Source organism: Acinonyx jubatus, chromosome B4, assembly GCF_027475565.1.
Source record: "Acinonyx jubatus isolate Ajub_Pintada_27869175 chromosome B4, VMU_Ajub_asm_v1.0, whole genome shotgun sequence".
NCBI classification, from domain to species: domain Eukaryota; kingdom Metazoa; phylum Chordata; class Mammalia; order Carnivora; family Felidae; genus Acinonyx; species Acinonyx jubatus.
In genome coordinates this window covers 42,456,899-42,590,826 of record NC_069387.1, presented here as the reverse complement: position 1 = coordinate 42,590,826, position 133,928 = coordinate 42,456,899, and the positions used below count along the sequence as shown (strand labels likewise).

At 40.6% G+C, this 133,928-nt stretch overlaps 2 protein-coding genes across 3 annotated transcripts; one reads left to right on the top strand and one right to left on the bottom strand.

Moving 5' to 3' along the window:
• The first annotated feature begins 26,327 nt into the window (after window positions 1-26,327).
• Window positions 26,328-71,856, top strand: A2M (alpha-2-macroglobulin). The gene is made up of 36 exons (XM_015061324.3): window positions 26,328-26,499; window positions 28,757-28,940; window positions 29,796-29,955; window positions 30,124-30,176; window positions 32,104-32,124; window positions 32,400-32,568; window positions 33,013-33,097; window positions 34,680-34,800; window positions 35,555-35,669; window positions 36,105-36,214; window positions 38,038-38,199; window positions 42,939-43,166; window positions 43,416-43,479; window positions 44,467-44,609; window positions 45,189-45,338; window positions 47,507-47,674; window positions 48,292-48,400; window positions 50,702-50,822; window positions 51,738-51,966; window positions 52,693-52,813; window positions 53,387-53,508; window positions 53,846-53,897; window positions 58,608-58,691; window positions 58,976-59,152; window positions 59,675-59,762; window positions 61,244-61,400; window positions 61,664-61,738; window positions 62,416-62,596; window positions 64,161-64,384; window positions 65,666-65,884; window positions 66,309-66,436; window positions 67,523-67,613; window positions 68,974-69,042; window positions 70,543-70,645; window positions 71,342-71,383; window positions 71,720-71,856. The coding sequence occupies exons 1-36, from the start codon at window positions 26,414-26,416 to the stop codon at window positions 71,734-71,736; spliced, it is 4,428 nt and encodes a 1,475-aa protein (XP_014916810.2). The 5' UTR covers window positions 26,328-26,413; the 3' UTR covers window positions 71,737-71,856.
• Window positions 71,857-77,782: 5,926 nt separating this feature from the next.
• On the bottom strand, window positions 77,783-122,426 carry KLRG1 (killer cell lectin like receptor G1). 2 transcript variants are annotated; one of them, XM_053225801.1, is made up of 6 exons: window positions 121,489-122,426; window positions 117,568-117,672; window positions 115,215-115,375; window positions 105,130-105,230; window positions 104,439-104,522; window positions 77,783-79,985 (listed from the first exon to the last, which is right to left on the bottom strand). In XM_053225801.1, the coding sequence occupies exons 1-6, from the start codon at window positions 121,568-121,570 to the stop codon at window positions 79,847-79,849; spliced, it is 672 nt and encodes a 223-aa protein (XP_053081776.1). In that variant the 5' UTR covers window positions 121,571-122,426; the 3' UTR covers window positions 77,783-79,846. The 2 variants fall into 2 exon arrangements, with proteins under 2 accessions (XP_053081776.1, XP_014916816.1); XM_015061330.3 differs by lacking the exon at window positions 77,783-79,985 and having other exon boundaries at window positions 103,307-104,522; window positions 121,489-122,423.
• Between the last annotated feature and the right edge of the window lie 11,502 nt (window positions 122,427-133,928).

Here is a 133,928-nt window from a genome sequence, read left to right as displayed (position 1 = left end):
GATGACCCAAATTACTAATATCAGAACTGAAAGCAGAGACACTACTAAGATCTCATGGACCTCAGAAGGATAATAAAGGAATACTATGGACAACTCTCTGCCTACACACTTAATAACCCAGATGAAACTAGCCAATTCCTTGAAAGACACTTCTGAAAAAACTCACAAAAGTAGCAATGGGCAATTTGCATAGGTCTGTATCTATTTTAACAATTGGATCAGTAACTAATAACCTTCCAAAACAGAAACCACCAGACCCAGACGGTTGACTGGTGAATTCTACCAAATATCTAAAGAAGGATTTATACCAATTCTCTATAATTTCTTCCAGAAGATGGAAGCAGGGGAAATACTTCCCAACTTATTTCATGAGCCCAGTATTAATTTGTTACCAAAACAAGACAAACACATTATAGGAAAACTACAATATGCAGTTTGAACTACAATATGTAGTTTGTACATATGAGCAATATGTCTCATAAGCATAGGTGCAAAAATTCTCAACAAAGTATTAGTAAATCAAATCCAACAATGTATAAAAGAATTATACACAATGGCCAAGTGGGATTAATCCCAGGTATGCAAGGCCAGTTCAATATTTGAAAATCAATTAATCATCACATGAACAGGTTAAAGAAGAAAAATTACATCGTCATATTTGTCTGCATAAATGCAGAAAAAGCATTTGAAAAACCCAATACCCATTCATGATAAAAACTCCGGAATAGAGAACTTCCTCAAGTTCACAAAGAACATTTACTAAAACCCTACAGCCAAGATCGCACGTAATGGTGAGAAATTGGAACTTTCCCAGAAGATCAGAAGAAAGGGAAGGATATCCCTTCTCACCACTCCTCTCCAACATCATCCTGGAAGTCCTACCTAATACAATAAGGCCAAAAAAAAAAAAAAAAGAAAGAAAAAGAAAAGAAAAGTGATATGGAGTGCAAAAGAATAAAACTGTCTCTGTTCAAAGAGAACATGGTTGTTTGTGTAGATATGTGAAGGAATCAGCAACAAAAAAACCCTCCTAGAACTAAAGTAAGGTTGCAGGAGACAAGGTGAATATAAAAAGCCAACTGCTTCCCTATATTCCAACAATGAAGAAGTGGAATTTGAAATTAAACACACAATACCATTTACATAAGCACCGCACCCAAAAGTGAAATACTTAAGGTATATATCCAGCAAAATATACATAAAACCTGCTTGAGGAAAACTATAAAACTCTGATGAAAGAAATCTAAGTACTAAATAAATGGAGAGATGTTCCATGTTCATGAATAGGAAGATTCAATATTGTCAGGCTGTCAGTCTTTCCAACTCGATCTCATTGCTAAATGCAATCCCAATCAAAGTTCCAGCGAGTTATTTTGTGGATATCAACAAACTAATTCTGAAGTTTATATAAGGAGGCAAAAGACCCAACACCATATTTAAGGAAAAGAACAAGGTTAGGAGGACACCTCCCACCCAACTTTGAGACTCACTATAAAGCTAAAGTAATTAAGACAATATGGTATTGGTGAAAGAAAAGACAAATAGATCAGTGGAACAGAACAGAGAGCTGAGAAATTAATTCACATGATCTTTCACAAAGGAGCAAAGGCAATATAATAGAATGGACAGTCTTTTCAACCAATGGTGCTGGAAGGAAGGGAGGGAGGGAGGGAGGAAAAAAGAAGGGAGGGAAGGAGAGAGGGAGGAAAAAGAGGACAGGGTCCAGACACAGACCTTATACTCTTCACAAAAATGAACTGAAAGGATATCATAGATCTAAATGTCAAATACAAAGCTATAAAACCCCAGAAGATAACATAGAAGAAAACCTAGGTGACCTTGGGTATGCCAACGACTTTAGATATAACACAATCATAATCCATGAAAGAAATAATTGATAAACTGGACTTCACTAAAATTAAAAATCTGCTCTGTAAAAGATGCTGTCAATAGAATGAGAAGACAAGCCAGAGACTGGAAGAAAATATGTGTAAAAGACATACTGATAAAGGACTGTTATCCAAAATATTTTTGTAAACCCTTAAAACTCAATAATAAGAAGACAAACAACTTGAGTAAGAAATGGTCAAAAACCGGAATATATATCTCACCAAAGAAGATATATAGGTAGCAAATAAACATATGAAAACATGCCCCACACCGTATGTCATTAGGGAGATGAAAATTCAAACAATCAGTTACCGCTACATACCTATTAGCATGACAAAAATTTAAGACACTGAAAAACACCAAATGCTGGTAAGAATGTGGAACAGGAAGCCACTTTGGAAGACAGTCTGGCAGAATCTTGCAGAACTAAATTTACTCTTACCGTGCACTCCTTGGTATTTACCCAAACATGCTGGAAAATCATGTCCGCACAAAAACCTGCCCACAGATGTTTCTAGAAATTGTACTCATAATTGCCAAACCTGGAAGCGACCAAGATGTCCTTCAGTAGGGGAATAGATAAATAAGCTGTGAGGCATCCAGATAATAGAACATTATCTACCACTAAAAAGAAGAGAGCTATTGGTCATCCATGAAAAGACATGGAGTGAAAGGAACCAAATGTGAAAAGCTACAGGCTGAATGATTCCAACTATGTTAACATTCTAGAAGAGGCAAAACTACAGAGTAAAAAGATCAGCGACTGCTAGTGGTTAAAGGGGAGGGTCGGATGAGTCTAGCAGAGCACAGAGGACTTTTATGGCAGTGAAACTGTTCTGTATGATACTGTAATGGTAGATACATGTCGCGATACATTGGTCAAAACACATAGGCTACACAACGCCAAGAGTGAACCCTAATGTAAACTATGGACTTTGGGTGATAATAATGTGTTATTTGCAACAACGGTACCACTCTGAGGCAGGGTGTTGCTTGTGGGGGAGGCTGAGTGTATGGGGGTAGGGGTACAGGAACTTTCTGTGCTTTAGATCTTGCTATGAATCTGAAACGTCTTAAAAAGTCAATTTTATTTTTTAAAAGAAAAGATATATATAACTTTCAACTTCATGTGAATCTTGAAGGCCTCTGTGTCTCTCTCCTTGGACCTCAGCAATTAGTCCAAACTCCCATTCCAACTTTCAGACCCTTTTGGCCACTATTCCTTCCTTACTCTCAATATATGCCTCATATTTAACTGAAAAGCAAATCAAGTGTACCAGCTGAGGGCACCGGAACGTTCCTTTAAACCATCCCAAGCAGATAAGAACCTACACGAATGCTACCTTCTATCCTTTCTGAGTCAGAGAAGATGTGCCCTCCTCTTGCTTGAGGATAATCCCACCAGTTCTGTTTGGGACACGAAGCTTTATTTAATTGATTAAATAAATTTACTTAATTTCTCTCTCTCTTAGATCTCTTACCTCAACTAATCAATATGTTGAAATTCATCCCATTTTTATGGAAAAAAAGAGCAAATTTTTGAAAAATAAACTTTCCTGGGGCTCAATTCATCATACCTACCATCCTGTTTCTCTCTTTTCTTTTGCAACTATTTTTTTTTTTTCTATTTTGACTCGATACTAATTAAGCAATCCCTGAAGAAATTAACCTTCAATGCTTGCCCTCACAGAACAAACAGCATTTTACCAAGCTAATTCTACATATCTATCTAGGCCTATGTCTGCATGGACGTGTATTTTATTTTGTAAACAGCACGTATCTACTGAAGTAAATTTGAAAAATGCGGTAAGTCACAAAAGAAGTAAAAAAAAAATCAGCGGTCTCCTGCTTCCCCTCATTTCCTGAACAATTCAGCCTAAAGCCACTAGGTGGAGCCAGGCAAGCCAGATGTCACCCGGAATTAAAGAGAAGACAGTAGTTGAGCGGAGTGTACAACCTTAACAACGGTGAGAATGTTCACCAAGGAGGGTGGCCTGGCTCAAGCTGTCAGAGCCAGAATAAGAGAAGGGCGTTTTTATGGATGGGGTCGTCTATCTGTGTGGGCTATCAGAAGCCAATCAGGGGGCGCCTGGGTGGCTCGGTTGCGCGTCTGACTGCATCTCAGGTCGAAATCTCGTGGTCCGCGAGTTCGAGCCGCGCGTCAGGCTCCGTGCCCGTCGCTCGGAGCCTGTTTCGGATTCTGTGCCTGCCGCTCTCTGTGACTCTCTCCCGTCCGTTGTCTGTGTCAAAAAAATAAATAAAGGTTAAAAAAAAAATTTTTTTTTAAGAAGCCAATCAGGGTATGTATGGGTGTATGTATGCGTATATGTTTAAACATAAGACGTTCTTTAGCTGTTTGCTGAGAGAGCTTGCAAGTACTAACACCCCTAAAATCACGGGTAGACCCACAAGCTCAGTTTTTGATGTTTAATATCATCCTCTAAAAACAGCCAAAAACCATTCCTTCAAGAAATGCTGATTCCAGGTTTGGGGAAGATAAATTATAAGATGAGCCTGAACTATCCTAGACCTGAAAATAAAGAATTGCTCAAAGAATGATAAGGACATGTCACAAGGACTCAGAAGCCAACTTAAAAAGAGTTTTCCTGGCCAAATGGGGGACAGTTTGAGCATCCAGATAATGGTAGTAATAACGTATAACCCATTAAATAAAATAGGAAACCATGGCTCCATATTGGCATAAACAAATAAATGAATACATTGAAATTTTGAGGAGTCTGGGAGTACATAAAATATTTATTAGTTATAAAGGAAAAAAAAACATAGACCGGAAGTCTGGCCCATACCACCTTAATCAAGTGACCAAATTTAACGTTGCCAAAAATGGGAAAAATTAAAACATATGCCACCTGATAGGTTACAGTAAGAGCACAGTATCACTCTGGGATATTCCTATTAAAGATGGAAATATCTTGTAGACATCTCTACTTGGATGTCTCCTAAACACATCAACTCAGCTCTTGCCCCCCTCCTTCTTACTTTTCTTCTCCTCCTACGTCAACTGTCTTGGTAATGACAGTATCATGACTTAATGAATTATATTTACTCCCTCTACCTCCATTCTAGATCCTAACCTGAAGCACCATTATCTTTCACCTTGTAAGAACCTTCTTTCTGATCTCTTCCCTTATCTTCTTGGCCTCTTAAATCCGTTCTCTACATAGCAATCGTGGTGTGTGTGGGTGTGTGTGTTTTTTAATGTCTATAAGATTATACCACTGTTTTGCTTAAATGCTTTTAAATGACAACTCACTACAATTGGAATAATATCCAATGCCCTTCCATGATCCAGACCTTTCTCTTCAAACTCATGTCACTTTCCTCCCTGAACAGCAGGCTCCATTCACACCGGCTTTCTTCCATATTCTTTTATTTTTTTAATTTATTTATTTTGAGAGGGTATCGGGGCAGAGAGAGAGAGAGAGAGAGGGAGAATCCCAAGCAGGCTCCACACTGTCAGTGAAGAGCCTGATGACGGACTTGATCCCATGAACCGTGAGATCATGACTGGAGCAGAAATCAAGAGTCAGACGCTTAACGGGCTGAGCCACCAGATGCCTCCCTTCCATATTCTTACGTGCTCCATCTGCCTGGAAACCGCCTTTTCTCTCTTTCTTCTCTTTCTTCTCTTTTCTCTCTTTCTCTCTTTCTCCTCCTTTCTTCTTTTCCTGGCTAGCTCTTACTCAGGGATCAGCTCAAATGTCACTTCCTTTTCTGGATACCTGCCCATCTGTCTCCCGCATTGCTACCAGAATGATAGCTCCGGAGCACAAAACTGATCATGTCACTTCCCAATTTAGACTCTTTTGGTCTGAAGGCCTCCACCTTAGTGCCTCCTGCCTCCTCCTCTGCTCCCAGTTTCTCCTCTCTTTCTCCTCACACGCGGCCTTGACTGTGTGCAGGGCATCAGAGAGACCATGCCTTTCACACCCCCATGTTGTCTCCTCTTTGCACTCTATCAGCCGAAGAACTTCTACTTCCTTCTAAATTCAGATCCGTGGGTGTCAACCCAGGAACTTTTTCTCTGTCAGATTTAGGTGACCCCCTACGCCTTCCCCAACTCTCTAGATCTAAGTCCGTCAAGGCACTTGCTACACTGCGGTCTCATCATTTATTTACTCATCCATCACTCACTAGATTCAGTTCTGTCAGGGTTTTTTAGCTTCAGGAACCACAGAACACCTCGTGTAGAGGAAGTATGCAATAAATGGCACAATGAGTGACTTTTTTTACACCAAGTGCCATGCGAATCTGCACAATTTGTTTTGCTTTTGTTGTGGGTCCATAAATTGTGCAGCTAAATTTCAGAAAATTGGAATGAATGTGTTTCAGGGTTCCACCAACTTTTCAAAAGTCACTTAGCTTATTTTCCTCACATTTTTTTAAATTTATGTTTTTTTTAAATGGGTAGCAGTCATGTGGCTCAAATACCAGAACATAAGAAAAGATACACAGTGAAAAGCTGTCTCCTCACCTTTCCTCCCGATTTGCCTACTTTTCATTCACTCCTCCCTTTAGGCAACCCCTTTTCTTGGTGTTTTATGTAACTTTCCTAACTGCCAATACCCAAACAAATATGCTTATTAATTCTTATTTCCACCTTGTTAACATAAAAGGTAACATAAACTCACTTTTTATTTTCCCACCGTGTATCTTAAACAGGTTTCCAGATCTCTGGGGATTTTCTTTTGCAGCCTCACAGCATTACAGTGTATGGAGGTCCCATATTTTTATTAACCAACTCCCTTCTGATGTAAATTTGGGCTGTTTCCAGTCTTTTGCCACTACAAACAATACTGCAACGAATAATCTTGAACATACATCATTTTGCAAGAATGCTAGTAAAACAACAGACTGAACTCTTAGAAATATAACTGCTGAGTCAAATGATTTGTGCAATTATAGGGTTTTTGTGATTTAGTTTTGATAGATGTTTTCTATATTGGCAAACACTGCTGCATATTAATTTTACGTCCGGCTAACCTACTGACTCTCCTATTGTTTGATGTAGTTTCTTAGTTGGTTCTCTTCTATTTTCCAGGTATAACTTATCTCGTATTCAAATAATCATCATTTCACCTTTTCTTTCTTTTTTTTTTTTTTTAACGTTTTATTTATCTTTGAGACAGGGAGAGACAGAGCATGAACAGGGGAGGGTCAGAGAGAGGGAGACACAGAATCCGAAGCAGGCTCCAGGCTCTGAGCGGTCAGCACAGAGCCCGACGCGGGGCGCGAACTCACGGACCGCGAGATCACGACCTGAGCCGAAGTCGGACGCTTAACCGACGGAGCTACCCAGGCACCCCACCTTTTCCTTTTTTTTAAGTTTATTTATTTATTTTGACAGACAGAAAGAGGGAAGGAGGAAGAGAGAGAGAGAGAGAGAGGGAAAGCAAAGCAGGGGCAGAGAAAGACAGAATCCAAAGCAGATTCTGCACCGTCAGTGCAGAGCCCAATGCGGGGCTCGAACTCACAAACCGTGAGATCATGACCTGAGCCAAAATCAAGGTGGACATTTAACCGACTGAGCCACCCAGGCACCCCTCACCTTTTCCTTTTATTCTTAATGCTCCTAGTTTACTTCATTTGTATTTGCTGAAATGTGTAGAGCAAACTTAGAATAGTAAAGATAGCATTTTCGTCGTCTTTCTGACTTACTGTAAATACTTGGTAAAGACACTATATATGTATAATTATGCATGTATAATGCTGTATAATTATGGAATTAACCATTCATTCCTCTTTCACTGTGCTTTTATAAAGAGTGGATATTGTTCGAATCCCTTCCTACCTCTACAAAAATGAAATCAACTTGATCATGGTGTAAAATCAGTACTCCTTTAATGTGCTGTTGGATTATGTTTACTAACTTTTCAGTTAAGACATTTTATCGGTGTTCCTGAGTGAGATTAGTGTCTCTCTTATCTCTTCCAGGTCTAGATATCAATGTCATACTCAGTTCATTAAAAAAAAAAAAAAAAGAAAGAAAGAAAAAAAAGTTTGAGTTTCTTGTTTTTGTGTACTCAGAAACAATCCACAAATATTTGAGCAGGTTAAGGGACATAATTAAGCTAAGCTGCAAATGCCTGGCACATAGCACCTATAAAGATTAGCTATTAACCAATTTTCAGTGATTCTAAGACACACATCTTTTCACATCTCCAAAATCAGGGTGTGTTTTACAATCAGTAGAAATTCGTAATTTAATTAGATGAGGTGGTTTTTTTTTTCTTTAAATAGTAGCTTAGATAATGGTGTTCTTTATATCAATGATGTCTTACAGGTGATAAAATGCAGTCATATAACTTCACTGTGCTCATCGATATTAAACTACTAATTAAGTCATGTTTGGTATACTTCAAATCCATCTTTTTCCCCCTCTTCCCACTGTCACAACCTTACTTAAGCCCTCATTTTCTCTGACTTGAACACTGAAATAGCTTCCTGGTTGGTCTCCTTGTCTCCTAAATTGCTCTACTCCAACGCGTGTGCCCCCCTCCTACCAGAGCGATTGCGTTTCTGCCACAGCCAACTCATTTCACTGTCTACAAAATTGCCTATGGAATGAAATCCAAATTCTCCCTTATGGCACAAAAGGTTCTAACTCTCTCTGCATATTACCTAACCCCCCATGTTGTTTCAAAACCCCTGTTTTTCATCACACCGACCTATCTACCTAGAAAATATTTGTGTCTGTCTCTGTATCAGCTAGGAATCCCTCTGGCAATAAATAACAGAAAAGCAACTAATAGTTGCTTAAACAAATAGGAAAGAAGTCCATAGGTTGACATTCCAAGGTTGATGCAATTGCCCAATAATGCTGGCCGACACCAAGGCCTTTTCTATCTTTTGGACTTGCTTAGCATGCAGACCTCCACCTCCTCCTATTGCCTCATCATATCAAGATGGTCACCAAACCTTCAAGCATCACATCCATTTTCCGTACAGGAAGAATGAGGAAAGACATTGATTGTGTGACCACTGAAACTTTCACTTTTTATTACGAAGACAAAAGTTTTCCATAAGCTCCCAGCAGCTTTCCACTTATATGTCGTTGGTCAGATTACATCAAGCTAGACCCACAGCTTGAAGATGGCTAGGGAGAAGGATATGCAATAGTCTGCTTGGCAAATATCTTCTCAATTTTTGAGACTGAGCTCAAGAATTATATCTCAGGAATTTAGGGTATATATACATGTAGACAGATAGATATAGATATAGATATAGATATAGATAGATATATTCATCATTAAATGAATATTAAACACCTAGTACATACCAGGTACTGTTCTGTCCTAGGCACTAAGGGGATATAGCAATGAACAAAATCCTTCTCCTTGCAAAAACTCCTATCCTAGCATTACCCTTTGATTCAATATGTCTACTCCTAGTAATTTACCTTACAGACTACTCTTCAAAAACACAGATGTTCATGAATGCTATAACTAGAATAACAAAAAAAAAAAATTGAATATCAATATGGCATTGATTCATTATAATACATACATATAAGGTAATTCAAATGAATATATCTCTCTTGATATAGATATTTATGTTGACATGGGTAGTTATCTACAATATATATTTTAGTGGAAAAAAATTATAGAGCAAAATTTATACTATAATAAACCCACACTTTTATTTTTCTCTTTTTGAGGGAGAGAGAGATTGGGGTGGGGTGGGGGGAGAGAGAGAGAATCCTAAGCAGGCGCCACACCTCAGTGCGGAGCCCAATGTGGGGCTCAGTCTCACAGCTGTAAGATCATGACCTCAGCCACAATCCAGAGTCAGATGTTTAACCAACTGAATCACCCAGGCACCCCAAATCCACACTTTCTAAAGAACATCCCTAACAAAATTCACGTGGAATCTCAAAGGACTCTGAATAGCTAAAATGGCTTTGAAAAGAAGAATCAATTTGGAAGACTTGACTTCTTAACTTCAAAAATATTACAAAACTACTACAGTAATCAAAACAGTGTGATACTGGCATGAAGACAGACAAATAGATCAATGGAAGAGAATAGAGAGCCAAAAATCAAATCCTCATAAATGATCTTCGACAACAATGCCAAGACCACTGAAGAGGGAAAAGAGAGTCCCTTCAACACATGATGTTAAGAGCTGGATATCCACATGCAAAAGAATGGAGTCAGACCCTCCTCAAAAATTAACACAAAAATGGATTTAAGAAATAAATGTAGGACCTACAACTATAAAGTTCCCAGAAGAAAACAGAGGGGGGAAGCTTTATGATATTGAACATGCCAATGATAATTGCACTACATCAAATTTAAGAACTTTTGTACATCAAAGACATGATCAACAGTGACAACACCTATGGAATGGCAAAAATATTTGCAAATCCTGTATTTGATTAGGGGTTAATATCTATTATATCTAAAGAAATTCTACAGCTCAACAATAAAATATCCAATAACAAGCTTTGTTAAATGAGCAAAGAGCTTGAATAGACATTTCTCCAAAGATGATATACAAATGACGAATAAACACACCAAAAAATGGCAGCGTCACTGGCCATCAGAGAAATGCAAATCAAAATCACAGTGACATATTATCTCACACTCATGAGGCTTGCTACTATCAAAAACAAACACACAAACAACCAAAACGAGGATATGGAGAAACTGGAACCCTGTCCACTATTGGTGTCATTGTAAAATAGTGCAGCTGCTACGAAGATCATAGTGGTTCCTCAAACAATTAAAAATAGACCTACCATATGATCCAGCAATCTCACTTTTGGGTTTATATCCAGAACTATGGAAAAGAAGGTCTCAAAGGGATATTTGCACATTCATGTTCATAGCAGCACCGTTCACAATAGCCAGAAGGTAGAAGCAACCTAAATGTCCATCAACGAGGGGAACGGATAAACGAAATTCTATACAACGGGATATCACTCAGCCTTAAAAAAGAAGGAAATCCTGCCACATGTTACAACCCAAATGAACCTTGAGGACATTGTGCTAAATTAAACAAGGCGATCACAAAAAACAAAGGCAGTGTGATGTCACTTATAGCATTCACTTATAGCATTATTACTGCATTTTATCACCTGTAAGACATCATTGACATAAACTGTCTAAAGTAATCCACAGAAACATAAGGTCGGGTGGTAGTCATCAGAAGCTGGGGGAAGAGGCAAAAAAGACAGTTTGGTGGGTATAGAGTTTCAGATTTGCATGATTAAAAAGTTCTGGAAATCTGTTTCACAACAACGTGACTATTTTTAATGCTATTAAACTGTAGGTTTAAAAATGGTTGAGATACATAACATATAGAGAAATTGAATCCCTATGCTGTACATCTGAAACTAACGTAACATTGTGTGTCAAATATACGCAAATAAAAAAAATTTAAGTACTATAAAAATGGTTAAAATGGTAAGAAAAAAATCCACATCTGCATGTTTATATATTTTATTATTTATAATATTTATAGACTGGAACTATTTGAAATGGCAGCTCATGTGTTATTTTCTATTTTCTCCATGCCCATATATTTTATAATGAGTGTGCATTCTTTTCATAATCAGAGATATATTTGAAAAAATGGAATAAATTAAAAGTTACTTTCTTGGGGCGCCTGGGTGGCTTGGTCGGTTAAGCGTCCGACTTCGGCTCAGGTCATGATCTCGTGGTCCGTGAGTTCGAGCCCCGCATCGGGCTCTGTGCTGACAGCTCAGAGCCTGGAGCCTGTTTCAGATTCTGTGTCTCCCTCTCTCTGCCCCTCCCCTGTTCATGCTCTGTCTCTCTCTGTCTCAAAAACAAATAAACGTTGAAAAAAAAATTAAAAAAAAAAAAAGTTACTTTCTTCTCTTCAACTCTCTTCTTAAAAAATAGTGACCATTTATTTGTGCCTTCACTGTCACCAATAGAATTTATGATGTTTATTGAATGAATTAGTGAATTTATCATCAACTAATGATGATGATGAATAATGCTTTCAACAATCTATTTAGCATCAACTTGAGAATTAAATTTAATATGGTTCTTTATTTAATAAATATACAGTTATTAAATTCCTATGATGTACCAGACTATGTAATATTCCAGTAACTTAATATTGTTATTTCTTGAAACCATCTTTTAATGAAATCAGAGAAAAAGAAAAAGCACTGATAACATTAAAAAGCAAGCCACCTCATGAAATCCTATAATAGGCCAAGATAATACACACCAGCTGTGGAGTTTTCTGGTAGTTTGGTTTTACAAAAGGGCCTAAATATATAGTGAAGTGAAGAGATTTAACATCCTTCAAAAAGTGTAACTATGAGAGCGAAATACCTTCTGAAAAATTACCCCAGCCTCTGCCAGAGAAAACTGGTGGGAGAGCAACTGTCTCTTCACTTAGAAAATATTGCATTCTGGGGCACCAGGGTGGCTCAGTGAGTTAAGCGTCCAACTTCAGCTCAGGTCATGATCTCACAGTTCATGAGTTCAAGCTCCGCGTTGGGTTTTGTGCTGACGGCTCAGAGCCTGGAGCTTGTTTTGGATTCTGTGTCTCCCTCTCTCTCTGCACCTCCTCTGCTCACTCTCTCTCTCCTTCAAAAATAAATAAACATACAAAAAAAAATGTTGCATTCTTACCAACTGTAAGAATATTCGTGGTAAGCTTTGCATTGTTCTGAAGAAATTAAGAAGCCTATGTAAGGACCTGGTTCGTGCAAATATGAGCCAGAGGAGAAAAGCAGAGAAAAACCAAAATTTTGTCTCAAAAGGTCCTATGTCACATGAAGAGACATTTCATAGAGTAGATTTTGTCATAAACATGAAATCTTAATAATTATTATTCCTTTGAAATAAAGCTTCAATGGAATATATTGTTTACCTAACATTTAAATGAATTATAGTAAAAACTTTCTTAACTACACCTCACTTAAAAGATTCACCACATGGGGCGCCTGGGTGGTGCAGCCGGTTAAGCGTCCGACTTCAGCCGGGTCACGATCTCGAGGTTCGTGAGTTCGAGCCCCGCGTCAGGCTCTGGGCTGATGGCTCGGAGCCTGTTTCCGATTTTGTGTCTCCCTCTCTCTCTGCCCCTCCCCCGTTCATGCTCTGTCTCTCTCTGTCCCAAAAATAAATAAAAAACGTTGAAAAAAAGATTCACCACATCACTGGAATCTACTCCTGAAATCATAGCACTATGCGCTAACTTGGATGTAAATTAAAAAAATAAATTAAAAAAAAAATCACCATATAAAATAATATTATCCATTTCAAAAAAATGAAATCAGTGACATATTGAATGCTTGTAGTTAATAATCATCCTTATTATCCCCACATACTTTTATTCCTAATAGTTGAGTTCTGTGCTTACTCGGAATTTTTGTAGTCATTGCCAAATCTGTTATGCAGTGGCATTATTATAATTATAAATTTTAGTAATAGGTTACATGATCTGATAAATACAAATGTGAAAAAAGAAAAGAGTTCCAGGGGCGCCTGAGTGGCTCAGTCAGTTGAGCGTCCGACTTTGGCTCAGGTCATGATCTCACGGTCCGTGAGTTCGAGCCCTGTGTCGGGCTCTGTGCTGACAGCTCAGAGCCTGGAGCCTGTTTCAGATTCTGTGTCTCCCTCTCTCTGACCCTCCCCCGTTCATGCTCTCTCTCTGTCTCAAAAATAAATAAACGTTAAAAAAAAATTAAAAAAGAAAATAGTTCCAATTTTTATATAAATGCCTACATAATAAAGGAGAAAGATACCAAATAATCTAGCTGTATTACCTCCAGAAGCTAGAAAATAAAGAACAAACTAACCCTAAAATTAGCAGAAGGAAGAATATCATAAAGATTAGAGCAGAAATAAATGAAATAGGCAAAAGAAAAACAATTTTAAAAATCAAAGAAATTATGAGTTTTTAGAAAAGATCAACAAAATTGACACACCCTTAGCTGAACTACTTAAGAAAAAAAAAGAGGACCCACATATCTGTAAGAGAAGATATTACAACTATTCTCACAGAAATAAATGATCACAAGAAACTATTATAAACAATTTTATTTTATTTTATTTTATTTTATTATTTTTTTAATGTTTATTTATTTTTGAGACAGAGAGAGACAGAGCATGAACGGGGGAGGGTCAGAGAGAGAGGGAGACACAGAATGCGAAGCAGGCTCCAGGCTCTGAGCGGTCAGCACAGAGCCCGACGCGGGACTCGAACCCACAGGCCGTGAGATCATGACCCAAGCCGAAGTCGGACGCTCAACCGACTGAGGCACCCAGGCGCCCCTATTATAAACAATTTTAAACCAACAAATTGGAAAACGTAGAAAAAAAAACAGAAATTCTTAGAAACCTACAAATTACTCAACACCCAAAAAATGAATAATTCAAATAAAAAAATGGGCAGAAGATATGAATAGACATTTTTCCAAAGAAGACAACCTAAATGTCATCAACAAATGAATTGATAAAGAAAAGCTGATATACATAAACAATGCACTGTTGAGCTATATAAAAGCAGCAAATCCTGCCTTTTCTGAGGACATGAATAAACCTTGAAAGTATTGCGCTAACTGAAGTGTCAGATAGAGAAAGACAAACACCGTATAATCTCACTTGTACGTAGAATCTAAAAAAAATCCAAACTCGTAGGAACAGAGAGAATCATTGTCGCCGGAGGCTAGGCGTGAGGGAAACGGGGAGATGTTGGTCAAAGGGAACAAACTTCCAGTTACAGGAGGAACAAGTTGTGCAGATTTAATGTACCGCGTGTGGAGACACTTAACAATATTGTATGGCCTATTTGAAAGTTACCAGGAGAATAAATCTTAAATACTCTCACCACACACACACACACACACACACACACACTGGCAATTGTGTGAGGTGATGGAGATGTTAACAACCACTATGGTGTTAATCGTTTCACTATATAGATAGCAAATCATCATGTTATATGCCTTAAACTCACACAATGTTATAGGTTAATTACATCTTGGTAAAGCTAGGGAAAAAAAAAAAAGAAAATTGTGGAATAATTTCCAAAACGTTAAAATATGTTAGCAATCCATACCATACTTTTTAACGACGTGGAAAAGCTGCATCATGATGTCTAACCAATCAATAGAGTTTTGGGCCTCCGGGGACCGATTTAATAGCCCCAATCGGTCCTACAAGACTGTGCCATTGCTACCCCTTCAGACACCCGTAGCAAGCCAGGCTGTTACCTAGGCTTCTGGCCGCAAATTGGAAGTTCCAATGGCCCCTTCATTGGGTTAGATTAATTTTGCTAGAGTAGCTCACAGAATTCAGAGATACGTTTTACCTACTAGATTATCAGCATATTATAAAAGGACATAACTCAGGAACAGCCAAATGGAAAAGATGCATAGGGGCAAGTGATGAGGAAAGAGGCATGGAGCTTCCATGCCCTCTCTGCGTGCACCGTTCTCTTGGCCCCTCCACATGTTCAGAAGCTCTCCAAACTCAGTCCTCTTGGGGTTTTATGGAGGCTTCATTACACAGTCATGATTGATTAAACCATTGGCCGTTGGTGATCGAGTCGATCTTCAGCCCCTTTTCCCTCCCTATCACATGGTTAGTTCTCCCGGCAAACAGCCCCCATCCTTAGGGAAGGTATTATGCTAAGTGAAATAAGTCAGTCAGAGAAGGACACATATCATATGTTTTCACTCATATGTGGATCTTGAGAAACTTAACAGAAGTCCACGGGGGAAGGGAAGGGGGAAAAAAAGTTGCAGAGAGGGAGGGAGGCAAACCACAAGAGACTCTTAGATACACAGAACAAACTGAGGGTGGATGGAGGGGTGGGAGGGACAGGCAAATGGGTGATGGGCACTGAGGAGGGCACTTGTTGGGATGAGCACTGGGTAGTGTATGTAAGCCAATTTGACCATAAAGTGTCCTAAAAATAAAAATAAAAGTCATCTCATAAGCATAATAAGAAATACATTTGTTCCTCTCAACACTTAGAAAATCCCAAGGGTTTGGGGAGCTGTGAGTCAGGAACCATGGACAAAGAACAAATATAAATGGGAAATATATATGTTTGGTCATCTTAATGACCAAATATATATATTTTTCTTATAAATCGCAACACTGCAGTTACCAAAAGCTGAAAACTACAATTTTATACAGACACATTTATTAAAGGAATACCATTTTTCATACCCTTTGCTTTGTAAATAACATGATTTAGTTCCAAATTATACTGAAATACACATTATTTCAAATTAAGTAAAAGGAGACTACATATTTATAATTTGCCATGAAAGTTTGCCATGAATTATAAGAACAATGACATTGAAAACTTAGCAGCTTTCAGTAATATCTTACAAATATATTCCATTGTTTATTTCTTAAAAATTGCTATAGTACTACTAGAAATTGTGGGTTAAACCACGCACAATTCAACCAGTGGCTAACTAATAACCTTTGGGCACGACCAAAAAAAAAAACCACACACACGAGAAAGAAATTAGAACATCTAAAGCTCTCAGAACATTACTCAGCTTGGTTGGCTCAGTCGGTTAAGTGACCGTTGGTTTTAGCTCAGCTTAATGATCTCACAACTCATGAGTTCAAGCCCCACATCAGGCTCTGTGCTAACCATGAGGAGCCCGCTTGGGATTCTCTTTCTGCCTCTCCCCTACTCACACTTTCCCTGTCTCAAAAATAAATTAATTAACATTAAAAAAAGAACACAAGTATTGTGATTAACATCTAAGTAATTAAATAAAGCTCGATAATCAATTGCATGTTTTCCTATTCTTAAAATCTGATTCCAAGGTTTTCTCCTAGACCAACTATAACTCTCTAAAATGAAGGTTCTGCCACGAAAAAGCTTCACAGTGAACATGAGAGCCATGGAGAACAAAGTGGATTCATATGGCAAAGTGATGAAATAATCCTGTGTGTTTCAGGATGCACACTCACACACACACACACACACACACACACACATGGATGCACACATACACACATTTTTTCATTCACCAAAGGAAAACTCATCCTGCAGCGTTATCCCCTACCTTGCTTCGTTATTCAAAACTAAACTGCATACAGCAAAAGATAAAAATAGAAAATACAAATACTTAAATTAGGACAACAATATAGCAGAATATTTTTACAACTTGGGGTGCAAAAGGACTTCCTAATCAGAAAATAAAACCCCTACACAAAGTTAATATACAAGCAACAGTCTTGGTACAAGTGACAATGATGTAGTACATCACTAGTAATCATAGACTTAAAATAATGTACCCTTTTGGGGCACCTGGGTGGCTTAGTCAGTTGAGCGACCGACTTCAGCTCAGGTCATGATCTCACGGTTTGTGAGTTCGAGCCCCACGTCGGGCTCTGTGCTGACAGCTCAGATTCTGCTTCAGATTCTGTGTCTCCCTCTCTCTGTTCCTCCCCCGCTTGTACTCTCTCTCTCTCAAAAATAAATAAAGATTAAAAATAATAATAATAATAATAATTTTAAATAATAATGTACCCTTCCCTATCAGACTGGGAAAATTTGAAAAGATGTGAAAAAGGGGTCTTAAGCATTTCTGGTAGAAGGTAACTGTCAGGGTCATTTTGGAAAGGTGATGTGACAGTACCCTACAAAGTTTTAAAAGTGTATATGCTTTGCCCTAGCAAACTCACTACAGATTCATCATACAAAAATACTTCCTCATGCCCAAAAGTATGTATATGTAAGAACAGCCACTGAATTCTATTATTTGTAATAAGTTGCTTTATTCAGGCACTGATTCCTCTGTATCACAATCTAGTAAAATAGATATTTGTGGATATCAGTACTCTTTAGAAACATAAAGGAGCACCTGGATTTTAATTTAAAAGATAAAACACAAAGGGCACCTGGATGGCTCAGTTGGTGAAGCCTCTGACTTTGGCTCAGGTGACGATCTCACAGTTTGTGAGTTCAAGCCCCACATCGGGCACTGTGCTAACAGCTCAGAGCCTGGAGCCTGCTTCAGATTCTGTGTCTTCCTCTCCTTCTGCCCCTCCCCTGCTTGCCCTCTGTCTCTGTCTCTCTCTCAAAAATAAACATGAAAAAAAATGTTTAATAAAAAATAAAATCAAAGATAAAACACTAGACTTTCTGATAATTTTGAGACTCTATGGCAAGCATATTGTTTGGGTTTGTTATGCTTTTTATCTTTGTACATTCAAATATTTTTCTCATCAAAAATTAGAAAAGGTTCTATACACAATGGAGTATTACATGGCAATGAGAAAGAATGAAATATGGCCCTTTGTAGCAACGTGGATGGAACTGGAGAGTGTGATGCTAAGTGAAATAAGCCATACAGAGAAAGACAGATACCATATGTTTTCACTCTAATGTGGATCCTGAGAAACTTAACAGAAACCCATGGGGGAGGGGAAGGAAAAAAAAAAAAAAGAGGTTAGAGTGGGAGAAAGCCAAAGTATAAGAGACTCTTAAAAACTGAGAACAAACTGAGGGTTGATGGGGGGTGGGAGGGAGGGGAGGGTGGGTGATGGGTATTGAGGAGGGCACCTTTTGGGATGAGCACTGGGTGTTGTATGGAAACCAATTTGACAATAAATGTCATATATTGAAAAATAAATAAATAAACATTAAAAAAAGAGAAAAGGTTCTATAGGCTAACCAATTTGGATGTAAATTTAAAAAATAAACAAATAAGACAACTTAAAAAAAACAAAAAACAATAAAATAAAATCTATCATATTTGAAAAAAAATTAGAAAAGGTTGGGGCGCCTGGGTGGCTCAGTCTGTTGGGCTTCCGACTTCTGCTCAGGTCATGATCTCACAGTCCATGAGTTCAAGCCCCACGTTGGGCTCTGCTCTGACAGCTCAGAGCCTGGAGCTTCCTTCAGATTCTGTCTCCCTCTCTCTCCGCCCCTCCCCTGCTCATACTCTGTCTTTCTCTCAAAAAACACAACAACAACAAAAAAAAAACAACTAAAAAACAAATTAGAAAAGGTTAATGTGATAGCACAAATGAGAAACACTGATCTTTGAGAACATCTCTGTAGATACATATTATCATAACTTCAAGTTTTCTTCAAGATACTCGTACAAAGATAAAGCAAATGCACACTCTGATAGAGTGAACATAGTATGTCATTAATTAAGCTTTCTGACTTTGAAGGTAGTTAACAAGTAACCAGCTGAAATGTCCTGCATTTTGCTCTCAGAAACCACACTACTCTAAAAGTTATCTTCACTGAGGCAAAATAAAAGAAGTGTAACAATTGTTACCGTTGGAGAAGATACATTCAGTCCCTGGCAAGCACTGTACCAATACAATGGAGACATTTCTTTTCTATTTATTTGTGTTAAGGGTCATATACTGTACCTCCTAATCCTAGTTCTTCTCAATTCCCAAGTAATCCTCCTTTGTTCTTTTTTTTTTTTTTAATATTTGTTTATTTTTGAGAGAGAGAGAGAGAGAGAGTGAGAGAACAATCAGGGGAGGGCCAGAGAGAGACAGACAGAAAATCCCAAGCAGGCTCCCCGCTGTCAGCACAGAGCTTGACGCGGGGCTCGAACTCACCAACCCTGAGATCAAGCCCTGAGCCGAAATCAAGAGTAGGACACTCAACCCAGGGAGCCACCCAGGGACCCAATCCTCCTTTGTTCTTGCCGCAATGAGTTTTCCTGCATTTTGCTCCCTTCCTTTCTTTTCTGTGAACCCCCTTTCTTCTTTCCTTTACTTTCTTGCCTAGCTTATCCCTTTACCCCAGCTTTTTAGCAGTAAATATTTGCTAACTCTTTCGAAAATGTATAGCATTTGCTCTCTTTTCTGTCAAGGACTTGTTCCCGAGGTACCCGAACTTGGGGTATTTGGATGCTCTTCTACACCAAAGCCCAGAGCCCTTCTTCGGTCATTAAGAGCCACTAAGGTTTACAGGTTAGAAAAAAACTGGGTTCCACCTTGCGTCGTGGGCAAAACTACCCCCACGAAGCGGACAGCACCCATATCATCGTCCCCGTATTTACCGACGAGAAAGCTGAGACTCGGGGAGTCCAGCGAGTTACCCAGGACGGCCCAACCCGGTCGCAGGATCCTGACCACGGATCCAGTAACTCTTTCCCCTCCGGCCCGTCTTTCCTCTCCCTAAGGAAAGAAAGCGACCGACTTCGGCTCAGGTCATGAGCTCGCGGTCCGTGAGTTCGAGCCCTGCGTGAGGCTCTGTGCTGATGGCTCAGAGCCTGGAGCCTGTTTCGGATTCTGTGTCTCCCTCTCTCTCTTTGCCCCTCCCCTGTTCACGCTCTGCCTCTCCCTGTCTCAAAAATATATAAACGTTAAAAATCTTTTTTTTTTTTTAAGAAGGAAAGAAAGCTCCGTCTTGGGGAAAGGAGCATTGTAGAGAAAATGTGCCTCTTTATCTGGGAGTGTAGTAAAGTGGCTCCATTTCTCCCCAGGATAATTCCTCCATCCACTCGCTTACGTCTATCTCACGCATCCTCAGCCACCTCTCCAGGGGTTAGCACTCCTCACCCCGCAATATCCAACCTCTCCCCTTTCGTTTGACTCTCCCACTCAGCGTGTAGAGAGGCAACATTTCACGTAAGCTTGTACAAGGCTCTTGGCTCGTCAAACTCCCTCCCGCCCCACCTGTCTACCCATGACTTCCCTCTCATGCCCTTCCTTTCAGACAAACTCAGTGACGCTGGCCCCTTGTTTTCTCTCACTCCACAAGCTCCCATCAGGCTTCCGACCAACCCAGACTCTGAAACTGCTGGGTCCCGGTGTCCTCCTTGTCCCCAGATCGAGAAAAAACGATCATGTGGTCTGTTAGTTGCCTTTCCTTAAGTTTGTTTATTTTAGGAGAGAGAGCATGTGCAGGTGAGAGTCAGAGAGAGAGAGAGAGAGAGAGTGAGAGAGAGAGAGGGAGAGAGAGAGCCTCCCAAGCAGGCTCCACACTCTCAGAGCAGAGCCCCTGATTCGGGCCCAGTCTCACCGACTGCGAGATCATGACCTGAACCAAAGTCAAGAGGAGGATGTTTAACCAACTGAGTCACCCAGGTGTCCCAGTTGTTTCTAGCTCCTTAAAAATGACTTAAGTTTTGGGGCACCTGGGTGGTTCAAGTCGGTTAAGCATCTGACTTCAGCTCAGGTCATGATCTCTTGGTCTTGTGAGTTCAAACCCCATATCGGGCTCTGGGCTGACAGCTCAGAGCCTGGAGCCTGCTTCGGATCTTATGTCTCCCTCTCTCTCTGCCCCTCCCCTGCTCCTGCTCTGTCTCTCTCTGACTTTCAAAAATGATTAAATGCTAAAAAAAAAAAAAAAAATTATTTTAGGAACTTAACTTCTGTTGTATTTTGAATCAACACATGATAAAACCATGCAAACTTTTGAAATTTTTTTTTCTAATTCTGTATGCTATTCACAGATGGCTTGGCATCAGGCCCCAATAACTCAAACTAGTAAAAGTCTTCTCTTGGTTATTCTCTTCTTATAACTGTCCTCAGTGGGCTGCCTGGGTGCCTCAGTTGGTCGAGCATCTGACTCTTGGTCTCAGTTCAAGTCTTGATCTCAGGGTCGTGAGTTCAAGCCCCAAGTTGAGCTCTGTGCTGGGCGTGAAGCCTGCCCGTTAAAAAATTGTCCTCAGAGGTCCCACACTCTCCTGTGTTTCTCTCTCCGTCTTAGCCCTTCTTGTCCCATTGGGGGCCCCTGCCCATCACCTAGACACTGGTGTCCCATGGGGCTCTGTCCCAGACTCTTTTCTTCAGCATATCCTACCTGGGTATTATCCTTTTCCATGGCATCAGCTTTCCCCATTTGCTGCTAAATCTATAATCTGTATAAGTAGGCCAGATCTCAGTAAGCTGGCACTGTTCTGATTTCGACTTTAACCGACAGTAACCAATGTTGTCCATTTTCACCGGGCAGTTCACAATGGAACGCTCATCACATTCTCACGATGAAAGGACACCCAACAGTTAAGAACAGAGATGATCGATCAAGACAGAGATAGTGACTGAAAAAATGATCTAGTTAGGATACAACTTGTGCCGCTCTAGCAAAGAGATCTCAAGATGCAGTGACTTAAATAAGGGAAAGCATTTTTCAGTAACACGAAAGTCTAGGCTAGAGTGGCCTTTGGATGATTCAGGAATGCTTCTTGCTCTGCCTTCTTTGACACATGGTTTCCGTCTTACGGTCGACAATAGAAGTTCTGAGCATAGTCATTGTGTCCACATTCCAGCCCGTGGTAAGGAACAAAGGGGGAGCACAGAACCCAACCCTTACTTCTGAAGTCATAAAAAGCCGCACACATCATGTTCCCCAACACCCCAATCGCCAGAACTTAGTCACATGCCACACTCAGCTGCGAGGGAGGAGGTGAGAAATGGAAGTTTTTAGCTAGGCAGTTTGTCCTCAGCTAAAACCCAGTTGTGTTATTAAAAATAGAATTGGAGAAGGGGTTAATAAAATACAATCAACCGTTTCTGCTGCACGTGAAACAGATGTTTCTGAAGTTAACTATTTTCACTTAGTCTTTTCACTACCTCTATTTCCTATTTTATTATATTCTGTTTCATTGTTTTAAAACTTGCTCATAATTCACCCATCATATTATGACCACTGTAGATGAGGACCCATACTTTGAAAAACATGGTTCTAAGCCTACCGTGTCAAATATGGTACCCAGTAGCCACATGGGCTATTGAGCGCTCAAAATGTGATTAGCCTGAAGTGTTATGTGTTGTTAGCGTAGAATCCCATACCAGATTTCAGACTTGTTACCAGAAAAAGAACATGAAACATCTTTAACGATATTTATATTGATTAAATGTTGAAATGATAGGGGTGGCTCTCAGTCGATTAAGCGTCCGACTTCGGCTCAGGTCATGATCTCACGGTCTGTGAGTTCGAGCCCCACGTCGGGCTCTGTGCTGACCACTCAGAGCCTGGAGCTTGTTTCAGATTCTGTGTCTCCCTCTCTCTCTGACCCTCCCCCGTTCATGCTGTGTCTCTCCCTGTCTCAAAAATAAATAAACGTTAAAAAAAAATGTTGAAATGATAGTGCTTTGGATATAATGAGTTAAGTAAAATCTATATTACCAACATTAATTCAATCTGCTGATTTTTGTATCTTAACGTGGCTACTAGAAAATGCAAAATTACATAGGAGGCTCACAGTCTACATGTCTATGAAACCATACTGCCCTAAACCCTACATGCCAATGTTAAACTCCCTCTGAATATTAATACTTGAATATTCCACAAGTACTTTCTAAAACTAGACTCTTTCGCTTCCCAGCCCTTAGCCCTCCTGTCTTCTTTGTGTTCCCACTCAGTGCATCCTCAGCTAAAGGCATTCAATCAGTTAAAGGCAACACAATCCACTCAGCGACCTACCAGGAAAACTGAAAGGCATATTCTCCTTTATCTATCACATTCATGTATTCACTGTGTGCTGTCACGTTACCTCTTAAATGTGATATAAATCTATCAATCATTTTCTAATCTCATCATGAATGCCCTAGTTCAAAATACCATCATCTGTCACCTAGATAATTGTATCAGTTCCCAAATGGCCTCTCTGCCTCCTGGGTTGTCTCCTTCCAGTCAGTCCTTCAAAGTGACCTTTCTGAGAAACAAATCTGGAGAAGTCACTTCATACCTTGATCACTCCCCTAAACACCTTAATAGTGCCGACAAGCTCCTTTTTTATTTGAAGCCAGCTTGCTTCACTTTTCTGAATGCATGGGCCTCTCCTCTGTACCAAGTGCTTTCCATCTCACTAAATGTGTCATGATTATTCTTACCTCCTGAGCCTTTGTATACATCATTCCTTATGTGCTTGGGATGCATTTTTTTTTAATCGCCTTCTCCCCTCTGGCTAAACACTACTCATATTTCAGAGCTTCATTAAAATTTTGCTTTCCCATTAGAATTCTTTTCCAAAGCCCAAGACTGGATTATGTGTTCCTCTTCTGCGCTCCCAGAGCATCCTGAACTTCGATAAGAATGTTTGGCCACTAAAAGGATGAGATCGTGCCATTTGAGACAACACAAATGGACCTTGAGGGTATTATGCTAAGTGAACTAAGTCAGAGTGAGAAAGACAAATACCATATGATTTCACTCATAAGTGGAAACTTAAAAAAAATGAATAAAAAGCAAAAAGAAGAATTGGACCTATAAATACAGAGAATAAACTATATTCTGTTCACCCACTGGTAGGCAAATGGGTGAAGGGGAGTGGGAGACACAGCCTTCCAGTTATGGGGTGAATATGTCACGGGAATAAAAGGCACAGCAGAGGAAGATAGTCAATGTATCTGTATAGCAATGTATAGGGACAGATAGTTGCTGCACTTGTAGTGGACATTGCACAATGTGGAATGTATAAACTTGTCACTGTGTGGTATGCCTGAGACAAATGTAACAGTGTGTGTCAACTGTATTCAAATAGATACATAAATAACATTGCATTAAAACGCACGTACAAAAGACGTTTCTAACAGTGCGAGATGCTCGAAAGAATCATTGGAGCACTATGTCGGTGAACACGTTGCTCACCAGTGTGTGCAGTGTGGTACACACTCCTGGAAGAAACAGGCACAAAAATTGTGGGTAACAGTGGTATCTGAGTGAATGAAGCCACACCGTCAATTTCAGTGAAACGCTATATTTAATTAACGCTTTGCACTACATGTTACACGCTGTATATACGAACGTGTTCAAAAAGGTGAGTCTGGCAATGCGGGCTCCATGAATGACTCCGTTTGCTGCTATTTCCAAATAAGAAGGCAGAAAATATTAAGGAAAAAAAATAACAGTTAAAGAAGACAATAACCGACATAAAAATATGCTAGTGGAAGAGTAGATTAGGAGATGCAAAAACAAAAACAACAACAACAACAAAAACACAGCAGTGATCTGGAAGACAGGATAATAGAAAGCACCCAAGCTGAAGAGCAAAAAAAGCAAAGAATTTTTATTATTTTTTTATTTTTTTTAATTGTTTTTTTTCAACGTTTATTTATTTTTGGGACAGAGAGAGACAGAGCATGAACGGGGGAGGGGCAGAGAGAGAGGGAGACACAGAATCGGAAACAGGCTCCAGGCTCTGAGCCATCAGCCCAGAGCCCGACGCGGGGCTCGAACTCCCGGACCGCGAGATCGTGACCTGGCTGAAGTCGGACGCTTAACCGACTGCGCCACCCAGGCACCCCCAAAAAAGCAAAGAATTTTTAAAAGGAGGATACGTTAAGGAATCTTTTGGACAGAATCAAGCAAATAAATATTCATGTTATAGGGGCCAAAAAATAATAATAATAATGTTTGGCTACTGTATTTTTATTGCTTATTTGTCTGCTTTCACACCCACAGAACATAAGACCTTTTAGTGCATACCTGTTTCTACATATTTGACCATTCCATCTCCATAATTTGCATGATCCTGAGCCCTACTTGGCTCAATAAATACTTATAAAACAACAGATAGTTGGATGGATGGATGGATGGATGGATGGATGGATGTATAGTCTGAATAGATAGATAGTTGAATACATGATGGATGGATGGACGGACGGATGGATGGATGGATGGATGTATAGTTTGAATAGATAGATAGTTGAATACATGATGGATGGATGGATGGATAGATGTATAGTTTGAATAGATAGTTGAATACATGATGGATGGATGGATGGATGGATGGATGAAATAGTTTATATGATTAAAAACTGTTGAAGAGTAGTATATTTAGAAGGCAGTAACAAAACGTGTGTGTACAGTAAATGATAAAGACTATTGTGATTTTTGTGATTTTTGCACTGTAGGTCAAAGCTTTCTTCTTGAGGTCCTGCCATTTCTCTTTTCAGCTTCTCACTGTCTCAATACAGGAAAATATTTTCTATTTTCATTCCCCCAGGATCTGGCTCCGCATCCGCCATCCAGTAATATCCCTAAGGTCAAACACCTATTAGCTCAATCCAATATCATTTCCAGAGAGAACTACTGAATGCTGAAACTGCTTCACCATGTGAGCAGGCATATCTGATGGAGGACTTGCAGGCATGCTGACCTGCAGTGAAATAGCTATTTTGAGCCTGTCCAGTGTTGCTTAAATTGTAGCTTCCCTTGCCAACTATTCAGGCAAGAGACATGAGGAAAGCCACAAAAGGAGCTGTGGGGAAGTGGAACGAAGAAGTAAGAGAGAGAAGGGGTTGCAAACCCGATTAGCTGCTTTACAGTAAAAGGCAGAGAAAGCGAGCATGAAGGGGAATGTGGATTTTATCCCTCCAGGAATTCTCTTTAGCCCACAAGGAATTAACCTTGACTGTAATTAGGCCCCTGAGAGCAATGACCCTTTCACAGAAGTTCAGAGACCTCTACTTTGTTTAGACACCATGTGTGGGTGGAACTTCCTGTTTGCACAGAGAGCAGCATAAAGCCTAGTTGCTCTGAGGAATGTCTGGGACCAGACCAGTTGCAGGGGAGCGGGGTGCAGTACAATCTGGTCTCCTGGGGCCCTTCTCCCTGCAGCATGGGGAAGAACAAACTCCTTCATCCAAATCTTATTCTCCTCCTTCTGATCTTCCTGCCTGCAGATGCCTCAGTCTCTGGAAAACTGTGAGTTTCACATAGAACATAAAGAATCCTTTCCCTAAAAGAGAATCCTCTCTGATTCTCCTTTGTATGATTCATTTGTCTTTCCCATGAAACTGTCACCTTCTTACCCCTAAAGTCTCTTCCCATGATGAGATTTCATAAATCTGGTTTATTCATTCTTTACTTATTCTTAACTAATCCTCTCCAACTCTCCAAATCTCTGAATTTCTAAATTTGCTAGGCATATGCAAAGACTTTCTAAGGGGCTTTGGGAAGTGATCCTTTCAAAGGAATCGATTTCCAGATCCTCACATTCAGATTGCTTGCTCTCGACCGTGCTATTTATCCTTTATTACTTCGCCTTCCTTCATTGTCCATCTTCCACTTTATAAAAGAAAGACGAAAGAAAGAAAGAAAGAAAGAAAGAAAGAAAGAAAGAAAGAAAAAGAAAGAAAGAAGGAAAGAAAAAGGCAAACCTCTCCTTCAATCGTGTGCTACCATGGAGCACTGTCCTGGGGTATAAAAATCTGTAGGATGCCAAATCATAAAAACGATTTGAACTATTGATATTGGTGTGGAGAAAGCAAAGCATTCTAACGATGAGGGAGAAAATTCTTTGGCAGATTATGTGATGATGAATGCTTTGTGTCAACAAAGTTGAGGGGGATCCAAACGAAATACCAGCTGACAGGTGATTAGAAGCGATTCTTGATAATAGATACTTGGTGAATGTTGGTATATAATGCAGAAGGAGTTGCAAAAGCCGGTAACAACGATATACTTGTTTTATCTGTGTTTTATTTACTTTCAGGTAAACAGTTTTTCGTGGCACTCATGTCTATACAGACTAAAAATAGCAACACAATTAATGTTAGGCCTCTTTCAATTCTCGCTATTAAGGCATAGCCATTCATGGAAACACAAAAACAGCTCATTGTTCTCATTAAATATGTGCTTCGAAAATATTTTGATTTGCTATAGTATGTGTGAATCGTGACTTGTAATACATTCATATTGTTTTGATCAGTTGTATTCTCGTAAGGCTTCTAAAAATAATTCAATCCGGAAGAAAATGCTTAGCATTTACAACTTTATGGTCGCATAAACAGCTAAAGTTAAATTAAGCACCCATCCATAGTATTATATGTATGAGCATATGTATATATATATACATATATAGTTAATAAAGAAGCCAGAGTTATCCATGAACATATTTTGAAGCATTAAAGTCTTAGGACAAACTTCTGTGTACTCAGTGGCATGGTAATTCAAGTTTAAGGAGGAAAAAAAAAAGAAAGATGTTAAATTTCTGATCATCACAGAAAGGACATTTTGACATATTTTTTAAATAGGTCATATTGGGTATGTTGTCGCTATAATATTTAAGAACCCATCAAAAACTTATAAAAGACTGATGGAAGTTTTAACTTTAAAAATGTCATTGGAAATAGTATCTTTTGCTATTATTTAAACTTGTGACAAAAATATACATGTTTACTTGAAAATATGTAAGGAATGTGTAGTGTCTAAAAATTATTTTAGGAATTCTGTGAGCAGAAATGTTTGAAAACTACACAGCCAATAAAACTATGTATGAGGGTATTGTCAAAGTCTGTTCTGCTCATGAGTTACCTGGGCCCAAAATTCAATCACTAGAAGGCCATTTGTGGGCGGAACCAAGAACTGAAGGGCAAATATTGAAAATGCAAATAGCCAGAGTTAGGTAACAAGAAGATAACATTAGTTGCTCACCACAACTGAGACTTTAAACTAATGACTCTCTTTCTTTGAGCGTCAGATTCCATGTCTACAAAGCGGAAGCAAGTATTTTCCATACGATTTTCACAGGGTTGTTGGATATATATATATCCAGGGAAAGTACTGCACGTTGATTGGTTTTTGTAATGTCTCCCCTGAGACCTTGCTTGCTTTTTACAACAGTCCCAGTGTAAAATAGATTTACGACACGATAAGTGTAATCAGCCTATTTCTGATGTGAATTCGGATGCTTGCATACAGTGTTCCTGAAAGTGAGGTGTCTCAGCAAATTTGCTCACACAAGTCAAATGTTCACTGCAGTGGCATTGGTGATGGAACAGGGAATAAGACTCACACGTGCCGTTCCACAGCAGAGATCAATTTCATGTTCACCAATATGTCTTCTTGTGGTAGAGAACGAATGATAGTAACAATAATTGTGATGGAAAATAGTGCTGGCGATAACACCAGGGTGATTCCCGTCCTACACTCTCCTCTAACTGGACTCCCCCATTCCCAGGCAGTACATGGCCCTGGTCCCCTCCCTGCTCCACACCGAGACCCCTGAGAAGGGTTGCATCCTTCTGAGCTACCTGGATGAGACAGTGACTGTAAGTGCTTCCTTGGAGTCCCTCAGGGGAAACCAGAGCCTCTTCACTGACCTGGTGGCGGAGAAGGATTTATTCCACTGCGTCTCCTTCACTGTGAGTATGCCCATTTGACTTAATACACTTGATTCTACTGGTTAGGGTCATAGGCATCTAGAATTCAGTCAAGATAAAACTTTGAGAGCCTGGAAAAGACTTCAGAAAGAAATCTAAATGTAGTAACTATGCATAGGAATTAAGAAGCACTGTGTGTGAATTTCCAGCCATGGGAGCCAAATAGTTATAGGCATATTAAAAATCAACTTAATGACCAAAGAAAATTTCTGTTAGCCAGGAGGGGAAAAAGCAGTATGCACTGGACAAAGGGAAAATGTGACTTCTTCTTAAAATGTGACTTCTGTAAAATGGAAAATAGAAAAAAATATTAATAAGGCACACTAGACCAATGCATGACGCACGCCCCCAGTGGTGGCCTGACAGGAACGCATCACCCCATACTGAAGAGTGAAAATTGTGGAAATTTCCATAAACACATATCCAATCTCTTCAGAGTTGCCCACATGTAACATGCTTATAGCCTACGGCCAATAAACTATGGTAGTTTTCTTTCCCATAGCCTTAAAATATATTCCTACCATGCCCTTTAAGCACATAACATCAACTTGGTAAAGTTCAGTATATAATTGGATCAGGACTGTATTGTTTGATCTATAAGGAGATGTGAGTCTCACTTATGACCTCTTTTACTGATATATTTTCCTCCATCTTCTGTTCTGTCTCCCCATTTGTAAAATGACAGAAGTAATTCCTGTCCATGGCAACTTCCCCTACTGACAATCAGGGGGGCGCAGTGAAGCAAAGGGGCCAGATGTCCAGAGAGGGGAGGAACATGGGGTGGCGGGGGAAACTTGGGAGACTGAATGGGTTCTTGGGGTCTGTCTTATGTTTCAGGTCCCAAGATCTCCATCCAATGAGGAGGTCATGTTCCTCACTGTCCAAGTGAAAGGACCAACCCAAGAATTCAAGAAGCGGACCACAGTCGTGGTTAAAAATGAAGAGAGTCTGGTCTTCGTCCAGACAGACAAAGCCATCTACAAACCAGGGCAAACAGGTACGAAGAGGCCCTACAGTTAGAACAACTCCCAAAAGAAAAGATCTTCCTCCCCTGCGTATTCCCCAGTCAAAAGCCTTGTAGTCCTGGTTCTTTAAAAGTTTGTCTCACCAGCCCATAGGCCTGACTTAAGGTCTCTGGGACTCATGGAAAATATTTCTGTTTCAGTGAAGTTTCGTGTTGTCTCATTGGATGGAAATTTTCACCCCCTGAGTGAGTTGGTGAGTCTCCAAATGTCTATATGGAATCATTCTTATCTGGACAAACAATCTGGAAGCCTGTTTTTGGTGTTGGAGGAGGACCAGGGAGAGGAAGAATCTGGTATCACTGGTGGTGATTTCTGGCAGTACAACAGTGAGAGGTCCTCATTTAAACCAGAACCCCAGCTCAAGAGAGTACCTAATTCTTTCCATTTTGGTACTGGTACTTAGTCACCTGTCACACAGTTAAACTTATTCCTTATAAAGTTCTCAATTAGGCAAATTAGAAAGAGATATTACATAATAGACCCACCTACACCATCAAACAGCTTAAATTCAAATAAACTATCAAAGAGTTAGAATTTTTCTAAACATACCTACCAAAAACCGCCTCTATAAAGGAAGAGTGTAATCAGTCTTTGTTCCTTGAAACTAACACTACTTGATCGCTTCTCAGCCTTTTGGCTAAGATCAAGTGAAACTAACCCTACTTGATATTGATAAGAAATAACTCAGCTTTAATGCAGACATCAAACAAAAAAGTCTTCATTTTTCTCTTCCAAACCCACCACCCCATCACATCTTCTTGTCTCAAAGGCAATTCTTTTCTTCTAACGCCTTAAACAAAAGATTCTCACGTAATCCCTGCTTCCTCTCTTTGACACTCGCATCCACTACATCTGAAAGTCATGTTAGCTTGAAGTATATCCAGACTATTTCTATTTCTTACCACTTGAATTACTACAATCTCATCCTGGCCAATATCACGTCTTTTGTTTTTTTAAGTTTATTTATTTTGAGAGAGAGAGAGAACGAGCAGGGGAGAGGCAGAGAGTAGAAGGGACAGAGGATCCAAAGCAAGCTCTGTGGTGACAGCAAGCAGAGAGCCCAAGGCAGGGCTCAAACTCATGAACCATGAGATCATGACCTGAGCCAAAGCTGGAAGCTCAACCAACTGAGCCACCCAGGTGCCCCATGGCCAATACCACTTCTAAAAAAGACTATTTCAGTAACCTTGAAGCTGGTCTCCTAGTTTCTACTTTCACATCTCCGTCTAAAATAAACACCTTATCCATCATTGTAGCAGCCTTACTGTCCGCCGTTTTTTCTTCTTGGCATTTCCCTACCTGGTATATAAATCAGGTGTGTGAGTGTGTGTGTGTATATAATATGTTTATCATATATATTCTTTATATTTCAGATACATGACTGATATATCATTGATATATATCTTAAATTCATAAATATTAAATATCAAATCAGTATCAATACAAAATTATAAATATATAAATATTAAGAATATATAAAATATGTATCTTGGGGCAGCTGGGTGGCTCAGTTGGTTAAGGTCTGACTTCAGCTCAGGTCATGATCTCACGGTTGGTGGGTTGGAGCCCTGCATCGGGCTCATTGTCGTCAGCACACAACCCGCTTTGGATCCTTTGTCCCCTTTTCTCTGCCCCACCCCACTTGTGCTCTCTCAAAAATAAATACGCATTTTTTTAAATGACTAAATATTGATAGCAGAGGAGCTATTCTTCTTCTTTATTCTTCGAACTAAGAATTCTTTGGCCATCTCAATATTTGGATCTGAGTATGGTTACTTATAATTTTGTTGGTGTTTGTTTCTTAATCCGTAAAATTTCATAACAAAGGAGTGAGTATTCCTCACTTGATGCTATAAGCATTGAAGTAATGTCAGTAAATACTATTGCTAATGAAAGGCTGTGCACATACGTATATTTTGCTGATAGCTTAATAAGCTCTTAATATTATTTATTAATTGCTTAAAATAGATTAGTTAAAAGTTTTATAAAACTTAACCTGAATTTTTTTCCTGTTTTACTATAGATAGAGGTATTCTGCATAAAAATGTCTTGCTTATAAATCACAATTAAGAATATTTGAAAATAATTCTACATTCCTTTATTTCTCTTTTGTCTTTCAGATTCCACTTGTATTCATTCAGGTAAGCAACAGGAAACATTCCATAATCAGAATTAAAGTAATACATTTAGAGAAAATGTTCATATTTGAGAGGCTGTTACATTCTACCGGAAGCTTGTCATTAAGGGAGAAATGTCTGAGTTCATACAACACCAGATGGTTCTGTCATCTTCCTCCCCTCCCTTCACCACCACCCCATTGGTTGTCTTTGTGAATAACATAGGGGTTTCCATAGATTTCTTTTATTGTCTCTAGGGCTCTAGGCTCTTTTGTAAGTTACAATTACTGTATCCATAGGACCCGAAAGGAAATCGTATCGCACAATGGCAGAAACTCAAGTTAGTGAGTGGTCTCACGCAACTGGCCTTTCCCCTCTCATCAGAGCCCATCCAGGGCTCTTACAAGGTGGTGGTACAGAAGGAATCAGGTGGAAGAACGGAGCACCCCTTCGCCGTGGAGGAATTTGGTATGGATAATGGAAAGTCACGGAGCATTTTCTTCATATCCAAACTTCCAGGGCCTGGAATTTGAGGTTATTTAGAGTCCTTTCATTTCCTACATGTGAGGTTGGGCTTCGAGTAGAATCAGTTATATCTAACCCCAATGAGACTATCAATAATCTGTGAATAGGACTTTGTATAGCTTGGTTATTTTTGTAATAATTTTTAATCTCAAAAAAAAAGTAAAATACCTTTAAGAGAAGGCTTCCATAATTCATTAGGATTACAGTGATCTGTCACAGTCCTTCAATCAGAATATCCATTTGATGGTAAGGTGGTTGGAGGGAAGAGTACAGCTAACTTTTCAGGACCCTAAAACACTGTTAGGGAATTGTTACAGAGAAACTGAAAATACTAACTCCCCAAAAGTTGAAAAACAATCACTAACTTCCTTTATCTCCGATGAACAGTGCTCCCCAAGTTTGAAGTCCAAGTAACAATGCCAAAGATAATCACTATCTTGGAAGAAGAGGTGAATGTGTCAGTATGTGGCCTGTGAGTTTATTGTTATTATTTTTTTTAATCGTTTGAGAGAATTATTCAAAGGAGATTCACCATGGGGAAGCTGGGTGGCTAGTCAGTTAAGCGTCTGACTCTTGATTTCAGCTCAGGTCATGATCTCGCATTTCCTGAGTTAGAGCCCCATGTCCAGCTCCGTGCTGACATCAGGGAGGATTCTCTCTCTGTTTCTCTCTCTCTCAGCCCCTCCCTCGCTCATGTGTACTCTCTCTCTCTCTCTCAAAATAAGTAAACTTAAAAAAAAAAAAAGGAGACTCACCATTTGGGATATTTTCACTCATTTCTTTAAGAACAGTGGGAGGACAAATACTTTAAGTACATGGAATCATCCCATCTCTAGAACTTTCCTCGCCTGTTGTTTCTCTATCTTTCCTTCTTATGTTCTTTCATGTCCTTACCAGCATCGTCATAACTATCACGGGGCAAGCAACTGTTCCTAGAGAACCTATCTATGAGGACTGATTCTGAAAGTGACAAAGCTATACGCACACACACACACACGTACACACACGCACACACAAATGGGATAGTGTTGAAGGATAGTGACTTTCCCATTTCCCAGGTAGAGGAAATTCTGTCATCAACAGATCATTTACGTGACCTTGCATACATAGTGGAAAAATAGCTTTGATTCAGAATTTGTAGAGATAGGCATATTACCAAGATCTCAGCTGAGTCATCAGTCTACCCAAGTCATGTCACATTCCTCTCAGCACTGCCATTTTTCCTGATGAGACTGGACATGATATCTCAGTTTGGTCCTTTCCAGCCTTGAAAATTCATGTTTCTAAAATCTAATGCTCCCATCCCCAGTCGTCCATCGATAGCACTAGCAGAAAGAGCAAACAGAGTGAAGAAACCAGCCCTGCCAACGACCGCACACGTAATGCACCCACAATTCCGCAGGGTCCCTGCCCCAGCACTGTCTCAGAGTAATCGCCACCAAATTCCTGATCCTATGTAACTGGTGAGCCAATACTTTTGCAAGTAAAGATTCAGAAGATATTTTAGATAGGGAAGGAAACAAATGCCCTTGAAAACACATCAACCATCAATGACATATCTATATGGCACAAACCCAGTTTCATAAAAAGTAAACAAGTTAAACTCCATATACATAGAGAAGGCAACACATCACAAGAGGATAATGGAAGGAGACACCATCATATTAATAGTTTGTTTTCCTAGGTAGAATTGAGGGCATTTTCTCTCTTCTTTGTTTTGTTGGTATTGTTTTTTTCCCCTCTCTCTTAAGAACAAGGGTAGCTTTGGTAATAAGACATGTATCTTTTAAAAGATGGGATTAAAAATAAAAAATTAAGGGGTAAAAAAGACATGATCAAAGAAGACTAGTAAATCTCAGCATGTCGCACTAGAGATTTGTTAAAAAGAAGGGTCATTACTTAACTTACTTGCTCTCAGCATTGTGAAGGCCCTGCAGAGATTAGAGGGAAGTACAGAGAGGAAATATACTTCAGCTAAAGGGGGAATATAAATAGGTAGAAAATGGGGATGTTCAATGTCTGCTTTGATTCATTTGGCAATGTTCCTATGACAGATACACATACGGGAAGCCTGTCCAAGGACATCTGACTATGAGCATGTGCAGAAAGTACAGTAACCCTTCTAACTGCTATAGTGGAGAGTCACAGGCCATCTGTGAGAAATTCAGTCAACAGGTAGGTGGAAGACTGTCCCTCTTAAGGAACTAACAATAGAGACATTGTTGATAAGCAGTGAGTTACAACATGGTGCTAACCCAGGAAGAGAACACTCTACAAGAGAATGCTGTGTTAGCCACAGTAATTTACATGTCAGTGATTTAGCACAATAAGAATTACTTCTTTCTTATAATTGGCTACTGGGGGTGTGCTTGGTTCACCAAGCACCCAGAATAGTGGAAGTGGAGAGCAGTCTCCAAACCTGGCATTCAAAGCTGCCTTGGACATCTACTTGTATGAAGGAAGAAGGAGAATCATTATACCTGTTAAGCATTTGGGCTGGGAAGGGTATAGGTTTTGCCTTCTTTCCATGAGCCAGAACTTGTCACATGGCCCCACCTACGTGCCAGGGAGGTAGGAAACACAGTCTTCAGATGGGCAGCCACTTCCTTGCAACAATTGTGTACTATGGAAGGGGGGCCCGGCTTTGGTGAAAAGTTAGGTCCTCCCTACAGTAAGATTACCCACATATTTTTAAGGCATGTCTATCCCATTAACTCTAGGGAATATCAGATACTAAGAAATATATGTCTGTAATAAACCAGATGCTATCAGGAAATGTAATCATAACTAATCCCTAGAGAATATTTATTGTGTTCTTGTCATTAGAAAACCCCTGGGTTACATTGTCCCCCCAAAAAATCCCACCAGATTAACCGACCACTGACCTGTCCAGTATTACGTTTCTGTATTTTGCTTTATCCCCTCCTAGCTAAACAGCCAGGGCTGCTTTTCTCAACAAATAAAAACCAAGATCTTCCAGATGAAGAGACAAGGGTATGAAATGAAGCTTGAAGTGGAGGCCAAGATCCAAGAAGAAGGAACAGGTTTGTGTACCATGTGGGTACGGGGGGAAAAGCAATGAACACTGATTTATTTCCTTTGCCAAATTATGAATTGGAAGGGAAGTAGTAATATAAGAAGTTCAGGGGGGGATTGGGCCACCTGGGTGGCTCCATCGGCTGAGCGTCTGACTGGGGCTCAGGTCATGATCTCGCAGTTCACAAGTTCGAGTCCCAAGTTGGGCTCTGTGCTGACAGCTCAAAGAGCCTGGAGCCTGCTTCTGATTCTGTGTCTCCCTCTGTCTCTGCCCCTCCCCTGTTTGTGCTCTGTCTCTCTTTCTCTCAAAAATAAGTTAAAAACATTAAAAGAAGAAGAAGAAGAAGAAGAAGAAGAAGAAGAAGAAGAAGAAGAAGAAGTTGTTCAGGGGGGATCATCCTTCCAAAAACCAATTTATTTTCTTTCTTTTTTTTTTTTTCCAGAGGTAGAATTAACTGGAAAAGGATCCAGTGAAATAACAAGAACCATAACCAAACTCTCATTTGTGAAAGTGGACCCATACTTTAGACAAGGGATCCCCTTCTTTGGGCAGGTGGAGTATTTTCTAATTCACAAATCAAATTATGTAGCGTCTTTTAATAAACACATATCCTGCTAAAACCAGACCTGCTTAATATTATCTATTGATTAATATAGCCAAAGGTATAAAACCACATAAAAATAAATCTTTCCCTCTATGAATTTGTATATGAAATCTATAAAATCATTCTAAAGCACCATCAAAATCAGAAGGGCTGTTTCCCCCCACTTTTTGAACAGCCTTGTGCGATGTCACTCAATCTTTTCATCTTTTCACTACCGGTAGATAGTGTCAAGTTTTTAGATTTCCTCACAAGAATCTCAAAATTCCCCATGGCCACTTACATGATCCTCTGATCACTCACATGATCCTAACTTTATATGGTAGTGAGTGGGTAGGTGGCTTTAATTTTTATTTTGAAGTCTAAAACATTCTACTGTACCTAGTGTTTCCCCATGGATATTACAGTTAACATTACTTTCTTTTACACTCGCAAGAATTTATTAAAAACCAGTGCGCATAAGGGTAAAATACTGCTGTGTAAGATTTCCAGATTCTAAAAATATAAATTTTCTCACGTGTCTACGAAAAACCTTGTATTGTTATTTTTCTATTGGAAACAGACATGTGCAAATGGGTCTTTCTGACTCCAAAAGTCTGAGATGACAGTTGTATGCCCACCAATGAGTAATTACCGTGTATCATATTCTTAATGGACATGTTATTGAGGTTTCAGGTGTGGAGACTGTAAAAGACAGAGGGACTAGACCCCATTAAGAAGTGGTGAAGTGTGTTTTAGAATGCCTCGATTATGTTCTGACAGCAAACAATTTCAGAAACTTTAGTCACTTCCTAAAATGCACAGTCTATTTATTTTTAATTTCTCAGAAGTATATTGTACTATTTTTGTATTTCCTTCCTGCCAAATAACTACCCCATTAGTCATAAGACTCTCTCATCAGTTGGAGAGAATCTAACCTTGACTTTGCCCGCGCAGCCAATGTTTCATTGGCGAACTCAGATCTTATTAATTAATTACATACGTTGATCCAAGTCTTTTGAACAACCAAAAGTGGCTTCTACGGAAAAAAAATCATCCTCTTTGAAATCTTAACTGGACTACTCATCTACTGAGTTCCATATTAGCTATTAGCAGTAATTTCACTTTAAGCCCTTACTGAATACTATATGATTCGCCTCAATTTTGCATTTTGCACATGGGGAGTGCCTCCTGCTATCTGCCTACCTTCCAAAAGTTGGAAAATCTAGACTGAGAAGCAGATATATAAAAAGCAACTAGAAAAGCACACGGGATAATGTATTAGCAACTTCTAACTTGTGCATTTATTATACTTCAGAACACTAATCCATGAAAAGCTAACGGTCAGCCACCAAATAAGTGCCTGGGGCTCAATTAAGTTTGGCTAAGGGGTTAAAAATTGTCATTACGATCTGACTCCTGTGTTCTGTGACTCTCCAAGGGTTCTGTGTAACCCACAGCACTTCTAAAATATCCAGAGAATACATTTTTCAGGTCATCCCTGTCTTCATTTCCATGATTTTCCATCCCTTTACACTGCTTTACTGTTTGTCTCAGGACTGATGACTACTAAACACGTATATATCATTTATGCATTTATTTAACATCTATCTCTTTTACTAGACGGTGAGCTCTATCTAGATGGCGGAGCTTTGCTTTGTTCACTGCGATAGCCTCAATGCCCGGAACCATATCCAACATATAGGATGTACTCAATAAATATTTGTGATAGAATGAATGTTTGGTGACTGCTGGGTATTAACCATATAACTGATCCACAGATTTTAATCTTCAGGTGCAACTAGTGGATGGGAAAGGTGTCCCCATGCCAAATGAACTCATCTTCATCACAGCAAATGAAGCTAACTATAAATCCAATGCGACCACTGATGAACATGGCCTGGTACAGTTCTCTATTGACCCCACCAGCGTGATGGGCACCTCTCTCACTGTCAGGGTAAGTTGGAAGAGAAGTCACCAATGACATGAAATAGCCTTGGAAATAAGGTTGCAACCTAGAAGTGATGGCATTTCCAAGTGGTGTTAAGTCCTATGGAAATGAAAAAAAAAAAAAAGAAATTATAAGTCAATTTTTCAGGTCAACTTTGAAAACATCATTAAAAAGGAGGCAGTATAGTGTTGTGGTTAAAAGCGTGGGTTCCGTTTGTGCGCTGTTGAGAATGCAAAATGGTGTGGCCACTGTGGAAAACAGCACGGCGGTTCCTCCAAAATTTAAAAATAGAACTACCATATGATCCAGTAATCTCATTCTGGATGTATATTCAAAATAATTGAAAGCAGAGTCTCAGATATTTGCACACTCATGTTGATAATAAACACTACTCACATTAACCAGGAAGGGGAAGCAACCAAATATCCACCAACAGATGAACGGAAAAACAAAAGGTAGTCTATACATATAGTGGAATGGTATCAGGTTTAAAAAGAAAGGAAATCTGTCACATGCTACAATGTGAATGAACCCTGAAGACATTATGCTACGTGAAATGGCCCGTTAGCAAACACACACACACACACACACACACACACACACACACACAAACTGTATGATTCCACTTACATTAGGTACCTGAAATAGTCAAGTCATAGAAACAGAAAGAATAGTGGTTGCCAGGGGCTGCAGAGGAGAAATGAGGAATTGTTGTTTATTGGCTTTAGTTGTACAAAGATGAAAAAACTCTGGAGATCTATTGCACACTACTTAATACCAGCAATCTGTTCACTTACAAATAACTAAGATGGTCATTTTTGGTATGTGTTTTTTCCACCATTAAGAAGAAAATGTTTAAAGAAAGAAGAAAGGAAAAAAAGGAAAGGGAAAGGAAGGGAAGGGAAGGGAAGGGAAGAAAAGAAAAGAAAAGAAAAGAAAAGAAAAGAAAAGAAAAAAGAAAGAGTAGGTTCCAGAATCAGATAAATTATATTAAAATCCTGGCTTAACTCTATATTAAGAGAAAATAACGAACAACTTCTATATTTTATTTTCTTATCTGTAAAGCGGGTACAATATTAGTACCTAATTCCTGGGGTTGTTGTGAGAATTAAATAAGATAATACATTTTTTTAATTATTTTTTCTTTTCAACTTTGTATTTAAATTCTAGTTAGTTAACATACAGTGCAGTATAGGTTTCAGGAGTAGAATTCAGTGATTCATCACTGCCGTATAACACCCTAGGCTCATCACAACTAGTGCCCTCCTTAATGTCCGTCACCCATTTAGCCCATCCCCCATCCACCTCTCTCCATCACCCCTCAGTTTGTTCTCTATCATTAAGAGTCTCTTACGGTTTGTTTCCCTCTCTCTTTTCTTTTCCTTCCCATATATTTGTTTTGTTTCCTAAATTCCACATATGAGTGAAATCATATGGTATTTTTCTTTCTCTATCTGATTATTTCACTTGGCATAATACACTCTCACTCCATCCACGTTGTTGCAAATGGCAAGATTTCATTCTTTTCGATGGCTGACTGATATTCCATTGTATTTATATACCACATCTTCTTTATCCATTCATCAGTGGATGGACATTTGGGCTCTTTCCATAATTTGGCTAGTGTTGATAATGCTGCTATAAATATATAGCATTTAAATATATCGGGGTGCAGGTGCCCCATCAAATAAGATAATACGTTTTGAAACTAATAAGAATTTAAATAAAAACTTGAAACAAAAAAAGGGGGGGAGGGGAGAAACAAGAGGAAAAACCTGGTAACCTAAGTTGAGTCGTCCTGAAATGAAGACAGAGACTACCAGAAAAATGAGAGTAGAGAACATGAGGCTGAGGGTTTTGAGAAAATGTTTGTTACGTATAAATTACAGAAAAAGAAAAGGCTGTATTCAGCCAAGCTCTATAGACGAAGAAATAGTGAAAATAACAGAAAATGCCATTGCACAGATTAGGATTTACTTCCATTCGCAAGGAACCCAGAGTCCAGTAGTATGGAGAAATGGGAGGTAACGAAAACACTGCTGTAACTTTTGACGGAAAGCCGGCTGGGGTACACATAGCACATGGGAACTTTGCAGAATCCACAGAGCTACATTACTGTTCTCCGGGGTAAAGAAGTGAGTTTTGCATTAACATGTTAAGGAAGGTAAGGTAGATCTAGAGGTCAGAATCAGAAAGGTGATTGGCATTCAAGGAAGAATGTAGATCTTGGTGCATTGAGCAGTGAAGTTAATGAAACAACTATGAAACTTAAAAAGTAAGCCTAGGGGCGCCTGGGTGGCTTAGTCGGTTGGGCGGCTGACTTCGACTCAGGTCATGATCTCGCGGTCTGTAAGTTCGAGCCCCACATCAGGCTCTGTGCTGACAGCTCGGAGCCTGGAGCCTGTTTCAGATTCTGTGTCTCCCTCTCTCTGACCCTCCCCCGTACATGCTCCGTCTCTCTCTGTCTCAAAAATAAATAAACGTTAAAAAAAAAAATAAAAAGTAAGCCTAGAGACTTTAAGAAAAAAAAAAAACATGAGAAACAAAATTTAATAAAGGTTTTTTTTTTCTTTTATGAAAGAAAGTGCAATCAACCCAAATGGCTTTTCAAATACTAGGCCCCTAAATAGGCAAAGGAAGACATTATTCTGTATGTAATATATTCATGTTTATAGTATTAGACACAGAATCCTCAAGCTACTTTTAGGAATATCTCAATTTAAAAGTAATGTCCTTTAGGGAGCACCTGGGTGGCTCCATCGGGTAAGCGTCTGACTTCAGCTCAGGTCATGATCTCACCATTTATGAGTTCAAGCCCCACATCGGGCTCTGTGCTGACAGCTCAGAGCCTGGAGCCTGCTTCGGATTTTGTGTCCCCCTCTTTCTTTGTCCCTCCCCCACTCATAGTCTGTCTCTCTCACTCTCAAAAATAAATAAACATTAAAATATTTTGTAAGTAATGTCCTTTAGTTATCAGGGTTTGGGGATTAAATGTGATGTTTAACTTCTTTTTTAAAAGTTAATGTGTTATTTTGAAATAAAAATAGAAAAAATATACTTATGAAAAAGATAATACATATTAAAGCACTTAGTAAGCCCCCTTTAACTTAATATGAATATTATTACTGTAAAAGCCCATTTTAACATCACTAGCATTTAAGCTTTTTGGGTGGTTTTATTTTTAGAGGGAGGGGGAGAGAGAAAGAGAGAGTGAGAGCAAGGAGGGAAGAGGCAGAGAGAGGGAGAGATAGAGAATCCCAAGCAGGTCTCCCCCGTGAGCGGAGAGCCCAATGCAGGGCTCAAACCCACAAACCATGAGATCATGACCTGAGTCGAAACCAAGAGCTGGTCACTTAACTGACTGAGTCCCCCAGGCGCCCCATTAACATGACTAGTAGCATTCATTTCAAGTGTATACACCCTATAAATTATTGTTCTTGCTTTATTTTCCCGCTGCTATTCTAATTTTCTCCAGATTTTTGTTATGCCCATATAATTCGCTTTATATTAGCGTAGAGTTCTCTATTCATCAATGGAAATGTAAATATACACATAGAGATATATGGATACTCAAGTAAACATTACATAATAATGATGACAAATAAATGGGATATCTGATTGATCCCACTTTACATGGATGGCATTAAAGCCCATATCTCCTAATTAGCTAAAAATTGAGTGTTCGCCCATTTATTCAATCAAGAAGTGTCTTGAACGTTTTCCACGCGCCAGGCAATGTGCTCATCCTGAAAATAAAAATATTATTTTTAAATAACCCCTCTGGTAATTATTTGTATGTTATCACTGGAGCATGTATTGAAATATAAATAAAGTGTTTTGCTGACACAAGGATTCATTCATGCCACTTGGGAGGTGAGGATGAGGATAGGGGAAGCCTGAAAAGAATATGGAAAGTCTTCTGCATGGAGAAGAATTAAATGACAACCCCAAAAGGGCTTATAACCTTGAGAGTCCAGAGGCACAAAAAGCATTAAAAACAATCAGCCTGGGTGGTTCAGTTGGGTAAGTGTCTGACTCTTGATTTCGGCTCAAACCATGGTCTCAAAGGTTGGTGGGTTCGAGCCCCACTTCAGGCTCTGTGCTGGCAGCTCAGAGCCCGCTTGGGATTCTCTCCTTCCCTCTCCCTCTGCCCCTCCCCTGCTCTTGCCACACAAGCTCTCTCGCTCTCCAAATAAATAAGTAAACATTCAGAAAGCAAAATAAAATAATCAGCCACGGACAGCCCAGGAGTGATAGATAGACTTCAGCTAACTGACCAACTCAACTCTGGAACCCAACGCTATTGACAGGAAGTGTTCTCAGACCCTTAAGGTTGAAACATGACATATTCATAATACCTGGTGGAAATCCATCGTAAATAAGTCTCTGAAGTGTAGTTCTTCAGTTTCTGGAGACTATTTAGTCTCCTCAATGGGCTTTTAGAATTCCAGCGTCTCTGTCTGCGTAGGTAAAGTGGCCCCCAAAAAAGTGTCGTGCAAACGAAACACAGCAAAAGATGCCTCTGTGTATGCCCTCCAGAAATTTAAATACCAACCCAGGGAGCCTCTGCGGTGCAAAGGCCTGCAATAGAGATAAACACTCTCTCACTTTTTACTGTGGCGTAAAAGATTTCTAGGTGCTAGTTAAGGTAGGACGATGAACCAAGGCAGTTTTGTGAGAACTTTGATTCCCTCTGACATATGATCTATGAAATTAATACTGGTTTTTTTTTTTTAATTCACTAGGTCAAATACAAGGATCAGAGTCCCTGTTATGGTTATCAATGGCTGTCAGCAGAAAACGAAGAAGCTTATCACACTGCGAACCTTGTATTCTCCCTAAGCAAGAGTTTTGTCCACCTAGAGCCCATGCCTCATGAACTGCCCTGTGGCCAAACTCAGACAGTCCAAGCACATTATATCCTGAATGGACACGCCCTGGAGACGCTGAAGGAGCTCGTGTTCTATTATCTGGTGAGCAGGAAGGCCAGTTGGTTGACTCCCCATAGACAAGAGCCCTCTGAGGGGCAAAGAACCAGGAAACCCCTTAGATGTCACTACTTTGACTTATTATCCATGTTCCTTTTGAAAGTTTGGCTTCTCTTTGGGCTAATTATTGCCAGCTCAGGCTCAAGAAAGCAAGAATGACGCATGAAGGGCAAGACATGGGGTGTAAGATTTTTGTCAGGCAAACCAAGTTCCTTTTCCTTGCCTTTTCTGCAGATAATGGCAAAGGGAGGCATTGTCCGAACTGGGACCTATGTGCTGCCTGTGAAGCAGGGAGATAGTGAGTATTTCCATAATTCCACATTTCTGCCCCACTCCGACACAGTCAGCCTTCCACTGCAGAAATACCAGAAATAGTTTCAAAAAAGAGAGAGGATTTCTGTCTAACTCCAATAAATGAGAAGCTGCGAGGGGAAAGAAATAATGGGGTGCTGTTTTTTCACCCTTTACCGAATATTTCTTTTCTTTTCCTTCAGCACTGTATTCTGTCCAGATCATTTAACGTGTTGATGTTGTTGTTTTAGAATCTATGCATATTCCACGTTTCCAAACCATAGACATTCATGGAGCTTCTTCTCAAATGGCATTTTAAAATTGTTTTAGGAAATGGAGAGAAAGGTAAAATTTTGGAATGTTTTCCATATGCTCCGTCTTTTGCTGAGTCATTTATATCTTTCTATCATATTCCCTTTTGAAGATAGTTCTGATTTATGAAAGCTTAAATTGGGTACTTCCACCATGGAATGGGACTCTCACCATGAATAAATACAGACCGATATAAACCTCCGAAGTTTTCAGCTCTTCTAAGGAAGTCTCAGGGACCACTTACAACAAAACTTATCAGTGAACCACTCTTTTGTTGCTTCTTCATAACTTCTGGTTCTATCTCCCTTCTCTAGTGTGAAGTCTAGATCAAATAGTAGCCAAGTGGATGTCTCCATGCCCTCAGATAAAATCAGAACTTTGTGTAGACGAGCTAAAGCTGAAAATTAGCCTGGAACCATTGTATGATAAGAGAAGAGAGCACTTTGATAAGGTTTTTCCTAAAGCTAGAGTTCTCAGAGGTACAGAATTCTTAGAGGTAAACATTCTATGTTTACTACTAAGCCTACTAGGTCTGCTGGTTACTACCTATTATACCAACCAATAGAAACAGCCGTTAACCACAGGCTCCTAAAACTGGCTTCGTGGGACAGAAAACTTTCATTTCAGCCCTGGGGAGACGTCTAACCCATACTCACAATTCCTCATTCTTTCTGCACTCCAGTGAAAGGCCACTTTTCAGTGTCAGTCCTTGTGGACACAGACATTGCTCCCATCGCCCGATTGCTCATCTACGCCATTTTACCTGATGGGGAAGTGGTTGGGGATTCTGCAAAATATAAGATTGAAAACTGTCTGTCCAACAAGGTGGGTTTTTTTTTTTTCAGTTGCTATTATTATCAATTATTTTCTGCATGTGAACCACTGGGGCCAAAGGGGTTAAAATGAATCCTCCAGAGATTTTCAGCAAGGGAATGGCAGAGACACACGAGGAATCCATGCCACTTGCCTCCTAGTTTAAAATTCTCATGCACTGTCGCTTACTATATGATACAGTTCAGAGTATCTTGCTCCCATCTATGACAAAACGTTGGAAACACGAGTTTTTAAGATTACTAGGGAGCCAAAAGAAAAATATGAGAGCATCTAGAACCGTGTGCATTCACCCACACTTAACAAACACCTTACCGTGTAACAAAGGTAAAAAATGGAATCTCAAATTTAATCATTTATAAGAATTAGATATCATTACAATGGTTCAACTGATTCTTGGGAGTCAGAGTGAAGCGTAGGGGACAAAAAGCCTCAAGACTCCCATGGTGCCGACCACCACCAAGTCAAATAAAGTGAGTACGTCCTGAATGTGTGGAACACTCAGGAAATGCTTGTGAATGATCAATTAAATCAGGACATTTGTTTTTCTGACCATTCTCCCCAATTTCATAGGTGGACTTGAGCTTCCGTCCAGCACAAAGTCTCCCGGCCTCACACGTCCACCTGCGAGTCTCAGCTTCTCCTCAGTCCCTCTGCGCCCTCCGTGCCGTGGACCAAAGTGTGCTGCTCATGAGGCCCGAGGCTGAGCTGTCCGTGGCCTCGGTGAGTTCCCGGCAGCCCTGGGGGGTCAGGAAGGGCAGTGAGAGGGGCTCAGGGCGAGGAGAAAGGCCTATCTGAGTAAGATAGAACCTATCAAAATTCTATTTACCTAGGAGTTAGTAGCTTTGATCTCTTTCATGGGCACTTTTTTGGGTGAGAATTATAATACATTTCAACACATGTGTATTTGTTTACATAAGTTTATATACGTATACAAACATAAACACGCATATGTACATGTGTGTTTGTTTATATATATGTATGTCAATAAAATCATGCACCATTCAAAGCCCCTGAAATCCTAGAGCTCTCTAAACTGGTAATAGGTATTTTCAAACTAGTTGTAATGTTTGAAAAAGCCTAACAAAAGTGGTACATTTAGGTGCACGACAACTGATATGAAATAACAAATTTCTGTTTTTGTTAAGAATTATATCAAACACTGTAGGTTCCAAGATGAACACAATTTCTGAAGGAAGATATACATTGTCTCTGATGAATAAAGATTTGGAGAAATGGAGGCACCTGGGTGGCTCAGTTGGTTAAGCATCTGACTTCAGCTCAGGCCACGGTCTCACCGCTCATGAGTTCGAGCCCCCCAACGCCAGTGTGGAGCCTGCTTGGGATTCTTGGTTTCTCCTCTCTCTCTCTCTCTCTGCTCCTTCCCCGTGTGTGCTTTCTCTCTCTCAGAATATATAAACTTTAAAAAAAATGTTTTTGGAGAAATGAGTTACTATATGATAAGTGACATTAATAAATTAAATCCTTTAAAATGTCAATGGAAGAAATAGCACAAGTGTATGCTGGAGTAGAACAATGAGAAACAAGTCAACACTTTGTAATAGTCATTTGCTTGTGTCTTCAAATTTTCAATATGAAGCCAATTGAAATAACCTCTTCCGGAAGTTTCTTTTTTACTATCAAAATTTTACAAAGAGAAATTTATATTTTTTACTCCCTAAAAAAAAAAAGTTATAAGAAACAATTTTTAGTTTTTTAGTCCTTCCAAATGGAATTTAATTGAAAATATTAGAATTCTTCTAAAGGAAGTATTGCGTACATTTCAGTAGAGGGAGCAAGGGCATATATGGAAAAATACAATGTTTTATGTTTACAGAACAATTTCATCCTTCTTGGGGTCTTTTTATTTTTTTAAATTTACTTTAAGGGGGGAAGGGGCAGAGAGACAGGGAGAGAGAATCCCAAGTAGTCTCCATGCTGTTAGCGCCGAGCCAGACGTGGGGCTCAATCCCACAAACCATGAGACCATGACCTGAGCCAAAATCAACAGTCAGTCGCTTAACTGAATGAGCCACCTAGGCGCCCCATCTCAGGATCTTTTTAAATTATAGCAACACTGGTGGATAGATAAGGCAGAATATCCTATTAATTTTTAATAAAAAAGTAGAAGCTTTCAGGTATTTAGGAGTAGACCTGGGTTAGAACATTAGTCCCGTCCTCTCGAGCCTTGATAGTATTTTACTAATGAAACACTTTGTTCCCAGTAACATAAGCCATTCATTCAATAGGTATTTATTTAGTACCTGCTGTGTTGTAGGTGTACCTACTGTTTGTTGGAATGCGGGGATCTATTAGTGAACTCCTTGAACAACAAGAAGCCATGCTCTCATGGAACTTCTGCTTCCATAGATGAGATAGACGAGAACATATAATATGCTTTCAAGAAAAAACCGAGGGGGGAGACGGAGAATATGCCTAAGAAAATATTATCCTATCCTATATAGAGGATATTTACTTATTCGTGTGCCCGTTCAGAACATGTGTTCGTTAACGTTGTTATACACTGAGTCAGTTGCTAACCACAAGGAGAGACAAAACTATCATTTCCTTCTATCAGGTGATGTTTTATACCATGTCCCAAATATAGCAGGCATAGATTTATCCCAATAAAGTTTTATTCCATTCTAGTATGGAGTCTAGTGTTTGCCTCTGAACTGTGTAACGAGCTATTGTGATCTTTGCATACTTCGATGGGGATGTTTGGGGGTATTTTTCCCTAAAATTCTTAAAACAGCTTCATCTCTGTAAATTATTGAAGCAACAGTGGCACTCAAAGAAGACTGGCGGTAATTATGCTTTTCTTTTCTCTTCGCATGTAAGAAGAATAAGCCACAAATAAGTTTGTCCTTTTGTCCTTTGCATTCATACAGGTTTATAACCTGCTACCAGTGAAGGACCTCACTGGTTTCCCTGCAAGTTTGAATCAACGGGAGGAAGATGATGAAGACTGTGTCAATAGCCGTAATGTCTTTATCAATGGAATCATGTATTCGCCTGTATCAAACACAAATGAAAAAGATATGTATAGCTTCCTACAGGTAAATTCCTTGTATTTTAGATTCTAAAGATGTTTTGAAGATTTTGAATTCTAAAGATTCATGCAATATTATATATGCAAAAAATACATATTTGTTTTAATACCTTCATATCACAGTTGAGGGTAACGGGACACAGAGAGGTCAAGTGACTTCTCCAAGATTATGAATAGTGGCAGATCTGATCATAGCAAAGGGCCAGAGCTAGAACTTTTTGGACTAGTAATCAAGTTTTTTTTTTTAATTTTTCCCAAAATTCATTGCCTTGTGTTATTTATAAACGTCACATATATAAAATATTTCTGTTAAAAGAGTTTTACCAACAGAATAAAATTACTTCCGTGAGTATACCAATGTCCTTTCTACAGATGTGAGCATTAAAAGTTCAATATTGGGGCACTTGGGTGGCTCAGTCGGTTAAGCATCTGACTCTTGGTCTCAGCTCAGGTCTTGATCTAAGGGTCATGAGTTCAGGCCCTGCTTGAAGTTGGGCTCCACTTAAATTAAAAAAAAAAAAAAAGTTTAGTATTAAGCTAATTGGAATGTTTGTGAAATTCAATGAAGTATGTGCCTATATATTTCATATTTATGTACTAATTCGGTGATAATTTCCTTCATAGGATATGGGCTTAAAGGTATTCACCAACACAAGGATTCATAAACCCAAAGTATGCTCACCACCTGAACCCTATGCAATGCAGTCATCTCGAAGACTATTCGCTTCTCCAGGTAAAAAAATAAAAATAAAAGCTAATATACTGAATCAAACAAAAGATGTTTTAAAAATATAAAATGTGATAAAATGAACAAAAAAGAACTTGTGATTCAGATATATTAAGGTTCTTGCTCAAGATCACATAGCAATACAAACCCAAACATTCTGATTGTGTCGAGCCCCCACATATGCAATGCTGGAGAGGATACAAGGCAGACTGTAAGAAGTTTCATAAGAGAGGTACAGGAACTGTATGTCAACTATACTCCCATTTAAAGAGAGAGAGAGACAGAGGTACAGATATACAGAATAAAAGAAAGGATTAATTCTGATTGAGCAATCAGGAAGCTCATTCATGAAGAATCCACTTCTAGGGGTGCCTGGGTGGCTCAGTCAATTGAGCGTCACTCTTTTTTTTTTTTAATGTTTTTTTTTTTAATTTATTTATTTTTGAAGGAGAGAGAGAGAGAGAGAGAGAGAGCGCGCATGAGCGGGGGAGGGGCAGAGAGAGAGGGGGAGACACAGAATCCGAAGCAGGCTCCAGGCTCTATACCGTCAGCACAGAGCCCGATGGGGCTCGAACCCATGAACCGCAAGATCATGACCTGAGCCAAAGTCGGACGCTCAACCGACTGAGCCACTCAGGCGCCGTCAGCATCCCACTCTTGATTTGGGCTCAGGTCAGGATCTCACAGTTCATGGGATCAAGCTCTGCATCGGGCTCTGTGCTGACAGCATGGAGCCTACTTGGGATTCTCTCCCTTCCTCTCTGCCTCTCCCCTACTTGCTCTTTCTCTCTCAAAATAAATAAGATAAACTTTAAAAAGAAGAAGAAGAATCATCCACCTCTAGTAAATGGAGATGTGTGAGGTTGAAAGGAAAGATATAATTTCTAGTCACAGGATCAGCATAAATAGAAACAGAAATGTTCACAAGTTGGGACTACATTCTCACCAGTTAGGTAAGGAAGCTCTAACTTCCCCAAAATATCGGTCAATATTCATGTTGAAATCACATTTATTTGTCAGTGATATGGGCTACTTTACTGGTGAATCAGACACTAAGTAACCATTTATTTATAGTTTGATATTGTCAAATCATGGTGGAATATAAAGAGTTTGTCAAAAAATCAAGGAAAATATTCAATGAAAATTCATTAGTTATATGGAATTTAAATAAATATTATTATATATTTTTTATTATTTATAAGCTAAAGTCTATAATCCTTTAAAGTAGATTTATAGTAGGGGCGCCTGGGTGGCTCAGTCAGTTAAGCAACCGACTTCAGCTCAGGTCATGATTTCATGGTTCATGGGTTCGAGCCCCATGTCGTCTCTGTGCTGACAGCTCAGAGCCTGGAGCCTGCTTCAGATTCTGTCTACCTCTCTCTCTGCCCCTCCCCCTCCTCTCTCTCTCTCTCTCTCTCTCTCAAAAGTAAACACTTAAAAAATAATAAAATAATTTTTTTTAAAAAAGTGGCATTTATAACAAACTTATGTATAGGCACAAATTTTTTTTCAGAGAACTGGTTGTTAAATATTTACCGGCACACCATTAACAGAAAGTAAACAGGCAAGAGAACCCCACTGACCTTCTGACACATGTGGAAGGAAAGAACTCGTTTTTAATGTTTATTTTTATTTTTGAGAGAGACAGACAGACAGACCACGAGCGGGGAAGGGGCAGAGAAAGAGGGAGACACAGAATCCAAAGCAGGCTCCAGGCTCTGAGCTGTCCGCCCAGAGCCCGACGCGGGGCTCGAACTCACGGACCACGAGATCACGACCTGAGCCGAAGTCGGACGCTTCACTGACTGAGCCACCCTCACGCCCTAAAAACGTTTTCATCCTTGATCCTTCACTCCTATAAACTTTCTCAGAACCACTGTCATAATGTTTGGGGACAATGGTTCTTTGACCCCACGGAGGAACATACCAAACGGAAACTGACTCCTGCGCTTCTTCCAATCACGTCACATCACTCTCCTCTCGAGACAATGTCCCATAAGCACAGAGGACTCTTTTCTGCTACAAAGGCAATCCGAGGCTCTTTCTGCCTCTAGATCTCCATGTCCTGTATTTGTGATTCTCTTACCCCCCCCTCACTTTGGACTTTTATTCTAGTCCAAACTTAAGCTCTAGAATTCGGCTTACATATCACTTCCTCAAAGAAGTATTCCCTTAACATCAGAGCATCCTCTCCTGGTTCCTGTCTGTTCCATCAGCCTGTTTATTTCTTTTGTGACATGTATTGCAAGCTCTCATAAGCTTAATCTTTGTGTTTGTTATTTCTGCCTCCTCCCTCACCCACCATAGCCATATCTGAATTGCAAAGGGGCCAGGAACTTACAGAAATGGCACACGTTTCAGGGGCGTTCACCGAGACTGTGAGAAAGTATTTCCCTGAGACGTGGATCTGGGACTTGGTGGCCGTAGAGTAAGTAACTTTCTTTATATATAAAAGGTAAGAATATAGACTCCTCACGATTTTCCGGGTTTGGCTAATTTTTCAATATCCAAGTATTTCTTTCAGACACGTTGTTATTTTCAGGAGAGGCTGAACATAAGTACTTCTGCTATGAAGTCTCACTCTTCTAATTATATCAGAGCTGAGAAATTTTGCACATATTTAATTCTAACACTTCCAGAAAATGGGAATAAGGACCAGGTACTGCGTAGACTAACACCTAGAAGAGATCTTTCACTGGCCAACAGTCTTGGGTTAAGCACAGAATCAGTCAGACCAACGAGACGCAGTCGTAGTGGAATTAAAAACTGTAATGGGGCGCCTGGGTGGCTCAGTCGGTTGAGCGTCCGACTTCGGCCCAGGTCATGATCTCACGTCCGTGAGTTCAAGCCCCGCGTCGGGCTCTGTGCTGACAGCTTGGAGCCTGGAGCCTGCTTCAGATTCTGTGTCTCCCTCTCTCTCTGACCCTCCCGCATTCATGCTCTGTCTCTCTCTGTCTCAAAAATAAATAAATGTTAAAAAAAAAAAAATTTTTTTTTTTAAAAAAACTGTAAACCTGCCTTCATTGGAACAGTATTTTCAAGAGTAAAATTTAAGAGCAATCTCAAATTACAGATTCAATTTGTAACAAGATTGTCTATAATAGACAATGCTATAGTTGTATGTCTAGAGAAGATTCTGATATAGACTAGAATTGCAAACAGAATTGGAAGGAAAGGACTTCTAATATTTTCCCATTTCAAGCCTTGATTATCCTCTCCTTTATTGATATTTCTACTGAGTGCATTCAGGTCACGACAATAGAATTATTTATAGGAGTTCTCTTCCTAGAAAGAATTTATTTCACTGTTTACTTTCTGTTCTTCACATTTCTATCCTCCCCAGCGCATCAGGTGTGGCTGAAGTGGGAGTAACAGTCCCTGACACCATCACGGAATGGAAGGCAGGGGCCCTCTGTCTGTCCAATGACACTGGGCTTGGTCTCTCGCTTCCCGCCTCCCTCCGCGCCTTCCAGCCCTTCTTTGTGGAGCTCACAATGCCCTACTCTGTGATCCGCGGAGAGACCTTCACGCTCAAGGCCACTGTCCTAAACTACCTTTCCAATTGCATCCGGGTAAGGACCTCTCTTTCCTCAATTGAACACAAGGTGACAGTCCAATAAATTGAAAACTGCACTCTTTGAAATACTGTGCCAGATGAGCTCACCAGAAGAGGAATCCTCTCAGAGATATTCATATGTTATAGACGCCATGGTTGCTGGTATTTCCAAACACGTGCAACTTAAAACAAGCTTCTGAGCCTTACCACAACCCCATAAGTTTAGGAAGCTTGTGCAGTATGAAGATCTCTGACAAGGTGGACAAAAATCAGTACGCTTCATTCTCACGTCTTAGATCCCTTAAGGTTTCGACTTCTACCTTCCACATATTTAATTTTCACATAGCATCATAGACCAATAGACATATCAAACCTCACTTTGAAAGTTATTTGTGAGCATCTGACCTCCCCTGAAACCACAAGCATTCATAAATCTTGTAACACTCTGCTGGGAGAGCTGAAGGAATGGTCAAGATCCCAGGCCAGAGAGGTAGAGTTTCCACAGGCAACATGCCATCATGACTTTTGCACCTCCTGTCCCATCCCGTGAATGAGCAGATTATTGAAAAATACTAAGGTTTGCATGTCAGATCATGGAAAGGTAGTTGGTCTGCACTTAGATCATCTCTACTATTAGGCAACCTAAAATCTAACCAATCCCCAACACGCTTTATTTCAAACCGTTATGCTTTTGGTCTCCTTCTCCTTCTGATCTGTCTCTCGGATTTACGTGTGGTTTCAGGTTAATGGGCAGCTAGACGAATCTCCTGCATTCCTAGTCCAGGAGAAGAAACAAGAGTCTCACTGCATCTGTGGGAATGGCCGGCAAACTTTGTCCTGGGCAGTAACACCAAAGGCATTAGGTGAGGGACACTCTCCTAGAGACAATTCTCTACTCAAGGATTGTATATGTCAACAGGATCCTTACGTGTAATGTTCTTTCCCTCAGGCAAAATCACACCCCCTCCAATGGTAGGATTTTCGCCTGTGTCTTTTACTCTAGAAGGCTATCCCTACTTCCTTTACTTCCACCTCCGCCTTGGATTCTCAGTATCATTAGCCTCTGTGTTTCCATTCCTGCTCCTGTGTTTTTATAAAACAAAAAGAGGTTGGGGCGCCTGGGTGGCTCAGTCGGTTGAGCGTCCAACTTCGGCTCAGGTCATGATCTCGCGGTTTGTGAGTTCGAGCCCCATGTCGGGCTCTGTGCTGACGGCTCAGAGCCTGGAGCCTGCTTCTGTCTCCCTCTCTCTCTGCCCCTCCCCTGCTCATGCCCTGTCTCTCTCTGTCTCAAAAATAAATAAAACATTTAAAAAATAAATACATAAATAAAAATAAAACAAAAAGAGGTTACAAAACATTGAACACTTATGAAGCTTGAGGTTTGGAGGCATGGAGAAAGAAGGTGATGGTGCTCATCTGTACTGGCCCTTTTTTAGGAAATGTGAACTTCACCGTGAGCGCAGAGGCACTAGAGTCTCAAGAGCCATGTGGGACCGAGGTGACTGTGGTCCCTGAATATGGAAAGAAAGACACAATCATCAAGTCTCTGCTGGTTGAAGTAAGTAAGCCAATCCATTTGATAGGTCACAACAAGTCAATAAAAACAATGGTGAATCCAGTTGAGATTCCAAGTTTTAGTTAAGAAGGGTTAAATAATACATAATCACAGAAGAGTTCACAATATTCTCTCCTCTTCTCTTTCTCCATCTCTCTCTCTCTCTCTCTGTCTCAATATTTATATCATTTTTCCCTCACTTCCTCCTCATCTATCAACCTGTCTCCTTCATATTGCTTATACTTACAGAATTTATTTATGTAATACATTTGGAAGTCAGTTCTACTACCAACGTACATGTCCATTCTTACCTCTACCTTTTCTTTCTTTCCACCTAAAGCCTGAAGGACTAGAGAAGGAAGCAACATTCAACTCCCTGCTCTGTCCACCAGGTAAGAGTCACTCATCATAATTAAGATAGCATTGACCAAAGTTTGTGTAACATTTAAAGTTCGAAGAATTTTGTATATTATTATAAACTCCAGGAGACAGGTTTTATATATATATTATAATTATATATTATATATTATATATATAATTATATATATTATATATTATAATACATTATATATTATATATAATAAATATATATTTTATATAAATAAATATTATATAATAAATATATTAAATAAATAAATATTTTATATAAATATATAATATTATATATAATATATAATTATATTATATATATAATATAATATAATATAATATAATATATAATATATATTATATATTATATTATATATATATGTATATGACATTATATATTATTCCTACGCTTCCCTACAAGGTAAGTAAGACCCAGAGAACCATCAACCCGTTTGAGAAGACACTAAAGAACCTCACAATAGTTTTATCTCGGTGAAGAATTTTCTAGTCTAAACAAAACACTTACAGAAATTTAGTACACTAAGAAATTTATCGACACAATGTGTTCTCACCTCAAACAACATGGAGTCAACATCATACATGTGTTTCTTGACTTTCTCTGTCTACCTATGAATTTTTGTTTACTGTGTTTATTATACTGTCAAGACTTCAAATATATAAAATGTGTTCTAAAAACGTAATTGCCTGGTTATCTAGCCTTATTTCTACATTTAAGTGAATTTACCACCAAATCCTTTTATCATGGCTTGCCTTCCATTCCTAAGTTCTTACTTTGATTTATTTCTTATGTGTCTAGAGCTGATCATCAAGCAGTTTTATTAAAATTAATTTTTATTGGGGGCACCTGGGTGGCTCGGTCAGTTAAGCGTCCGACTTTGGCTCAGGTCATGATCTCACGGTTCATGGGTTTAAGCCCCATGTTGGGCTCTGTGCTGACAGCTCAGAGCCTGGAGCCGGCCTCAGATTCTGTGTCTCCCTCGCTCTCTGCCCCTCCCCCACTCACACTCTGTCTCTCTCCCCAAAATAAACAGCAAAAAAAATTTCTTCATTAATTTTTATTGTCTGTGTAATACAAAAATACATCCTCCTTTAGAAAACACAACTTCATATTAAAGGCAATATTTTTAATACTTTAATTATCATCCATATATGTTTAAAAATAATATGCATAGATGAATTTATTTATATATGTGATTTATGTAAATGGTATTAAGTTTCATCCTGTAACTTGTATAAGTAACATTTCATGACTTCTTACTCAGCAATCTAGCTTAAAAATCTAACCATGTTAAATTATAGAACTAGGTAATCCCTTTTAGTCCCATTCCTAAAAGGTAATTCCCTTTGATGTAATTTTAGTAAAATTCCATACTATCGATGTATCACAGTTCTGATGGTATTTTAGCTATTCCTCATTTTCTTAACTATTTGCCAGATGAATAAATATAAATAAATAAATACCTCCTTATGTATAGATGCAAGGTTTTTTTTTTTAATTTTTTTAATGTTTATTTATTTTTGAGAAAGAGAGAGAGAGACAGAGCATGAGCTGGGAAGGGGCAGACAGAGAGAAGGAGACACAGAATCAGAGGCAGGGTCCAGGCTCTGAGCTGTCAGCACAGAGCCTGATGCAGGCTTGAACTCACGAACTATGAGATCGTGGCCTCAGCCAAAGTCGGACACTTAATTGACTGAGCCACCCAGGTGCCCCGCAAATATTTTTTAAGTGTTTATTTATTTTGAAAGAGACATAGAGAGCGAGCGGGTTAGGGACAGAGAGAGAGAGAGGGAGACAGAGAATTCCAGGCAGGCTCTGAGTCAGACGCTTCACCACCTGAGCCACCCAGGCGCCCCCAGATGCAAGTATATTTATTTGTAAAATGTGAAATTCCTAAGAGGTGATATGTATATTCTTCAGTTGTTTTTTTTTTAAATTTTTTTAATGTTTATTTATTTCTGAGACAGAGAGAGACAGAGCGTGAGTGGGGGAGGGGCAGAGAGAGGGGGGAACACAGAATTTGAAGCAGGCTCCAGGCTCTGAGCTGTCAGCACAGAGCCCGACGTGGGGCTCGAACTCACAGACTGCGAGATCATGACCTGAGCCGAAGCCAGACGCTCAACCGACTGAGCCACCCAGGCGCCCCTATTCTTCAGTTTTAATAGAACTTTAAAAACCCTTTTGCTAATACCTAAATGTTAATATTCTCACCAAGTTTATATTTCCCTCTGTGATCACCAGCATCTTTTACCATGAAAGTTTTCAATTTTGGTGAAAATTTTAGATGAAAAAATATAATGTTTTATTTGACGTTTATTTATTTTTGAGACAGAGAGACAGAGCATGCACGGGGGAGGGTCAGAGAGAGAGGGAGACACAGAATCTGAAACAGGATCCAAGCTGTCAGCACAGAGCCCGATGCGGGGCTCGAACTCACGGACCACGAAATCATGACCTGAGCCGAAGTCGGTCGCCCAACCGACTGAGCCACCCAGGCGCCCCGAAAAAATATAATGTTTTAATCTAAATCTCTACAATCACAAGTGACGATGAGCTCATTTTTACACATTTATGAATGCCTTCATATCCTGTGACCTTTCAGGTCGCAGTGATTTTTTTTTTTTTTTCTGATTCATCTGTATCTCACTGATTCTTTATCTATTGAATAAGTTGCTTTTTTTTTTTTTTGGCTTGGTAATTTGTCTTTTACCTTTTTTATGGCATCTGTTGTTTTTTTTTTTTTAACGTTTATTTAATTATTTTGAGAGAGAGGGGAAGAGGCAGAGAGAGAGAATCCACTCAGGCTCCTCTCTGGTATCTGTTTTCTTACAAAAGTTTCTTGGGGGGAAGGTAAGAGAGTTGTTTTTTTTTTTAACATACAAATAATACAGGGCCCCTGGGTGGCTCAGGTGGTTAAGCATCCAACTCTTTTTTTTTTTTTTAACGTTTATTTATTTTTGAGACAGAGAGAGACAGAGCATGAACGGGGGAGGGTCAGAGAGAGAGGGAGACACAGAATCCGAAGCAGGCTCCAGGCTCTGAGCTGTCAGCACGGAGCCCGACGCGGGGCTCGAACCCACGGACCGCGAGATGGTGACCTGAGCCGAAGTTGGCCGCTCAACCGACTGAGCCACCCAGGCGCCCCAGCATCCAACTCTTGATATCGGGTCAGGTCATGATCTCAGGCTTCATGGGTTCGAGCCCCATGTTGCCTGCTTAGGATTCTCTCTCTCTGCCTCTCCATGCTTGCATGCAAGTGTGCACATGCACTTTCTATCTCTCAAGAATACATAAAAAACATTAAAAAAAATTTTTAACATATAAATAATATATAATATATATAATTATATTATATATTATATATTATATATTATATATTATATATTATATAATTATATATTACATATTATATAATTATATATTATATAATTGTATATTATATATATAGTTGTGTATCTAAAATTAAAATTTAGGGGGCACCTGGGTGGCGCAGTCGGTTAAGCGTCCGACTTCAGCCAGGTCACGATCTCGCAGTCTGTGAGTTCGAGCCCCGCGTCAGGCTCTGGGCTGATGGCTCAGAGCCTGGAGCCTGTTTCCGATTCTGTGTCTCCCTCTCTCTCTGCCCCTCCCCCGTTCATGCTCTGTCTCTCTCTGTCCCAAAAATAAATAAACGTTGAAAAAAAAATTTTTTTTAATTAAAATTTAGATACACAACTGTGTATATAAATGTAATTAACAACATACATAATTAATGTATACAACTTGATGAGTTTGGAAATAAGTATACACCTGTAAGACTGTCACCACAATCTATACTATAAACCTATCCATCACCTCCAGAAGTTTCCTGCCACTCACTTATTAGCATATTTTTTGTGTGATAGGATCACTTAGTATGAGATCTATCCTATTAGCAAATAAGCATTTAAGTATTCAGTATGGTATTGTTAATAGCAGGCATTGTTCTATACAATAGATCTCTGCAGTGTAATCTTCCTGCATAACTGAAAACGTGTACCCTTTGACCAAAGTTTCAATGTTAATTTCATGAGGAAGGGGGATGCAGCATGAAGATAAATGCTACATTTCTCTTTCATCGTCATGAAATTTACCAATCCTAAAATGGCAGTAAATGTATGCCTAGCAGCAGCAATTATTTTATGTTCAGTGAGTCAGATACTGTTCACCTTCACCCCCAGTCCCATGTCTCGGGCCCCCATAAAAATACGATCTTCCTATCTGTGAAATTTGAGGGCAGTAAGGACATTGTTGTCAGAATTTGAAATCCCAGAGATTTTTCCTTTGCTTATGTATACATTAGGGGGGTTTTTCATACAAGTGTCGAGTAAGGAGGTTAGGAATAGACGCTAAACTGATCATCTTGTGATAACCATCTCATGCTAGCCATGGGATGGTTACGACGGAGTCACAACATCATGGGCACTCGTCAATTTGTAGCCTTGTTTGGAATGCACTCTAAATACATGGGGGAAAAGAGGGATGGGGAAGAAGAATTTCTAGAAATCTCAGAATCCCATTTGTACACATTTAAGATTATATATATATATATATATATATTCTTTTTTTTTTTTTTAAGGGAAATACTGAAAGAGGGACAACTTTTTGGAAGTTTAAGTATAAGGCATTGTCTGGCTTCTGTGTTTTGGAGCTCTGCAGGAGCATTATTTTCATTATGGCTTGTGTGTTTCTCTAGATACCGGAGTGTCTGAACAATTATCTCTGAAGCTGCCACAGAACGTGGTAGAAGAATCTGCCCGAGCCTCCATCTCGGTATTGGGTGAGCTCCGTCCCTGTGAATCATTCTACTATATGGGCAGTTTTTGCTGTATTTCTTTTCCATAAATACTCCCTCAAAATAACAACTCTAATTTCAACTTCAGTCTTCCCTCTGTCTTTGGGCTTGTTCATTGCTCCCAATCATACTCCTCCTGTCCCTGGACAACTCACCCTTGCCCCAAATCTTCATTTTTCAACCTTCCTAAAATTATTCCTTTCTTCTTAAGGATTCGGATAGATTATAATCTAGAAGACTTATGATGTCCCATCTCTCCCATTCCCTAGGAGACATCTTGGGCTCTGCCATGCAAAATATACAAAATCTCCTCCAAATGCCCTATGGCTGTGGAGAACAGAATATGGTCCTCTTTGCTCCTAACATCTATGTTCTGAATTATCTAAATAAGACACAACAGCTGACTCCAGAGGTCAAGTCCAAGGCCATTGGCTACCTCAATACCGGTGAGTGATTAAACAAGTAAGTGAAAACTTCACAGAGTCATTTTAACAATACACTGGATTTCCCAATAGGCTTGAATTACTTATCGGTTCTATGGTATGTTGGCTTCTCATAGTATCATAGTTACTTTGGTACGCATGCTGTGACCGCTAATTTTACGGTAACTATCCAGGGTCCAACTTCCCATTAATGTTTAGAACTCAGACCCTTCTAACATATGACAGCAAAATTTAAGAAATATCACCAAAGGGACGCCAGATGGTCAGAATCTCGCAGTTCGTGGGTTCAAGCCCCACATCAGGCTCTCTGCTGTCAGTGCAGAGCCCGTCTGGGATCCTCTGTCCCTCTCTCTCTCTCTCTCTGCCCCTCTCCCACTGTGTGCTCTCTCTCTCAAAAATAAATAAATGCTTTTTTAAAATTTTTTTAAAAGAAAGAACTATCAGCAGAGACCGAGGCATTTTGGTAATTTTTCTGGCCAAAACACATGCCGTCTGTCATACTGTTTCATTAACCTTCTATTCCAGGTTACCAGAGACAGCTGACCTATAAGCACCATGATGGCTCCTATAGCACCTTTGGGGAGAAATATGGCAGGAATGAGGGCAATACCTGGTAAGGAATAGACAGTTTTTGAGCTCCTATTTCCATACCAGCTCTCTTACATGTATTATCACAAGTATATTCACAGTAACCTTATCACATATGTATTATTAAACCTGTAGTTGGTTATGCTCAGTACCTATACCAAGACTAGCGAGGTAACCACCAGAAAGGTTGACATTCAAATACATGGATATTAGATCTGTCCCCAAAATTCATCCTGTTAATAACACCAAGCATATTCTTTCTAAAATAGCTATTCTGGGGGGGGAGGGGGGCGCTTGTGTGGCTCAGTCGGTTAAGCGCCCGACTCTTGATTTCGGCTCAGGTCAGATCTCATGAATCTGAGCCCCGAATCAGGCTCTGCACTGACAGCTCAGAGCCAGCTTGGGATTCTGTCTCCGTGCCTCTCTCTCTGTCCCTCCCTGACTCGTGCGTGCTCTCTCTCTCTCTCTCTTTCTCAAAATAAATAAATAAACTTCTAAAAAATAAAGTAAAATTTTAAAATAATAATAATAAAATAAAATAGATGTCTTTGGGGGGCACCTGGCTGGCTGAATCAGTAGAGCATGCAATAGTTGACTTCACGTTGTTAAGTTCAGCCCCATGTTGGGTGTAGAGATTACTTAAAATTAAAATCGGTTAAAAATAGTAATGAAATTGGGGTGCCTGGGTGGCTGTCAGTTAAGCATCCGACTTCTGGTCAGTCATGATCTCACAGTCCATGAGCTCAAGCCCCACGTCAGGCTCTGTGCTGACAGCTGGGAGCCTGGAGCCTGCTTTGGATTCTGTGTCTCCGTCTCTCTCTCTCTCTCTGCCCCTCCCCCGCTCACGCTCTGTCTCTCTCTCCTTCAAAAAATTCAATAAACATTTAAAATTTTTTAAAAAAATAACAATAATAATATGATAGCTATTTTTAAATGGCTATTTTTTTCTAAAATCGCTCCCATAACCATGAGTTTTTAAATAATATGGCCAGTGAACGTATCACATAACTTTTAGATAACCACGTTAACTTCCACTTGTGGTGGGTTTTTAGATCATACTCATCTTGACTGAGAATAAATTCACTCATAGGAAGAAAGAAATGAGGGGGACCCAGTGACACGAAACATTGTTTTAAAATCCCTAAGGCAACGCAAAGCAGTTAGAAGTTACCACAATTTTCCGTAGAAGATTCTGCCATCTACAGAAGGAAGTCTCTAAAGAGAAGAAAGATGGAAAACCTTACTCAAATAAGTAAAGATAAGTAACATTAGAAGAACATTAGAACGTTACTCGCTGTAGCAAAGAGAAAATGAGTCAGCAACGAAATTACCAGATTTAGCAGATTAATCAAGCAGTCTAAAGGAGATGGGAGTTCTAAATACATGTGAATACTGGTCAGGTGACTCACATCAATGTAAATGGTGTCCGATGAAGCCTGTCACCGTGACACAGTTATAAAACTATTGTCACAACATAAACATCACCATCGCCTCCCTCCTGCTCAGGCTTACCGCCTTTGTACTGAAGACTTTTGCCCAGGCTCGAGCCTACATCTTCATTGATGAAGCACACATCACCCAAGCCCTCACCTGGCTCTCCCAAAAGCAGAAGGACAATGGCTGTTTCAGGAGCTCTGGGTCTCTGCTCAACAATGCCATTAAGGTGAGGTGTTTGTGCAGTTAGCTTTTATCTGTCCATTCTGATGTCTACAAGGATAATATAGGAATTCCTTAGGAAAGACAAATGATAGATAGATCCCGGATAGTGCCAAGAAAGAGGGGATGGAACGTAGGTTGCTTGTGCTAATTTGCCCCCTGGGGATGCAGACGAGTAAGGATACATTCCATGACACCCAGGAGCTGATTAAGAGCATTCTCAGAAGTTCAATTAATCAAATCTCTCTCTCTACCCCCCCACACTTACAGGGTGGAGTGGAAGACGAAGTGACCCTTTCTGCCTACATCACCATTGCCCTTCTGGAGATTCCTCTCCCCGCCACTGTAGGTACCACCTCATTCCCCTGCTGAGGCATAGTTTGGACACAATGAAACTGCTGCCCTGCTGTCAGAAATATCACCTTACTAAAAGCCAGGTGTCAGCTTTCCTTCTATGCCATGCCAATGCTTCTAGGATCAATAGGAAATGTGGTCCATCCGTTAAGAAAGATATACACTATCCCAGGGATGCCCCCTAAGCTATTTCTCCCCTAAGACCTCCCACTCGTGCCATATGTACATACAAAATGAGTTCTAAAAATATGGTCTGTGCTCCTGCCTTACGAATGTAATAATAACATAAAAAATACTATTCTCTCTCTATATAAAAATGACAACAGATGGGGGCGCCTGGGTGGCTCAGTAGGTTAAGCGCCTCACTCTTGATTTCAGCTCAGGTCATGATCTCACGGTTCACGACATCAAGCCCCAAGTCAGGCTCTGCACCGACAGCATGGAGCCTGCTTGGGATTCTCTGTGTCTCCCTCTCTCTCTGCCCCTCTCTCACCCTCCCGAGTGCTCTCAAAATAAATAAACGTTAAAAAAAAAAAAAAAAAAGAAAGAAAGAAGGAAAAGAACGAGAACAGACGGACACATGCATTTGGAAAATGATCCGCGTTTACCTGGGAAAGCCAGTGTCCCTGTTCACATAGCTCGGTTCCCTCCTTGTTTTCCCCCCTCAGCACACTGTTGTGCGCAATGCCCTGTTCTGCTTGGAGTCAGCCTGGAATTCAGCAAAGGAACGACCCCATGAAAAGCACGTCTACACCAAGGCACTGTTGGCCTATGCTTTTGCCCTGGTAGGTAACCAGGACAGGAGCAAGGAGATACTCCACTTACTTAATGAGGAAGCTGTGAAGGAAGGTGAGCAAACATCTTGCCTTCTCTGTATCAAGAACCGTACCTCAAACCACCCCCCCCCCACCTACCTCCTGTGATCACTTTCCCCTCTCTTCTTTTGTCTCTATCACCATAAAATCTGGAACTTCTTAAGCAAGTCACACACCAAAAGATAAGAGGCAGGTGCACTGTAGTCGTGAGAAGCTCAGCCTCTGGAGACTGGCTCCAGAACAGTTTAACAGTGTGACCTTGGGCAAGTCGCTTAACTCGTCTATGTTTCAGTTCCTTCATCAGTAAGATGGGGGTAATAATAGTATTTACTCTGCCCCCTCCCCCGCTCAGGTCGAAAAAATAGAAAATAAAATGCAAATGGTAATATTTTATCCAATAAAATATATTCTACCTTTCTGCCTTAACGGTGCCGTTACGTGTTTATTCTTAAAATGTATCGGGAAGGTTTCAGATATACAAAAAGGCATAAAGGATAATCAGCAAACCACTTTATACTTCCCTCCCAGCTTAAGAAATACAAAATTACCAATGCAGGAAAAATTCTGTGTGCCCCTCTCACCCCCAAAGGTGACCATTACCCTGAATTTGCCATTACCATTTCTATGGATAGCTTTATTTTTACTCCACCTATATTCCTAAACAATATTCAGAATTTTGATGTGTTCTTCATCCTTAAACCAACAGTATCACACTTTTGATTATTTCTGCATCTTGTTTTCTTGTCTGTTTGTCTGCCTTTTGTTTTTTAAGTTCCACATTGTGCTAACAGGAGTCCCCTACTGAGGGCCTATAGCTCTAATTCATTATTTTCGCTGCCACATAATATAGTGCAAAATATAGGTAACTCATAACTTATATTAAAGAGTCTCTCGTCATAGGTGTTGTTTCTTATTTGTTGCTATTGCAAACCGTGCTGCAGTGAATACTCACCTATGTGTCTGTCTCCTTGTGCGTGGGTGTGAGTTCCTGTAGGTTCTACTTCGAGAAGTGAATCGCTGATTCGTAGGCGAAACACATCTTCCTCTTTGCTGGATGTTCCCAAATTGCGATTTACTCCGCAGCGTAATTTACTTCCCACAGCAGTTTAAATCGGTTCCCATTAGGTCACACCCTGGTCAGCCTTTGGTTACCTTAAGGATTACTGTTATTTCGTACTGTTATTCGGGTACTGTTCGCACCCTAATGAGTGCGAACTCCATTATCTCATGTCATCTGCGATCCTCACAAGAAATCTCAATAGGAAAATTTATAGAAAATTTCACAAAGCCCAGATAAGGTCTGGATAACATCAGAAACAAGCAACCCCCACAGTCAGGGAGCGAACTTGCTCTGCAATTTCTCCCCAACGACCCAACCATAGCCACCGTTTGACAACTTCGTTGGCTGTGGGCTTACGACTCAGCAACATTTTCCGCCTTAGGCTGGCTGAAACAAACCACGTTCAGGTTTATGCAGAAGGAAAAGCATCTAGATAAGGTCCAAGGGAATATAATTGGAAGGCACCCTTCACTTAAGCTCTGGCTTAAATTAGATATGAATATGTGGTTACTCACAAATCTCTTTTTCTCATCTCCAGACAATTCCGTCCACTGGGAGCGACCTCAGAAACCCAAGGCACCAGTGGGGCATCTTTATCAGCCCCAGGCTCCCTCAGCTGAGGTGGAGATGACGTCCTATGTGCTCCTTGCTCACCTCATGGCCCAGCCCAGCCCGACCTCCGAGGACCTGACTTTGGACACGGGCATTGTGAGCTGGATCCTAAAGCAACAGAATGCCCACGGGGGCTTCTCGTCCACCCAGGTCTGTGTCTGCCAGAAACTTTTGCTTCGCCTTCAGGGAACAAAAGTTTTGAACAAGATATAAACACATGCAAGAGGGAAAAATGAGGATGCGGATAACTCGAAATGAGGAAAATATGATGAGTATTCAGCGAGAGCGAGAAATAAAGAAAACTCAAAGTGTTATCATCATAGTCCCCTCCTGCCAATAAAAACTCTACCTCCCTAAAGAAGTGAGACCCTATGTGCAATGGCCACAGCAGAATGGCTTTTAAAAACCTACCTTCAGGAATCTTCTGGAAGTTCTAAGAGTCCCTTTCAAACAACAGTTGGAAACAGTTTGAACAGTTTCAAACAGTTCTCAGGAGCGCCACTCAAAACCCAAAAAAGCTCTCCTTGCAAATCTCTGCATTCAAAAGTCCCCTTTAACCGGCTTATTTTGAAGCTGACACATTTTATGCTTCCACTATTCACCCTTTGCTATACAAATATTTGTTCACCAGCAGCATGAAGAACTTGCTTTATTATTGCCAACATCGTAAGACTATCTAAAAAAAAATCCGTCAATAGGTACACAGCAGGAAGTGTTATTTTCAGAGAATTTAGGCTTATTTTTCCATATGAATGGGGAAAACATGGAATACTTTTATGACAACAGTTACTCTTTCTTAAATCTATTGTTTAAAGAATGTCATTCAGGTTCAATGCTGAGAAGATTTGAGAATTGAGAAGATGGCATGCAAGGGTGGGAGGAATCCAGACTTGTGGTAAAAAAAAAAAAAGGGGGAGAGCCAAAAAATGCCAATAAATCAAGAAGATAATTATAATTAAGCATGCCCCTGATCATGGCTGCAAAGGACCTTGGGTTTTCTCAGGGCACCGAACTCAGCAACAGAGCAGAGTTTAATTTGGGGTGAGAGGCAGACTGATCTTTGGTTGAGTGATGGCAGACATAACCACAATTATCAAGTAAGACATCTTAGACAAATAGCTAATGCCAATGAATGATTCCCATTCACATATACTTTCCACAGCCCATATCCCACAAACATTCATCCATAGGAAAAGATCAATTTTCTGAGAAATAAAAGAAGCCTCTAAAGCATACAGTCCGAGGCAGATATGTGGATGTTATGGTTCTGTTATCTATCTATGGATTCTAATCAATCTGGAAATTAGAACTCCATTATTTAAGTAGCGAGGGAAGCAGGAAGGAGGACGTCAAGGCCCATCTCGTCGACATGCCTTTGGGCCCTCAAAAGGTTACTGAGCCTACACAGGTTCTCTCACTCGTCTTTTCTAGGACACAGTGGTGGCTCTCCATGCCTTGTCCAAGTATGGGGAAGCCACTTTCACCGGAACTGGGAAGCCTGCACAGGTGACCATCCAATACTCAGGGACGGTTTTCGAAAAATTCCAAGTGGACAGCAACAACCGCCTGTTACTACAACGGACTTCATTGCCAAAGGTGCCTGGAGAATACACCATGACAGTGACTGGAGAAGGATGTGTCTACCTCCAGGTGAGACTCTTGGGGCACATGGGGTCAGAGGGCCCACCGGAACAGTCCTCACTAAAAAATTCCTAACTCAGTGGGGCGCCTGGGTGGCTCAGTGGGGTTGAGCTTCCGACTTCGGCTCAGGTCATGATCTCATGGTCTACGAGTTCGAGCCTCGAGTCGGGCTCTGTGCTGACGGCTCGGAGCCCGGAGCCTGCTTCAGATTCTGTGTCTCCCTCTCTCTCTGCCCCTCCCCCACTCATGCTCTGTCTCTTTCTCTCTCTCTCTCTCTCTCTGTCAAAAATAAATAAAACATTAAAAAAAAAATTTTTTTTTTTAAATTCCTAACTCAGCAAATGATAGGGCAACCCAGAGAACGAGTTGAGGAAGCTTGGAGGAGTTCTGGTGACCAGAGGGAACACAGATTTTTGTCTTTGATGTTCCACAGACATCCTTGAAATACAATATTGTGCCAGAAGAGGAAGAGTCCCCGTTTGCTTTGGATGTACAGACTGTGCCCCAAACCTGTGATGGACCCAAAGCCCACACCAGCTTCCAGATCTCACTGAATGTCAGGTAAGACCTGTGACTGGATCGTCTAATTCTGGGTATAAGAACCAGTCTTCTAGGGGCGCCTGGGTGGCTCAGTCGGTTAGGCGGCCGACTTCGGCTCAGGTCATGATCTCGCGGTCCGTGAGTTCGAGCCCCACGTCGGGCTCTGTGCTGACCGCTCAGAGCCTGGACCCTGTTTCGGATTCTGTGTCTCCCTCTCTCTGACCCTCCCCCGTTCATCCTCTGTCTCTCTCGGTCTAAAAATAAATAAACGTTAAAAAAAAAAGAACCAGTCTTCTTACCGGAACTCCCGTTAAGCTGAGTGGCGTGGCAATAAATGTTTGCACTACGTTTGTTGTAAAAAGCAACGCGTCCTCATGCCGATACAGAATCGCTTCATGATGGGGTATATGCGTTGTGCCTCCCCTGCCTCCAGGATCTGTGATTGTGAAACCTCATAATTGAAAAGTTAGGTCCCCTCAATAAGAACTAAAAAAAGAGAACATTCACCCTTGCCTCTGACCCGAATTCCTGATTTAATTCTAAACGTAAGTGAATTCATCCTATTGTAATGAAATTCCGTATTGTTCTTGCTCTCTCCGATTGCCAAAATGTCTGAATAGAAGGACGGAGTGCGTCTGTAGTTAGAATTCCTACCGACAATAAGGAAACCTCAGATTACACACAAAATAATCGATTTGCATACATGCACAGCAACATTCAAATAGCTCCAGGGCTTACCAAAAAACGTTTCTGCCCACAGGAATGTTCTACCCTGGCTGGGGACAGGACAAAAGTTCAGGACAAAAGTTAAAAGTATACGTAACAAATCACGCGCAGAGATTAGCGGTCGCAGGCCCAGCTATGCGTCACTCACAGAGCTTCCTTAAACTCCAGAACCTCGGGTCCACACACGTAAAATCCTGATTCATCAGATCTAGGGTAAAGCCCGGTCTCTGTGGCTTTAACAAGCTCCCTATCACTTGGGTGGGATATTTAGGAAGGCTTTCATGTACTATTGAGGGCTGTGATGGCTTACTGCGGACATGGGAGAAAAGGATATTTAATAACACGGAAAGCCCTAATTTCCTTTCTCCCCCAAATCTTCAGTTACACTGGGAGCCGTCCCACCACCAACATGGTGATTACTGATGTGAAGATGCTATCTGGCTTCATTCCCCTGAAACCAACAGTGAAAATGGTAGGTCTGTCTTACGTCCAGGAGGCTCTAGTTCATTTGATGTTTTATGTATCTCCAGGCTAAGAAAATCTTAAAATATTTTAAATCAACTTCTACCAAAGGCTAGTACTTTCTCCCAATCAGAAATACAATTTAGCCTGCTTGTATATGGGTTTTTTGACGTGTGGTGTTTTGTGTTTTTTTTTTTTTTCTTTTTTCCTCATGGAACTCTGTTTTCATGCATCTCAAAATTCTGTGAACAGGTTTTTGATCACGTGGTTCCCATTCAAAAGTAGTTATTTTAAAAAGCTAATAACTTAAAACACCCCCACACACAAACGAATGGTCCACAAAACATTCTCCCTTCCTTCTGAAGGTTTTACGAGGCATTATTATCATTAACCAGTCTTACTTTCAAACTCAAATGGCCAACGGAGACAAACTGCTGAGATCATCCTTCCACCACTGATTAAGACTAGGGTGGCAGGTATTAGCGATAATATTCATTTAGTCCCTTGAGCCTTCTGGGCAGACATGGTGACCTTGCCAGATGCAGCAGACTTTTCATCCGCTGCTTTGATGACCCCCGGAGGGACTGTGTGTCTCATTTCGCAAAAAGCTCTCTTCTAGAAGCCACAACGTACTAGAAGAATATCAGCAGATTCCTGGAGCTTAGACTCTTAAGATAAAGCTTATGCACAGTGGAAAAAAGATATGAAAAATAACCGACGGGCACAAACTAGATGTATTACAGAAGTTCAGAGGAAAATGAGATTGCTATAAATTAGAGCGGGCAAAAAATTAAAAAAAAAAAAACAGTTAAAAAAGGAAACCTCCTTCATGAAGGAATGGAATGTAACTTGAACATTGAAATATGGAAAATTCTCAAGTTTAGGACATTTATTTCACATTTCTGCAGATATATCAACTTTACACATAGGCATGTGCCATACTAATATTAAATGCTGCCTCCCAAGTATCTTTCATTTTTACTTTAAAAACATTATCATTGGGGCGCCTGGGTGGCTCAGTCGGTTAAGCATCCGACTTCAGCTCAGGTCACGATCTCGCGGTCCGTGAGTTCGAGCCCCGCGTCAGGCTCTGGGCTGATGGCTCAGAGCCTGGAGCCTGCTTCCGATTCTGTGTCTCCCTCTCTCTCTGCCCCTCCCCCGTTCATGCTCTGTCTCTCTCTGTCCCCAAAATAAATAAACGTTAAAAAATTAAAAAAAAAAAATAAAAACGTTCTCATCTTTACTTACAAAAATCATTCGAAGCAGCTTTACCCTCAGGCTTAATTTGGTAATCCAAATTCTCCTTTTCTCTGGTTTCCCCAGAGGCTTCATCTGTTTATTAACATTTGTGATGTATTAATTTTCTCCAGCTTGAAAGATCTAACCGCGTGAGCCGAACAGAAGTCAGCAACAACCATGTTTTGATTTATCTGGATAAGGTGAGAGCCCTGCCACTCTAGTTGTGAAAACAATATAGATAATACTTCTTCTAAAATTTTTTTTAATGTTTATTTATTTTTGAAGGAGAGAGAGACAGAGTGTGAGTGGGGGAGGGGCAGAGAGAGAGGGAGATACAGAATCCGAAGCAGGCTCCGGGCTCCGAGCTGTCAGCACAGAGCCCGACGCGGGGCTCGAACTCCAGACCACGAGATCATGACCTGAGCCAAAGTCGGACACTCAACCGACTGAGCCACCCAGACGCCCCATATGGTCATTCATTTAAAGCGAATAACTGAGCCGAAGTCGGACGCTTAACTGACTGAGCCACCCAGGCACCCTGATAATCCTCCTTCTAAGAGAGTTATAATAATCCTATTCTAAAGGAAGTGAATGAAGACATTTTGGAGACATCACCTCATGGCAAAACTTTGAGCATTCTAGGGGTGCCTGGGTGGCCTAAGTGTCCAGCTCTTGATTCTGAGTCAGGTCATGATCTCACAGTCCATGAGTTCGAGTGCCGTGTCAGGTTCTGTGCTGAGCAGAGGGGTTCACTCTCTCTGCCCCTCCCCTGCTTGTGCTGTCTCTCTCAAAATAAATAAACATTTTTTTTAAATGAGCGTTCTAATACTAATTCCAGTAAACATTCTCCTCTCCTTTATTCACATTTCATGTGAGACAATGGGAAGAAATGGCTTATTATAATATTGGGATATGAATATTTCTAAGCCTCATAAGCAAGAAATTCTCTATACAGTGTGTTTTTTATGTCCATAATCTATTTTGAAAATATTGAATAATGTAAGGAAGAAACCCAGTGGTAAACCCAATGGTTTCTTCTTTACATAATTATATCAACATCAATTCTTATGTTGATGCTGCTATATCAATTATATATTATATCTCAAATATATCAATTATATAATGGACACCTCAATTACTATATCAACCGCACATCAACAATATAAAAGGAGAAAATACTGTCCATCTCAGCAAGGATGTACCAAAAAATGATAAGATCAGTCCACCCATAAACTAATCTCACTTTATAGTTGTGTAATCTAACATAATTTATGCATTCATATATTAGTGGATGTTATAGTTTATAAGTTTTATGAAATTTTAACAAGGCTGTAATGATCAATTTTTTATATTCCTTTTTGAGTTGACACAGTATTTCTACAAGATAGGGAAGTAAAATTATACCAAATCTCTGGATATGTAAAAATGGACATGGCCATTCAATCAATAAAATCATATATCATTCACCCCTTATAAACAGAGCCCATGGACTAGCATTTATTTATAAGACTATATGAATTGATCGGATTATTTAAGGTAAATTTTGGAATTTTTCATTCACTCTGGGAACTTTCTGCAATTTAAGGACGCTGTTAGTTGATTTAAAAAAAAAAAAAAGGTTCTTTTCCCCCAAGAAAGTAGATGAATAAACTCCTTCGAAGAAGACAGAAGAAAACTTTTAATTCCCTTTTGCTTTCTAGGTGACCAATGAGACACTGAGCTTGTCCTTCATGGTTCTGCAAGATATCCCAGTGAGAGATCTGAAGCCAGCCATAGTGAAAGTCTACGATTACTATGAGACAGGTAAGTGTGAACAACTTACACATAGAAATTAATTTTTTTTTTAATTTTTAGAGAGAGCCAGAAAACCAGGGAGAGGGGCAGAGGGAGAGAAAGAGGGAGAATCCCAAGCAGACTCCACGCTCAGTGCAGAGCCCGAGGCGGGGCTCGATCCCACGACCGTGAGATCGTGACCTGAGCCAATATCAAGAGTTGGTCACTCAACTGACTGAGCCACCCATGCACTCCTCGAAATTAAATTTTCTGATCACAGAAATTTCGATTTGAGAACTGTATTGGGGCCCCTTATTACACTAACTCTTCTTATTTACTTCATTTTGTCTCCATCAAGTCTGATTCTTCTCTGTCTTCTATACCTACGTTGTAGAAACTCCTAGTTGTATAAATATGTCAATTACTAATACAAACCACCTGTAGGACATTTAGCTCCCTTTTCTTCAGATAAGTCAACGATAAGACACCATTAGATTTAAAGAAGTATAACATGTGAACTGTCCTTCAGAAGCGTAGGGTAAAGAGAAACACAACACACTGTATTTGAAGAGTTGGCAACAGAAGACCGCAAGCAACGCATCAAATGGATGATGCGGAAGTTTCTGACCCAAGTCTTCCCATAAGGAAAGATTTTTTAAGGGACCTGTCTCCCCCAGGTGTTTGCTATCCCTCTCACTTCACGTAATGGTTTTTGTTTTCATTCAGATGAGTTTGCAATTGCTGAGTACAGTGCCCCTTGCAGCAAAGGTAAGCAACACACACGCTTTCCAAATGCAGTCACACCCCCTTTGGCTTGTCCCTCCCATAACATGAAATTCTGGCTAAATGGTTTTCATAGATACCCTCTTGCTCATAGTTCAACTTATTACTGAAAACTTCATTTGTTGGGAAAGGGTCACTGATGGCCAAACTTTAAAGAGTCCATAGGGTTACTTTTTGAATAATTATAAGTAATAAATCTCACTTCCCACTATATTAATCAGGTTTCCTTAGGCACCGTGCTACCCAGATCTAAAGGACAGAATATTCATTGCTCAGGAGACCCATGTCCCTCTTGATTTTCTCTTCTTTCCACTCTCACAGATCATGGAAATGCTTGAAGACCACTTCAATGAAAACTGCTTTGCTGGAATATCTGTTCCACAGACTCAGGTCTCTGTGGAAGAAAAGAATTTTTGTATGTCTGAAGATTTGAGGAATAAACCTTTTTTTCTGGCCAATCTTTATCAGTGGTTCCTCATTCATTCAATAAAGATTTATAACCTTTCCATATAATTCCCAGTAGGATCTTAAGATTAAACATTGATAGCAATCAAGGGTTGAGGGACTTCAGAAAATTAAAAATGTTACCGGGGTATTGGTCTGAGTAGGTTTCACTTGGGGCTTCAGGAGAAGGATTATGTACTAGGAGAGTGGGAAGGGTGTTTGGTTACAGGAATACCCTAAGAAAAAGCCAGAGTGCATTTTAGGAGAGAATAAGACTGTCTCGACTAGAAAAGACTTCCCACGTTAAAGGGAAATAATGAAATACAATGTTGGATAAGTTACACTGGGAGGCAGTATAACTAGTTAGAACTTCACCTGAACTGGGATTACATGGCCTCAGAACCAAATCTGCCATTGATTGATACAAGTGATCGGTTTCAATAAAGGATGTCAGATTGAAAAAAGTTGAAGGGGTGACACATCAGAAACGAGTCCTTCTAAAATAAAAAATCTATAGAACTCAGCAGCCCAAATAGGAGTGTTATATTGGAGCATTTTTTCCCCCAGAACTTTGAGCCATGATCAAAGCATAGGTGTAAACTCAAGAAGCAATTCAGAGGCAGAAATCAGCATCCCCACAATATCCAATCTCTACATTTTCTTTGTGGGAAGTATTGAAATCATTTATTGTGTGGCTAGAGGAGCAGAAACTTCAAGAGCTTGTGGAGATCTCTGGAATAATCCTAGGAGTCTTGACAGAAGCTTGGATGGTATCGGCTAAGAGCTTTAAAGGACTTTGAAGTTCAAGCATTCTGAGCTCTAACTCTGGACTGGGCCAAAGTAAAAGATAAAAGCTATCACTGAACTCCATACATTCCAGCCTCCCCCTCTCGACCCTACATGAATTCCAAACCACTTGCAAAGCTGCAATATCACTGCGGAGGCCCCTCACCGAAAACCTCACAGGGCTGAGGGAGCACAAAATGTATTCGGCACAAATTCGATACCCAGGACCAAGCTAAAATCCTTCCAAAAACACAGGGAAGAAATGATTATCCTAACGGAGAAGTGGCCAGGGTTTCCCTCTTTGGAGACTCACCTCCCTTCCGTATTTTATAGAATTTTCAGCGTGGAGTGGTGGGAAAAGCATGTGTTTCCAAAGATGTGGAAAGCGGGATGGTCTCAACATCCAACTCTGGCATTTAGCACCTATGTAATCTTACCCAGCACTTACTGCCTCTCACAACTCAGTTTTCTGATCTGTATAAAAGGAGAATATTATCAGCCTCCACAAGCATGTGTGAGGGTGAAAAGCCAAAGGTCCTCCACATAACGGACCTCACTGGGCGCAGCGGTGCCGACCAGAACCAGCAGTCACTTCCGGTTCATCTGCCAAACGGGCCTAGAAACAGCGACTACCTCACGGGACAGCTGCGAGCAGTGTGCTTAATCTCGTTGTCGACAGACAAAAATGTTCAAAACCTAAATGGTAGCTCTTTATTGAAACGATCTTTTAAAGCCTGTCAATAATCCCATGACTTCTTCAAGGGAAATCTATGCAAAAATGGAGACGCTCAAGGTCGTTTCTGAGTAAGGGTAACAATACACCCGGAGAGCAGTTAACCACAAGAAAGCAAAGCCGAGAGGTGCCTGGGTAGCAGCTCAGTCAGTTATGCGACCAACTCTTGATTTCGGATCAGGTCATGATCTCATGGCCGTGAGATGGAGCCCCATGTGAAGCTCCGCACTGAGTGTGGAGTCTGCTTAAGATTCTCTCTCTCCCTCTCCCTCTGCCCTGCCCGTCCTCTACTCACGCCCTCTCTCAAAAAAAAAAAAAAAGCAAATCTGAAATTACTTGCTTTAAAAATTACAATTAGGAATCCAATCGTTTTCTCCAATTTCCTGAGTAGTGTTGACAGAAAGCTGAGACTTTAAAAATATATTGGAAAATGCAGGTAATTGGGTTAATGCCTTTACATTTGTTCTGCCAACAGGGCAGGGGGAGGAGGGCAATAGGTCTGAGGCTTGGGGGCTGTGGGCCAACTCCTCCCAGGATCCCCTGGGCCTCGCGCTGTAGGACTCTGACACCCAGCCAGCACTGAGCAGCCGATGGTTCGGGATCCAAAATGATCCCGTTCCAAACTCTAATTGTGCAGGTTCCCTCCTGTAAAAGGTTCACAGCCTCCCTTCCATCCTCATGGCCTTCACCCTCGCCCAGGCTGCCTTCACCTCCCACCTTAAGAGCTGCTGTGCCCTCTAGAGCATTCGTGTCTCCAAACCACTCACCAAATTGCAGCCAAAGTCTTCTTCGGAAAATTCACATATTTTTAAGTGTATTTATGTATTTTGAGAGAGAGAGAGAGAGAGAGAGCCCAAGCAGGGGAGAGGCAGAGAGAGGGAGAGAGAATCCCAAACAGGCTCCACCCTGACAGCACAGGGCTCGAGGTGGGGCTCAAATTCACGAATGGTGAGATCATGACCTGAGCTGAAACCAAGAGTCAGACGCTCACCCACCTGAGCCACCCAGGCGCCCAGAAAATTCACATTTGGTTGTAACTCTTCTTTGTCTAAAGCCCTTTGGCAGCTTCCCATTACATTAGTCCAATGGTTCTTTCTGGCTTGTCAGGTCCCGCACGTTCCCCCTACCTTTTCAGGTTCTTCCGTCCCATCAGCTTCTGAGATGTACAGGACACTGTGCTAGGTACTCAGGGTGCACAGGGGAAGAAATCGGAGGAAGTCCTGCTACAGCCCAGCAGGAGAGACAGATGTCTACCTGGTGACGTAATTACCTAATTAAAATGTAACAGGGGGCACCTGGGTGGCCCAGTCGGTTGAGCATCTGACTTCAGCTCAGGTCACGATCTCACGGTTCACGAGATGGAACCCCACATTGGGCTCTGTGCTGATAGTGCTCTCGTGTTCTCTCTCTCAAAAATAACTAAGCACTAAAAAATTAAGCCTCAAAACAAATCAATAAAATGGCAGTGAATGACACCCAAGGAAGCCAGGGTGCTGGAGACTTCCTGGGGAGGACGAGCCAGGTGGCTCACAGAGACTTTAACTCTCCACTCCTCCCCCAAATACCTCAGCACTGAGTACGATATGTACGTGCATCCATGCAATGGCCGAGGAAAAGCGATGCTGTTTCTTTAAGAATTTAAAACTATGGTTAAAAATGAAAATATATTTTTTAAATGACAAAGCAATTTATAGGCAGATTCACCGAAACCCCTATCGAGGTTTCAATCGTGTTTTGTGCAAAAATGGAAAACCCATCCTAAAATTCATATGGGATTTCAAGGGACTCTAAAGTCAAAACACTCTTTAAAAAGAACATATTTAGGAGTGCCTGGGTGGCTCAGTCGGTTAAGCATCCGACTTCAGCTCAGGTCATGATCTCACGGTTTGTGGGTTCGAGCCCTGCGTGGGGCTCTGTGCTGACAGCTCACCGTGCTTTCTCCAGATATGGAGCAACCACTTTTGTCAGACTGAGAAAGCTGCTTTGGTGACTATTCAGTCTTCAAAAACATTTTCCACAAAATTCTAATTGGAGAATACCAACCTCTTGTTACTACCTCAAGTCTCATTACCAGACATTCCTCGGGGCAGGGGGGGTGGGGGGGCAGGGCGGTGCAGAATAAACCTGTCACAGGAAGGATGTGTGTATATTCAGGTAAGATTCTCATGGAAAGTTGGAGAGGTTCGATTGTAATCCTTCCTCCTGAAAATGGAAACTCTATTTATTCCTACATGGGCAATAAAAGGGCACATCGGGAGAAATTGAATTGCGACCCATTGAATGGTCCTCTGGATGGGAAACGCTTTCTATTCATAATGTTCCACAGATAGCTCTGAAATACAAGGTTTTCTTGGAGAGCAAGGAATCTGCATTCAGTCTACAAGTACAGGCAATACCCCAAACTTGTGAGGGACCTAAAACCCACATAAGTTTCCAAATCTCACTGAAGTCAGGTAAAAATATCTGTCTGTATTATCTAGCCCTGAAAATATTCGCACCTAGAACTCTCGAGTACATAGATTCAGGAAGACCTAAAGTAATCCTCGTCGTTAAGTTTTTGCCTCGTCAATGAAAAAAAAAAAAAAAAACTGTCTTCACCAATGTGGACAATGAAGAATTGGTACAGTTATGGGCCTAATTTGTCTACCTCTAGGATTCTTTTATTACCCACAACGATTGCTGAAGAATAAACAAGTCCTTTCAATAATACTTTCAAAAGTACTTCAATGTGAACTCATTCTTCCTTATCTCCAAAGGAAATCTTCTTTTCAAATTCCAGTTTTCTAGGGGCACCTGGGAGGCTTAGTTAGGTGGGCATCCAATTCTTGATATGGGCTCAATTCATGATCCCAGGTTTGTGAGATCAAGCCCCACACTGGGCTCTGTGCTTAGCATGGAGCCTGTTTGAGATTCTCTGTCTCTCCCTCTGCCCCTTTCCCTTGCTCACGTGTGTGCAATCTCTCTCTCTCTCTCTCTCTCTCTCTCAAATCAAATAATAAAATAAAATTCTAGTTTTCTAGAGAAAAATAATTCACAATTCACTAGCATTCTTCAAAAGCTTTACTTGGAACAGAAAAGGTGACTCTGGCTACAATTACAAAATCTAATGGGTCTTGGGGCACCTGGCTGGCTCAGTCCAGGGGAGCGTGTGACTCTTGATCTCAGGGATGTGATTTCAAGCCCCATACTGGGTGGAAAGATTACCTAAAAGTAAAATCCGGAGGCACCTGGGTGGCTCAGTCGGTTAAGCGTCCAACTTCGGCTCAGGTAGTGATCTCGCGGTCTGTGAGTTCAAGCCCCAAGTCGGGCTCTGTGCTGACAGCTCAGAGCCTGGAGCCTGTTTCAGATTCTGTGTCTCCCTGTCTCTCTGACCCTCCCCCGTTCATGCTCTGTCTCTCTAGGTCTCAAAAATAAACGTTAAAAAAAAATTTTTAAAGAAAATCCAATGGCTCCCAGACGAAAAGAAAAAAATAATATTCACAATTTGGCCCATCGTCAAAAGACAAATAAGCTAAATGTATTTTATAAAAGTGAGTTACATTAATTAAGCAAAAATACATTCACGAAGCTCTGGGGAATATAAAAAGATAGGTATCTTACCTAAAGGAATCTATAGTCTAGTTGTGAAGGTCATTTGCACATAAGAAAAAGATATTCATTAACCTAAAATGTGTACGTTTCAAGGCATTAGTAGATACCAGAGATTCTAAAATCTAATTATCCTCTTTTGTAAAATTTATTTAAAAATTGATATTTCCAGGTTCCCCCCTCAGAGATTTAATTCGGTATTTCTGGAGCTGTGCCCAGGCATCTATATTTTCATGAGTTCTGCAGCTGATTCTGTTATATAGTCAGTTTTCAGAACCACTCATGCCGTCTATAAAAATACATTGACTATATATTTCTAAGGATGGAAATGTCACTGAGGACAAGGCAGCAGTTAGGAAAGCTACGTAGAGAAAGCTACTTAAAAAGCTACTTGACAAAAGGCTTGTGGTGGACCTTAAAGGAGAGCAGGATTCAACACATCAGGAGGCCTGGTTCTTCTCTCTCTTGGGTCTACAGCTAGACAGGAAGCCACGCGGCCTCCAACAAGGCGATCGCCGATGTAAAATGGTGTGTGATTTCATTCCCCTGAAACCAACAGTGAACATGGTAAATGGATGGTAGGTGTTTGAATTTCCTGTCTCCCTAGCATAAGGCTATGCCAACAACATTCTCACCATGTCAACGTGCACCAGGGCAACATTGGGCCTAATCTAAGGAAACTGAATCTATCTGGGACCAAGTGTATCGTTAGCGTTGTGTTAGGTTCCAATACAAGAATTGTAAGAAAGATGTTGGGATCAATTGAGCCTACATTCTAATTAAGAATACCAAAAGAAAAAAAAATGTTAAAAAAACAATAACTGAAGCTATCGAGTAACATTTAAGGGCAAGATATAATTAAGCACCAAAATTGTTGGTAGTTTTTAAATACCGCGAGAATTCAGAGAAAGCTGAGATCAATGTTAGACTAGAGAAAGATACCTTCATAGATAATCTCAAATGAATCGCTATCCAACTTGAGGATACTTCTCCCTTTAACCTTTGGTTAAAGGATACCTTTATTTTTTTTTTTATTTTTTTTTTTAACGTTTATTTATTTTTGAGACAGAGAGAGACAGAGAATGAACAGGGGAGGGGCAGAGAGAGAGGGAAACACAGAATCCAAAACAGGCTCCAGGCCCTGAGCGGTCAGCACAGAGCCGGACGCGGGGCTCAAACTCACGAACCGTGAGATCATGAGCTGAGCCGAAGTCGGACGCTTAACCGACCAAGCCACCCAGGCGCCCCTAAAGGATACCTTTAAACAAAAGCCAGGGATACCTATTTCTTAGTCATAGGAATATTTACCTTTGTGTCTAAGTACTGGCATTCACAATTTCCTGTATATGTTTCCATTCTACTGGACAAATATCTTCACACTCATTTAAAGACATTTAATCTCAGCTTTTTTAATACAGACTTCAGTCCCATGGTCTACGTGTCTCTTAGCATTGAAGGGCTTCAGTTAACATTGGGGATTTCTCTCATTTTCCTCATCTTGAACGATCTAGCCACGATGGCAGGAGAAAGCGAGGAACAACAATGTGTTGATTTATGTGGAACAGGTAAGGGCCCTGCAGCCTTGCTTAACACATCCAAGTGGAAAGTCCTTTTCGGTGGGTCTCTTCACCTGGGAAGTACATGATATGGGAAGAGCAATCAGAAGGAAAGCCTTTTGAGAAAGCACGTCTTCTCTGTTCCATAAGATAATGTTGTAAATTCTCTTTCCCCACTGCAGGCTTCCCTGGAACTTGGGAGTGTCAGGAGCAAGGGGGCTTGGGGAGGCCAGTGGGCATGGATTTGTTCATACTAGTATGGCACTATGAGCATTTCCATTTACTTCAGGGAAACACTCTTTTCCGCAAACAGGCCTGATCATTTAGAAGCCCTGTCGAAAGTTACGACGAAGGATAAGAAGTGTTGGGGCACCTGGGTGGCCCAGTCGGTTAAGCGTCTGAGTTCGGCATTAATGATCTCATGGTTCATGAGTTCGAGCCCCACATCGGGTTCTCTGCTGTCAGAGCAAAGCTCACTTCGGATCTTCAGTATCTGTCTCTCTCTGCTCCTCCCCCACTCATGCTGGCTCACACTCTCTCTCGGTCTCTCTCACAAAAATAAACATAAAAAAAAAGGATAGGAAGCGTTCCCAAGAGTTGATCAGTGATATCAATCTCATTTAACATGCACGGATACAAAAAATTAGACAGATGATAGATACATGGTTAGTTGATTGGTTGATTGATAGATAAATGGTAGATAAAGATGATCAGTCTAGATGTATTAATCATAGTCCATTTTATAAAGTAATGTTATTGATTTCATTAGCAACACAAGAACACCACTCTGATTTTGTACATGTATGCTTACGCTTTGAAAAATGTTTTTCAGATATTTGAAAACATTAACGTGGGGGCCCCTGGGTGGCTCATTCGGTTAAACGTCTGACTTCGGCTCAGGTCATGACCTCACAGTCGTGAGTTCAAGACCCATATCACACTCCTCACCGACAGTGCAGAACCTGCTTGGATTCGCTCTCTCCCTCTCCTTCTCTCTCTCAAAATAAATAAATAAACTTTAGAAAAAGAAAATATTAATATGGATAGAGTCTGCCGGTAAAAAGAATTTATCTCTCCCTATGAGCAGAGCCATGTATTAGACATTACGAGGAAGTAGTAATTGTTTTAATGGGTTAAAAAAAAACTGGTACACTTTTTATTCAACAAAAACCCCATTCTCTAGTTGCTCAGGTTCCTACTGGAAAATCCGTATCACCATTCATGCACGTGAGCTGTTAGAAAGGACAATTGGCTCGAGATCGAATGCTATCAGCCAACTAAGAATTCTTCCTTGGGGCGCCTGGGTGGCTCAGTCGGTTAAGCGTCCGACTTCGGCTCAGATCACGATCTCATGGTTTGTGAGTTAGAGCCCCACGTCGGGCTTTGTGATGACAGCTCAGAGCCTGGAGCCTGCTTCGGATTCTGTGTCTTCCTCTCTCTCTGCCCCTCCTCTGCTTGCGCTCTGTCTGTCCGTCCATCTCTATGTCAAAAATAAACAGACATTAGAAAAAAAAATTTTTAATAAAAAAAAATCCTTTGTTGCTCAAAGGATGAATACTGAATCACACTAAAGAAAGAGAAATGAGGCCTCTCCGGTTCTGGATTATTCTTGCTTTCCTTTTGCAGGTTACCAATCAGACCCTGAGCTTTTCCTTCATGCTTCAACAAGCCATCCCCGTAAGAGACCTGAAACCTGCTGTCGTGAAAGTCTACGATTATGACGAGACAGGTGAGTAAAGAGGACTAAGAACCCTAAATAAATGCAATCCATAATAAAGAAATTAGATTGTGATGGACAATGGTACATAGGTCCTGTTTTCAACTTATTCTGTCACCCATAACTTATTCCTGCCACCTCGCCTTACAAAACCACTACAAATACAACCCACAACATAAGCCTATCCATCATGCAAAATTTTGCAAGGTACTAAGAGTTTTACAATGAAGGGTTTACAGGCGAAGAGACATATAAATCTCCTTCACATGATAACATAACAATGCAAAGCCATAAATAAAAGCCTAGAGACTTACACAAATAATTATAGTAGGAAATCGGAGATGGGGAGAGAACTATAGCCTGAGTGGTCACGGAAAAGCAAACAAAGAAAGTAAAATTTGAGTTGAAAAATGAAGTGTGTGGATCATGCTGATTAGCGGAGAACTTCCTGAGTATTTCAGACCAGGAGGAAAGTATAAGAAAATACCATGAAGGAAAAAAGAAGCCAATATCGAAAGAAAACCCAAAGCATGCATACCTACAACTACCCCCCTGTACTTTTCTTGAATCACTCTAGTAGAAACAGGCTTTTATTTTTTCCCCCAGAAAATGCGATTATGTCCCTGTTATCAAGAATGGAAATTCCTAGACCATTTTTGTCTATTGCCCCCGATAGCTATTTCCACAATGATGCAGTTCCCGATTCAGTCAAGTCTGCAGTCCTAACACCTTCAAAACCTCCCCATGACACCCTATCCCACTGAAGCTCCCTTTCTCATGCCTTTCTCCTGTTGTGTCTTTCAGATGAGGCAGTTTTTGTTGAATACAGTGTCCCCTGCAACACAGGGAAGCAGTTCACATTCCATGTCTCCAGGCTTCATTTTGCTCTCAAAGCCAGTCCTCCTTAAAGACAAAAAACATTTTTTTTTTTTTTGGCTGATCTCAGATTCTTCAAACTAAATGATAACACAGAAATATACACCTTAGGAGAGGAGCACAAGCTCTCTGGAAAACTCCTCTAATACCTTCACCAGCAGAGCAGATGTTTATTACAGGATGCGTATCTGATGAATCTCATTCTTAGCCGTAGCCAGGTTTGTTTCCTTTACCAAGCCCTGTTGTTCATATCCAACTAGAATTATATTCAAGGGGCGCCTGGATGGCTCAGTCAGTTAAGCAACCAGCTCTTGATCTTGGCTCAGGTCACGATTTCATGGTTTGTGGATTCGAGCCCGAAATAGAACTCTGCACCTTGGAGCCTGCTTAGGATCCTCTCTCTCTCTCTCTCTCTCTCTCTCTCTCTTCCTCTCTCTGCCCCTTCCATGCACTCTCTCTCAAAATAAACTTATAAAAAAAATTAAAAAGAATTATATTCAAGAAGAGGCACTAACTCTGGGGCGCCTGGGTGGCGCAGTCGGTTAAGCGTCCGACTTCAGCCAGGTCACGATCTTGTGGCCCGGGAGTTCGAGCCCCGCGTCAGGCTCTGGGCTGATGGCTCAGAGCCTGGAGCCTGTTTCCGATTCTGTGTCTCCGTCTCTCTCTGCCCCTCCCCCGTTCATGCTCTGTCTCTCTCTGTCCCAAAAATAAATAAATAAAAAAAAAACGTTGAAAAAAAATTTAAAAAAAAAAGAAGAGGCACTAACTCTTCTTTAAATGTTCACAGAATTCACTGGTGAAGCCATCTGGTCCTGGATCGTTGTTTTTTGGAGAGTTTTTAAATTACTGATTCAATTTCATTACTTGTAACTGGTCTAATAAGATTTTGTGTTTCTTCATGATTCAGTCTTGAAAGATTGTGCATTGCTAGGAATTGATCCATATCTTTTAGCTTTTCCAATTCATTGGCATATAATTGCTTGTAATAGTCTCTCATGATCCTTTGTATTTCTGTGGTGTCAGCTGTAACTTCTCTTTCATTTCTGATTTTATTTACTTGGGCCCTCTCTCTTTTTTTTCTTGATAAGTCTTGCTAGTGGCTTATGAATTTTGTTTATCTTTTCAAAGAACCAGCTTTTAGTTTCATTGATCTTTTCTATTTTTTTTTATTCTCTATTTAATTTCTTTCTATGTGATCTTACCATTTCCTTCCTTCTACTAACTCTGGGCTTTGTTTGTTCTTCTTTTACTAGTTCCTTCAGGTGTAAAGGTAGATTGCTTATTTGGAATTTTTCCTGTTTCTTGAGGTAGGCCTTTATAGCTATTAACTTCCCTCTTAGAACTATTTTTGTTGGGTCTCATAGATTCTGGAAAGCTGTGTTTCCATTTTCATTTGCCTCAAGGTATACCCTCATATCAAAATCAGACAAAGACACTGAAAGAGGGGATGAGAGAAAGAAAGAAAGAAGAAAGAAAGAAAGAAAGAAAGAAAGAAAGAAAGAAAGAAAGAAAATTACAGGCCAATATCCCTAATGAATATAAATGCAAAAATCCTCAACAAAATATTAGCATACCAGATTTTATAATACATTAAAAGGATCATCTACCATGGTCAGGTGGGATTTACTCCAGGTATACAAGTATGGTTGAATATGCACACATCAATCAGTGAACAAAACAAAGGATAAAAATCGTATGATCATCTCAAAAGATGCAGAAAAAAAAATTTTGGCAAAATTCAGCATCCATTTATTATAACAACTTTCAACAAAGCAGGTATAAACAGAACATATCCCTACATAACAAAGGCCGTATGTGACAAACCCACAGCTAACATCATACTAAATAGTGAAAAGTTGAGAGCTTTTCCTCTAAGATCAGGAACGAGACAAGCATGCCCACTCTTGCCACTTTTGTTCTACATAGTACTGTAAGCTCTGGCCCTAGTCAGACAAGAAGAAGAAATAAAAGGCATCCGAAGTAGTAAGGAAGAAGTAAAATTGTCAATATTAGCAGATGACATGATACTACATATAAAAACCCTAAAGATTCCATGGAAAAAAAAAAAAGCCTATGAGAACTAATAAATAAATTCAGTAAAGTTGAAAGACACAAGGTTAACACACAGAAATTGGTTGCCTTTCTATACACGAATACCAAGCTATCAGAAAGAGAAATTAAGAAAAACAATCCCACTTACAGCTACGTCTGGGTGGCGCAGTCGGTTAAGCGTCGACTTCAGCCAGGTCACGATCTCGCGGTCCATGAGTTCAAGCCCCGCGTCAGGCTCTGCGCTGATGGCTCAGAGCCTGGAGCCTGTTTCCGATTCTGTGTCTCCCTCTCTCTCTCTGCCCCTCCCCCGTTCATGCTCTGTCTCTCTCTGTCCCAAAAATAAATAAACGTTAAAAAAAAAGAAAAATTAAAAAAAATAAAATCTGAATACTACTAAAAAAAAAATAAAAAATAAAAAAATAAAGGAATAAAATACCTAGGAATAAATTCAACCAAGGAGAAGAAAGAACAGCACACTGAAAACTATTAAGACATTGATGAAAGACACTGAAGAGGACACAAAGAAATGGGAAGGTATATTGTGCTCACAGATTGGAAGAATCAATATTGTTAAAATATCTATACTACCCAAAGCCATTTACAGATTCAGTGCACTCCCCATCAAAATACCAATGGCATTTTTCACGGGACCCAAACAAAGAATTCTCAAATTTGTATTGAGCCATATGATGAGGATGAGGAGTGGGAACCACTCAAATAAGGTTGGACTCAGGCTAACAAGATTTTAAAGGACAAACACTTATACGTAAGAGACACCGATAGCATGTACTAGATTCATGACTAAGATCCTGAGCATTATGGTCAAAGACCGTGTTGGATGTTCTGAAATGTTTTTTTTCAACGTGCTTCCTGTACCCTTGTCCCTCTTCTGATGGCCTAGCTGAAGTGTGGGGATGCCCTCTCTTCATGTACAGTAATGAAAATTAGCCACAGGGTGGCAGCAAAGTTTATAAAGTAAGTACTGCTTCCTTATTAATTATAAAAAAACATGTAAAACAAAAATTAAGAAGTTAGGCAAAGGGAAGAGGAAAAAAAGAGAAATAAAATAATTATGGAAACTTAAAACAAGAAGATAACAAAATAAGGTGCCTAGTACAAATTGTCCTTCTCTGTGGGCAGAATTACATTCACAAACTATAGAAATGATCCCTGAAAGTATAGTCTTCAGAATTACATTCACAATGCTGGATATGGCTGATTTGGGACGGGGACATGGGGTGTTTCTTAGAATCAGTGTATTCTATGAGAAATATTACATTTCTTTGTTTTCTAATAAATGAAATGTGACTCCACGCCTCATCCCCATTGGACTACAAGAAATTTATCTCAGATATTTTGGACTACAAGAAATGTATCTCAGACATCGTGGGGAACTAATGCAGGATGAAGGTATTGCACCCTACTGCAATCATCTGTCCGTAGTCTACGTTTTAGATCGACCACTCTGTGGCCTCCTTGTCATTCATAGGGATAGGAATATTTGACAAAGAACAAGTGGCTGGGCCTGGCATCAGCCTTCCAGGTGTTCCATGGAAACCTTCCCTCTAAAACCTGCAAGAAATCCACAGACCTCTTTCTGCCCAGCCTGGAGGAATTGTTTTTGTCTGGGATATGTTTTTGCTGTTAAAACGTTTAGTCATTTCAGTCATAAACTTTAGTTTCTTAATTGGTTTTCTTCCTTCTCAAATTTATTTGCCTAATTTTTTTTTTTATTCAAAACCCAGAAAACCCTGACCAAACTTCCCTTAAGGTTCTATTCTTCCAGATTTTCTATACAGACAATCACGTAATCTGTGAACAAAGATAGTCTTATTTCTTCCTTACCAATCTGTATACCTTTATTTCCTTTTCTTGTCTTATTGCATTAGCTAGGATTAACAGGACAAGGTTGAATAGGAATAATTAGAGGGGACATCTTTGTCTCATTCTGAATTTTAGGGGAAAGCATCTAGTCTGTCACCATCAGTATAATGATAGCTTGTAGGTTTTTTGTAGATATTCTTTACCAAGTTGAAGAAGTTCCCTGTATTTCTAGTTTGGTGGGAGCTTTTCTCATGAATGGGTGTTGGATTTTGTTAAATGTCTCTTCTGCATGTATTGTTATGATCATATGATTTTTCTTCTTTAGCCTGTTAACATGAAGAACTACATTAATTGATTTTCAAATGTTGGACTAGACTCACATATCTGGAATAAATCCCATTTTTCATGGTGGAGAATTATTTTTACACATTGTTGGATTTGATTTGCTAATATTTTGTTGAGGACTTTTGCATTTTTGTTCATGACAGAGTATTTAGTTTTCCTTTCCTGTAATGTCTTTCTCGGGTTTTGGTATTAGGGTAATTCTGGCCTCATAGAATGGGTTAGGAAGTGTTCCCTCTATTTTCTGGAAGAGAGTACAGAGAATTTGTATCATTTCTTCTTTACCGTTTGGTAGAATTCACCACTGGAAACAGTTTGATCCTAGTGCTTTCTGTTTTGGAAGGTTATTAATTTCTAATGCAAATCCTTTAATAGATATGGACCTAGTCAGATTATCGATTTCTTCATATAAGAGATTTGGTAGATTGTATCTATCAAAGAATTGGTCCATTTCATATGTTATTAAATTTATGGGCATGAAGTTATTAATAATATTCCTTGATTATCCTTTTAGTTCCCATAGAATCTGTTATAATGTTGCCTCTTTCATTTCTGATAGTAATTTGTGTCTACTTTCTTTTTCTCGATTAGCCTGATTAGAAATTCATCAATTTTATTGATCTTTTGATTTTTTTTTCTACTGACTTCTTGTTTTTAATTTCACTTGCTTCTGTTTGAATATTTATTATTTCTTTTCTTCTACTTACTCTGGAGTTAATTTGCTTTTCTTTTGCAAGTTTCCTATGGTGGAAGCATACATTATTGATTTTAGAGGTTTCCTTTTTTTTCTGATGAACATATTCAATGCTATATAGTTCCCGCTAAGCATTGCAACCACAGGAAAGGTCTGGGGAGTTAGCATTGTGTCTGTGACTCTGTGATGATTTTGTGCCACATACTGAAATTATGCATATGGAATTATGAACCATTCTAAACGATAACAAGATTTAGCACTTTACCCCACTTCTCCTCTTTCTCCTGCTTTATCTAAAGTTTAATTTCCCATAACCAGGGGCACCTGGATGGCTCAGTTGGCTAAGCTTCTGACTTCAGCTCAAGTCATGATCTCACGGCTCGTGGGTTCGAGCCTCACATCGGGCTCTGTGCTGATAGCCTGGAGCCTGGAGTCAGTTTCCGATTCTGTGTCTGCCCCTCTCCTGCTCATGTTCTGTATCTCTCTCTCTCTCTCTCTCTCTCTCCCTCTCTCTTTCTCTCTCAAAAATAAACATTTAAAAAACAGTAATAAAAAAATAAAGTTTAACTTCCTATAATCAAATGTCACCTTTTATTAAGAATATGATGTGTCTGTGTTACCCTCGTTTGTTCCTTTTTTTAAGGAACCTCCTACTACTGATATTTCCAGTTTCCTCGCTACTGAATGTTATCATTCTTTTCTTCCTTACTCACTCTATCATTTTAAGGCTAGTTCACCTGACTGGCAGTAACCTGAATACAGGGTACAGGCAACCTTGCTAATCAAATGATCCTAGGTCTCTATCTTGAAAATGTACAGTGACAAAGGGAATGACTGGTCACAAATAAACTATTTGCATCCAAGTCAGGTAAAAATAATGCATGAATATTCCTAGAATTGAGGTAATAAGAAGATGTTCTTTCCATTAGTGATTGAAAATATTCTACCCTTGACTGGCCACTAAAAACATCTTTCATTCAGTAACCTCGAAATCGGCCTTGGGCTGACTTGTCACTGGTACCGATGTTACCTGGTCATCATTCTGTGTAGAAGATACCCATGATGGTCGTTTGATGTGTCAGCTTGCCTAGGCAACAGTCCTCAGTTATTCAATCAAAACACCAATCTAGATGTTGCTATGAGGGTATGTTAGGTAATTAAAGTCTATAACCATGGGCGCCTGGAGTGGCTCAGTCCATGAAGCATCCAACTCTTGATTTCAGCTCAGGTCATGATCTCACAGTTGGTGAATTTCAGCCCCCCATTGGGGGCTGCCAGCATGGAGCCTGCTTGGCATTCTTTCTCTCTCCTTTTCTCTCTGCCCCTCCCCTGCTTGCATGCCCTCTCTCTCTCTCAAAATAAATAAACATTTAAAAAACTGTAAAGTCTATAACCAGTTGACTTTAAGTAAGAGAGATTATCATGGATCATCCGAGCGGGCTTGATTCAGTCAGTTGAAAGGCCTTACGAGCAGGGTTGAAGCTTCCCTGCTGAAGAAATTGCACCTGTGGACAGCAGCTTCAGCCCTGCTGGGGTGTTCTAGCCCACCCCTCCTGACAGCCTGCCCTATGGATTTTGGACTTGCCAGTTAGCTCCACGATTGGGTAAACCAACTCCTTGCAATAAATCTCTTGATGCATATCTCCTGCCGGCTCTGCTTCTCTTGTTGAATCCTGACACAGTGCCCAAAGACAAGTTATCCCTCATGGGACACTTCCGTGGGTTTCAGCAGATCCTGTGCACAGAGAGATACGCCCCTGAGGAATTTCTGCACTGCATCATTTCCTGATCCAGGTGCTATGCTCTCTGGAAGGACTCTTATGTCTTTACCTTAACTCTCAAGTTATGGTGAACCATTCTACAGGACTTCTTTCTCCTGGGGTCTGAGCCTGGCAGGAAGTCCTCTTGGATAAAGCCCTTTGTAGGTAACTCAGATCCCGTGACCTTCTGCTTCCTCTGGGCTCAAGGGCGCTCATATACCAACTCAACAAACAGTGAGTTTGCAGTGAGCTTTCATCCACTGCAGCTGCACCTCCTTCCCTCATCTTCTGGGGCAATTTCTACAAGCTTCCCACCATCAGACCTCTCTAATCAATATTCAGGTAAGAGCTTCTACACCCTCCATAATGGGGAACTTGGGTCAAGTTCTTCCAAGCACTCTCTTCCTCCCCAGACAGCCACAAACCCACACATTTCCATTGGTGAGCAACATAGCACCAGGAAGTCAGCCTCTGCTCCCACCTCCGACAAGCAGCACCCAATTTCTCCTGGGTGCCTCTGGTTCCCCCTCTCACTTGGCTTGTAGTGGAGTGGGAGGTGAAATACCCCAGCGATCTGCTCATCTACACACTGCCTCAAAGAACTTGCCCGTAATCAGTCTTTAATTTTCCCTGATGAGCTGTTGGTAATTGCCCCTAAGCCAGTTTGGAAAGTCCTACGGGGTGTGTCTAAGGCCCCCCTTTAGAATACAGGACTTCTCGTCCCCCACCATTCTCAGCTTTAGCTTTCGGGTCAAATTTCAAGACCACAGAAAGAAGTCTTTCTCTAAGATTCTACTACTCTCATTACTGAGTAAGCTTCTGTACTCACAAAAATCAACTATTAAAAAAAAAATCAATTATTCGTAGGTAAACTTCTATCCAGAATTTTGTATCTTTAAAGGGCATCCCCAGGGGCGCCCGGGTGGCTCAGACGGTTGAGCGTCCAACTTTGGCTCAGGTCATGATCTTCTGGTTTGTGAGTTCGAGCCCTGCATCAGGCTCACTGCTTGATATCTTCTGTCTCCCCTCCCTCTCTCTCTGCCCCTCCCCCACTGAGGCTCTCTATCTAAAAAATAAATAAACATTATAAAAAATATATATATTGAAAGGGCATCCCCAGGCTGTTCTAGTCTCTCCACAATGTTTTCCACTCGTGGCTCTGTTTCTGAGTCTAGGGATATTTGATGAGTTCATGAGTCAGTGAACATCTGTCCCCCTGGACAGTGGTTCTTAAAGCCTCCTGGGTGAGCCTTCAAACATGTAATCACTGCATTCTCCAACGTTTCACTTACAGGTGCACCAATTTTTCCATCCTTCTTGCCACAACAAGGCTGATTCCAGTTTGTTCCTGATGCTTCCATAATTATGCGTTCCACTAGAAGTCAGCTGTCTTGTACTCTTCTTTACCCAATTTAATCTTAGAATGTAGAATGAAAGATTTCAAATGCTATAGAAGCTAGAATTCACTAAAAAAAAGGGAGGATAAATGTGATATACAAAATCCCAAATTTCGGGGTGCCTGGGTGGCTCAGTCAGTTAAGCATCTGACTCTCAATTTCGGCTCGGGTCACCATCTCACGGTCTGTGAGTTCAAGCTGACAGCAGGGAGCCTGCTTGGGATACTCTCTCTGTATACCTCCTCCACTCATACTCACTCTCTCCCTTTAAATAAATAAATAAATAAATAAAATCCCAAATTCTTAACAAGGAAAAAAAATCCCATCACATACAAGAGAAAAATGATGAACTAAGACAAAATAGTTTTAGCTTGTATCACACTCAAATAGCTAATTATTTCAGTGTGCAAAGAACTTTTTTCTCACAATTATTGAGGAAAAGATCAATCATCCAAATTTTTTTTTAAAGGACAAAGGCTACGAATGGTCAGTTCACAAGAAAGGAAACGCAAATGCCCCTTCAGCAGGTGCAAAGACGCTCTCTGTAGTTCTTAACAAGAGAAATACAAATTAAAACCACAAGAGGAAAATATTTTTCCCTTCTCTAATTAGCAAAGATCAAAATATTTTATTGAAAAAACTACAATGGTGAAGAGTAATGAGAAAATGAGACTAGCATATATTGCTGGTGGGAATATTAATCCGCAGACTTACATAGAGCTATTTGACATGTCTACAAACACTCAAAGACACAAAACTACGCCTGTAGACACACCCAGTTCACTTATTTTTAAAAATTTTTTAGAGAGAGAGAGGAAGAGAGCACAAGCAGGGGTGAGGGGCAGAGGGAGAGAGAGATTGAATCTCAAGCAGGCTTCATGCTCAGTGCAGCCCCCAACATGGGGCTCGATCCCACGACCTGCGCCAAAATCAAGAGTCCGACACTTAACCAACGGAGCCACCCAGGAACCCGGATGCCTGTAGATAAACAGTCATTGCAGCATTGTTGGTAAAGTCAAAAAAGAGGAAATGATCTAAACTTCCATTAATAGAAGACTCGCTAAATTGTTAGAGCCATAAAACAGAAGTCTATCCAACCATTAAAAAGGAGGCAGTTCTTATGAGTATGAACATAAAAAGATTCAAGATATATTGTTAATGGGTGGGGAGAGTGAAGTTCAGAACAGTGTGTATACTATTCTACAACTTGAGAGGTGTGTGTGTGTGTGTGTGTGTGTGTGTGAGCACGTATATGTGTTCGTGTATGGAAAGATTACATCTGGAAAGGAACACGAGAAGGAATGGAACTGAGTGATGTGGCAATCAGAGGTGGGGCCAGCCTTGTTTTCACAGATACGATCCCTTCATAACTTTTGCATTTTATACTGTGGGCGTGCACATCTGCAAAACATAGTAAATAATAATTTCAAAGAAGTAACACGTAAAGGGAAGCGCAGACGGTGACAAGAGTTTGGAAGGAATTCAACAAGTGGATGTCACAGACAGCAAGGAGACTGGCTACTTTAGATGGAATGATTGCATGGGATGGGCAAACCCAGGCTCAGAGAAGTTAAGTGTTTTGCCTGAAGTCACACAGCCATTATTCTAAAAAGGATTTGAATAGAGGTCTGTCTTACTAACTCCAGCATTGGCGTTCCTCCCAGTATGTTCCCACAGTTCTCAGGTGGAGACAAGGCACAGTCTAAAAATATACATAACCTCTGGCATAGAAAGAGCCAGCATAACTGACAGGTTTCAGGAAAGTGTTTGAGCACTGTATACCCATCACAGTGAGCGGCAGTGAGATGTTACATGTCACACAGGGTCTTGCACTAAGGAAAAATTAGCTAAGCAAAAAACCAGAAAGAACTAAGCGGGGGGGGAGATAAAAAATAAAAATAAAAACAAACAAAAACCGTCTCCTAGTTCCTCCCGGGGATCTACAGAGAACATTCCGGCCAGTTTGTGGAGATAGATCACGTAAATAACAGCTGGTTTGGGGGCCAAACTGGTAAGGGCAGCCCGGTCCACAACAGCTGTGTTAGCCGAGATAGGCCAACACGTTAGTGTTGGCATCCGTTACAAAATTTGGAATGTGTGCAGTAAGGCTTCCTAACTCTATAGCCATGTGACCAAAGATGTAGCCTTTTCGAAAAGACAGAGAGGACCTGTGTTTAGGGGAAAAAGAAGAAAATGCAACTTTCGAGAATAGATTTTTAAAGGGGGGAGAAAGGAGAAGGCACATTAAGCAATCCAAAGCACAAAGAAGCAATCCGGCTGCGGTCTAAATTTGCATTCCCACGACAGCCAACCAGACTAATCCTCCGATGGGGATGGGCTCTGTGGAAGGCCCAAGTCCAAGGGAACAGCAGCACTGTGGAGCCCGAGTAATTCCTCCCTGAGGTTCTAGCTTGACGATTTTGTTGGCGAGTCATGACTGGCTTCTCCTGGTCTATTAGTATGGCTGTTCTCTAGTTATCCAGGCAAAAAACAAAAAACATTCTCTTTTTTTTAACGTTTATTATTTTTGAGAGAGACAGAGACAGAGAGCAAGCAGGGAAGGGGCAGAGAGAGAGGGAGACACAGAATCGGAAGCGGGCTCCAGGCTCTGAGCTGTCAGCACAGAGCCCGACGTGGGGCTCGAACTCACAGAGGGCGAGATCATGACCTGAGCTGTGGTCGGCCGCCCAACCGACTGAGCCACCCAGGCGCCCTCACAACATTCTCATTTTAAAAGATCTGGTCTACCGAAAGAAAGAGTTAACAGGATTTATTTAATCATTTCAATACTGGTAGACATTTGAATCATTTCTGATTCTTCCTATTGTAGAAGTGTAATAAAGTTCTCTGTACCTAAATCTCTGTGCAGTTGTACAAACATTCCTTTAGAATCTTACTGCTGGCAGGAACAGCATACTGACCAGGCCAAAAACAGGAAGAGTGATCCGGTAGGAGACACCATCAGTGTCCGGTCTGACACCGGATCATCGGTACCTGTGCCCACTCTTGCCCCAGTCCTGACCTGGGTCTCCACAATCCGACCATCCTCTCGCTGCCCCTGCTGGTAAATCCTATCTGGAGCGCTGGCTGAAATCCCGAACACCCTGGAAACAGGTTACCTTCTATTACTCGCCCAGAGGCACCATGTCTTTATCTTAACTGCCCAACAACTGTTTTTAGAAAAACCGATGTCCTCGCCAAATGAGGCTGCTCCACGTCCTGCAAAGCTGGGGGGAGGCAGGAAGCGGTGAGGAGAGGAAAGCCTGCATTGTTGCTGCTGCTCCCCTGGCTGATTCCAGACCACGATTTCCTCTTCCTATAAAAGTGGAGCCTTGAAGAGATTCACAACATTGTCAATGCAATTAGGCTACTGAACTGTACACCTGAAAATAGCACGGGAAATGTTATGTTATGTGTATTTCACAACAATAATAAAAAAAAAAAAACAATGGCTCCTTTTCGTCTGTTCCTCCTTGTCACTATCACCCTCAGACCTGTTTCTGAGACCCTCACAATGATCCAGGATTTGGGCCCAGAATTCAGTCTGCTCTGAGACCCAAAACAGCAAAAATGAATTAATTATTAAAAGGTAGGGGCGCCGTGGTGGCTCAATTGGTTAAGTGTGTGACTGGATTTCAGCTCACGTCATGATCCCACCATTCGGGGGTTTGAGCCCCAGGGGGTTTCCAGGTTCAACGCTAACAGTGTGGAGCCTGCTTGGGATTCCTCCCTCTCCCTCTCTCTCTGCCCCTCCCCTGCTCACAGTTTGTCTGTCTGTCTGTCTCTCTCTCTCTCTCCCCCCTCTCACAGTAAAATAAACAAAATAAAATAAAATAAAATGTAAAAACATAATAAAACATAAAAAATGTAAAATGTAAAACCAGAAGCGCCCGGCTGGCTCAGGCAGAAGAGCTCAGAGTGGTGGGTTTGGGCTCCCCATTGGAGGTAGAGATTGCTTAAATGAATAAATACTTAAATAAAAACTTAAAAATAAAATGTAAAACAAAATAACAATAATAATATAAATGTATTAGGAAAAAATGTATGTATAATCCCATGTAAGAGATTCTAAGTAGAAAACCAGAATCCACAACTGGAGGGAAAAAATGAAGATTTGACTTTACTAAAACTTAAAATGCATGAATAGAAAAAAAAAAAAACAGTAGAAAGAAAACATTTGCAACACATGTGACTAACAAAAAGGTCATTCTGAGTATACACAGTGCCTACGGATGGAAAAGACAAAATAATAATAATAATAATAATAATAATAAATATTGTAATAATAATAATGACAATTTGCCAAAATCTAAAATTTTGAGAACACGTGCAGCTGAGAAGAAGGGAGGACCAGTATTCTCATCCCTTGCTAGTGGGAGTAAAACTAGTTCGGTCTTATAAACTAACCTGGTATCATCTATTAAAATTTTTCATTTGGCCTACGTTTTGGCCCATGACTTTCACTTTTCGGAATCTCTTCTAGGGAAATAGGAGACGCGTACAACAATGTTCACTGCAGTAGTTATCTCATCTCCTGTACTATTACTCCCAAATCTTTTCCCATCCAGCACGTCCCTCACTTCAAAGTTTCTTATGTAATTCTGGCTACTTCTATTTCCTGACACCATTTTTCTCCCCTGAAACCACCCTGTAAAATTGCCACGCTTCATCATCCCTACCATTTGGCTTCTCTGTTATTACAACTAGTCCAATATGGGCTGCTCTCAATAATCAGGCAACAATGCGGGCTGAAGTCACTAAAAATGTGTGGCCTCCTGCCTCCCTCGGTGTTGACCGGCAATGTTGCGTCTGTAGGGAGATGTCTCTCTTCCCTGTGTAGAAATTCCAAAATTCTGCCTTCTATAGATCCCAAACCTATCACTTTCTCCTTCATACTTAGCATATAACCTTGTCCTTTATTTCACCGAGAAAATGGAGTTCACCAGTACATTTCCTTTACTGTCGCTTACACAAACATTGGAATCTTCCTCCATCGTTCCACCTTCCGTAGGAAAGGGGATACTTACTCTTTCCACCCAAAATTATTTCTTCCATTTGTGCATCGGCTCACATAGTCATCCACTGCCTCAAGGATCCTGATGTTGCATGCATTTTTAATCTCTTTTCTCTTTCAACTAAGTTGGAAGTTATAAACACGAGTTACTCTTTCTTATCTATATGTAAAAATATATCAGCACAACCTACAGGCCTTTATATAGATGCTATCTTTTTCCTTCCGTCCGTAACAAAACTTCTTAAAAGAAATATCTAAACTCATGGTTTCCACTTCCTTACCTGCTGTCTGTCAGCTCACTGCAATTTCGTATCTTTCACCAGCACACTAATAAAGAATGATGGACAATGACCTCCACATTGCCAATTTCATGGAATGCTCTTCTGTCGTTGTGCTACGTTACATCTCTTTAGCATAAAATGCCAACCAAACCACTGATGAATGCTCCCTCCACCTTGAAAATCACTCCTTCCTTAGTGTTTATCACATTCTTTTCACACTTTGCCCTGTGTGCCAGGAGTGTTCTCCCCTCGCCTTCATTTCCTTCCCCATCTCATTACTCATACGGGAACAAAGACTTTACGATCATCAAGGTTTTGTTATGAGAGATCATTACTATCAAAGGTCATTCCTAGCTTTGTCTTACAGATGCTCCAATCCGAAGAACCTGGAAGACCTTCTCCTAAGTAAAAACTCACAGGACGATAGAGCCAGGAGTGAAAAGTCATGATCATAAGGAGCCTGTGGTTCCCTTTACCCTTGCCTGATGATGATATGGAGAAATAGTCACTTTACTTCATACACCGCACGAGAGTTTAAATTAGCAGGCCCTTGTGAGGTGCCTGGGTGGCTCAGTCGGTTAAGCGTCTGACTTCGGCTCAGGTCATGATCTCGCAGTTCGTGGGTTTGAGCCCCGTGTCAGGCTCTGTGCTGACAGCTCAGAGCCTGGAGCCTGCTTTGGATTCTGTCCCTCCCCTGTTCACGCTCGTTCTCTCTCTCCTTCAAACATAAATAACATTAAAAATTTTTTTAAAAAAATTAGCAGGCCCGTGTGAACAAAGTCTCCACTGGACCAACAATTCAACCTGATATATTCAAACGTGTACAAAATAACATAGGAATAGAATATTTATCTAAGATCTACAAGAAAAAAATCATAGGACCTAGAACAACTCAAACAATTTTGAAGAAGAAAAACAGAGTTGGAGGTTTACACTACTTGATTTTGAGACTTACTATCAAATTACAGTGAGGTAGAAACGAAAGGATAAGCATACAAATAAATGGCACAAAAGACAAAATGCAAAAGTAGGGCCAATATAATCATTGCATTGATTTTCCACAAAGGTATCAAAGGAACTTAATGACAAAAGTATAGTTATCTCAATAAATGGGGCTGGAACAATTAGGCTTTTATAACAAGAGAAAAAAAAAGACCTCAGCCCACACTTCATATCATCTATAAAAGTCAGGTCAAGGGGCGCCTGGGTGGCGCAGTCGGTTAAGCGTCCGACTTCAGCCAGGTCACGATCTCGCGGTCCGTGAGTTCGAGCCCCGCGTCGGGCTCTGGGCTGCCGGCTCGGAGCCTGGAGCCTGCTTCCGATTCTGTGTCTCCCTCTCTCTCTGCCCCTCCCCCATTCATGCTCTGTCTCTCTCTGTCCCAAAAAAAAAAAAAAGTTAAGCATATACTTACCATGTGATCTGGTCACTCCACCTCCTAAGTATTTCCTCAAGAGAAAAGAAAGCCTGTGTCCCTACTAAGATTGGTTCCCCAATCTTCATAACAACTTTATTTTTATTTTTTTTAAGTTTCTGTATTTACTTTGAGAGAGAGAGGGTGTATGTGTGCACGAGCAGGGGAGGGGCAGAGAGACAGGGAGAGAGAGAATCCCAAGCAGGTTCCACACCGTCAGTGCAGAGCCCACGGCAGGGCTCAATCCCACGAACCGTGAGATCACAACCTGAGCAGAAATCAAGAGTCGGTCACTTAACCAAAGGAGCCACCCAGGCACCCATAACAGCTTTTTTTAAACAGCCCCAAACTGAAACAACCAAAATGTCAATCAATAAGTGAATGAATAAACAAATTATGGCACACCCATATAGTGGAATATTAGCAATAAAGAAGGGTAAACCATTGATACATACGACACCACGAATGAATCTCAAAATGATTATTCTGAGTGAAAAAAGACAGGGGGAAAAAAAAGAGCACATACTTAATGACTCTGTAAAACTCTATGTACTGTAAAACGCTAGATGTAATCTCATCTATAGTGACATAAAGTATACCAGAGTTTCCTGAAGATGGGGGAGTGTTGGGTGACAGGGAGGAGAGAAAAGGAGGAATTACAGAAAGGCCTGAGGAACCTTTTCAGGATAATTGCTATTTCACTATCTTGATTATGGTGACATTATTTTCATGGGCATATACATATGTCAAAACTGATCAAATTTTACTCTTTAACATGGGGCTCAAACTCACAACCCCAAGATCAAGAGTTGCATGCCCCTCCAACCGAGACAGCCAGGTGCCCCTCAATAAAACTATTTTTAAAGGGGGTAGGAACCAAAGAAGCTGTCACAGTCGTCTAATGAACAATGACAGAGGCTGGAAGGAAGAAAGAAAAGAAAGAGAGGGAGGGAAGGAAGGAGGGAGGAAGGGAGAAAGAAAGAAAGAAAGAAAGAGAGGGAGGGAAGGAAGGAGGGAGGAAGAAAGAAAGAAAGAAGGAAAAGAAAGAGAGGGAAGGAAGGAGAAAGAAAGAAAGAAAGAAAGAAAGAAAGAAAGAAAGAAAGAAAGAAAGAAAGAAAGAAAAGAAAGAGAGGGAGGGAAGGAAGGAGGGAGGAAGTGAGAAAGAAAGAAAGAAAGAGAACAGGAGACAAGACAAGACAAGAAAGGAAGGAAGGGAGGGAGGTGGAAAGGAAGGGAGGAAGGAAGGGGGAAGGCAAGTTCTTCAGGTTGGAACCTGAACAACAGAATGGAGGCAGGGCCATTTCCTAAGATGGGGAAGACTTTGGAGGAGGGATATAGAAGAGAATATCTATCCCATCACTGTGATAGTGGGGAAACAAAGGCAAACCGGGTGTCCATCATTAAAAGAATGGATATATAAAATGGGGTTCATGTGCCACCTAAAAGGATGCACTACATGTACATAGTTCAACATGAATAGATCTCAAAAATATAATGCTCATGGAAAAAGTAAAACAATGAAATATATAAAAATAATTATTTAAATATGAAACAAAGAACACTACATAGCTTCTACGGATATGTATAAAACAAGCTGAAGGAATATATCAAACATCAACGTATGTTCCTGTGGAGGAAAGATAAATGAAAGTAGGGATGCAGGACAAAGGGGAAATGTAAATGGGCTGCAAGAGAGGCAAATATGGACTAATGAAGATGATGACCTTTGAACCGAGGAGTTTGAGGGACTCTAATCACTGTCCTCTAAACTACAAGACACTGATGAAAGAAATTGAAGATGACACAAACAAATGGAAAGATATTCCATGAATTGGAAGAATAACTATTGGGAGCACCTGGCTGGCTCAGGCAGTAGAGCATGTGACCGTTGACCTCAGGGTTGTAAGTTCGAGCCCCACCTTGGGTGTAGAGATTACTTAAAAATAATAAATAATCCAAAAAAAACCCTCAAATATTCTTTTTTAATTTTTTTTCAACGTTTTTTATTTATTTTTTTTGGGACAGAGAGAGACAGAGCATGAACGGGGGAGGGGCAGAGAGAGAGGAAGACACAGAATCGGAAACAGGCTCCAGGCTCCGAGCCATCAGCCCAGAGCCCGACGCGGGGCTCGAACTCGCGGACTGCGAGATCGTGACCTGGCTGAAGTAGGATGCTTAACCGACTGCGCCACCCAGGCGCCCCCCGACAAATATTCTTAAAATGTCCATGCTACCCTACAAATCTACAAAGCAATCTACAAATTCAGTGCAATCCCTATCCAAATACCAACAGCATTTTCAAAGAACTAGAACAATCCTAAAATCTGTATAGAACCACAAAAGACCCTAAGTAGCCAGAGCAATCTTAAAAAAGGAAAACAAAACTGGAGGTATCACAACCCCAGATTTCAAGATATACTACAAAGCTGTAGTAATCCAACAGTATGGTACTGGTACAAAAACAGACACATAGATCAGTGAAACAGAAGAGAAACCCCGGAAATAAACCCACAATTATTTTGTCAATTAATGTTCAACAAAGGAGGCAAGAATATTCAACGGGGAAAAACATCTCTTCGATAAATGGTGTTGGAGCTAGCGCTAAGTGGTTATTTCTTTCGAGGATGTTTTTAGTTCTTAAATGTTATGCTTGTATTTGATTATAGACATTAGTGACATTTCATAGATTGAAAAGTCCTTGCTGCTCTGAGAAGTATAGATTCTAGTGAAAATTACACAGTCATAAGAGAAATGTGTTCTGTTTTTGTTTCCTTTTCTATTTTTTAAATCTTTTTTAAGTTTATTTATTTATTTTGAGAGAGAGAGAGAGAGAGAGAGAGAGAGAGAGAGAGGGATAGAGACAGAATCCCAACAGGCTTCACACTGTCAGCACAGAGCCTGACACAGGGCTTGAACTTACGGAACTGTGAAATCATGACCTGAGTCTAAACCAAGAGTCAGACGCTTAACTGACTGAGCCACGCAGGTGCCTCTTGTTTCCATTAAAAAAAAAAAAAAATTAATGTTTATTTATTTTTGAAAGAGAGCACAGCAGGGGAGGGGCAGAGAGAGAGAGGGAGACACAGAATCCGAAGCAGGCTCCAGGTTCCAAGCTGTCAGCACAGAGCGTGACGCCCGGCTCGAACCCACCAACCCGTGAGATCATGCCCTAGGCCAAAGTTGGACACTTAACTGAATGAACCACCCAGGGGCCCCCCCACCTTGTTTTCTTTTTTAAAGGTTCTATTATTGGGGGGTTGGGGGGGGAGAATTTTTTTTCAAACTTTTATTTAAATTCTAGTTAATTAACATATGGTGTAATATTGGTTTCAAGAGTGGAATTTAAGTGATTTATCACTACAACACCCAGTGCTCATCACAAGTGCCCTCCTTAAAGCCCATCACCCATTTAGCCCATTCTCCCCCCACCTCCCTCCATCAACCCTCAGTAGTTCTCTATCATTAAGAGTCTTACAGTTTGCTTCTCTCTCTTTTTTTTCTCCCTTTCCATATGTTCACACATTTTGTTTCCTAAATTCCACATATGAGTGAACTCATATGGTATCTGTCTTTCTGTGACTGACTTATGTTGCTCAGCATAATACATTCTAGCTCCATCATTGCAAATGGCAAGATTTCATTCTTTTTGGCTCTTTGTTCTATGTTCCCTGGAATATTACTCCTTTGTCAAAGTCCAGACTGAACACAGTACCTTCCTTGTACCTAGTACATTTATAGACCTGGATCTCTCACTACTTAATATATTTGAATTAGTTAAGACAGAAATTTGATAGCTTGGTTAGAGGGGAGGAGAAACCTGTGGCTTGATATGTCTGAACTAAGCGCCATATTCATCTGGGTAAGAGTTGTGAAACAATCTCTGTGCATAAAAAAAAAAAATAGTGGAACATCACACAGACAACAATTAAATCATAAGAAACAATTGATATGTGGAGAAAGATCTTTTGTACAGATTGAAAAAAAATTTTCATGGCGATATCTATATGATCAAGAGAGTTAATTTTTTGTTTTTGTTTTACTACTGCCAGAAACTTGCCAGTGGTAACTTATTCATCCCATTTAAGGTAACTCTGTAGTTTCCTTTCCTAGTCTTATTGTTAAATACCAAAAGACATTTTTGAACCGTACATTTGATCAGATTGTTAGCTTTTCCTGCTTTATTTATCTTGAAAACCTTTGAAGAAAAAAACACCTGAATGTTTTTAATAGTGCTGGGAAAACTGGACGGCTACATGCAAAAGAATGAAAGTGGACAATTTTCTTACACCATATCCAAAAGTAAACCCAAAATGGATGACAGACCTTAAAGTGAGACCTGAAACCATAAAAATCCTAAAAGAGAGCACAGACAATAATTTCTTTGACATTGACCACAGCAACACCTTTCTAGATAGGTCTCTTGAGGCAAAAGAAACAAAAGCAAAATGAACTATTGGGACTTCATCAAGATAAAAAGCTTCTGCACAGCGAAGGAAACCATCAACAAAACTAAAATACAACCTACTGAATAGAAGATATCGTGACATATATGATAAAGGGGTTAGTATCCAAAATACGTAAAGAACTGATACAACTCAACACCCAAAAAACAAATAATCCAATTTAAAAATGAACAGGAGACATGAACGGACATTTATTTCTCCAGTTAAGACATACTGATGGCCAACGTCAATCATCACCAGGGAAATACAAATCAAAACCACAATGACATGGGTATTGAGGAGGGCACCTGCTGGGATGAGCACTGGGTGTTGTATGGAAACCAGTCTGGCAATAAATTTCATATAAAAAAAACCCACAATGAGATATCACCTCACACCTGTCAGAATAGCTAACATCAAAAACACAAGAAACAAGTGTTGGCAAGGCTGTGGAGAAAAAGGAACCCTGTTGGTGGAAATTCAAACTGATGAAGTCACTGTAGAAAACAGTATGGAGTTTTCCCAAAAAGTTTAAAATAGAACTACCCTGGGGCGCCTGGGTGGCGCAGTCGGTTAAGCGTCCGACTTCAGCCAGGTCACGATCTCGCGGTCCGTGGGTTCGAGCCCCGCGTCAGGCTCTGGGCTGATGGCTCAGAGCCTGGAGCCTGTTTCCGATTCTGTGTCTCCCTCTCTCTCTGCCCCTCCCCTGTTGATGCTGTGTCTCTCTCTGTCCCAAAAATAAAATAAACGTTGAAAAAAAATTTTTTTTAAACAAAATAAAATAAAATAGAACTACCCTATGATCCAGCAATTGTACTACTGGGTTTTACGCCAAAAATACAAAAATATTATTCAAAGGGATACATGCACCCCAATGTTTATAGCAGAATTATTTACAATAGCCAAACTATGGAAGCCGCCCAAGAATCCGTCAACTGAGAGATGGTATGTATATACACGATGGAATATTATTCAGCCATAAAAAGAATGAAATCTTGCCATTTGTGACAACATGGATGGAGCTAGAGAGTATAATGTTAAGTGAAATAAGTCAGCCAGAGAAAGACAAATACCGTATGATTTCACTCATATGTGAAATTTTCACTCATATGTGGAATTTAAAAAAACAAATGAGCAAAAGAAACAGAAAAGAGGGGTGCCTGGGTGGGTCAGTTGATTGAGTATCCGACTTCAGCTCAGGTCATGTTCGCACAGTTTGTGGGTTCGAGCCCCATGTCAGGCTGATAGCTCAGAGCCTGGAGACTGCTTTGGATTCCTTGTCTCCCCCCCTCTCTCTGCCCCTCCCCTACTCATGCACGCGCTCTCTCTCTCAAAAATAAAAAATAAAATAAAAAATGGGGGTGCCTGGGTGGCTCAGTCTGTTAAGCATCCAACTCTCCATTTCGGCTCAGGTCATGATTTCACGGGATTCACGGGTTCAAGCCCCATGTCAGGTTCCATGCTGACACTGCAGAGCCTGCTGGGGATTCTCTGTCTCCCTCTCTCTCTGCCCTTCCCCCACTTGTGCTATCTCTGTCTCTCTCAAAATAAGTAAATAAGCTTAAAAAAAATAAATTAAAAAAATAAAATAAATATGTATTTTTTTAATTTTAAAAAGAGGGGCTCTTGGGTGGCTCAGTTGGTTAAGTGTCCAACTTCGGCTCAGGTCATGATCTCACTTTCATGGGTTCGAGCCCTGCATCTGGCTCTGTGCTGACTGCTCAGAGCCTGGAGCCTGCTTTGGGTTCTGTGTTTCCCTCTCTCTCTGCCCCACCCCTGCTTGCACTCTGTCTCTCTCTGTCTCTCAAAAATGAATAAACGTTAAAAAAAAATGTTTTTTTGTTTTAAATTAAAAAAAGAAAAATGTTAGCTTCTGATAGTTTTACCAAACTTTATTTCACAAGGCAAGGTAGAGGGATTGCGTTAATAACTGCCCCATGGCCCCTCATGAGTACGATTAGGGAATAAATAAGTAAGTTATTTCTAATGTAACATCCTAAAGGGAGAAAGAGCAGTGAACTAGATCCAATTCTGATGAGAGGTGGTGAGAAATCTTTGCAAGAACACTGAACCCTTGTCACGGAGAAGAGTTGCCCACATGCTTCCTGCTCAGGGGAGAATTCAGGAGTGCACCGGCCTCCTTGGTTTGTCCTTGAATAAGTAAATGAGATTGTGCGCCCCTTAGGAGCCAAGCCATGGGGGCCCAAGTGGAATCATTATCATTACATCCTTAACCAAGTGGGATCACTACCATCACATTCATAATCAAGAGACACCCCCCTCCGACCCAGAGCCAAAGGTAAGAGATCATAAGGAGATGGGAGTTTGTTTCCACCACTTCCTTCTGTGAACAGTATATCTAGATTAACCTGACTCTTTGCCCTTTTCAAGTCAGTTACCGAATGCACACCTGGGGGGGCGTTAGGGAAGGATTAGAAACTACTGTGTTTCGTGCCCTTAATTCTTCTAATTAACTCATGGGCTAACGCAAACTACCAGAAGAAGAATATCTTAATTTTTATTTTTTATTTGTCCATTTATTTATTTAATATTCGCTGATACAAGCACTATTTTAGATGTGTGGGATACAATGGTGGATGAGATACAGTCCATTGCCCCCCCTCCCCCCAAAAAAGACTATGAAAGAGAAAGACAAGAGATTACAACTCGGTGTCATTGACAGTACAGACTGATGGTCCCCTTCAGTATTCCCTCCTACATCTTTTTTTTATTATTAAATATAATTTATTGTCAAATTGGTTTCCATACAACACCCAGTGCTCATCCCAACGGGTGCCCTCCTCAATGCCCATCACCCACCTTCCCCTCTCCCCCCACACCCTCCGTCAACCCTCAGTTTGTTCTCAGTACTTAAGCATCTCTTAGGGTTTGCCTCCCTCCCTCTCTGTAACTTTCCCCCCTCCCCGCCCCCCAGCCCCTCTCCCATGGTTCTCTGTTAAGTTTCTCAGGATCCATCCACATATGAGTGAAAATATATGGTATCTGTCTTTCTCTGCCTGACTTATTTCACTTAGCATAATACCCACCAGTTCCATCCGCGTTGCTACAAATGGCAAGATTTCATTCTTTCTCACGGCCAACTAGTATTCCATTGTGTATATAAACCACATCTTCTTTATCCATTCGTCAGCTGATGGACATTTAGGCTCTTTCCATAATTTGGCTATTGTTGAGAGTGCTGCTATAAACATTGGGGTACAAGTGCCCCTATGCATCAGCCCTCCTGTATCCCTTGGGTAAATTCCTGCATCTTTAAACAGCACCTTCTCTCCTCATCTATGTCCAAACCATACTTAAGAGAAATAATAAAGTTTTTCTTTATTTTTGAGGCATTCGTGCCTAATTTGGGAATCAAGCACATAAACTGCTTCTGTAAATTTTCCTCTATCAGACTGACCATGATTGTGAAATTAGCATGCAGATCATGCACTCACAATATGGAAAAATATGGTCATACATTGGTTTATTCATCCACACTTACGCATACCCAGAACAATGAAATTCAGCCAAGGCCAAGTCTCTAAGTGGTAGAGAGCTGAGAAGCAGAAAGCATCACCCTGTTTTTATCCACTTTCTACGTGTCACTATTGGCAGTATTCTTTAGAATAAAGCTTTATTTGCAAAGGGCCATTGTTAGGAGAAAAACATATTATCAGGGATAATTAACATGCCAGCTTATTAGCACACATCAAAACTCTGTAATACATTAGCAATAGTATATATTTGCATGGATATCATTGGACCAGTTCAGACCATAACACAGAAAAGGTACATTTTTGACAGAGATGGTGGGAATGGGGGTGAAGAAGGCAGCATCAGTCACTACTGTGAGAAGTACTAAAACAATATTTTCTTTCACAAATTTTCCTAGATCTGATCTTTAAATTGTTAATATCTAACTGTTCTCAAAGAGAGTCCGGCAATAAACCATCAGTCCCAGGGAAATCGCATTAATCTTACATCTAATGCCATGTTCTAGAAGGTTCGGCTTTCACTAAATATACACTCATGACTATCCCAGCACCCAGAGGCTGGCTCCCCCTTTTTGGGGAGCCATATGACAGATCCACCCATCAAAGTCTGACCTTCTTACAGACCCACTGTAAAAGAGCCTCACAGCTAGAGCCTAGGAAACCACTTTTGCTGAAGGTACCACACTTCTGTATCAAGCTGTTTGAAATAATCCTGTAAGAAATCAGAAAAGCCAATCAATTAAGGTAACATGAGAGTAAAGGACTAGCAAGACATAAGGGATGAAAACTGAGCAAGTCCTTTCTCCCTATTCAGTTCCCACTTTTCTCAACTCCCAAAACAGCAGAATAAAAATTGTTCATTAGCCTCCCTTTAAACTATCATCTCTGATATGCGCCTGGGTGACTCAGTCGGTTAAGTGCCCAACTTCAGCTCAGGTCATGATCTCACCATTGGTGGGTTCGAGCCCCGCGCCGGGCTCTGGGCTCTGGGCTGACCGCTCAGAGCCTGGAGCCTGCTTCACATTCTGTGTCTGCCTCTCTCTCTGCCCCTCCCCTGCTCGCGCCCTGTCTCTCTCTCTCTCTCTCTCAAAAATAATAAACATTAAACAAAAATGTTTTAATAAAAAAATTAAAAAATAAATAAAATGTCAACCTTTTTTTTTTTTGCTCTTATCCACTGCTCATTTCCTTCCTTGTTCCCTATTTCCTTTCCTTACCCTTTCCTCTCCTCTTCCTCCCTTATCCTTGATCTATTTCCCTAGTCACATAATTTTTCTTCCCCTTTTCTCTTTTTCTTTCATTGTCTTGAACCCCCTTACCTTGAAAAGTTTAGGGCTGACCCATCTTCCCATCTCCAGCCAGAATTGTTCCTCAGACCAATCCAATAAAAGTCCTCTTTGAGGAGAGGTTGAAGCAGGCTCTGAGAGAGAGATTCAAGGTGATGGAAAAAGATAAGAAAACACAGAACACCAAAGAGGAGATTCAGTGTCATGATCAAACAATTATTCCTTATACACCCTCTCATTACATTATGGACTGAATATTTATTGCTCTCAAAATCCGTATGTCAAAGCTCTAACCTCCAACATGATGGCACCTGGGGGTGGGGCCTTTGGAAGGTAATTAGGTTCAGATGAGGTCACGGGGCCCTCACTACTGATGCAATTAGCGTCCTTGTAAGAAGAGGCCAGAGTTCAGTCTCTCTCCACGAGGAGAGGCCACAATGAGAGGGCAGTTGTCTGCATGTCAGAAAGAAGGTTCTCACCAGAAACCAAACCCATCAACACCTTGATCTTGGACTTCCCAGCCTCCAGAACTGTGAGACATAAATGTCTGTGGTTTAAACCACCCAGTGATACTCTGGTTAGCAGTTCAAGCTGCTTAAGACCACCACCTACTCCTAACAACTAATCTCTCTTTTAAATTCTAATTCTAGGGGCACCTGGGTGGCTGTCAGTTAAACGTCCAGCTCTTGATTCAGCTCAGGTGTGATCTCACGGTTCATGGGATCAAGCCCCGCATCAGGCGCTGCACTCAGTGCACAGTCCTTCTCCCTGTTTCTGTGCCCCTCCCCTGCTTCTGCCCTCTCTCTTTCTCTCTCAAATAAATAAATATATAAATATTTTAAAAATTTGATAAGCCCTTAATTCTAGAGATTTGTTGCAAAGTGGAGCATTTCCTAGAATTAAACTTTATGTCTGTACTTGCATTCTTATAACATGAAAGATAATATTGGTATTAGTGTAATGAATATACTTTACAATAAATAAACAACACCTCGGCTTTGCAAACTGCTCTTGTTACAGAGGTTTGTCTTGTGATGCTGAATTTTCAACGTGACGTTAATGTTGACAAGTATTATGTTTCTTCAGGAGCAGGAAGGACAAAAGTGTAAGTCTGACCAACGTAGCTGTAAGACCAACCTACTGACGGGAAAGTTACCTATAAAATAAGAAGCTCAAGAGTTGTGTATGTTTCAGAGTACGAATGAACATGCAAAGGTATTCATATGTGTCTTAACAGATACCAAAGCGTCTGGGTTACAAGCGGTGGGCAAGTACAAATGTGTGCAGTAGCATCTGGGGACATCGATAACTGATATCTCTGTGTGTCCAGAAAGTATTGCATGTATAGTGAGATGATTACCTGGCATCCTCTCTATACTTCTTTTTTTTTAAACATTTGTTTATTTATTTAGGGGAGACTGGCGCAGAGAGAAAGGGGGAGACAGAGAATCTGAAGCAGGCTCTGAGCTGTCAGCACACAGCCAGATGCGGGGCCTGAACCCACAAACCATGAGATAATGACCTGAGCCAAAGTCACACACCCAACTGACCGAGCCACCCAGGTGCCCCTCTATACTCTACTTCTTATTCTTAATCCTTGAGGTCACTACAAATCCTCGGTGAAAGAAAATGCAAAACTAATAAGAAGGCTTCAGATGAGACCTCCCTTCTATTTTGTTCCCAGGAATCTTGTGTTTTAGTGGTTTTGTTGGGTTACTTGGTTGGTTTGGTTTTTCTGAGTTAGAGTTTGACCTGATAGATGTTAAAGAAAAAGGCCATATAACTTGTTCCCGTGATCACGTATTTCCTGACTGATCATTTGTCTCAAGCCTCCTTCCTACAGCCTCCTTCCTCCTTCCTATTGTAGGAAGGTTTGAGATAACCTGCCATCGGCAGCCCATCAACAGATCACATCATATTCTCAAATTCAGTGGACGTGCTTTGATCCCTCACCTCACTCTGTAAACCTCTCCCCTTTGCAAGTACAGAAACTCAAAACATGAGCAGTGACAGATGTTATTCCACAGTAATTTAGTGCTAGGATTTGGACCAGAACCCAACGTCTTGCCCTAGTACCCAAGGCCTTGGCATGACCTCTACTAAGATAATCCATCTCTCTGCAACTCATGTCTCTCTTTAAACTGTGCTTTCTCGGGGCGCCTGGGTGGCGTAGTCGGTTAAGCGTCCGACTTCAGCCAGGTCACGATCTCGCGGTCCGTGAGTTCGAGCCCCGCATCAGGCTCTGGGCTGATGGCTCAGAGCCTGGAGCCTGTTTCCGATTCTGTGTCTCCCTCTCTCTCTGCCCCTCCCCCGTTCATGCTCTGTCTCTCTCTGTCCCAAAAACAAATAAACGTTGAAAAAAAAATTTTTTTTTAAATAAATAAATAAACTGTGCTTTCTCAGGGCACCTGGGTCGCTCAGTTGCTTAAACAGCCAACTCCTATTTCAGCTCAGCTCATGATCTCACGGTGCATGGGATCAAGCCCTGCATCAGGCTCCACGTTGATAGCACAGAACCTGCTTCACATTCTCTCTCTCTCTCTCTCTCTCTCTCCCTCTCTCTCACTGCCCCTCCCCTGCTCACACACATGCACTCTCTCTCTCTCCAAATAAATAAATAAACTTAACATAACATAAACTGTGCTTGGCTGGCTCAGTTGGTAGAGCATGCGACTCTTGACCTCAGGGTTGTAAATTTGAGCTCCGTGTTGGGTTTAGAAATTACTTTAAAAAAATAAAATAAAATGAAATGTGCTTTCTCTAGCACTGAAAAAACCATGAGACTCCTAGGATGTGCCAAGAAACATGTACATTCAGCATGCTAGGCAACTGGACATTCTCTTTGATAAAATAGGCCAAGAAGACCGCTTAAGCTTATATTATAACATTAGATCCCAGTATGATTTACTTTCTTGGGATCCCAATGTTGTACAGAACGAGCTGATGTATGAATAAGAATGTTTATTAAAGCTAATATATCATGTTTGTTTCTCATGATACATAAAGGCAGATATCCTAACACCTGGGCTTATTTATATATATTTTTTTTCAACGTTTATTTACTTTTGGGACAGAGAGAGACAGAGCATGAACGGGGGAGGGGCAGAGAGAGAGGGAGACACAGAATCGGAAACAGGCTCCAGGCTCTGAGCCATCAGCCCAGAGCCTGACGCGGGGCTCGAACTCACGGACCGCGAGATCGTGACCTGGCTGAAGTCAGACGCTTAACCGACTGCGCCACCCAGGCGCCCCCACCTGGGCTTATTTATAAGCCCATCTTGGGGAAGACCCAAGATGGCAGAGTACTCCTGGATTTCCTTCAGGCAATCTGAAAAACCTCCTCTAGATATCTTTGAAACGAAATCAAAGAAAATTACATTCTGCTTCAGGTTTCAGGAAAAAAAAAAACACATTTTTAAACTTCTTAATTTTCCTCCAAATTAGATATATAAATTTTTTTCATTTAAATGTATCAATAATTTCTAATCACAGCTGAATTCGATGAATGCTTTTTAAAGAAAATATGCTTTCTTTATCCAACAACTACGAAGACACCAGTTTCTACTAAGAAATTTCAACTCTGTGATTCTTACTATACTGCTAGATGTCCCATTTTGATGTCCTTGTTTTTATTCGAAGATGGTTGCTAAGGAGTAAGAATTCAAGGACTCTGCTCTTAACTGGGTCTGGATTAGCCCCCTTTACTTACTTGGAGACTATCACTGGCACAAATAAAGAGTTTCTCTTCTAAAAGCAAAGAGAAGCATAAGGTTTCTTTGCATTCCCAGTAAAAACATTAAAAGAGATGGTCTATAACAAATCACTATAGCCTGGGTGGCTTAACCAATGGGCATTTAATTCCCACAACTCTGGAGGCTGGGAAGTCCAAGATCAAGGTGTTGGCAAATCTGGCATTTGGTGAGGGCCTGCTTCCTGATTTGCAGATGGGCATCTTCTAGTTGAAGCCTTCACATGGCAGAAAGCAGAGAGACAAGATCTCTCAATGTTCCTTCTACAAGGGCACTTATCCCATCATGAGGGCCCTACCGTCGTGATCTAATTGTCTCCCAAAGGCTACATCTTCAAATATCTCCACGTTGAAGATTAGTATTTCAATGTATGAATTTTTGAGAGACACAAACATGCCGTCCATAACAGACAGAACAAGGCTTTTGTGCTATTTCCCGCTTCCGAATAACTTCTATTTTCTCTTCATTGGATTTCGATCTTAGTTTCCACTGAAGAAACATGGTGGTGGGAGTAGCTTCTAGATGAAGCGCTTGAAAAATCTGTAAAAGTTGTTTCTCAACACTTCCTTCCCAAATAATCCATCTCCTGTGATAACTTTTTTCTCTCGGGGCAGAGTATCCTGAAGACAATTATGTCCTATATTCATACGGTACTTTAAGGTTTACAAAATACCTCTGCATTCATTCCTAATTCACTTGAAAGGTTCAACATGCAGTGCGGCACTTAGGAAAACAAAACAAAAACAATACACTACCGCTAGCTTTGTCCCTGCTCTCTGAAGATGAAAACTTTGCTTAATCTGGCTGAGTTGGAGTTTCCTTAAGAGGATTTAGTTCAGGTATTCGCAAGGATTTTTTCCAGTTATAAAATAAAGCCCTGAAAGATACACCAGAACTATCCTGTTCTTCTATCTAGAAGGGTAAAAAAGTTCACATGGGTGAACGGGCTGACCCAACGCTCCTTACTGAATACGCGTCCAAGTTTTCTCTCCTAGTGCTAAACTTCCGCGTTATAGGAGACACTCCCCTTCTAGTAATAAATAAGATCACATTGTGCCCCTGATTCATGCTCTCTGATGATTTCCTCTTTCACACAGAATAAAATCTAAAATCTTTACTATATATTACAAGGTTTTACACGATCTAGATCCTGCCAAGCATTTATTCAATTACTAGCTTCCAGTCGCCTGAAGCTTTTTTCTATTCTTTTAACATGCCAAGGTCATTTTTACTTTAGGGTCTTTATGTAGCTTTTCCCTCTGCCTGGAATACCCTTTCCTTAGATTTTTACATGGCTGTCATTCAGGCCTAGGTCTCAGCTCAAATGCTATCTCCTTGGGGAGGCCTTCCTTAGTTGGCCAATCTAAAGTAGTACCTACATTCACTATCACACGGTTTCATTTTCTTCAAGGCATATATCACCAAATTTATTTGTTATCTGTCTTTCCTCCAAAAGTAAGTACTACAATAGCAAGAATTTTTATTGATTACTACTCTATCCCTGCTACAATATTCAAAAGATATTGGAACTGCCCATTGACAGAGGAATGAATTAACAAAACGTGGTATATCCATGTCATTGAACACCATAACACCATTTGGCCAGAAAAGGAATGAAATTCTGCCACATGCCACAGCCTGAAAGGACCTTGAAAGCAAGCTAAGTGAAATAAGCCAGATATGAAAGGACATAATGGGCAAAGAACAAAAAGAACAGTGGTTCCCAGCAGTTGGGGGGTAGGGGATGGGGGGAGAGGGAACGGGGAGTTATTGTTTAATGGGTACAGAGTTTTAGTTTGGGACGATGAAAAAGTTCTGGAGATGCACAGTGGTGACGGTTGCACAACAATGTGAAGGTACTTAATGCCACTTAATTGTACATTTGAAAATGGTTAAAATGGTTAATTTTACATTAAGCATATTTTACCACAATTTTGTAAAATGTTAAAAAAAAAAAAACACAAAGATAGCGAGAGATATCTTAACTGTCTACCACACCTACACTTTTGGTGTGAAGGTCACAACTGCTGCTCAATCTGTTTATGAAGGAAGGGTGACAAAAAAAACACAGACATTACGAGACTATCGGCATCTCCAGAGCAAAACACTTCCCCTACCATCGACCCTGTGTTTCCAGCCATTTCTTTGAGTCTTCAAACATATTTCATATCTCCTGGTAAGGAACAAATTCAATTCAACAAGTCACAACTTACTTTGTGATACATATTTGTTGAGATTTCATGTCTTGGGAGGCAGAAGAGAAAAATAAAAGTTATTGTGATGCTGAGCTTTATTTTGAGTCACAAGGAGAATCCGTTAAAGAATTGGAAAAGAAAAAAAAAAAAAAACTAAAATTAAGTGATTCCTACTACGGTAAAGGAACTTCCACACAGATTTTCTCATTTAATATCGTTTAACAGTTCTGGAATGTTTTTCCTCTTTGTCCCTGAGGCAACTGAGAGTCAAAGAGGTTAAGGAAACTTCACACAGCTAGCAAGCAATGTAGTAAAAACGAACTCAAGACTGTCTGAAAAAAAACCTATTAAAAAGACTATAAAAAAAAAACTTTCCGGGGGCGCCTGGGTGGCTCAGTCGGTAAGCGTCCAACTTCAGCTCAGGTCATGATCTCACGGTTCGTGAGTTCTAGCCTCACATCGGGCTCTGTGCTGACAGCTCGGAGCCTGGAGCCTGCTTCGGATTCTGTGTCTCCCTCTCTCTCTGCTCCTCCCCCACTCACACTCTGTCTCTCTCTCAAAAATAAATAAACATTAAAAAAAAATTTTTTTTTAACTTTCTGTTACCTGATTCTACTTTAAAATAGGAGGGAGAGTGCCCATGATATCATAGTGTTCGTACCGCAGTATCCAAAGAAGGAAATCTTGAGAATATTTAGATGCAAACCCTAAACATAAGAAAAGCTAGTATTAAAAGTTCGGGAGGAAGACAGACAATCTCAAAGTCACAAACCCTGAGAGGGCAGATGGTTAAAGCTGAATGAGAGGTTGTTAAAAGAATAGAGTCTGATGATATAATCCCAAATGATGGTAATGAGGGAGAAAGGTATTACAGGGTGAGGGGCGTCAGGATAGATTTAAAGAAACCAAAGTATTCCCACCGGGTACTCTCTAGTCAAAATATATTTTAAAATAACACACCAACAACCATAAGAAACAAATGCTAACATCCTAAAAACGGAGCCTAATGAAAAAAAATCAAGAATTTGGATGTATCTAAAGAGCTAAAGAGCAATTCAAAGAGCAAGAAAAAGAACAAAGAGGAAGTGTCATAATGTAAACGGAAAACCGAATTAACAGACCAATTCCATTTCCATTTTGTTATTACTTTCTCAAAAATAAAATGTTTAAGTGCAAGATAGAAAAAAGAGATAATAAGTGAGCATCTCACTACTTTAAATATATTTAAGGGGCCCCTGGGGGGCTCAGTTGGTTAAGTGGCCGACTTCAGCTCAGGTCATGCATGATTCACGGGTCATGAGTTCAAGCCCTGCATTGGGCTCTCTGCTATCAGCCCAGGGCCCGCTTCAGATCCTCTGTCCACCCCCCCACCTCTGCCCCTCCCCTGCTTATGCTCACTCTCTCTCTCTCTCTCTCAAAAACAAACATTAAAAATGTTTTAAATAAAAAAATAATAAAAATTTAAAAAATATATTTCAATCCTAAGAGTCATGTACTGTACGTTCTGGATTTCAAATTCAAATACTTTTCTGAACGTGAATAGAAAAGGCACAGAATGGGGCACCTGGGTGGCTCAGTCGGTTAAACATCTGACTTCGACTCAGATCATGATCGCACGGTTTGTGGGTTGGAGCCCTGCGTCCAGCTCTGTGCTGACAGCTCAGAGCCTGGAGCCTGTTTCAGATTCTGTGTCTCCCTCTCTCTCTCTGCCCCTCCCCTGCTCCTGCTCTCTCTCTCTCAAAACTAAATAAACATTAAAAAAAAAAAAAGAAAGAAAGAAAAAGAAAAGGCACAGAAGACAATTAATAGGAAGAGTCATCTCATTCTTCACACACAGGATGGATCCGAAAGCTATCCAATACAATAATCCCGTAAGTGACTTCAAAAGGTTGGCTGACGTGGAGTTTAAAATCTGACTCTGAAAAAAACGGTGTAGGTCTGCCAGATTTGTAGCCTTCTACTTGTTCACTAACTGTTATTCATCAAGTGCGCACTCATCAGTAAATGGAGATGTTGAACTTGACTTCGTAGGATGGGCTATGAAGATTCAGAATAATATACACAAAATATCTGGCACTTGGCAAAGCCTCAGTATATGTTAGTTTCTTCTTCTTCTTCTTCTTCTTCTTCTTCTTATTATTATTATTATTATTCACTTTGCTGTAACTGATCTAAGACAGAAGGGCAAGCCAGATTCTGGTTCTATAGAATCTGACAACAGCTGGGGGCAAGAAAAAGACCCGAGAATCAAGCAAGGTTCCACAGGAATGTCAGAAGCGAAACTTCCCGGTGATTGCTACTAAATCTGCTAGGGGCCTTCGACCCTCTGTAGCACGGACCTGAAACAAGGGGCCTTAAGAGAAAATAAGCCCGTTTTGGAAAGGTAGCCCATCTAACTCTGCTCAGCTCACTCAACAGCAGAGGCAGGATTCAAGGAAAGTAAAGACAGACAAAAATCCCTCTCATACCCCCTCTATTCCTTCGGGGGAGCACGGAGAAATAGAAATATCCCGAAGCCCCAGATATTCCGTGCCTTCGCCCTTTTCCTTCTCAGCTCTCATTACCACAGTGTCTCGTTTATAATAGCTGCCATATCACACTTCTCGGTGGCAGGGTCTCGCATTATGACTCACTACTCTATTTACCAGTCTCTGCCCTGTAATGTTGCAAGCTCTCTGCTCACTTCTGCTATTGACTTTAGTCAGCTCGAGTCCTCCGCTGCAGCTATATCACGGTGAGAACAGCGGTTGCTGCAAAAGGCCCAGAAAGCAAGGCTATTATTATCAGATGCCATAAAATCTCCTGTATCTCACGAATAGACCCCGGTGCATTCTGCCACGTGGTTTGGCAAAGGCATACAAGAAAGGGAAGTCACAGAGCGGGACTGATTTGGAGTTAGAGTCCACGCAGAATTTCAGAGGAATGACAGCATTCCTCACTTGACGGAAAACAAGGAATCTAGATGCTTCCGTCTTTTCTCAAAATAGGAAAGTAGAAAAATGTAGGGACTATATGTTCTCTTCAACAGCGTCAGAATGATTACCTCCCTGAATTTCCCGAAAGAATGCTTTGGTTTTTGTTTTTTAACTTGAAGTATAGTTGACACCCGATGTGACATTAGCTTCAGATGTACAACATGGTGACCGGACAGCTCTACGTGGTACGCAATGCTACCAAAGTAGTTAGCGTGTGTCACCACACAACGTTATTTCCACAGGTATAGTTCAATTCTGAACAAACTGTTGTCTGGGACTTGATTCTACCCAAAAGAGAATACGTAAAACAATTATCACCACACAAAAATCAGGGGCGCCGGGGTGGCTCAGTCAGTTAAGCAGCCGACTTCGGCCCAGGTCACGACCTCGTGGTACGCGGCTTCGAGTCCTGCCTCAGGCTTTCAAGTTACCTCAGGATGTCAACTCCTTCTATTATCTGGAGCTGCTCTAGGATGAATAATGAGCTCTCCTCCCGGAGACTGCTGGGTGGACAGAAAGAATCTGAGAGTCCAGTAGGAAGTGGAGGTTAGCCCAGCTTAGCCCTGCAAGGAGGTTAAGATCCCCGCCCCACCCCCCTCTCCTTTCTTCTTTCCCAGCTTTCTGGAACTGCTTCCTCCCCATGCCCTCCCCACCATTCCCAACCGTCTCCTAGCCTGGAACTTACTGGATTCCAGTGAATGAAGGGAAATTCATGAAAAAGGCATGTAAGCCCTTGCCACTGTCTCTTTGTCCCCCATCATCTCTCTCCCCCACTCCCTTCGAAATTCCACCAGCTCCTGCATAGGACTCTGATGCCTCCTGGGTGCTGGACCCATCTGTTTCTGGATCTAATGCATTCTTTTCCTTCGACCTGTATTTCAGGCCTAATTCCTGTCTGCAATACTCACCATCCTTCCTCCTCCAACACAGACACCTACACACACACCTGAGTCTGCAAACATCTAGGCGTCCACACCTGAGGGTTGCTGGGTCAGGGAGAGAAAGGGTAAGGAATACGAAGGAAAAGGAGGGAGGCAGGGGGAGAGGAGGAGGAAGGAAGGAATAGAAGGAGGAGAGAGCAGGAGAGAGAAAGAGAAGAATGTTCCTTCTGTTCCTCAAAAGAGGAGACATGATACACTGGAGCAGCACTCATCAACAACAACAAAAAAACCCTACGTTTGCTAAGTGTTTTCATTTACCATTTCCTGGTAGCCTGTAAGCATAAGGAGATGGGAGTCTTCAGCTAAGCAGAAGTCCAGACTAGAATCCCAGTTGTTTTTCTCCACTGAGAAGTAGTAACAGTGGTCGCCATACCTCACCCAGAAGTCTGGACAACTAGGACAACTGGCACGAGTGGAACCTGGAAAGGAAGAGGACCTGGTTCACATCTTTATAGACCACTTGGCCCCGGGGATGAAATGGGAGATAAATAGAATATGGCGGCCCCACTGTCTTCCCTGCCCCACCGTCTTTCAGACTAAGGTTTAGAGAAACACACAACAGTGCATGGCCTCAAACTAAAAACCTCGCAATGCCCAACTCCATCACTACTCTTGTCCGTTCCACGACACAGGCATGGGACTATGACTAAAGAAGCAGGTAGGGAAACACATACAACCTGGCTGAGGACCGTGGACAGAGTACCTTACTTGCGCTAGAGGTCTTTATGCCCTCATGCCATACACACACCGTATAAAATAACGATGCATCCACATTATCTGTACCAGTGCCTGTCTACGTAGGTTCAGTGCACACATGGTGTAGCTGCATAATATACATGGCTGAAATCAGGCAGAATCTTCCAGAATGCCCAACCTCAACCTGATACCCCAGGTTGAGTCAAAAGAAAAGGACAGAAGCTAGAAAAGGCAAGCTTACCTAGAGTGAAAGATAGAGGTTTTCTCTTTTAGCACCAACGCAAATATTTGGCACAAATATCCAGTGATCTATCGTCACTGGATATCACACAAAAGACTTCTACTTCAGCAAAATAATTTATCAAAAAAAATGTTTCCAATAGAGACGGATATCAAGATGCGAAAGTGAAAAGTGAACGCAATTCTCTTCACAGGACTCTTAAAAATTGTTTTGATTTTTTTAATGTGTATTTATTCTTCAGAGAGAGCAGGGGAGGGACAGAGAGAGAGCGAGAGACAGAAGCTGAAGCAGGCTCCGGGCTCTGTGTTCGAACCGTGAAATCATGACCTGAGCCGAAGTCAGATGCTTAACCAGACTGAGCGACCCAGGCGCCCCTCACAGGACTCTTTTAAATACAGAACACTCTCACCCCTTTAAAATGGTTCGATTACAGGTCTGTGAAAATGAAAGGGAACTGAGCAAGCTTTCAAGGTAATTTCAGCCAAGATTCCATAATTCTATGGATTTTCTACTTCCACATAATGCATTTGTATAAACTCTGCAGAGGCACAATTCCACAGTAGGCAAGTATGAGCCATTATGTCAAATGAGCACATGTGTGGATATATAATTGCTTAATAGGTTACATATCTAGTGTAGATTTGGGGAGTTAAAAGTAGGGAAGGCAATACTTTTCAATGTCAACATTAGACAACTTTTCTGTGGCTTAGCAGGGGACCCATATGGGGTTCTGGGGATCAAGCTATAAAGTTGGCACCTTATAGATTTGTGCTTTTTCTGCACAACTGTGGCATTTCCCAGCCTGAATGAGAAAATTCCCAACTTCCCTTGGAGTCTCTTTCTGTCAAAAGACTTGGGTCTGAGGTAGAGGTCCTAGGGATGAACCCTTAGAGTCCTAATGAATAAAGTCTGTATATAACAATCATCTGTCACTAACGATCATCTCGATAACATAACCTAAGTCAAAACTCTGCACTGTGAAACAGTAAACCAAGGGCTTTCTGGATCAGCACAGTTAATGACCTAGAAGAATTAAATCTAGAAAATTTCATTTTAGAAAATGGGAAAGCACTCTAATTGGAAAAAAAAAATCAGAATATATTTAATTAAATTTTGATGGATATATTATGTGAAAAGTCAAGCACAATTAATACAAAATTAATACCCAAATGATATAATTATAATTTGATTATCATAAATATGGCAGTAGGTAGGAAAGTGTTTATGATATAATATAAAATTAAGAAAGCAATATACGAAATTACAAGCATATAATGATCAGAACTACACCCAGACCTACTTTAAAAAAAGAAAAAACGTGGGGAAGATTTTAGAGGACTTGACAGAAGTTCTATTAAAAGAATAATCATTTACATAAATGCTTGTAGTCAAAGACTAGGGGACTGTACCCAGGAAATGTTGTTTATACAAGTGGTGATTTATTTTGTTGGCATTACTTTTCATTTTTCAAAATTTCCGTTATGTTATGTTGCTTTTATAACACAAAATAAGTCAAATAGGGGGACCTGGCTGGTTCAACTTGAAGAGCATGGAGACCCCTGACGTCAGGGTCGTTGAGTTCAAGCCCCGTGTCGAGTGTAGCGATTACTTAAATCAATAAATTTTTTAAACAGTAGGTAAAATAAAAGATGTTCACTTAAAGTTAGTACTCACCTTGGCACAGAATCCACGGGACAAGCAGCAAACACATAAGAAGGGCGTTCAGAAGTCCCAAAGCTATCGCCACATGGCGTGAGAGAGGGGACCTGGGAGAAGACACTGCAAGCACAGAACCCAAAACAAAATCCTGAGTTACAATAAAGGTTGAAGGAAAAGAAAAGGCCAAGGAAGGATATCTGAAGTCTTGAACAAATCTGGCCTAGTTTCTTTGCTGGATATCAGGGACTTGCTCTAAAGTCTAGAGTAACAACCCACATCTTTATCAAACAACATATTACATTTGTTAAGTTAAGAATACTTTCTTCTTGGGGCGCCTGGGTGGCTCAGTCGGTTAAGCATCCAACTTCCGCCAAGGTCATGATCCTACAGTCTGAGTTCAAGCCCCGCATCAGGCTCTGTGCTGACAGCTCAGAGCCTGGAGCCTGCTTAGGATTCTGTCTCCCTCTCTCTCCATCCCTCCCCTGTTCGTGCTCTCTGTCTCTGTCTCTCTCTGTCTCTCTCTCTCAAAATGAATAAACATTAAAAAAAAAAAAAAAAAAGAATACTTTCTTCTTGGGCACCTGGGTGGCTCAGTTGGTTGAGCGTCCAACTCTTGATTTCAGCTCAGGTCACGATCTCACCGTTCTTGGGTTCAAGCCCCCAGTTGGGCTCTGTGCTGACAGCAAAGAGCCTACATAGGATTCTCTCTCTCTCCCTCTCTCTCTCTCTGCCCCTCCCCTCTCTTCTCTCTCAGAATAAATACCTAAACTTAAAAAAAACAATATTTTTTTCTTTTGAAATTGTGGCTTATATAGTCTCATGCTTTAGCAGTGAAAACATTAATTGGTACAACCACTTTGAAGGACAATTTGGCAATGTCTACAAAAATTGCAAAGGCATTTATCCTTTGGTCCAGCAAATTCTCTCGGAGGATATTTTCCCACAGATCCTCACCCATGTGCAAAATGTCGTATTTATAAGGCAGTTCATGGCAATAGTATTTGCAGAAGAAAACAACTAAATTCAATCTAAAGGGCTACCAATAAAAGACTGGTCAAATACATTTTCTTTTTTAAAATACATTTTGATATATCTATAAAACGAATATTCTAAAAAAGGAATAAAGACATGCTTTTTTTACAGGTACGGAGTGATTTTCAAGATATAGGTAAGGGAAAGAAATATTTTACAGAACAACGTATGCTCGTATTTCTGAAAGTAGACACAAGAATCTGATAACGTTGTTTGTCTCTAGGGAGGGGAATTAGGTCGCTGAGGATAGAAATAGGAGGCAGGCGTTTTTACCTTGTTTTCTTTTGCACCTTCTGAACTTGGAACCATGTGGGGTATTACCCAGTCAAAAAATTTTTTTTAATTTTTTTTTCAACGTTTATTTATTTTTGGGACAGAGAGAGACAGAGCATGAACGGGGGAGGGGCAGAGAGAGACGGAGACACAGAATCGGAAACAGGCTCCAGGCTCTGAGCCATCAGCCCAGAGCCTGACGCGGGGCTCGAACTCACGGACCGCGAGATCGTGACCTGGCTGAAGTCGGACGCTTAACCGACTGCGCCACCCAGGCGCCCCTACCCAGTCAAAATTTAAGTAGCTACAATTTAAATGAAAATAAAATAAAGTACATCTCAGAAGTGCTTTGTAAACTGTCGTTTCTGAGAGAACAATGGGTTGTGCTCGCTTCAGCAGCACGTATACTGAAAGAACAATGAGTTTAGGTTGATATGTTTAAGAACAGTGCACCACTCCATATTAACTAAGTTACATATAACCTATGTCTAAGAATGGTACTTTCCTCCCTTTGGAAAATGCACATTTTTCTTAACCCAGACTTTTATCTCAAAATCGCAGCGGTTTCCTAGTCTGACAGTGTATGGGTTAGTGTAAAGAACAAAAATGTCTCACGTTAGGAATTTAAGTGCTACGTCTGATCCCTTTATTTGGTCGTCTTTAACTTGGAAATTTGGAAATTAACTCTACTTGGGGTCTCACTTTACCACTTAAATTTTAGACAAATTATCCTGTAGACGTGTGTATATCCATGAAGCATTCCGAACTTCTTAAAAGAAAGAAATTCATGGTGAGAGATATCTTTAAAATGAGAGGGTTCAGGGGTACCTGGGTGGCTCGGTCGGTTAAGCACCCGACTCTCGATTTTGGCTCAGGTCACGATCTCACAGTTCCACAGTTCGTGAGTTTGAGCCCCGCATCAGGTTCTGCGCTGACAGTGTGGCGCCTGCTTAGGATTCTCTCTTTCTCCCTCTCTCTCTCTCCACCCCTTTTCTGCTCTCTCTCGCTCTCAAAATAAATAAATAAATAGCAAAAAAAAAAAAAAAAAAAAAAAGAAATTTAAATAAATAAATAAAAATGAAATGAGAGAGTTCTGCACGATAAATATTTGGACGGACACACCCAAAAACACGAAAAAATACACTTGCACTATAGTAAAATACTTAATAAAATAAATGTTGATTTTAGATGTTATGCAAAATGAAACATGGTATCAAAACACAGTTGTATTTGTGTAACCACAACCCAGTTCAAGAAATTAAGTGGAATTTAAAATGTGTTTTAATTTACTTTAAAAACATACATATTAAAAGCCTCTTAGTAGAGGACATAGAGTAGGCTCAGTATAGACAGGCAAAAATAGATCAAAATAGTAATCGTAACTATTGCCATGATGTGAAATTATTAGTGATGATTTTTATTTTCTTGTATCTGCTTTCATTTTTCCCCTATTTTCTATAATAAACATGTAATAATTTTGTACAGAGATTTTTAACGTCATTTGAAAGCTCCTCATCTATTATCCTATGGCCAAGGAGAGCACCCTGGAAAGCTAGGGTGGTAAGGAACACAGTGGCAGTAAATAAGAATGTGCAATATGTACTGTATATTAATAAAAAACCACTTGCCTAGAAATCAAGATAATTATATTCAGGTTTCAGCTTACCACTGTGTGACCTTGCACTCACACATTAGTATATAGATTCCTTTGCCTTAACATTTCTATTCCTTAGAAATCGGTACACATATAATCCAGAAGACAGAATTATATATACAAATGTAAAGGTTCAATGCCATATAATTTATAGTATGAGAAATAAACCTAAATGTCCAAGTATACTAGAATCGTTTAGCAAATTACAGCAATGCTTTCAAAGAACCACACTAAAAATTGTAATAATAAGAGAGAAAGTTTACTAAGCTCTACTAAAAAACCTACTTTGTGGGAATCTATTGCCTAAGATATAAAGTCAAATACTAATTTTGGCTCTTACACTATTATCTGCCTGTCTCAGCGCAGGGCTCCACGTAAAAATGTCTTTCTCATCCTCAAATCCCCAAAGAGTCACTGAATATTTATCGGTAGTATTCTCGATACCTTTTTCCTACCCCTGTCACCACTCGGGTGCAATACTGGGGGGGATGGGGATCTAGACATGTGAGTCAGTTTCTTTCCTAACAAACTCTCACTGCTATCCATTAGCAACATTATTGGTGTCTTTCTCCTGATTTCGTAGTCAGGAAACAAAACAGAGATGCTTAGAATTTAAACAGCTGGTCCAAGGTTACTCCAAACATTACTAAAGAGATAAACTTCTCCCAAAGAAGTCCTTGCTTTAGTTCAGGAGCAATAAAGAGTAACAGAATTGCCTTAGCTTGGGTTTCACAGATGTTTCACAAAAGTGAACAGTTGGGGAAAAAAAAAATGTACCTGAGACCTAGCTAAGATCAGATCCTTGACCATAGAGCAGATTTTCATATTTCAAGTCTGCACTTCCAACTGAACCAAAAGTACCCTTCAAATTGCCCTCGATTTTTCTGCATCCTCAACTCTAAACCTACTCTGCATCCCATTCATTCCTTAGTCTAAGGTCACTTCCATGGTTTTGCACACTAACTTGATTAACTCACCTTTTTCCTGTGGTCTGTAGTCATTCTGGGCTGGAGGTTCAGTAGACAACTGTAATACAGAATAAATATCATTGTCAATCATCTTTATCTAATGTCATTCACATTCAGCTGAGAGAGTAAAATTATACACTTGATCTTGGCCAAAAGGCTGAGAAGCGATCGAGAGAGTACAATTATAGAAGTACGAAGAGGCACATGTCAATAAGGAAACAGCCCAATGTCTTAACTGCTAGCAGGAAATTTGGAGGTTTTCAAGTTGTTTTTTTTTTTTTTTCAAGAAAAAAAAAAATGGTCCAGCATGACATAAGCCGAAGTAATTTTTCAGGAAATGATTCAAAATCTGGAGCTGCCTACGAAATTAATATTCTAAACTCGGTTGTTCTTTTTTTTTTTTTTTTTTGTCTTACCATACGCTCTAGATACTCATTAAATACATATTAAATTGATTCCCATCTCACATAATTCTACAACAAGGAAAAGTTGCTCTGAAGTCCAGCAATTTCAGTGGTGGAAACAAATGAAAACGAGAGTGGTTCTTAGGTACAGATGTTGTATTTGCTTTATTTCCTTTTGAGAAAATGGATGCATGCCAAATGGGACCAATTTCATTGTTTCTTGGAGTCTTTGGTTAGTGACATATGACAAGAGAAATGGACTGCTGGGTGTATGTGCCTGGCATCATGGGGAAAATGAACTACTTCCCAGATACATGTTTTGTGAAAATGCTGTACCCACCCCCCACGTGCCCCCAAACATCTTCCCACTTGTGCTTCAGTCTTTACGCGTCACAGGGTCAGAAATTCCATTAAATTTTCTCTCCTTGTTCTCGTATTTTTATATTCAAAAACAACTACAAAGGGGGAATGAATTACATAAATATATACTAAAGTGTGAATAACGTATTTCTAATGGGTGAAACGTTAATAAAAAGTCAAAGTAGGGAAAACAGAAATGGAATTGAAACTCTACGTAAGAGTATGCCAAAACATAACGTATACAGAGAGAAGAGAGGAAAGAGAAGAGAAGCAGGGAGAGGATATTAATAAAAACTAGTATAGCTGTGGGGCACCTGGCTAGCTCGGTTGGTAGAGCATGTGATTCATGATCTCGGGGTCATGAGTTTGAGCCCCACGTTGAGCACAGAGATTACTTTAAAAAAGAAAAACGGGGCGCCTGGGTGGCTCAGTTGGTTAAGCGTCCACCTTCAGCTCAGGTCATGATCTCGGGGTCCGTGAGTTCGAGCCCCGCGTCGGGCTCTGTGCTGACCGCTCAGAGCCTGAAGCCTGTTTTGGATTCTGTGTCTCCCTCTCTCTCTGACCCTCTCCCATTCGTGCTCTGTCTCTCTCTGTCTCAAAAATAAATAAACGTTAAAAAAAATTTAAAAAAAAAAGAAAAACGTTTAAAAATCTAAAAAAAACAAACAAACAAAAAAACTAACATAGCTCTGCTTCCCACAAGGGTAAGACTGGACTTGCTCTTTAGCCAAAAAACTATATATAACAAACTACACGAGGCAACTGTTTTCAGGCACAAGAGTACGGGCAGCACCGCGATCCCGGAGAGAACGGAATATACAAAGGCGAGCACTGGGGCCACCGGCATTCTACCCAGGGCCACCTTCTGGCACAAAGCAGGACAACGAATTCTAAACAGAGCAGCAGTTTAAGTGGAGGAGGCAGAGAGGCACAGTTTTGAGCTGTGTGTGTGGCTGGGGCGTGCAGGGCAGGGTAACTGGCAAGAGAGGGCTACAGAGCCAGGTGCCCCAAAAACCACATGGGAATTCACCATGGTCAAGGTGGGCCGCACAAACAGAGGACGAGACCCTGCAAGCCGCTGCTGAGGGGCGGTGTGGTGCTGACCAGAATCAAAAAGATCTACCAGTAATTTAGCTGCCTGTGAGAGCAAATTTGGACGCCCTGACATAGGGGGTCTATACATAAAATGGGATATAATTCAATCATAAAAAGGAAGCAGACCCTATCACACTCTACAGCATGGATGGACCTCGAAGACATTATGATGAGTGAAATATGCCCATCACATACACACACACACACACACACACACACACACACAGAAGACAAATACTCTGATTTTACTTTTATGAGGTCTCTACAGTAGTCAATTCATCGAAACAGAAAATAGAATGGTGATGGCTGGAGCGACTGGGGGAGGGAGAAGTGGGGGACTGTTTAATGGTTCTAGAGTTTCAGTGCTGCAAGATGAAAAACGTCTGAAGATCTGTCGTACACCAAACAGTGTGAACAGGCTTGTGTCAGTCTGCCTAGGCTCTCATAACAATAGACGCCAGATGGCGTAGCTTAAACGACAGAAATTTATTTGCTCACAGTTCCGGACACAGGAAGTCCAAGATTATGGTGCCTGCAGAGTTGGTGAGAACTCCCCCCGGGGGGGGGGGGGGGGGGGCGCAGCAATGTCCTTCCTACCCTGGTCTCACATGGCCTTTCCTCAGTGCACGTGTGCAAGAGAGCTAGCAGGTAACCTTTCTGATGGCTCTTCTCATAAGGATGCCAATTCTCTCGGATCAGGGCCCCACCATGATGACCACATTTCACTTTAATTACTTCCTTAAAGACCCCATCACGAAAGAAAGAATAAAGCCACGCTGGAGATTAAGGTTTCAGCATAGGACTCTGGGGGGTGGAAGGGGACACAAATACTAAGTCCGTAACATTGAACATTTTGACACTCCTGAACCGCACCCTTAAAAATGGTTAAGATGCTTGGGGCGCCTGGGTGGTTTGGTCGGTTAAGCGTCCGACTTCGGCTCAGGTCATGATCTCACAGTCTGTGGGTTCGAGCCCCGCGTCGGGCTCTGTGCTGACAGCTCAGAGCCTGGAGCCCGTTTCAGATTCTGTGTCTCCCTTTCTCTGACCCTCCCTATTCATGCTCTCTCTCTCTGTCTCACAAATAAATAAATGTTAAAAAAAAATTTTTTTTTTTTAAAAATGGTTAAGATGGTTGAAGATGAAGAAGAAAGAGGAGGAGAAGGTGGCCGTGGCAGCAACATAAGAACAGGGCTTCTTGAGGAAATGACTCATTCTAGGGTCAGGGCACAGAAAATCCAAGATAAGCCTGGAGCATCTTTTAGTGCTAGAAAAGGAGGAGGTACTCAAAAACTAAAACAAAAAAAAAAAAAAAAAAAGCAAGATGAGGTCATGTCAGAAGGACATGGGAACCAACCTGACAATGCTCCCGATGGCCAAAAATGAAACAATTAGGGCAAGAAAACGAATAAACCGTATGGGATTATAACTCAGAGAAAGAAAACACAGCTATGAATTCATACTCATGGATTTTTAATCTGCATGTATCTTTAATTAAAATTGTATATACTTAAAGCATATATATGTGGAACTTTTGATATAAACATTGTGAAATGATTGCCGCAAACGAATTTACACATCCAACACTTCCAATAGTTACCATTCGTGTGGGAGGGCGGGGGGTGGTGAGAACACTTGAAATCTACTCTCTCAGCAAATTTCAAGTATACATTTTTTTATTTCATTTCATTACTTTTTGTAAGTAGGCTCCACACTGTACATGGGGCTTGAACTCACGACCCCCAGATCAAGAGTCACATGCTCTGCTGACTGAGCCAGCCAGGCATCCCCCGAGTATATGTTTTTATTTTTATTCATTTATTTTTTTAATAATTTTTTTCATGTTTATTTTTTTATTTTGAGAGAGAGACACACAGCAAGAGCAGGGGAGGGGCAAACAGGGAGGGAGAGAGAATTCCAAGCAGGCTCCCTACTGCCAGCACAGAGCCCAATGCGGGGCTAGAACCCACGAACTGTGAGATCATGTTCTGAGCCAATATTAGGAGCCAGACGCTTACCTGACTGAGCCACCCAGGCACCCCTATGTTATTTTCTTAATAGCTTATATTTTTTTAATTTTTAAAGTTTTTTAATGTTTATTTATTTTTGAGAGACAGAGAAACAGAGGGGGAGGGGCAGAGAGAGAGGGAGACACAGAATCTGATCCAGGCTCCAGGTTCCGAGCAGTCAGCAGAGAGCCTGACTTGGGGCTCGAACTCACAGACCATAAGATCGTGACCTGAGCCGAAGTTGGACACTTAACCGACTGAGCCACCCAGGTGTCCCTGTTTTTTTAATTTTTTTAATGTTTATTTACTTATTTTGAGAAGGAGAGGGAGAGAAGGAGGGGCAGAGAAAGAGGGAAAAAGAATCCAAAGCAGGCTCCACACCGTCAGCTCGAAGCCAGATGAAGGGCTCCATCTCACAGTTCGTGAGGTCATGGCCTGAGCGGAAATTAAGAGTCAGAGGCTCAACCAACTGAACCGCCCAGGTGCCCCTTTAATAGCTTTATTGATGTATAAATAACATACATGCATGCACCAGTGAAAATATCACCACCACCTAGGAAATAAACATATCCATCACCCCCAAAAGTTTACTTGTGCACTCTGTACTATTCCTCTGCCCCTCCCATTCACCTTTCTCTAGGCGTCCACTGATCTGCCTTTTTTATAAAAACAGAAGTTTATTTATTTATTTTGAGAAAGAGAGAGAGAGAGAGAAAGAGATTCCCAAGCAGGCTCTACACCATCAGCACAAAGCCCAATACAGGGCTCGAACTCACAAAACATAAGATCATGACCTGAGCTGAAATCCAGAGTCGGGTGTTTGACTGACTGCACCACCCAGGCACCTACTAATCTGTCTTTTACCACTGTAGATTAGTTTGCATCTTTCCCAAGTTGTGAATGAAAGGAGACTCATCCCTGTTGTAGTATATATCAATAATTCATTGCTTTTTATTGCTGAATATATTCCACTATACAGACAGACCAGTTTGTTTATCCATTCTCTTAATACATTAGTGTTAACCATAGTCACTGAGCTATATGTGCAATAGGTCTCCAGAACTTAATCATCTTATAACTGAAAATTCATACCCTTTGATCAATAATGTCTCCCCTTTTCCCGCATTCACTAGCCTCTGCTAATGACCATTCTACTCTGTTACGATGAACTCGACATTTTTTTTTAGATTCCACAATAGTGATATCATGAGAAATTTCTTTCTGGTCTGGCTTATTTCACATAGATAATGTCCTCTAGTTTCATCTGTGTTGTTGCAAATGGCAGGATTTCTTTTTTTAAGGCTGAATAATTTTGTATATCACACACACACACACACACACACACACACACACACACACACGTTTGTAAAACTTTGGTTTGTGAGGATAATTCGTTCCAGAAATATGCTTGTAATCCAAAGCACTTGTATATCAAAGAGAATTTCCCCATAAGAAATCATGGAAACTCAGATGATTCCATTCCACAACCCAAAAAATATTCATATAAAAATGAATCCTGTAATAGAATACAATCCTGTAATAGAATACAAAATAATAAAGAACATACAAAATATAAAGAAAAATAAACAAATTAACCTGAACTTACCTTTGAAAACCTTCGTGGCTGGTGAGAAGGAGACAAGAGAGTGGAGGGTTATTGTGTAGGACAACTTTAACTACCACTAATGGAATCACTGCTATCTATTGGCTCAACGGAATCTTTCTTTTTGTGCCTCTTTAACAAGGAATCTATCCAATGACACTTGCTTTTGCCTCCTTTTGAGGATTTCGGGGAAATGTGATGCTGCATTGTCGTTAAACAGATACATCGCTCGCACTGCTCCAGCTTTATTTGGGTGGTGCTTTTCCACAAAATTTTGCACTGTTTCCCACATTTGACACATCTCCCTAATGTCATTTGAAGTGAGGGATTCCTTCCGCCTTTTCCTCCTCCTCCTCTGCTGACAAGATGCAGACATAGACTTCTTTACAAAGTCTTCCAATTCTGGCCACTCACGTACCTCGTTCATACTTCCCGATAATTCCCTTAACTTCCACCGTAATCATCTCCTTTTTCTTACCGCCTTTATTTCCAACCTTTTTCTGCATGGGGGCCACTGTATATGCTTGCATGGGTGTTGACTACAGGGCAGTATTAATAAACTCTTGTCACATACTGTATTTAATGTAACTGACAATAAGGCAGCAGAGGAAAGGGTCTATATGTGCAGGCAGCCTGACCTAGGAAAAGCAAAGCATTCCTAAACTTACTCTTGGTATGGAAAAGTAAAGGACTGTCCATAGGTGCTTTGAAGTGACAAAAAATACACTAGTGTTCAGGTATGGGCACCTTCCACGTGCTGAAAAATCACTGAAAAACACCTCGGCCTGGAACTGAGCATCTGAGCACGGGACATCATCACCCATGATCCCACAGCAAGAGAGAGAGAAGAACCATTGGCTCAGTTGTAATCATATGATATGGCTCGTTCATCAAGTTAAAATTTATTAGAAATGTTTGCTCATCTTGCAGAACACTTGCAGAATAAGTGACTCACCATCCAAGGTTATACTGTATATCATATTTTCTCTATCCACAGATACTAAGGTTGTTCCGTATTATGATTACTATGACAGTGCACTGTGACGGTGCAGATACCTCTTTAAAACAGTGATTTTACTTCCTTTGGATATATACTCGGAAGTGGGATTGCTGGATCATTTGGTAGTTCCATTTTTAATGTTTTGAGGGGTCTCCATACTGTTTTTGGTAGTGGCTGTACCAATTTATATCCTCATTCATTTTGTTGATTGTTTCCTCTGCTGGGCAAAAACGACCTAATCTGATCTAGCCTCCCTTGTTTATTTTTGCTTTTCTTGCCTGTGCTTTTAGTGCACATTGCAAAAAAACATTGTCAAGGCCAACGTCAAGGACCTTTTCCCTGACGTTTTCTACAAGGAGTTTTAGTTTCAGGTCTCCCTTTCAATATTGTTTTAATATTTATTTTTGAGAGAGAGACAGAACCAGAGAGCGAGTGGGGTAGGGGCAGAGAGAGAGGGAGACACAGAATCCGAAGCAGGCTCCAGGCTCCGAGCTGTCAGCACAGAGCCCGACGCGGGGCTCGAATTCACGAACCGTGCGATCATGACCTGAGCTGAAGTCTGAAGCTTCACTGACTGAGCCACTCAGGCACCCCTTTCAGGTCTTACTTTTTAAGTCTTCAATTTATTTCGGTTGCTTTTATATATGGTATTAAAAAAGGGCACAATGTCATTCTTTGGCATGTGGATATAGTTTTCCCAACATCACTTATTTAAGGGCCCATCCTTTCCCAATTGTTTATTCTTGATGCCTTTGTCAGAAATTAGTTGACTGTATATATGTGGGTGATGGAACTGTTCTTCCTACCTTCTTTGTGTGGTTATTCTCAAGTGTTTTTGCCCCACTGTGTTGCTGATGCTTTCCTAAGTGGCCTCTTAGAATCTTTCAGAGATATTTTCATTAGTGGCAACTGTCTAATTGTTCTTCTTTGGAGGGGGGAGGGAGGGGATAGAGGCTGGGGTCTGTCTCCTAGTCTGCCATCATGGTGATATCACTCCTCTGAATCCACACTAATTAAAATACATGATTGAATAAATAAATGAGGAAGAAGTTATAAATCTTTCATACAGAGATTACACATAATATATGCAGGCATTCCCCATCATGATATTCAACTTAATTCTCTTCCTCTTAAGTGTTGGAAAGACTTAGTGACTCACTTCCAAAGAATAACATACGGGTGGTGGAATACAGTAACTTTCCATTGGAGAAACCTGGCAAACACAACCTTTATCATGTAAACAGGGTTAATCATGTAAACCACCAGTAATAAGTCTTGCTGCTATCATGTACCCCCAATATGATGCAATGAAAAAGCTACTTTAATTACTGTGGTACATTGTACCAAAACCCATAGTTACAGTCTAAAGATTAAAAAAAAAAAAATCAGGTAACTTCAAATTGAGAAGTATTCTACTAAGTATTTGAGTAGTACCCTTTAAATATATCAACATTACGAAAAAGAAATACTGAGAAACTGCCACAGCCCAGAGAAAACTAAGGAAATATAAAACCTAAATGCATGGGCACCTGGGTGGCTCAGTCAGCTAAATGACCGACTCTTGATTTCAGCTCAGGTCATGATCTCACGGGTCGCGAGATCAAGCCTCACGTTAGGCGCCCCGTCGGGCACGGAGCCTACTTACAATTCTCTTTCCCTTTCCCTCTGCCCCTACCCCACTGCACGTACATGCACATGAGCTCTCTCTCTCTTAAAAAAAAAAAAAACAGAAACACCTAGGGGCGCCTAGGTGGCTCAGTCGGTTGAGCTTCCGACTTCGGCTCAGGTCACTATCTCGCGGTTGATGAGTCTGAGCCCCATGCCAGGCTCTGTGCTGACAGCTCGGAGCCTGGAGCCTGCTTGGGATTCTGTGTGTGTGTCTCGCTCTCTGCCCCTCCCCCGCTCATGCTCTGTCTCTCTCTGTCTCAAAAATAAAATAAACATTAAAGAAAAAAAAAACCCACCTAAATGCCACAGGGTATCCTGGATTAGATCCTGAAACAGAAAAAGGGCATTAATAAAAAAACTGGTGACATTCAAAGAAAATCTGCAGTTAGTCAATAATAGTAGACCAGTTATTATTACTTAGTTTTGACAAAAGTACCACAATTACTTAAAACATTAACATTAGAAGAAATGGAGTGAAGGGTATGAAAAAAATGCTATGTACCATCTTTGAAACTTTTCTATAAATATCACTTTATTTCCAAATAAAAATTTCACTTAAAGGAGACAACATAACTCAGACTCCCTATAACACAATATATTTAATTTCCAACATGCAGTAAAAGAGTATTACAACGCAAAGAAATAAGGAAATGTGGGTCACGGCCCAGAGCAAAGTAAAAAACTAGAAAAGAAATTTAAGATGACATGGGTGTTGGAATTAGCAAAGACTTTAATAGCCATATAAATATGCTCAAAGGCAAGAGGAAAATATAGTCCCAGTGAATAAAAAGATGAAGAACCTTAGTGGGGAAATAGAAACTGTAAAAAAGAGCCAAGTAAAATTCTAAGTCAGAAAAGAATAATACCCATAATTTTAAAAAACTAAAATTAAAAAACCCAACTGAATGGGATTAACAGCACACTGAAGAGGACAGAAGAAAAGGTCAGTGGAATGTGAAGACAGATGGCTAGAAATTACCCCAATATAAAGAAAACAATATAGGGGCGCCTGGGTGGCGCAGTCGGTTAAGCGTCCGACTTCAGCCAGGTCACGATCTCGCGGTCCGTGAGTTCGAGCCCCGCTTCGGGCTCTGGGCAGATGGCTCGGAGCCTGGAGCCTGTTTCCGATTCTGTGTCTCCTTCTCTCTCTGCCCCTCCCCCGTTCATGCTCTGTCTCTCTCTGTCTCAAAAATAAATAAACGTTAAAAAAAAATGAAAAAAAAAAAAAAGAACTGATAAATGCATTCAGTAAAGTTGTAGATACAAAAGCAACGTACAGAAATCTGTTGCATTCCCATACACTAATAATAAAGCAGCAGAGGGTGAAATTAAGAAAACAATCCCAGGGGTACCTGGGTGGCTCAGTTGGTTAAATGTCCGACTTCAGCCAGGTCACGATCTCGCGGTCCGGGAGTTCGATCCCCGCGTCGGGCTCTGGGCTGATGGCTCGGAGCCTGGAGCCTGCTTCCGATTCTGTGTCTCCCTCTCTCTCTGCCCCTCCCCCGTTCATGCTCTGTCTCTCTCTGTCCCAAAAATAAATAAACGTTGAAAAAAAAAAGAAAGAAAACAATATATAAATAAACAGCCTCCGTGACCTGTGGGACAACACCAATGCCTGTACGTGAAGCCCCAGAAATACAGGAGAAAATAGTGGAGCAGAAAAAGAACTTGAAGAATTAATGATCGAATATTTCCCAAACTTAGTGCGAAATGGACAAGATAGGAGAAATGCAACGAACCCAAACAGGATAAATATAAGGAAAATCACACCTAAGAACATCATAACAAAACTGCCGAAAGCCAGATAAAAAGCAAATACTGCAAGCAGAGAGAGAAAAACAACGTATTAACAAAGAGGAACAATGACATGAATGGTAGCTGAATTCTCATCAGAAACCAAGAAGGAGAAAGACAACGGGATGCCATTTTTAAATTATTCTATTCTATTCTATTCTATTCTATTCCATTCTATTCTATTTAGAGAGAGCACACACAAGAAGATCGGGGCAGAGAGAGAGAGAGGGTAGAAGGTCGAAAGAGGGCTCTGCGCTGACAGCAGCGACCCCGATATGAGACCATGACCTGAGCCAAAGTCAGACACTCAACCTACTAAGCCACCCAGGACTCCTGCCATTTTTTTAAAGACAAAATAGTAATACCGTGGGTACAGACACAATGGGAAACAATACGGACGTTGCTCAGAAAATTAAAACTAGAACTACCATTTGATCCAGCAATTCCACTTCTGGGTGTGTAGCTTAAGGAAATTCAATCACAATGTCAAAGAGGTATCTACACCCCCTTGTTCACTGCAGCATTATTCTCAATAGTCCAGACATGGAAGCAGCCTAGGTCCCTTCAATGGATGAATGCACAAAGAAAATGTGGTATATAGATACAGTGGAATATTATTAAGCCATATAAATGAAGGAAACCCTGCCATTTATGACAATACGGACAGACCTTGAGGGCATTATGCCAAGGGAAATGTCAGAGAAAAACAAATGCTGTATGATCTCATTTACATGTAGTTTTTTAATGTTTACTTCTTTTTGAGAGACAGAGGGGCGAGCAGGGGAGGGGCAGAAAGAGAAGGAGACACAGAATCCAAAGCAGGCTCCAGGCTCTGAGCTGTCAGCACAGGGCCCGATGTGGGGCTCGAACCCACGAAGCGCGAGATCGTGACCTGAGCCGAAGTCAGATGCTTACCCGACTGAGCCACCCAGGCGCCCCTGATCTCATTTATATGTAGAATCAAAAAAAAAAAAAAACAAACCCCAAGTTCAGAGAAACAGAGTAGAGTAGTGGCTTCCAGGGGCTGAGCGGTGGGAGAAATAAGGAGACGTTGGTCACAAGGTATAAATGTCCTGTTATGAGATGAGTAAGTTCTGGAGATGTAATGTACCACACAGTGATTACAGTTAAGAATGCTGGACTGCATACTCGAAATATGCTAAGAGTAAATATTCAATGTTCTTACCACCAAAAAAAAAAAGAAGAAAATAAAAGTAATTAAGTGAGGTGTTGGATATAGTAACTAAACTTATTGTGGTAATCATTTCACAGTACACATACATGTCAAACCATCACATTTTATACCTTAAATTTGCACAATGCTATATGTCAATTATATCTCAATCAATCTGGGGTGTGAGGTGAATACTGCTACCAGTCCAGAATTCTATATCCAGCAAATGCATCCATCAAGAATAAAGAAGAAAAAAGCACTTTTTTAGAAATTTAATTTCTTTCTTTATTTTTTTTAAGATTTTTTTTAATGTTAATTTATTTTTGACAGAGAGAGAGAAAGAGCATGAGCGAGGGAGGGGCAGAGAGAGAGGAGACACAGAATCCGACGCAGGCTCCAGGCTCTGAGCTGTCAGCACAGAGCCCGAGGCGGGGCTCGAACTCACAGACTGCGAGATCATGACCTGAGCCAAAGTCAGTCGCTCAACCGAATGAGCCACCCAGGCACCTCATTAATTTCTTTATTTTTAAGTTTATTTATTTTGAGAGAGAGTGCACACACTAGCAGGGGAGGGGCAGAGAGAAAGGGAAAGAGAGAATCTCAAGCAGGCCGATTTGGGGCTCAATCCCAGGAACTGCAAGATCATGACCTGAGTAGAAATTAAGAGCTGGACACTTAACCAACTGAGCCACTCAGGCAACCCCAAAAAACACTTTTATATAAAGAAAATGGAACTGTTTAGCAGTCCAGCGCGACAAGAAATGCTCGAAGAAGCTCTTCATACTTAAAAGCAATGTCACGAGATGAAAACTTAGACCTACAAGACTGAAGAACAGAAGTGGTAAATATATAGGTGCATATAAAAGATGGTGTTCTTCTTTCCCCTGAATTTCTTTAAAGGAAAGAAGAAACAAAGAGAAATAAAACATGTAAGACAGACTGTAAACAAATAGCAAAATGATAGACCTAAAGCCAACCACATCAATAAGTGAATTCATCATAAATGGACTAAACACATCAAATCAATGGCAGAGGTTGTAACACAAGGAGAAAAAAAAAAGCAAAAAACAAACAAAAAAACCACAACTATATGCTGTGTATAACACACGCACTTTAAATTTTTTTTTTCAACGTTTATTTATTTTTGGGACAGAGAGAGACAGAGCATGAACGGGGCAGGGGCAGAGAGAGAGGGAGACACAGAATCGGAAACAGGCTCCAGGCTCTGAGCCATCAGCCCAGAGCCTGACGCGGGGCTCGAACTCACGGACCGCGAGATCGTGACCTGGCTGAAGTCGGACGCTTAACCGACTGCGCCACCCAGGCGCCCCACACACGCACTTTA

Excerpts from the sequence above, each read along its gene's own strand:
- A2M (XM_015061324.3), top strand. The coding sequence starts at position 26,414 with ATGGGGAAGAACAAACTCCTTCATCCAAATCTTATTCTCCTCCTTCTG. Across the intron at positions 50,823-51,737 it reads TGGGACTTGGTGGCCGTAGA|CGCATCAGGTGTGGCTGAAG; the intron begins GTAAGTAACTTT and ends TATCCTCCCCAG. Across the intron at positions 66,437-67,522 it reads CAGATCTCACTGAATGTCAG|TTACACTGGGAGCCGTCCCA; the intron begins GTAAGACCTGTG and ends CCAAATCTTCAG.
- KLRG1 (XM_053225801.1), bottom strand. The coding sequence starts at position 121,570 with ATGATTGACAATGATATTTATTCTGTATTACAGTTGTCTACTGAACCT. Across the intron at positions 105,231-115,214 it reads TTACAGGCTACCAGGAAATG|AGCCTGCTTCAACCTCTCCT; the intron begins GTAAATGAAAAC and ends TCTCTCTCTCAG. Across the intron at positions 79,986-104,438 it reads AGCTGTGAGGCTCTTTTACA|AGATGGACGGACAGACAGAG; the intron begins GTGGGTCTGTAA and ends TTTTTGACATAG.